At 44.8% G+C, this 144,179-nt stretch overlaps 2 protein-coding genes, 1 long non-coding RNA gene and 1 other non-coding gene across 5 annotated transcripts; 1 reads left to right on the top strand and 3 right to left on the bottom strand.

Annotated features, from left to right (window-relative positions):
- Positions 1 to 32,014: 32,014 nt before the first annotated feature.
- On the bottom strand, positions 32,015 to 99,934 carry LOC102954435. Of its 2 annotated transcripts, none has more exons than XR_006213604.1 (4): positions 99,837 to 99,934; positions 53,173 to 53,234; positions 51,899 to 51,986; positions 32,015 to 39,983 (listed from the first exon to the last, which is right to left on the bottom strand). It is a non-coding gene; the product is annotated as an uncharacterized LOC102954435 (long non-coding RNA). The 2 variants fall into 2 exon arrangements; XR_006213605.1 differs by having other exon boundaries at positions 53,173 to 53,231.
- LOC122235666 lies at positions 50,548 to 50,654 on the bottom strand. Its single transcript, XR_006213692.1, has one exon. It is a non-coding gene; the product is annotated as a U6 spliceosomal RNA (small nuclear RNA).
- Positions 99,935 to 101,119: 1,185 nt separating the features above from the next.
- Positions 101,120 to 108,382, bottom strand: LOC122235549 (rhox homeobox family member 2B-like). The gene is made up of 4 exons (XM_042975319.1): positions 108,171 to 108,382; positions 107,563 to 108,010; positions 105,381 to 105,426; positions 101,120 to 101,674 (listed from the first exon to the last, which is right to left on the bottom strand). Exons 1-4 carry the CDS (start codon positions 108,313 to 108,315, stop codon positions 101,306 to 101,308), a joined length of 1,008 nt encoding a protein of 335 aa, XP_042831253.1. The 5' UTR covers positions 108,316 to 108,382; the 3' UTR covers positions 101,120 to 101,305.
- Positions 108,383 to 132,676: 24,294 nt separating this feature from the next.
- Positions 132,677 to 141,835, top strand: LOC107180524 (rhox homeobox family member 1). Its single transcript, XM_042975320.1, has 3 exons — positions 132,677 to 133,235; positions 137,769 to 137,814; positions 141,585 to 141,835. The coding sequence occupies exons 1-3, from the start codon at positions 132,784 to 132,786 to the stop codon at positions 141,699 to 141,701; spliced, it is 615 nt and encodes a 204-aa protein (XP_042831254.1). The 5' UTR covers positions 132,677 to 132,783; the 3' UTR covers positions 141,702 to 141,835.
- The last annotated feature ends 2,344 nt before the right edge of the window (positions 141,836 to 144,179 follow it).

Below are 144,179 nucleotides of genomic sequence, written 5' to 3'. Positions count from 1 at the left end.
CTTGGTAAAGTTTATTATTAGGTATTTTATTCTTATTTTCTTAATTTCTCTTTCTACTGCTTCATTGTTAGTGTATAGGCATGTAACACATTTCTGTATATTAATTTTTTAAGTATATTTATTTTGAGGGAGAGAGAGAGTGTGTGTGTGTGCACACCAGCCAGGGAGAGGCAGAGAGAGAGGGAGAGAGAATCCCAAGTAGGCTCTATGCAGAGCCTGATGCAGGGCTCAGACTCACAAACTGTGAGCTCATGACCTGAGCTGAAACCAAGAGTCAGACACTTAACTGACTGAGCCACCCAGGTGCCCCTGTGAATTAATTTTGCATCCGGCAGCATTACTGAGTTCATTTATCAGTTCTAGTCGTTTTTTGGTGGAGTCTTTAGGGTTTTCTATATATGCTATCTTGTCATCTGCAAATAGTGAAAATTTTACTTCTTCCTTACCAGTTTGGATGCCTTTATTTCTTTTTGTTGACTGCTGAGGCTAGGACTTCCAGTACTATGTTGAATAAAGTGGTGAGAGTGGACATCCTTGTCTCATTCCTGACCTCAGGGTAAAAGCTCTCAGTTTTCCACCATTGAGTATTATGTTAGCTGTGGGTTTTTCATATAAGGCTGTTATTATGTTGGGGTATGTTCCCTCTAAACCTATTTTGTTGAGGGCTTTTATCATGCTGTTCTTTGTCCAATGCTTTTTCTGAATCTATTAAAATGATCATATTGTTTTATTCCTTTCTCTTGTTAATGCATTGTGTTCATTGGTTTGCAAATTTTGAAACACCTTTGCATCCCTGAAATAAATCCCACTTGATCATGGTGAATGACTTTTTTTTAATGTATTGTTGGATTTAGTTTGCTAGTATTTTGTTGAGGATTTTTGCATCTGTGTTCATGAGAGATATTGGCCTGTCATTTTTTTTTCTTTTTTCTTTTCTTTTTTTTTTTTTAAGACAGCGAGAGCACGTGAAGAGGGAGAGGGACAGAGGGAGAAAGAGAATCTCGAGGAGGTTCCATGCTGAGTGTGGAGCCTGATACAAGGCTTGATCCCAGGACCCTGGGATCATGACTTGAGCTGATGTCAGGAGTCAGATGCACAACCAACTGAGCCACCCAGGAGCCTCTGTAGTTTTCTTTTTTTGTAGTGTCTTTATCCGATTTTGTATCAGAGTAATGCTGGCCTCAGAATGAGTTTGGAAGCTTTCCTTCCTTTTCTTTTTTTTGGAATAGTTTGAGAAGAAGAGGGGTTAACTCTTCTTTAAATGTTTGGTAGAATTCACATCTGAAGCCATCAGGTCCTGGACTTTATTGGGAGATTTGTTTGTTTGTTTGTTTGTTTGTTTACTGGGAGTTTTTGAGTATTGAGTATTCAGTTTCATTACTAGTGATCAGTGTGTTCAGATTTTCTTTTTTTAATGTTTATTTGAGAGAGAGAGAGAGAGAGAGCGAGCACGTGCGAGCAGGGGAGGGGCAGAGGGAGGGAGACAGAAAATCCCAAGCAGGCTAGTGTGGAGCCCAACAGGGGCCTCAATCCCACAAACCATGAGATCATGACCTGAGCTGAAATCAAGAGTTGGATGCTTAACTGACTGCACCACTCAGGTGCCCCAATCTGTTCAGATTTTCTACTCCTGATTCAGTTTTGGAAGATTCTGTTTCTAAGAATGTATACGTTTCTTCTAGGATGTTCAATTTGCTGGCATAAAATTTGTCATAATATTCTTATAATCCTTTGTATTTCTGTGATACTGGTTATTTCTCCTTCTTCATTTCTGAATTTGAGTTCCCCTCCCCCCTCTTTTAATGAGCCTGGCTAAAGGTTTATAAATTCTGTTGATTTTTCCAAAGAACTAGCTCCTGGTTTCATTGATCTGTTCTATTGTGTGTTTTTGTTTTTTTTGTTTTTTTTTGTCTTTTTATAGTTTCTATAAGATTTATTTCTGCTATAATCTTTTTTTGTTTTTTGTTTTGTTTTTTTAATATATGAAATTTATTGTCAAATTGGTTTCCATACAACACCCAGTGCTCATCCCAAAAGATGCTCTCTTCAATACCCATCACCCACTCTCCCCTCCCTCCCACCCCCCATCAACCCTCAGTTTGTTCTCAGTTTTTAAGAGTCTCTTATGCTTTGGCTCTCTCCCACTCTAACCTCTTTTTTTTTTCCTTCCCCTCCCCCATGGGTTTCTGTTAAGTTTCTCAGGATCCACATAAGGGTGAAAACATATGGTATCTGTCTTTCTCTGTATGGCTTATTTCACTTAGCATCACACTCTCCAGTTCCATCCACGTTGCTACAAAGGGCCATATTTCATTCTTTCTCATTGCCACGTAGTACTCCATTGTGTATATAAACCACAATTTCTTTATCCATTCATCAGTTGATGGACATTTAGGCTCTTTCCATAATTTGGCTATTGTTGAGAGTGCTGCTGTAAACATTGGGGTACAAGTGCCCCTATGTATCGGTACTCCTGTATCCCTTGGGTAAATTCCTAGCAGTGCTACTGCTGGGTCATAGGGTAGGTCTATTTTTAATTTTTGAGGAACCTCCACACTGTTTTCCAGATAGGCTGCACCAGTTTGCATTCCCACCAACAGTGTAAGAGGGTTCCCATTTCTCCACATCCTCTCCAGCATCTATAGTCTCCTGATTTGTTCATTTTGGCCACTCTGACTGGCGTGAGGTGATATCTGAGTGTGGTTTTGATTTGTATTTCTCTGATGAGGAGCGACGTTGAGCATCTTCTCATGTGCCTGTTGTCCATCTGGATGTCTTCTTTAGAGAAGTGTCTATTCATGTTTTCTGCCCATTTCTTCACTGGATTATTTGTTTCGGGTGTGGAGTTTGGTGAGCTCTTTATAGATTTTGGATACTAGCCCTTTGTCCGATATGTCATTTGCAAATATCTTTTCCCATTCCGTTGGTTGCCTTTTAGTTTTGTTGATTGTTTCCTTTGCTGTGCAGAAGCTTTTTATCTTCATGAGGTCCCAATAATTCATTTTTGCTTTTACTTCCCTTGCCTTTGGGGATGTGTCAAGTAAGAAATTGCTGGGGCTGAGGTCAGAGAGGTCTTTTCCTGCTTTCTCCTCTAGGGTTTTGATGGTTTCCTGTCTCACATTCAGGTCCTTTATCCATTTTGAGTTTATTTTTGTGAATGGTGTGAGAAAGTGGTCTAGTTTCAACCTTCTGCATGTTGCTGTCCAGTTCTCCTAGCACCATTTGTTAAAGAGACTGTCTTTTTTCCATTGGATATTCTTTCCTGCTTTGTCAAAGATTAGTTGGCCATACGTTTGTGGGTCTAGTTCTGGGGTTTCTGTTCTATTCCATTGGTCTATGTGTCTGTTTTTGTGCCAATACCATGCTGTCTTGATGATTACAGCTTTGTAGTAGAGGCTAAAGTGTGGGATTGTGATGCCTCCTGCTTTGGTCTTCTTCAAAATCACTTTGGCTATTCGGGGCCTTTTGTGGTTCCATATGAATTTTAGGATTGCTTGTTCTAGCTTCGAGAAGAATGCTGGTGCAATTAGATTGGGATTGCATTGAATGTGTAGATAGCTTTGGGTAGTATTGACATTTTAACAGTATTTATTCTTCCAACCCATGGGCACGGAATGTTTTTCCATTTCTTTATATCTTCTTCAATTTCCTTCATAAGCTTTCTATAGTTTTCAGCATACAGATCTTTTACATCTTTGGTTAGATTTATTCCTAGGTATTTTATGCTTCTTGGTGCAATTGTGAATGGGATCAATTTCTTTATTTGTCTTTCTGTTGCTTTATTATTAGTGTATAAGAATGCAACTGATTTCTGTACATTGATTTTGTATCCTGCAACTTTGCTAAATTCTTGTATCAGTTCTAGCAGACTTTTGGTGGAGTCTGTCAGATTTTCCATGTATAATACCATGTCATCTGCAAAAAGTGAAAGCTTAACTTCATCTTGGCCAATTTTGATGCCTTTGATTTCCTTTTGTTGTCTGATTGCTGATGCTGGAACTTCCAACACTATTAAACAACAGCGGTGAGAGTGGACATCCCTGTCGTGTTCCTGATCTCAGGGAAAAAGCTCTCAGTTTTTCCCCATTGAGGATGTTGTTAGCTGTGGGCTTTTCATAAATGGCTTTTATGATCTTTAAGTATGTTCCTTCTATCCCGACTTTCTTGAGGGCTTTTATTAAGAAAGGTTGCTGAATTTTGTCAAATGCCTTTTCTGCATCGATTGACAGGATCATATGGTTCTTCTCTTTTCTTTTATTAATGTGATGTATCACGTTGATTGATTTGCGAATGTTGAACCAGCCCTGCATCCCAGGAATGAATCCCACTTGATCGTGGCGAATAATTCTTTTTATATGCCGTTGAATTCAATTTGCTAGTATCTTATTGAGAATTTTTGCATCCATATTCATCAGGGATATTGGCCTGTAGTTCTCTTTTTTTACTGGGTCTCTGTCTGGTTTAGGAATCAAAGTAATGCTGGCTTCATAGAATGAGTCTGGAAGTTTTCCTTCCCTTTCTATTTTTTGGAATAGCTTGAGAAGGATAGGTTTTATCTCTGCTTTAAACATCTGGTAGAACTCCCCTGGGAAGCCATCTGGTCCTGGTCTCTTATTTGTTGGGAAATTTTTGATGACTGATTTAATTTCTTCACTGGTTATGGGTCTGTTCAAGCTTTCTATTTCCTCCTGATTGAGTTTTGGAAGTGTGTGGGTGTTTAGGAATTTGTCCATTTCTTCCAGGTTGTCCAGTTTGTTGGCATATAATTTTTCATAGTATTCCCTGATAATTGCTTGTATTTCTGAGGGATTGGTTGTAATAATTCCATTTTCGTTCATGGTTTTATCTATTTGGGTCATCTCCCTTTTCTTTTTGAGAAGCCTGGCTAGAGGTTTATCAATTTTGTTTATTTTTTGAAAAAAACAACTCTTGGTTTCATTGATCTGCTCTGCAGTTTTTTTAGGTTTTATATTGTTTATTTCTGCTCTGATCTTCATTATTTCTCTTGTTCTGCTGGGTTTAGGCTGCCTTTGCTGTTCTGCTTCTATTTCCTTTAGGTGTGCTGTTAGATTTTGTATTTGGGATTTTTCTTGTTTCTTGAGATAGGCCTGGATTGCAATGTATTTTCCTCTCAGGACTGCCTTCGCTGTGTCCCAAAGCGTTTGGATTGTTGTATTTTCATTTTCGTCTGTTTCCATATATTTTTAAATTTCTTCTCTAATTGCCTGGTTGACCCATTCATTCTTTAGTAGGGTGTTCTTTAACCTCCATGCTTTTGGAGGTTTTCCAGACTTTTTCCTGTGGTTGATTTCAAGCTTCATAGCACTGTGGTCTGAAAGTATGCATGGTATGATCTCAATTCTTGTATAATTACTAAGGGCTGTTTTGTGACCCAGTATGTGATCTATCTTGGAGAATGTTCCATGTGCACTCGAGAAGAAAGTATATTCTGTTGCTTTGGGATGCAGAGGTCTAAATGTGTCTGTCAAGTACATCTGATCCAATGTATCATTCAGGGCCCTTATGCTGAATGTTTCTTTATTGACCATGTGTCTAGATGATCTATCCATTGTTGTAAGTGGAGTATTAAAGTCCCCTTTAATTACCACGTTATTATCAATAAGGTTGCTTATGTTTGTGATTAATTGTTTTATATATTTGGGGGCTCCCGTATTCGGCGCGTAGACATTTATAATTGTTAGCTCTTCCTGATGTATAGACCCTGTAATTATTATATAATGCCCTTCTTCATCTCTTGTTACAGCCTTTAATTTAAAGTCTTGTTTGTCTGATATAAGTATGGCTACTCCAGCTTTCTTTTGACTTCCAGTAGCATGATAAATAGTTCTCCATCCCCTCTCTTTCAATCTGAAGGTGCCCTCAGGTCCAAAATGAGTCTCTTGTAGACAGCAAATAGATGGGTCTTGTTTTTTTATCCATTATGATACCCTATGTCTTTTGGTTGGTGCGTTTAGTCCATTTACATTCAGTGTTATTATAGAAAGATATGGGTTTAGAGTCATTGTGATGTCTGTAGGTTTCATGCTTGTAGTGATGTCTCTGGTACCTTGTCTCACAGGATCCCCCTTAGGATGTCTTGTAGGGTTGGTTTAGTGGTGATGAATTCCTTCAGTTTTTGTTTGTTTGGGAAGACCTTTATCTCTCCTATTCTAAATGACAGATTTGCTGCATAAAGGATTCTCAGTTGCATATTTTTTTCTGTTCATCACATTGAAGATTTCCTGCCATTCCTTTCTTGCCTGCCACGTTTCAGTAGAGAGATCCGTCACGAGTCTTATTGGTCTCCCTTTATATGTTAGAGCACGTTTATCCCTAGCTGCTTTCAGAATTTTCTCTTTATCCTTATATTTTGCCAGTTTCACTATGATATGTCATGCAGAAGATTGATTCAAGTTACATCTGAAGGGAGTTCTCTGTGCCTCTTGGATTTCAGTGCATTTTTCCTTCCCCAGATCAGGGAAGTTCTCAGCTATGATTTCTTCAAGTACACCTTCAGCACCTTTCCCTCTCTCTTCCTCGTCTGGAATCCCAATTATGCGTATGTTATTACGTTTAATTGTGTCACTTAGTTCTCTAATTTTCCCCTCATACTCCTGGATTTTTTTTATCTCCTTCTCAGCTTCCTCTTTTTCCATAATTTTATCTTCTAGTTCACCTATTCTTTCGTCTGCCTCTTCAATCCAAGCTGTGGTCACCTCCATTTGATTTTATAGCTCATTTATAGCATTTTTTAGCTCCTCCTGGCTGTTTCTTAGTCCCTTGATCTCTGTAGCAATAGATTCTCTGCTGTCCTCTATACTGTTTTCAAGCCCAGCGATTAATTTTATGACTATTATTTTAAATTCGCTTTGTTATATTGTTTAAATCGTTTTTGATCAGTTTGTTAGCTGTCGCTACTTCCTGGAGTTTCTTTTGAGGGGAATTCTTCCCTTTCGTCATTTTGGATAGTCCCTGGAGTGGTGCGGAACTGCGGGGCACTTCCCCTGTGCTATCTTGAATAACTTGCGTTGGTGAGCGGGGCCGCAGTCAGACCCGATGTCTGCCCCCAGCCCACTGCTGGGGCCACAGTCAGACTGGTGTGTGCCTTCTCTTCCCCTCTCCTAGGGGCGGGATTCACTGTGGGGTGGCGTGGCCCATCTGGGCTACTTGCACACTGCCAGGCTTGTGGTGCTGAGGATCTGGTGTAATAGCTGGGGTGGATCGGCAAGGTGCACGGGGGCGGGAGGGGCAGGCTCAGCTCGCTTTTCTTTCGGTGATCCGCTTTGGGAGGAGCCCCTCTTCCCTGGGCTTCTTGTCTACACTTGGCTCTGGAGAATCCGTTCTGCTAGTCTTCTGGCGGTTTTCTGGGATATTTAGGCAGGTGTGGGTGGAATCTAAGTGATCAACAGGACGCGGTGAGCCCAGCGTCCTCCTATGCCGCCGTCCGCTACTTGGCTTCTTCAGAGGGTGGTGTTTGCCTGGCCCCTGCAGGTCGCAAGTGTGGAGGAGCCACCGGGCTGGGAGGGAAGGAGAGACAGCGCCTGACCTCCCCAAGGTTTTGTCTTCAATCTGCTATAATATTTATTATATCCTTCCTTCTGCTGGCTTTAGGCTTCAGGCTTGATTTGTTGTTCTTTTTCTAGCTCCTTTAGGTGTAAAGTTCAGTTGTTTATTTGAGATTTTTCTTGCATCTTAAGGTAGGCCTGTATCGCTAAACAGCCTTTGCTGTATCCCAAAGATGTGTTGTGTTTTCATTTTCATTGTGTTTTCATTTTCATTTGTGTCCATGTATTTTTTTTTATTTCCCTTTTGATTTCTTGGTTGACCCATTCATTGTTTAGTAGCTTGGTATTTAGTCTCCATGTATTTGTGTGTTCTTTCCAAATTTTTTCTTGTGATTGATGTTTAGTTTTATAATGTGGTTAGAAAAGGGGCATGATATGATTTCAGTCTTTTTGACTTTATTGAGACTTGTGTTGTGGCCTAACATATGATCTCTTCTAAAGAATGTTCTGTGTACACTTGAAAAGAATATGTATTCTGGGGCACCTGGGTGGCTCAGTTGGTTAAGCGTCCGACTTCGGCTCAGGTCATGATCTCACAGTCTGTGAGTTTGAGCCCCGTGTTGGGCTCTGTGCTGAAAGCTCAGAGCCTGGAGCCTGCTTCAGATTCTTGTTTCCCCCCCTCTCTCTCTGCCCCTCCCATGCTCATGCTCTGTCTCTCTCTGTCTCAAAAATAAATAAAAACATTAAAAATTTTTAAAAGAAAAGAATATGTATTCTGTTTGGGGATGGAATGTTCTGAATATATCTGTTAGGTCCACCTGATCCATCTGTCTGTCAAAGCCACTGTTTTTTCCTTGTTGATTTTCTGTCTGGATGATCTATCCATTGATGTTAGTGGGGTGTTAATGCCCCCTACTATTACTATATTATTGTCAATTTCTTCCTTTGTGTCTGTTAATAGTAATTCAGGTAGTATAGTATTCACTATTAGGTGCTTCCATGTTGAGTGCATAAATATTTACAGTTGTAATATCCCCTTGTTGGATTATTACCTTTATCATTATGTAGTGTCCTTCTTTGTGTCTTGCTAGTCTTTTTTTTTTTAAGTAATCTCTATTCCCAATGTGGGGCTCAAACTTATGACCCTAAGATCAAGAGTTGCACACTCTACCGACTAAGCCAGGCGCTCCAGACAAAATAGACTTTTTTTAAGTTTATTTATTTTGATAGAGAGTGAGCAAGCTGGGGAGGGGCGCTTAAAAAAAATTTTTTTTTGATGTTTATTTTTTTGAGAGAGACAGAGACAGAATGCAAGTGGGTTAGGGGCAGAGAGAGAGGGAGACACAGAATCCAAAGCAGGCTCCAGGCTCCAGGCTCCAAGCTGTCAGCACAGAGCCCGACGCAGGGCTTGAACTCATGAGCTGTGAGATCGTGACCTGAGCTGGAGTCAGACACTCAACCGACTGAGCCACCCAGGTGGCGGAGGGGCACTTTTTAAAAAATAGACTTTAAAATGATAACTAACAGGGGCCCTGGCTGGCTCAGTCCATAGGCCATGTGACTCTTGATCTCGGGGTGATGAGTTCAAGCCCCATGTTGGGCATATAGATCACTAAAAATAAAAAATAAATAAAAATAAAACAATAAAGTCTGTTTTGCCTGGTAGAATTATTGTTATCCCAGCTTTCTTTTCGCTTCCATTTTCATGATACAGGTTTTTCCATCCCTTCACTTTCAGTGTGGATGCCTTTAGTTGTGACGTGAGTATCTTGTAGGCAGCATTGAAAGTATAAATCTTACATGTTGCTTTCAGTTTGAATAGCAGTTTGTAAACTCCAAGGCTTTATGCAAACCTAAGTGATTATTATATTATTATGAAGATGGTAGACCCTTGAACAAAATTTTTTCAGTGTTTGCTTTTAAAAATTTTTTTAAGTTTATTTATTTTGAAAGAGAGCAGGAGCATGTGCATACAAGTAGGGGAGGGGCAGAGGGAAGGAGAGACAGAATCCCAAGCAGGCTCCGCACCATCAGCACAGAGCCTGACGAACTGTGAGATCATGACCTGAGCCGAGATCAAGAGTCGGACGCTTAACTAAATGCACCAGCCAGCCCCCCCTCCCCCCCGTTTGCTTTTAGTGGTTCTTGGACAATCAGTGTCATTACTGAAAATTTTTAATTCCATATTTTTAATATTGTATGGTTCATATTTTATCACTTTTCTGATTGTTACAACCATCTTCTTTCAGTTCAGCTTTGATGAACACACACCAGTAGAGATGAAGAGCCGAAGAAAAGCACCACTTCTGTTTCTACTTCAAAAGGTACATATTTTTGTAGTATGAGCCAAATGCAGGAGACATGGGGCTTTTATTTGGCTCTTTTTTATGTTTATTTATTTTTGAGAGAGAGAGAGAGAGAGAGCATGCAAGCAGGGGAAGGGCAGAGAGAGGGGGACAGAGGATCTGAAGCAGGCTCTGCGTGCTGACAGCAAAGAGCCTGATGTGGGGCTCGAACTCACAAATGTGAAATCATGACCTGAGCCGGTCAGACACTGACCCAGCTGAGCCACCCAGGTGCCACCAAAAGGTATTTTAAAAATACTGCAGAGCTTTTTTTATTAAGAAGTTGAAAAACAATGTTCATAAGTTGTTGAACAATAGACTTTACCTTTACTCAAATTGCTTGTCCTCTGTTCTTTTTCAGTATTTCAAATACAATAAAACTGACACTCAGAAATCTTGTTTAGAAGTTAATTTTGTGGGGCACTTGCGCGGTTCAATCAGTTGAACATATCCGACACTTAGTTTTGGCTCAGGTCATGATCTTCGTGGGTTGAGCCCCACATCAGGCTCCGCTCTGACATGTAGAGTCTGCTTGGTATTCTCTCCCTCCCTCTCTCTCTGCCCCTCTCCTGCTTGCTCTGTCTCCCTCAAAATAAATAAACTTTAAAAAAAGTTAATTTTGTATATTAAAATGTTTTTTTAAGTCTATTTACTTTGAGAGAGAGTGGGTGAGGGGCAGAGAGAGAGAGAGAGAGGGAGAGAGAGAGAGAATCCCAAGCAAGCTCTGTGCTCAGCACTGTCTGCAGAGCCCAACGTGGAGTTCTATCCCATGAACAAAATCTGAACCAAAATCAGGAGTCAGACGTTTAACCGACTGAGCCACCCAGGTGCCCCAGAAGATAATTTTATATTAAAAAAAAATTTTTAAGTAATATCTACAGCCACAATTTGTGGGGCTCAAACTCACAACCTGAGGTCAAGAGTTGCATGCTCCACTGACTGACCCAGCCAGGTGCCCTGAAGTTAATTTTATTATTGTATTTTATGTCAAAGAAGAAGAAGAGGAAGTCTAGTCATTCAAAAGAAAGGTCCAAGAAAAAGAGAAAGAAAAAATCATCTAAAAGAAAACGCAAGAAGTATTCAGACAGCGACAGTGACTCTGACTCTGAAACGGACTCCAGTGGTAAGAAGGCCGGCATCGCTCTGCAAGCCTGGCTTCACGACTCATTCTACTTAGAATTTATTTCCGAAGAAGGTTCTTAAACGCGCTAACGGCAGCCAAGAGTTGTGGAACGCTCGCTGCCTCCGTGCCAGGCACCCTGCCAAGCGCTCGGTGTTCGTTGTCGCTGCTTGCCCCGCGCGGTAACTGTAGAATGTGTCCTAGAGCCGGGGACGCGGGGCCCAGAGCAGCTGGTAAGCGCGGCACTCGGGGTCGCACAGCTGGGATTCAAGCCTGAGCAGCGTGGCTCCCGACTGGCTGTGTGTGGCTGCACAAGGCGTGTGGCAGAGAACCGGGGCGAGGTTGGGCTGGGAGACGTGTGGCAGCGAGCAAGCCATAGGGCCGCGTCGGCCCCGAGGAGCGGCCCTTGTGTGTCATCCTCACGCTCGGTGGGCACCTCGGTGCCGTTGTCAAAAAGGCACATCATAGGGGTGCCTGGGGGGCTCAGTCGGTTAAGCGTCTGACTTCGGCCCAGGTCATGATCTCACGGTTCGTGAGTTTGAGCCCCGCATCGGGCTCTGGGCTGACAGCTCAGAGCCTGGAGCCCGCTTTAGATTCTGTGTCTCCCTCTGTCTGCCCCTCCACTGCTTGCACTCTGTCTCTCGCATTATCTCAAAAATAAATAAACATTAAAAAATATATATTTAAAAAAAAAAACAAAAAAGCACATCATAGGGGCGCCTGAGTGGCTCAGTCAGTTAAGCATCTGAGTTCGGCTCAGGTCACGATCTCGTGGTTCATGAGTTCAAGCCCCGCGTTGGGCTCTGCGCTAATAGCTCGGAGCCCGGAGCCTGCTTCAGATTCTGTGTCTCCTTCTCTCTCTGCCCCTCCTCCGCTCACACTCCATCTCTCTCTCTCTCTGTCTCTCAAAAATAAATAAACATTAAAAAAATTTAAAAAAAATAAATAAAAAGGCACATCATAAAGGACCCTTTCGGGCCAGCAGCTGGTTTATGGAAGACACCCCCTGTGGGGTGGTGCCTCTCAGAAAGCCACCTTTTTGTGCCCTCTCCTGGCTGATGATTGACAGAGGGTGCCACCTCTGGGGACACATGACATGAAGGTGTCTTTTCCTCTGATGTCACCTGGGTTTCCTGGCCCCCGTTGTCACTTTTCTTCCTCACTGCTGGAAGAGCGAACTTCCTTAGAGCACAAGTGTGAGCGTGTCTGTCCCCTACTTACAATCCTTCAGTGGCTCTCTGTGGCCTTCAGGGTGAAGTTTGGACCCTGCTGGCTCCCTGTCTAATCACACGTGCCCTGTCACTCTTGCAGCGTCCTCTGTAGCCTGAGACGTGCTTTCCGTCTCCTCAGTAGTCCGTGTTCTTTCTCTCGCTTCTGTTACTTGGTACAGAAGTCCATCTGCCTGTGATGCCAGTCTCTCCCTGCGTGCGGCGTGCCTTCCTCACTTCAACAGCGGGCATGCAGTGCTTTTGTAATAAAACTGACTTTACTTATTTAAAAAAATTTTTTAATGTTTATTTTTGAGAGAGAGACAGAGAGACAGGCAGAGACAGAGCACAGGAGGGGCAGAGAGAGATGGAGACACAGAGTCTGTAGCAGGCTCTGGGCTCTGAGCCGTCAGCACAGAGCCCAACGGGGGGCTCGAACTCACAATCCATGAGATCATGACTTGAGCTGAAGTTGGAGGCTTAACTGACTGAGCCATCCAGGCACCCCTCTGATGTTTTTTAAACATAAATGTTTACTTATGTAATAAAACTGATTTTAGAACCAGCCTAAGAGCCCCCCTTTCCTGGTCATCCATTCCTTAATCACCCTCCCCAAGTCCGCCTGCTTTTGACACTTCTCTGTATGCCCAGAGTACCCCATGCTTCCCTGTATCATTCCAGATTCTATTTTTCTCTTTACCTCCGTCACCTCCATTAGACTGAGCTCCTAGAAAGTGTGCCCCCTGCCCTAAACACATGGGGTTTACCTCCCTTTTCATTATGAATATATTTCATTATGAATATATCCTTTTCATTTTGAGGATGATTAATACCATATACTTGCCACTCAGGTTTAACATCTGTTAGCATTTTTACGTATTTGTTTTAAATATGTTTTTTTTGCTGAGTTATCCAAGGTAAATTACAAATATCATACTTTGATGTTAAATATCTCTGCAGCTTTTTATTTATTTATTTATTTATTTATTTATTTATTTATTTATTTACGTTTATTTATTTTTGAGACAGAGAGAGACAGAACATGAACGGGGGAGGGTCAGAGAGAGAGGGAGACACAGAATCTGAAACAGGCTCCAGGCTCTGAGCCGTCAGCACAGGGCCCGACGCAGGGCTGGAACTCACGGACCGCGAGATCATGACCTGAGCCGAAGTCGGAGGCTTAACTGACTGAGCCACCCAGGCGCCCCTCTGCAGCTCTTTAAAAAACATTTTTGGGGCACCTGGGTGGCTCAGTCGGTTGAGCGTCCGACTTTGGCTCAGGTCATGATCTCATGGTTCATGAGCCCTGCGTCAGGCTCTGTGCTGACAGCTCAGAGCCTGGAGCCTGCTTTAGATTCTGTTTCCTCTCTATGTGCTCCCCTCCCCACCGCTCACACTCTGTCTCTTTCAAAAATAAACATAAAAAATTTTTTTAAAAAGACAGTTTGGGGCGCCTGGGTGGCTCAGTCAGTTGAGCATCCCAACTCTTTTTTTTAATTTACTTATAATTTACATCCAAGTCAGTTAGCATATAGTGCAATAATGATTCCAGGAGTAGAATCCAGTGATTCATCCCCTACATATAACACCAAGTGTTCATCCCAGTGAGTGTTCTCCTTAATACCCCTTGCCCATTTACCCATTTAGTCCATTCCCCCACCCACGACCCCTCCAGCAACCCTCAGTTTTTTCTTTATGTTTAAGAGTCTCTTGAGTTTTGTCCCCCTCCCTGTTTTTATACTGTTTTTGCTTCCCTTCCCTTATGTTCATCTGTTTTGTATCTTAAATTCCACATATGAGTGAAGTCATATGGTATTTGTCTTTCTCTGACTAATTTCGCTTAGCATAATACCCTCTAGTTCCATCCATGTTGTTGCAAATGGCAAGATTTCATTCTTTTTGATTGCCAAGTAATACTCCAGTCTGTGTGTGTGTGTGTGTGTGTGTGTGTGTGTGTGTGTGTGTACACACAGACACACACATCTTCTTTATCCATTCATCTGTCGATGGACATTTGGGTTCTTTCCATATTTTGGCTATTGTTGATAGTGCTGCTATAAACATGGGGGTGCATGCACCCCTTTGAAACAGCTGCCTGGATCCCTTGGATAAATACCTAGTAGTGCAATTGCTGGGTCATTGGGTAGTTCTAGTTTTAATTTTTTTGAGAAACCTCCATACTGTTTTACAGAGTGGCTGCACCAGTTTGCATTCCCACCAGCAATGCAACAGCATCCCTCTTTCTCCGCATCCTCGCCAACATCTGTCGTTGCCTGAGTTGTTAATGTTAGCCATCCTGACAGGTGTGAGGTGGTATCTCATTGCGGTTTTGATTTGTATTTGGCTATTCAGGGTCTTTTCTGGTTCCATACAAATTTTAGGATTGTTTGTTCTAGCTCTATGCTGGTGTTATTTTGATAGGGATTGCATTGAATATGTGGATTGCTTTGGGTAGTATCGATATTTTAACGATATTTGTTCTTCCAATCCAGGAGCATGGAATCTTTTTCCTTTTTTGTGTATCTTCTTCAGTTTCTTTCATGAGCTTTTTATAGTTTTCAGTGTATAGATTTTTCACCTCTTTGGTTAGGTTTATTCCTACGTATTTTACGGTTTTTGATGCAATTGTAAATGGGATCAAGTCCTTGATTTCTCTTTTTACTGCTTCATTATTGGTGTATAGAAATGCAACCGATTTCTGTGCATTGATATTATATCCTGCAACTTTGCTGAATTCATGGATCAGTTCTAGCAGTTTTTTGGTAGAATCTTTTGGGTTTCCCATATTGATTATCATGCCATCTGTGAAGAGTGAAAGTTTGACTTCCTCCTGGCTGATTAGGATGCCTTTTATTTCTTTGTGTTGTCTGATTGCTGAGGCTAAGACTTCCAATACTATGTTGAATAACAGTGGTGAGAATGGACACCCCTGTCGTGTTCCTGGCCTTAGGAGGAAAGCTCTCAGTCTTTCCCCATTGAGAATGAAATTAACGGTGGGTCTTTCATATATGGCTTTTATGGTCTTGAGGTATGATCCTTCTATCCCTACTTTCTTGAGGGTCTTTATCAAGAAAGGATTCTGTATTTTGTCAAATGCTTTCTCTGCATCTATTGAGAGGATCATGTGGTTCTTATTCTTTCTTTTATTGATGTGGTGAATCACATTGATTTTTTTGCAGATATTGAACCAGCCCTGCATCCCAGGTATAACAATCCCACTTGTGGTGAATAATTTTTTAATGTACTGTTGGATCCGGTTGGCTAGTATCTTGGTGAGAATTTTTGCATCCATGTTCGTCAGGGCAATTGGTCTATAGTTTCCTTTTTGTGAGGTCTTTGTCTGGTTTTGGAATCAAGGTAATGCTGGCCTTGTAGAATGAGTTTGGAAGTTTTTCTTTCATTTCTATTCTTTGGAACAGCTTCAAAAGAATATGTGTTAACTCTTCTTTAAATGTTTAGTAGAATTCCCCTGGAAAGCCATCTGACCTTGGACTCTTGTTTTTTGGGAGATTTTTGATTACTAATTCACGTTCTTTACCGATTATGGATCTGTTCAAATTTTCTATTTCTTCCTGTTTCAGTTTTGGTAGTTTATATGTTTCTAGGAATTTGTCCATTTCTTCCAGATTGCCCATTTTATTGGCGTATAATAGCTCATAATATTCTCTTATCATTGTTTGTATTTCTGCTGTGTTGGTTGTGATCTCTCCCATTTCGTTCTTGATTTTATTTATTTGAGTCCTTTCCTTTTTCTTTTTGATCAAACTGGCTAGGGGTTTTATCAATTTTGTTAATTCTTTCAAAGAACCAGTTCCTGGTTTCATTGATCTGTTTTTTTTTTTTTCTCGATAGAATTGATTTCTGCTCTAATTTTTATTATTTCCTGTCTTCTGCTAGTTTTGGGTTGTATTTGCTGTTCTTTTTCCAGGTCTTTTAGGTGTAAAGTTAGGTTGTGTGTTCAAGACTTTTTTTCCTTCTTTAGGAAGGCCTGGATTGCTATATACTTCCCTCTTATGACTGCCTTTGCTGCATCCCAGAGGTTTGGGGCTGTCGTGGTTTCATTTTCATTGGCTTCCATGTACTTTTTAATGTCCTCTTTAACTTCTTGGTCAGCCCATTCATTCTTTAGTAGGATGTTCTTTAATCTCCTTATTCGTTGTCTTTCCAGATTTTTTCTTGTGGTTGATACCAAGTTTCATTTGATTGCAAGTTTCATAGCGTTGTGGTCTGAAAATATTCACAGTATGATTTCAATCTTTTTGTACTTGTTGCGGGCTGATTTGTGTCCTAGCGTGTGATCTATTTTGGAGAATGTTCCATATGCACTCGAGAAGTTTGTGTATTCCGCTGCTTTAGTATGAAATGTTCAGAATGTATCTGTGAAGTACATCCGGTCCAGTGTGTTATTCAAAGCCATTGTGTTCTTGTTGATTTTCTGCTTAGATGATCTGTCTGTTACTCTAAGTGGGGTGTTGAAGTCCCCTACCATTATGGTATTATTATCAATGAGTTTCTTTATATTTGTGATTAATTGATTTATATATTTGGGTTCTGCCACATGGGAGGCATAAATGTTTACAATTGTTAGATCCTCTTGGTGGATAGACCCTTTATTTATGATATAATGCCCTTCTTCATCTCTTGTTACAGTCTTTATTTTACAATCTGGATTGTCTGATATAACTATGGCTACTCTGGTTTTCTTTTGGTGACCATTAGCATGATAGATGTTTTTCTATCCCCTTACTTAAAGTCTGAAGGTGTGTTTAGGTCTGAAATGAGTCTGTTGGGGCACTTGGGTGGCTCAGTCGGTTAAGTGACTTTGGTTCAGGTCATGATCTCACGGTTTGTGGGTTCGAGCCCTGCATTGAGCCTAGAGCCTGCTTCAGATTCAGTGTCTCCCTCTCTCTCTGCTCCCTCCCCCGCTCATGCTGTCACTCCGTCTCTCAAAAATAAATGTAAAAAAATTAAAAATAAATAAAATGAATCTCTTGTAGGGGCACCTAGGTGGCTCAGTTGGTAGGGCATCCAACTTCAGCTGAGGTCATGATCTTGCTTTCTGTGTATTCAAGCCCCATGTGGGGCTGTGTGCTGACAGCTCAGAGCCTGGAGCCTGCTTCAGATTCTGTGTCTCCCTCTGTCTCTGCCCCTCCCCCACTCACACTCTGTCTTTCAAAAATAACTAAACATTAAAAAAATCAGTCTCTTGTAAGCAGCATATAGATGGATCTTGTTTTCTTATTCATTCTGTTACTGTTTGTGTTTTATTGGAGTTTAGTCAATTGACATTTAGATAGAATCCTGAAAGATATGAATTCATTGCCATTATGTTGCATGTAGGGTTGGAGTTTCTGGTGGTGTTCTCTGGTCCTTTCTAGTCTTTTTTTCCTTTTGGTCTTTTTTTCTCTGTCTTTTCTCCCCTCTGAGAGTCCCCCTTAAAATTTCTTGCAGGGCTAGTTTAGTGGTCATGAACTCCTTTACTTTTTGTTTGGGAAACTCTTTCTCCTTTCTTCTATTTGGAATGACAGCTTTGCTGGATAAACTACTCTTGGCTACATATTTTTTCTGATTCAGCATGTTGAATATATCCTGTCACTCCTTTCTGGCCTGCCAAGCTTCTGTGGATAGGTCTACTGTTAACCTGATCTGTCTTCCCTTATAGGTTAAGGACTTTTTTTCCTTTGATGTTTTCATAACTCTATCCTTGTCTGTGTATTTTGTGCATTTGACTATGATATGTCTTGTTGATGGTCGGTTTTTGTTGAATCTAATAGGAGTTCTCTGTGCTTCTTGGATTTTTGATGTCTGTATGTTCCCCAGGTTAGGAAAGTTTTCCACTGTGATTTGCTCACGTAAACTTTCTACCCCTTTTTCTCTCTTCATCTTCTGGGACTCTCATGATTTGGATGTTATTCCTTTTCAATAAGTCACTGAGTTTTCTAATTCTTGTGTTGTGCTTTTTTGCCTTAGTTTCCGTCTCTTTTACTGTTTCATTCTCTATCATTTTGTCTTCTATATCACTGAGTCACTGCTCTGCTTTGTCCATCCTTGCTGCCATGGCATCCATTTGAGATTTGCATCTCGGTTATAGCATTGTTCATTTTGTTCTGACTAGATTTTACTTCTTTTATCTCCACAGAAGGGGATTGTATGCTTTTTTCAATCCCAGCTAGTATTCTTATTATCATGATCCTAAATTCTAGTTTAGACATCTTGCTTATATCTGTGTCGCTTAAGTCCCTGGCTGTCATTTCTTCCTTTTGGGGTGAATTCCTTTGTTTTGTCATTTTGGAGAAATAAAAAGAATTAATAAAATAGAATATTAAAATTAAAAAATTAAAACAACACCAAAAAGTCAAATAAAGGAAGCTGGATCCTAGGTGTTTTGGTCTTGTTGGAAGAAACTTGATAGAATAGAGAAAAAAGGGAAAAAAAGGAAAAGAAAAAAAGAAAATGTTTAAACCTTAGAAAGATGTATACAATAAAATAGAATAAAATGAAGTAAAACAGAATAAAAAAATTTACAAGAAATAAACAACACAGTAAAAGAATTTAAAAAATGTTAATGGAAAATAAAAATATTTTTTTCTCTTTCTGTACCCAAGAATGCGAAAAGAATAAGAAATGAAAAAAATAGATGGACCAACAAACGGAATGAAATCCGAATGAAATTACATCCATTTCTCTAGAAGTGTAACTATGAAGCGCTTTATAGTTCCTACACTAAGCAGGAGGAGAGATGTGTGGTGAGGTTGGTTGGCGCAGTTGCGCGGTGCTTGGTGTAATAGCTCCGTTCTCCACTAGGTGGCACCGCATAACTTGCTGGGGTGGATTGGTGTGGTGCAGTGTATATGCATGTGCAGGAGAGGTGAAAATGGCATCACCCAGCTCCCCCGTCTGGTATTAGAAATCTGTGCTCTCACTGACCAGAAGTCAAGCACCCTTCTTTTGTCTCCGGCTTCTGTCCACTCCCCGCTTCCACACTGTCCATGTTGTCCAAGCCATCAGCCCGCCAGGCAGCACTTCCCTCCTGAATTATATCTCAGATGGGGCTGTGTTTCCAGACCCCTCACCTCAGAGAGCCCTACAACTTGGACCCACTCCGTCTCTCTGGGGGAGGGTCTCGCCATGCAGTGGCCGGGTGCCAGCTGCCCCCCGGGAACGTTCGTGCGGTTGTGTTGTTGCAGAGGCTCAGCGATTGTGTCTGGGTGCCGGCTTGCCCCAAGGAATGTTCGTGGGATCCCGAAACAGCAGAGGTTTAGAGATTATGGCAAAACACAACACACAGCCAGTGCCAGGTTTCACCGCCCCCTGGCATTTTTGTTCCAGTACCAGCAAACGTGGCTGTTCTCTGGGGTCCGCTGGGACCTTTGCCTGTGGGGAGGCTATAGGGCCTCTACCAAATGTCCTCCCAGCAGGGGAATTGCCTCTCCCTGTGTAGCCTGCAGACCCCTCAGACCTCGCTGCCTGCAAGGTGATTCGCCCTTCCCACCAGAGCACCACCAGGTATTGAGCTGCGGAATTTCCGACACTGCTTTCCCCTGTTTATAGAGTCCTGGTGGTGTTGACACTCTCTCCTTTCTCCATTCTCCCTTGAAAGTTCCATCACTTGTGGGTGTTCCCACTCTCTTTCTCTCCAGCTACTTGTGTGGGGAGTGCTTTTCCTGTACTCTCCCCCCTTTCTCTGTCTTCTCTCTGCAAATACAGCTCCTTACCCTCCAGGGCTTCTCCCCCCCCCCCCCCCAGCTCACCTCTGCGCCATGTACCTGCCGAGTTCTGTGGCTCAAGTTATACAGATTGTTGTGTTAATCCTCAGGTCAATTTTCTAGGTGTGCAAAGTGGTTTGGTGCTGATCTAGCTGCATTTCAGGGATGAGAGAAGCTGAGAACTTCCATGCTCCTCTACCATCTCGACCCTTTTCCCAGTGTCCAACTCTTGATTTCAGTTTGGGTCATGATTTCACGGTCATGAGATTGAGCTTCGCATCGGGCTCTGTGCTGAGTGTGGAGCCTGCTTGGGATTCTCTCTCTCTCCCTCTGCCCCTCTCCCCTGCTCGCATGCTCTGTCTCTAAAATAATTTTTTTTAAATCATTTTCTTACTTAAACACAATACCATTATCTCACCCAATAGATTAGCCGTGGGTGTTCTGGGCTGCAGGGGCACCAGAAGAACCCCTCTCGATTTGGGCTCCAGAAGAAAAGCAGCATTATAGGGTGCATGTAAGATTATGACGGAAAGGTGACCCATGGCAACGGGGACATATTTCTGAGAATTAAAACCCTCTGATGTCGCCAGCACTTGGCCCTCGTATTCTTGAACCAAACCTTCAGTCAGAGAGAAAAAAGGGATTGGTTTAGTATATTGAAAAATTACTGTCTTAATAGAAAAACACAACGTACCAATCTATATGCTATTGAGATTTTAAACCACAATGGGAGAAATTTCATTATTGCTAAAATATCTTCGGAAAGTTAATACTGCACTCCCTCTGTTCAGTTCACTCTTCGTGAGCATGGACTTTGTGCCAAGCTCTGGTCTAGGCTCATTGCTTTGCTTTTCTTCTCCCACTTTAAATGTTCTTTAATGATTTTCCAGGCCTTGGATGCAAGACTAGTGAATTGCATGGTGTCCTTGCTGTTATGCTTTGCCTGCTAACAGCATAAAGCAGTGTTATCGTCTTGACAGCAGACCATCAGCCATCCAGATGCTCTGCCCCCTCCTCGTTAGAGCTACCTGCTGATGGGCAGAGCTGAGCATGGTAAAAAGCAGGTCCTTTTGAAAGTCAGTCTGAGGGAGGGGCGCCTGGGCGGCTCAGTCGCGTCTGACTCTTGATTTCAGCTCGGGTCATGACCTCATAGTCATGAGATTGAGCCCTGTGTCAGGTTCTGCATGGAGCGTGGAGCCTGCTTGGGATATGTGTTGTCTGTCTGTCTGTCTGTCTGTCTCTCTCTCAAATAAAATAAAAGCCCCTTATTTGTAAAGCCCATCTTCAGTCTGAGGTAGCTAATCAGTAGGTGCACATTAGATTTTTAGAAGGTTTCTTTAAGGATGACTAAAGAGTCATCCTCTGAAACCTCATGAGAGTTAAAAAGGTGGTCTGGGATGGGGGCACCTGGGTGGCTCAGTCACTTGAGCATCTGACTTCAGCTCAGGTCGTGATCTCACAGTTCGTGAGTTCAAGCCCCATGTCGGGCTCTGTGCTGACAGCTCAGAGCCTGGAGCCTGCTTCGGATTCTTTCTCTCTCTCTCTCTCTCTCTCTCTCTCTCTCTCTCTTTCTCTCTCTTTGTCTCTTCTCTTTCAAAAATAAACGTTAAAAAAAAGGTGGTCTGGTAAGGAGGCTAAGGAAGCTTGTGGCTCCTCTAGCTGGAATATGAGACTTGCTGAAGCTCTGGACACTGTCTCGGTATTTTAGCCTTTAATGCTAAGCTGAACTAAGTTCAAATTCATTACAGCTCCATTTCTGCCCTGTCAGCAGTTTGGAGGGAAAGCGGCATGCCATCAGCAATTCTGCATGTGCCAGCCTGCCCCCACCCTTCACCGTTCCTGGGTTCAGGACCCTGTCAACTGACCTGATTCTAGCCCCCGCTTTAGGATTCTGGGTGGAAGGTGGTGTTGCCCAGAGTGGTGGAGCACCCTGGGTCCTGCTGGCTCTTCTCCGTCACGAGGAGACCCCAGTTCCCATCACCAGTTCCTATGGCAGGAGAGTGGCGTTAGGCATTTTAGAATCAGGTCGACGGGTGGCACCCACGTGAACCCACGTTCACTGCAGAATTATTTACAGTTGCCAAGATACGGACACAACCTAAGTGTCCATCAGTGGATGAATGGACCAAGAAAATGTCCTGTGTGTACACGTACACACACAATGGAGTATTATCCAGCCGTAAAAGAGAGTAAAACCTTGCCATTTGCGACAACATGGATGGACCTCAAGGACATTGTGCTAAATTAGAGAAAGACAAACATGGTATGATCTTACACGTGGAAGCTAACACACACACACACACACACACACACACACACACACACAAAAGAAACCAAACTCAGAGAACAGACTGGCATTTGCCAGAGGTGGGGAGGGGGTGGGAGAAATGGGTGAAGGGGGTTAAAAGGTACAAACTTTTGGTTATAAAATAAGTCATGGGGATGTAATGTACAGCATGGTGACTATAGTTATTAACGATGCATTGCGGGGCGCCTGGGTGGCTCAGTTGGTTGAGCATCAGACTCTTGGTTTCGGCTCAGGTCATCATCTCATGGTCGTGAGACTGAGCCTCATATCAGGCTTCATGCTGAGCATGGAGCCTGCTTAAGATTCGCTCTCTCCTCCTCTTCCCCACTCGCACGCTCTGTCTCTCTAAAATAATAATTAAAAAGATAATACTACTTTGCATATTTGAAAGTTGCTAAGAGGGTAGACCTTCAAGCTGTCAGCACAAGAAAAAAATTTTTGTAACTGATGACAGATGTTAACTAGACTTAACTGTGATCATTTTGCAATGTATACAGATCACTATGTTGTACACGTGAAACTGTTATATGTTGATTATGTCTCAATAAAATTAATTTTAAAAACTGTCAGTTGACCTCACTGTCCGTTCAGCACCCTGGTTAATGGAATTTACATTGTATTTAATCCTTTTGGAAGTCTCCCGACTATAAATTGTGACACTGTGGGTCTCCTCTCCCTGTCTGACTCCTCACTTTTGCTCTCAGATTCAGGATCTAGGATCCTTCCTCCGCATGAGTATATAATCTTAAGGCCAGGGTAATAGAGCTCATTTGGGGGAGATTCAAATGTACCAGTGGTCAAACCCATAAACAGCCAGAGCCCACAGCGGGCTGTCATCTGGGCCAGTTTATCGGGTCTCTATTCCCAGTACTGGTTCGTAAAACGAGTCTCTTACATTTGCAAAAGAGAAAGGGAAAAGCATACATTAAGAGTTTGAAAGTAGATGAGAACATTTTCTTCCCTTTTTCTTTCTTGTGGCTCTTCTTTCAGAACTCCATTAAGAGACCAGTATGTAAACCCAGTGAAAGCAAGTCAGCAACTTTTTTCGTTTTCTCTGAGTTTGCTTTGCCTGTTTGAGAAAGCAGAGAGGCCTGGCCTCCCAAGCCCTGGCCAGACTGGGGAGGCCAGCTGTGGCCTCACGTGGCCTGCTTTGTTGAGCTGCTTTTCAGACACCCCATCACTAGCTCTACAGCCTGTTTCCAACAGTGCACTCACACACGCTCTGCAGAAAAGCCGGCGATAAGCTCCTCCTGGTGTTCCCCCTACCAGTACTTCTGTGATGCAACTTCCGGTTTTCTATCATCTCAAGCAGTCGCTTTTTGATCCCGTGACCTACAAGTCATCACCGCTTGGGAAAATGAAAAAGTATTTCAAATTAACACAGGTACAGATCTGCCCCACCCCCCAGCAAATTCCACAAAACCCACTTGTTCATAATTGTACTGCCGAAAGGGGAAAAAAATCCTTAGATGTTAGAAATTCTTTAAGAGAATATTCACTTCTGCCTTTGGTAGTTTCATAACATCGAACTTGTGTGGTATCTGCAACGTGTAGGTCAGAACTGCCATTTTCACCCTTTTTAGGTCAGCGGACGCTCATTCGTAGTTCCTTGTTTTGTTTTAGACAAATTTAGGGATGCCACTTCCTACGTTGCTTTGCTGAATGCTCAAAAGCAACAATAGGAGGACTTGGACTTGAAGCTCTCTTCCTCCTTCAGTTTCAACATAACTAAGCAGACATTAGGCACTCCTGGCCTGTATTCTGTGGACGAATTACTCCCTTGCACCAGTGCCAACATACTTACAAAGATTACTCCTTTTAGTTCAGAGGTTCTGCTTGGTTTTAAACATTTTAAAGAATTGAGTACAATTGAACTCTTCTAACCCAGCTCCTCGGTGCATTAATGTAAATACTTCCGGGGCAGATGGAGTCCCAACATGACTACACAGGAGACAGAAACATTCCTTTATGGAGGGTTACCATCCATCCCAAAGGATTGCTGTTAGGAATTGAGCTTTGTTGCAAAAAAAGAAAAATACGTGCATGTATATAGTACAGGTGTGGGAAAAATGTTCTTTTTTTTTTTTTTTTCCTCCAGGAACTCACGTTTCCACTGGTAATGGGCAGTTTCCATAAACTGGAATTTATCCCATTTTCTATCCCTTAAAGTCCCCAAATTCAAAACTTATATTCCAGTAATGGAAAAAAGCAATAGAAACAAACCAATATGAGAATGTCCAGGACAAAAGCCCTGAAGCACGTTTTAGAATGGCTGTCTGGCCCAAGTGCTTTTTTCAGATGGACTCACCTGCACCCTGGCTTCATTCACACCCATGCTTATTGCAAGCTCCTTTCTGAGAGGAGAAAATCACCAGTGTTTTGGTCTTCAGAGATGTGGATTAAATATACGGATGTTATTTCATGCTTGTTTTAAAATTTCTATCCCCTTCATACCCCTCCCCCTCCCCCAGGACACTTTTCTGTAATTCCCAGTTTGAGGCTGGCTTTAGGGGACAGTTTTGGGTCCCATGCAAAATTTAATGTGGAGTCAAGTAAATCCGTAATCAACATACATGTTTTAATGCAGTATTTAACATGAACAAGTTATTGCAAAAATAACTCATGACTTAAACATTATCAAAATTTATTTATTTACTTTTGAGAGGCCGAGAGAGAGCGTGAGCCAGGGAAGGGCAGAGAGAGAGGGAGACACAAAATCCGAAGCAGTCTCCAGGCTAAGCTGTCAGCACAGAGACCCACGTGGGGCTCCGCTGGCACCCGCCCCATGAGACCATGACCTGAGCTGAAGTCCGAGGCTTAACCGACTGAGCCACCCAGGTGCCCCGAAATTATCAAAATTTAAATATAGGTAGGACCTGATCCTGTACCTGCTCCACCGTGCATCGTCCACAGCTCTACTAAAAACATTATTTAAAACTGGCTTCCTGCCAATGTTTCCCTACTTGGATTTAAATACTGCATGAAAATATTTACCTTCATGCCCAGTAGTCGGCTCCCACCCCGGAGTCTTGGGATGGGGGCCGGGGTGGCCTTGGGCCCGCTAGATGGCTTTTGGCCCTGAAGAAGGGGGGGGGGGGTCTCCGGAAGCTATCCAGAGGCAACCGAGCCCCTGGAGAACCAGGCATCTCCAGAAGCACGCCGGACACGGAAGGGACGCGTGCGAGTATTCCGTGCGGTGTAAAAGCTGCCAGGGAGGGGGTGTAGCCAGGAACGTGGTGTGGCAGGGGCGCTGCTGCCTGTCCCCGGGCTGCTGCTCCTCAGGGACCTCAGGAGGACAGCCCAGCTGCTGCTTCCTGGGCTCCGGGCCGCCGCCGCCTCCTCGTCCTTCCCACCCCGCCTCCACCCTGGCCCACTTTGGACCACATTTCCTCCTCTTCTCCCTCTACCTTCACTGAGATACAAGACTTCCTATCTGGAAAGGGGGAAAGGCAGAGAGGGTAGAGGGCGGGGAACGGCCGCGACCGGAGCGCAGCGGCGGCGTCCCGTAACTCGCCTCTCCCAGGGGAAGATGTTAACGTCTGATGTTAGCCAAAGCACCTGTCTCGGCCCAGGCTCTCACCCCGTGGCTCTTCCCGGTCTCGCCCGAGTCCAGCTCGTGAGACCCGGCATCCCAGCTGTGGTGGGCGGGACCTGCCGGGGAGCGCACGAGGCTGGGGCGCGGCCACGAGGTAGGCGGAGCGCTTGCCGGAAGCGTGCTGCGGGAGGGGGCGTGCCCGAGGGCTTAACTCGCCCCTTACCCGGGGCATTACCCTGGGGCAGGGGCCTTGCTGGGCGGTGCCAGCCAGCCGGGGGCGGGGCGGGGGCGGGGCACGAAACGTCCCACCAGCCCCCAGGGCCCTGGGAGAAGTGTGGCCAGAACGTCTCACCGCCGGGCGGTCGCTGCACCGAGGTCGGTGCAGGGCTGTCGCCCTAAGCTCCTCCGGGGCGAGGGACTCGGAGGGCTGGAGAAAGCGCGGGGCCCCTGGCAGCCCCAGCACGGAAGCGACGGTGGTCGCCCTCGCCGCGTGGGCTCTGAGCGCGCCTCTCCCCGCCGAGAGGTCGGTAGTTAATGGACGGGACTCTCTGGTTCGGCTCCCTTCGCACCCAGAGTCCACGAGCCGGGCTGGCGATTCAGACGAAACGATTAGCTGGGGGGTGGGCTGCTTGCTCTGGGGTTTTGCAATAACGCGCTGAAAGCGGAGCCCTCTGAGTGCTCCATGCACCCTGCGGGAAACGCCACACACCCCTTGAGAAAGCCCAAGCACTCCAGGGTTTTAATAATAAACCCACGTCAGAGTGCAAGTGTCACCCCCTGCCCAGTGCCTAGTGCATTCAAGAGCGCTTCCAGTACAAGGGGCCCTTCCTTTGACTTTGGACACAGCTGTAGAGCACGCATCCTCTGCTGGGCTCCGCTCCCGTGGCGGCAGGGCGCCCTCCAACAGCGCAAGTGTGCCCTTTACTGGGCCTGTGTTGTAGACCAGAGAGTTTCTATATTCCACCCCCCCCTCACCCCTACCCCCCAACTACCTTCCTGAATTCTTGTTCCCCACTGAAAGGCGTGAGATAAGAGCCAGGCCAGATTGATGGCTTTATGGTTCTTTATGAGGTGTTTACAGGTCCCCTGGGACGTGTTAATATCCTGAATATTGAGAATAGCTTCTAACCAGTGGGTCTGTGCTTGACAACTGTAAGTGATTTATCCTGTTTTTACCTGCACAGCCACCATTATCATCATCCCCTTTTATTTATTTATTTTTTTAATGTTTATTTATTTTTTTAAATTTTTTTAAACGTTTTTTATTTTTGGGACAGAGAGAGACAGAGCATGAACGGGGGAGGGGCAGAGAGAGAGGGAGACACAGAATCGGAAACAGGCTCCAGGCTCCGAGCCATCAGCCCAGAGCCTGACGCGGGGCTCGAACTCCTGCACCGCGAGATCGTGACCTGGCTGAAGTCGGACGCTTAACTGACTGCGCCACCCAGGCGCCCCAATGTTTATTTATTTTTGAGACAGAGAGAGACACAGCATGAGCAGGGAAGGGGCAGAGAGAGAGGGAGACACAGAATGTGAAGCAGGCTCCAGGTTCTGAGCTGTCAGCACAGAGCCTGACGCGGGGCTTGAACTCACGAACTGTGAGATCATGACCTGAGAGAAGTCGGACGCTTAACCGACTGAGCCACCCGGGCACCCCACATCATCCCCTTTTAAAAAGAAATTTAGGGCTGCCTCACTTGGACAAGCCGTGCAGTGTCTTGATGAATGAAGTGGCTCTGCTCATTAGACTTGAAGCCCTTCTTCCACTAGCCACTTGGAAGAAAAATAAGGGCAGGTAGAGAGAGGCTGGGCCCGCCGTGGCAGCAAACCTGCCTTTGAGAGAACAAGGGAATTTGATTAAACAGCTTCTTAGGTGCCTTTATCCTGGAGGTATCCATTAATCATTTTTTGTCATTAATTCATCCCATTTATAAATTCCTCAAATTTCTCATTCTCATTTTGTTTTGAGAGAGAGCAAGAGTGGTGGAGGGGGCAGAGAGAGAGAGAGAGAGGGAGACACTCTCCAGCAGGTTCCAGACCGGCAGCCATAGAGCCTGACACGGGGCTTGATCTCACGAACCACAAGATCATGACCTGAGCTGAAATCAAGAGTCGTGCGTTTAACAGACTGAGCCCCGCCCCCCCCCCCCCCCCCCCCGGACGTGCCCTAAATTTCTCCTTCTTACTGACACTGTAGTGCAGCTGTGGGGGAGAGGAGGTACCTGTGCTCGCATCTTTAATGTGCTCTTTGGAAGTTTGTCTTTGAGAATAGCAGCCACTTACATCACCGGCAGGAACACTTTCGGATTATTTCCAGCAGAACTTCACGGATGACCGTACCACACTGCTTTCTGTTTACTGTTTCAGCCACTTCCTAATTATTTACTCACGCAGGCCCATGAGAGGAGAGAGAGATGGTTATCCTCTGGTGGTGTGCAAGAGGGACAGGATGTTTTCTGGTGAAAATAAGGTCCCTCCTGCACCTCGTTGTACCTGTGACCTTCAGCCGATAAGCCTGTCCTGGCTGCCGAGGAAAAAGGGTGTGGGCCAGGCAGCGTGGGGCACGTCAGGACGTCCCCCCCGGCCACCGCGCTGTGGGTTCGCATGGTCTGGAGATGGAGGTCAGCCCACACCAGGGAAAGAGCCGCAAATTATGGAGGCAGATCGCTCAGCCCCGCTGTGGACTCCGTGTGTGACCTTGGGCAAGCTGGCTGGCCTCCCCGTGTGCCTCACTGGCCACATCTGTAGAATGGAACCTGCCCCCACCCGCACGTCGTGAAGTTTATTTTTGTTTTTTTCAAAATGTTTTATTTTTGAGAGAGAGGGAGAGAGAGAGAACGGGGGAGGGGCAGAGAGAGAGAGAGAGAGGGGCAGAAGATCCGAAGCACAAAGGCCGATGCGGGGTGTGAAGCCATGAACCCTGAGATCATGACCTGAGCCGAAGTCGGACGCTCAACCGACTGGGCCACCCAGGCGCCCCTGTGAAGTTTAGAGTAATAAAGGTAAGGCCCACGGTGAGCACTCAGCCAACATCAGCTTGGTCCTGGAGTCAAGGAGTCAGGAGGGGGGTCAGTCCGTACCAGGGGCAAACTGGAACCCGCAAGGATTCCCTTGAACCCATGAGGACAAAGTCAAAGCTGTGAAGACACCGCGGAACCTATGTCTGCCCCTCCCTGCCTCCAGCCGGGAGGGGGGGCGGGAAGGAGCTGGCGCCCTTTGCCGCGGGGCTGCACGCACACCGGGCGAGGAAGCAGGGGCGTCGGAGGAGATCTTGCGGCAGCTCAGGTCGCCCGGGGCCACTGCTGTCCCACGGCAACAAGGTGTGCCGGAGGGTCGGTGCCGCTGTGCGCGAGTGGCAGCAGCACCTGGTCTTGTGCCAGACTTCAGAGCGTGATGACTGTCCTCACTTCGCTTTCACCTCCTGGAACCTGCCCCAATTTTTCAAAATAGTTTTTGTTCTTTTTTACGTTTATTTATTTTACGTTTGTTTATTATTTATTTGTTTATTTTGAGAGAGAGACAGAGTGAGCCAGCACGAGCGGGGGAGGGGCAGAGAGGGAGGGAGAGTGAGAATCCCAAGCAGGCTCCGCACTATCAGCGCAGAGCCCGCCGCGGGGCTGAAACTCCTGGACCGCGAGACCTGGCCCCGAGCCGAAATCAAGAGACGGAGGCTTAACTGAGCCGCCCAGGCGTCCCCTGCCCCAATTTTCTGAGGCACTGGGAAGCTTTGCAGGTGGTAGCTTAGAAATCCTGCTGCTTTTATGGCGTAAGCTGTGCTCTGAGCATTTTCCAGAGGACGAGGTATCAGCGGCGGCTTCAGTTATCACAAAACGGCCGATTTCTACTTAAGAACCTTCAATGAAAAGCTATGCTTTTCTGTTTTGACCGGCAGTAAGCTGTATAACCAGAACACGGCAAATAGCTCAACAGCCCACAGTTCACTTAAATTTATCATTTATCGGGGCGCCTGGGTGGCTCAGTCAGTTAAGCGTCCGACTTCGGCTCAGGTCATGATCTCACGGTCCGTGAGTTCGAACCCCGTGTTGGGCTCCGTACTGACAGCTCCTTCGGATTCTGTATCTCCCTCCCCTGCTCACGCTCTCTCGCTCTCAAAAATAAATTTAAAAAAGAATTTATCTATCCTCTGGACACATTAAGTTATAAGCAGGAAATATTTAGCTATCTTAGTTTTATACCTAAAAACTTCCTTATGAAACTGATTACTCTCTTTGAAAGAATCGAAAACTCTGGCGTTATGTTGAAGAACTAATCTTGTGGTGCCAATAATATTAGCTAATACTGATTTAGGACTTGCTATGTGCTAGGCACGAATTATGTTACATGTATTATCTCATTTAATCCAGCACCTCCAGGCGATCAGTAGTATGACGGCTTCCACTTAAAGATGAAGCAATTGGAGCCTAGAAAGGTGGTGATTTGTGTAAAGACACACGGTAGTAAGTTCCAGAGCCAGGGTTCACACCCAGCCTACATACACCAGGGCACTACATTCGTACAAAAATTCATACCGATCAATAAGGAGACGCCACTTCAGCAAAAGATGTACAAACAGGAATCTTTAATGCAGCATCTTTTATAAGAGCTTAACATTTGAAAAAGCTTATATGTCTATCTTAGGGACTGATTAAGTTAATGAAGGTACATCCATTCAATACAATAGTTATGCATCTGTTACGAATTACATTGCAAAGAAGTGTGCACAGTGTGAACCAATTTTAATAAATACGGCGCTTTTTTTTTTTTTTTTTTTTTTTACCAGGATACACATACATTAGAAAGTCTGGAAAATTATACAGCAAAAATACTCACAAGGATCATTTTGAAGTGGTAGGAACTCCAGGCAAATTAAAACATTAAGTTCTCCCAACTTCTCTTACGATAACCATACAATAAAAAATAGAATAAAATCTTTAAAAATCACACGACTGTCTTTTCACTGAGAGATACTACGCTTCCCACTTGAGCTCCAGGCTGGAAATCAGCCCCAACGGCATTCAAGTGCTCTGTGACTTTGGACAAGTCACTTACCCTCTCTGGGCCTCTTGTTCTACGTAAATAATAATGAGAAGCTGGTTTCGTTTCAAAAGTTTCTTCCAGCTCTAACATTCTTTGACTTAGTCAATTTCATTCCTAGCGAAGTTCTTAAAAACAAAACCAAAACGGCACGTGGAGATTTAAATGTTGATAAAACGTCTCTTCACACCTTATGTTTTCTTTGGCATATGAAGTCATTCCCATTATTCCCTCCCCATCAGTCTTTCGAAAGGGGAAAGTTAATGCATTTCACCAAAAATGGGTCAAATCACTCTAGAAAAATAAGGGTCTTTTCCCAGAAAAACGATTTGGAACCTATACATTGACAGACAGACGCACACAGAAAAACCACTACATGCCCAAACAGCAGCCCCCCGCCCCCAATCCAAGCCAAAGAACAACAAAAGCAAACCGTCCAGGCACAACCCCGGCTGCCGGCCCTACTGCACACAACGTTGGCTTCTCCCCGTGCGCATGGCTGTTAACCGCGAGCCTGTCCCTCACGGACACGCCAGCACGCTAGTGTCACAGACAAAGCGCGGGCACCGCCGCCCGGCAGAGGAGGGCGACGAGACTAGTCTGGGCGGTGGGATGAGGCAAGACTGGGCCGATGCGAAGCCTATGGCGGTGATGGGGGGTGAATCGGAGCTGCGGTTGGGTGCGGATGGAGGGGTGGGGGCTGCGGTTGGAGGGGCGTGGGGAGTCGAAGCCACGTGCAGCCTGGAGGGTGGGAAGGGCGGTCTGTGAGATGGGGGTGGAGCGTGCAGCTTGTGGGGTGCTGTCACCCCGACCTGCTCTCCCTGTGCGAACAGGGTCCTGGCACGGCCCGCGCCCCGACATCGCCTGCGCCCTCCTGCCCTCCTGCCCTCCACTCTGCTTAGGTAAGTGCTAGAATGCCCTTGGGCAGCCGTTTCCCCATGGCCTTGTAAACCTGCTTCCTTCTGGGAAACTGAAAAATCTGCCCTTAGAGGAAAAGGCGCCCTATTTCCTATTTTCCTTCCCAGCCAGGGAAGGGACAGTCTTTCAGCGGTCTGTTTTATGAAAACAGAAGGTATTTTTCAACAAATGTAAAATACTGAATATGCATCTTGCACATTCTCACCCCATCCCCCCACCCCCCAACACGCCTGGGGCCATCTCCCTGAGAGTCACTGGTCTGGAATCTTCTCACCTGCCAGCTCCACGCCCCCCCACCCCCCCACCCCCCACCCCCCACCCCTACTTTCCATCCCCTTAGCAAATACTTTCCTAGATGGTATATTCACCTAGGAACTGTAATTCTGAGGTCTCCTCCATTTCTGTCCCCTTGCTAGCTGTGTGGCAGCAGGTAAATCGCTGAAGTACTCTGAGCTAATAACATCAACCTCACAGAGCCCACTCATTTACTCCCGCATTCGACAGGTCAACTGAGCACCTCCTCCCGTCGGGCCCCGGGCTACGTGCTGGGAATACATCAGCGAACACGGCAGGTGCCTTCCTTACACTCATGAAATCTGCCACCCAACTGGGGATGCGGACAGTAAACTAATAAATCCACAGAGGGTGGTAAGTGTGTCCACGTAAGGAACACGGCACAAGGAGAGAGAATAGAATAGATTCAGATTTAGGCTTGTGAGGTCAAGAAAGGCCACTCCGAGGGAGGGACATGAAAGCCGATCCTGAAGAGTAAGTATGAAATACGCCAGGAGCGAGGTTTTGGGCAAAGATCCTGAGGTGGGGAGGGTTCATATTTTCTAGAAGAGGCCATGTGGCTGGATAGCGGGAGTGAGGAGGAGACTCCACACGAGTCTGGAGAATCAACCAGGCGGCTCTTAATGCGGTACATTCTATGGATTTGAACCAATGTACAGGGACACGCAGCCATCATCGAGGTGTCACACAGGGTCGCTGCACTGCCCGAAAAATCCAGTGCTCCGGCTACTCCTCCTCCCCTGACCCGCAACCCTCGGCCACCACTGGTCTTTTTCCCGTCTCCACAGCCTGGCCTTTTCCAGAATGTCCTATAGCTGGAAATCCTACAGCACGGAGCCTTTTCAGACTGGCCTTTTCACTCAGTGATAATGCATTTAAGGTTCTTCCATGTCTTCTCATGGTTTGGTAGCTCGTTTCTTTTTAATGCTAAATAATATTTCACCGTCTGGCCGTACCACAGCTTATTCACCCGTTCACCTGCTGAAGGACATCTTGGTTCCTTCCAGGTTTTGGCAATTCTGAACAAAGCATCACCGCGTTGGTCTGTTTTGAGGAAAGTTCACTTGTTGCCTTTTGGGACCCTCATGAGCAGAAACAACGGACTACATCATACGTGAAGCACCATCAGGAAACCAGAGAACAAATTACTGGAGACTCCTGAGTGTGCTTCAGAGTCATTCACAGAAGCCATCGAAGATATTGTTAAGAAAAGCGACCTCCCTGCTTTTCTCCTAATACCAGAATATATGGCCTACCGGGGGAAGCATTTTCGTTCTGTTCTCAGTCCCCAGTCCCTAGAAATAAATGGCAGGTAAACGGTAAATGCCCCACAGGCATTTTTAAAATATATGAACGGATTTATGCTCTCCATGGTATTATTCTGTCTTTTTAAAAATAACATTCTTATTGAGGTACGATGCACATACCATGATGTTCACCCTGTTACGATGTACGATGCAGGGGTTTCTAGTCGATTTGCAAATTTGTGCATCAATCCTCACTACTTCCAGAACACTTTCTTCACCCCCAGGGGGAAATTCACAGCCCGCGGAGAGACGAAGTGGATAGCACAAAGTAAATGCACACAGTGCAACCGGGCCAGAGGCGAACCGGGGAGCTCGCGTCAGGAAGCTGAGCATGTCAGCTTGGTCAACCAGCAAGATGCAAACAGCCTCTGGCTTTATCAAAAGCTTCGAGTACAGAAACCCTAGGAGATGATATCAACGGCTAGAATTAAGTGAACACTGCGCCCCATCTGACTTCCACAATCAGACTGTGACAGTCTTTGATGGTGAAAAGCACGATCCTGTTTTCCAGTGTCTGCGTTATCTCATAACTGTACATGTCCCGAGAAATCTCTGATACTCTGTTAAACATAGTGGTCACGCTGGCACTCGCTGTGGGGCTTAGTGGCCTAAGGAGGGAGAGCCTGTTTCAAAAAAGGAACTTCCCGTATCATCTGAAAGGGACAGATGGGAATTTCTGACCCTGGAAAGCCCACTGGTCACTCTGAGCGCAAGACGAAAGTTAATTCCTGACAGTGGCCTGCAAGACCCAATGCAGTCTGAGCCCTTCCCCTTCGCCACAGTTATGGCTTCGACTCCACCTACCTTCTCCCTTTTTACCTTCTTCACTCCAGCCACACTCCTCCCCCTGCTGTTCCTCAACTGTCGCGCCCAGCTGCGCATCAGGGCCTTTGCACGTGCTGCTCCCTCTGCCTGGAAGGCTCTTCCCTGAGATATTCTCATGGCTCGCCTTTTGACCACCCTTCAGATCTTTGCTAAAATGCCATCTGCTTATTCAGGTGGTCTACAATCTAATGACACCACTCTTCCTTCCCTGCTTTACTTGTCCCTTTGCACTGCCCGAGACCCTCGTTTTTAGCTATTTTTCTTACTGCTTTTCTTCTAATACCAGAATATACTGTCCAGGAGGGGAAGGACTTTTTTTAAGTTCATTTATTGATTTATTTTTAACTCATCTCTACACCCAGTGCAGGGCTCGAACTCACGACCTCGAGATCAAGAGTCACGCACTCTTCAGACTGCACCTGCCAGGCCATGAGGGGAAGGACTTTTGTTCAATTCCTGGTCCCTGGTCCCTAGACACGTCAGATAAGCAGTACATACTCCATAAATATTTTTTGAATACATGAACGCATTTATGCTCTCTATGGCGTTACATTTTCCTTTAAAACAACATTTTTTAATTGATATAATTCATATACCACGATGTTCACCCTGTTAAAATGTACAATCCAGTGGTTTTTAGTATACTGTATCTGCAAATTGGTGCCTCAATCCTCACTATCTGATTCCAGAACATTTTCCTCACCCCGAAAAGAAACTTCATACCCATTAGCAATCACTCACCATTTCTCCTTTCCCCAGCCACTGGCAACCACTCATCTGCTTTCTGTCTATGGATTTCAATATTCTGGACATTCCTAACAAATGGGGTCATAAAATATAAGGCCTATTCTGTGTGGCTTCTTTCCCTTAGCGTCATATTTTCAAGGTTCACCCATGTATCAGAACTTCAATTCTTGTTTATATTGACATATTTCACACATCATCTTAAAGTGCATAATTCAGTGGTTTTTAGTATACTCACAAGGCTGTGCCACTCATCAACGCTAATTTCAGAATGTTTCTTCATGCTCAGAAGAAATCCAACTTGTTAGCAATTACTCCCCATTCTTCCTACCCCCCAGGTCCATTATAATCCATAGTGTACAGGATTATGTGTACTCCCTTTCAGTATAGGAAGGAGCAGAGTGGTCCTCTTTTAAAGCCTCATTCCCCCAAAATATTCATTATTTAACCTAATGGATCACTGGAAGACCTTCCTCCAAAGACTCGTCTTTATTTGAACTGACTAGGAGTTCCTCTAATGCTAAAAAAAAAAAAAAAAAAAAAAATCTCTTCTTGAGGGCACTGGCCAAAAACATTCACTGGAAAGTGTTTGGGGTGGGGGATGCCTAAGGCGAAAGGTAACCTTTGAGGGAAGTTTACCAGACTAACCACAAAGCTTAACAGAATCGGTTGGGCCACCACAGTCCACGGGAGCTTCGAAAAGTTCTGACATATTCCTGGGAATCTAGAAGGCCAAGTACACATTTAGGGCATTGTGCATGCTCAAGAAAGTGTGAGGAAGCCCTAACTTCCCAACCCTGGCTGACCTTGAGGCTAGTGAAGGTTACTACAGACTTGTAAACTGCCTGACTGAATGATGAAAGCCACACACACACTGAGCCTCTCGGAAATGACCGGGAGATTGATGCGTTCCAGGCACTGAAGGAAATCTCTGTCCACCATTAGCCGACCACTAACTAAGCTAAGCCTTCAGTGGCCATATACAAAAAATAGTCTCTGCAGAATTAATTCAGAGAAGTCCTAAATAAACGATAGCTACAACAGGCAGCGACAACGGAGCCTGCCAGGAGGGGAATCTGATTTCCAGAGTTGCCACATTATGATATTCACAATGTCCAGTTTTCAGTAAAATTTTACGAGGCACGTGAAGAATCTAGAACGTATGGCCCATGTATGGCGGGGGGGGGGGGGGCGGGGGGCAATCAAGAGAACTGTCCCTAAGGAAGCACAGGCATGGGATTACTAGATAAAGACTTTTACCAGATATGTCCGTAGAGCTAAGGAAATAACGTCTAAAACGCAAAGGAAAGACTCGACTCGAACACGTAAAGTGCTTGCAACTCACCCACCTTCACAACGAGGAAAACAGAACCAGTGACTCTTTCTGGCTATGTCACAGAACTGAGCTCATGGGACAAACCACACCCCAAACCTGAAGGAGCCGGGGATTCTAGAAACCACAGGTTACCATGAATGCAACTCAGCAAACCCGAGGCAGTAACTTACATGGAAGCTTCCCTGACCTGCGGGGGGGGGGGGGGTGCTGAGCATGGACTGGCCTGAGAGAACTCCTGGCAGGGGGGCCATCTAAGGTAGCCCTTCCCTCCACCATCATGGTGTCTGCCTCTAGAATCCTCACCAGGTTTTCTTGGTAACGATCAGAGCAAAATTGCCTCCTGTTGGGCCAGGGAGAGGCGAGAGGTAACCATTTTGAAAGAAGCCAAGAGCCTTCTCCACAAGAAAGGCCTACCCAGCAAGGGAGAAGCCTCCCTGGACTTGGGGTGAGGGAAATCCCCAAACTTCAGGCCCCCTATAGCCTTTCTTCTTCACATAAGGTGGGGAAAAAAGCTGAGAAACACCGGAGAAGATCCCAGCCCAGGGGGACAGGTACACTGAACGACTGAGACCTAATCCCAGGATTACAGGATGCTTCTCAGTCCAGACCTGAGCAAACATCAACAGGGCTCCTGCCTAATAGCAGTGGATTACTGCTCAGAGAGCGCCAAGGCTCAGATTCTACTTAAGAAGGGTTGTCTAGGGAAACGAAAGATGCTGGGGGACAAAAAACAAAGACACTCGTGGAAACTGAATCCTCTGACACTACAGGTACAGAAAAGAGTAAATAAAGCATATCTCCCAGCCAGATAAAAATAACTCTCATACGAACGGCCAACTTACTCCCTAACACCTGATAATTCATGACTGGCTTTCAACCACAACAAAAGTTACATGGCATGACACAAGGGAAGAAGAAACGATCTGAAGGGACAAAGTGGGTGTCAGAACCAGGTTCAGTCAGATACGGCAGAGATTGTGAAGTCATCAGATGGGAAATTAAAAAAGAAGTAGGATTCATATGCTAAGGGCTTTAATGGAAAAAGTGGACAACATGCAAGAACAGATAGTGTACATATAATAACGGAGAGACAGAAACCTTAAGAAAGAATATAAAGGAAATACTAGAAACAGAAAACACTATAGCAGAAATAGTCTACATCATCTGATGGACGCGTCAGGTGATCGGAAAGGGCTGGGGATAGAATCCGAGCACTTGAACATAGGTCAATAGAAACTTCCCAAACTGAGTTGTAAAGAGAAAAAATAATAAAAATTGGGACAGACTACCTATTAACTGTGAGGCAATCACCAAAATACAGCACATGTATAAGGAGACTGTCAAAAGCAGAAGAAAGAGAAAAAGCAACTATTTGACATAATAATGGCTGGGATTTTTCTAAAATCCGTGACAGATACCACAGCACAAATTGAGGAATCTCATAGAACGCCAAACAGAATAAATGCCAATACACACACATACAGACAGGCACGCGTGCACTCACACACCTAGGCAGATCATATTCAAATTGCATAAAGCCAAGGAAAAGTCTCTTAAAAAGTCAGAGAAGAAAAACATCTTACCTAGAGGGGAACAAAGGTAAGAATTCTATCGGACTTGCTTCAAAAATCATGCAAGCAAGGAGGGTAGCATGAAATATTTAAAGGGTTGGGGAAAAAAAAACCCACCAACCAAGGAGTCTATATCCAGAAAAACCATCCTTCAGAAGTAAGGGAAAATAAAGACTTTGTTGGTGTAGTAGTCTGCTAGGGCCGCCAAAACAAAATACCACAAACTGGGGGCTTAAACAACAAAATTATTTTCTCTCAGTTCTGGAGACTGAAAGTCAAAGATCAAGGTGCTTTGATCAAGGTGCAAAGATCAGTGCTGCCTTTTCGGAGGCCTCTCCACTTGGCTTGGAGATGGCTGTCTTCTCACGTGGCCTTACCTCTGTGTAAGTGCCCATCCCTGGCGTCTCTTCCTTTTCTTACGAGGACGCCAGTCATACTGCAGCCGGGCTCCACCCTTATCACCACGGTGGACATTCATCACCTCTATAAAGGCCCTGTCTCCAAATACAGTCATGCTGGGAGTCACGGCTTCACCATATCAACTTTGGAGGGGAACACAATTCAGTCCATAACGTTCAGGCTAACAGAACTGAGAGAACTGTCGTTGCGGGTAAGCGTTAAAAGCTGCTCTTCAGAGGGAAGGAACATGGTGTTGGTCAGAAATTTGGATCTACGTAAACGAAACGAAAGGGGTCACAGAAGGAACACGTGAAGATCAAAATCGCGTATTTTATTTTTCTTAGTCTTACTTAATCTAATGGACGACTGTTCAAAGGAATACCGGCCACAACATACTGCGCGGTAATAGCAGGTAGGTTAGTGCAATAAATGTAGCAGTGTTAGTAAGGGATGGGGTGAGAGGCCGCGAAGTCCGTTACGCCCAAGCTGCAGCGTCATCTGAAGGCGGACCTGGACTGGTTGGAGACTTACGTTGCGCAGTCCAGGTCTAGGGAAACCACCAAGAAGTTAAAGAGAAATATAACTGATACGCTGAGAGAGAAGAGAAAATGGAACAATAAAAAGTGCTCAATTAAAAGAGAGGGCAGAAACAGGAAGATTAAAAAGAACACAAAGAATAAGTGCAGCAGGTACAAAATTTTCACGAACATGGTGGATGTAAATCCAACTGTGTCAGTGATCACTTCAAAAGGGAGTGGTCTCGATACGCCGATTGCAAGAAGAGACCGTAAGGGTAGATGCAAACCAAGACCCGGCTATATGCTGTCCACAAGAAACCCAATTCAATTTAAATATAAAAACACATATGCATTAAAAGTGAAAGAGTTGGGAAAGGTGAACCGAGCCGGCACGAGTCAAAAGAAAGCTGGAGTAGCTACGTGAATTTCAGACAAAAAAAGGCACTGGAACAAGAAACTTAGCAGGGGTAAAGAGGGTATTACATAACAAGGGAGTCAATTCTCCAAGAAGACACAATAATCTCTGAAATATATGCACTTTACAACAAAGCGTCAAAATACAAGAGGCAAAAACTGATAAAAATGCAGAAATAGATAATCCACTATTAATGTGAGGGATTTCAACACTCCCTCTATTAGTAGCTGACAGATCCAGTAGGCAGACAAGCAGCAAAGAGATAGTTCAGCTCAACAGAACCATCGATTGATGGATCTGACACGATTTTTAATTTTTCCCAGCTTTAATTATAATGGACAAATAATATTGTATATACTTAAAGTGTGCAATACGATTTGATATACGTAGACACTGTGAAACAATGATCACAATTAATTTTAACGCATCCGTCACCTCCCACAGTTACCTTTTCCGTGTGTAGCAAGAAGGCTTCGGATCTATTCTCTGGGCACCTGCGCCTTGCAGATTCGTTCTTCCCTCCTTCCAGACCCTAGGCGTCTGCCACCACCACGTTCCGCCAGATCTTCCAAGATGTTCCGAGAAGCAGCCAAGCCTGATCCCTCTCTTCGTATTTAGTGGAGCTAGAGATACTGGGGCAGCGCTGTAGGTCTTGCGCCTGATATTTATTCAATCCAGAAACCTGGAGCAAACTGGGTCGCAATAATCGATACAGGTTCTATTCTGCGAACGTAGATCACGGCAAGCCGAAGGAAGAAGGTGCAGACTTCGAAATGAAATGTTTCACCATAAAGCTGCTTACAACGAAGGTCTTCCAGAAGACATCTGCACAATTTGCCACTTATCCAGGAAATATGTCCCCTCTAAATGCACAGAATCACTAAATATCTGAAACCTGAAAAAAAGAAAATTATACTCTCTTAGCGAATGTCAAGTATACAATACAGTATTATTAACTGCAGTCACCACACCAAACCTTACATCCCCAGAACTTCTTTATCTTTTGACCAACATCCCCTGATTTCCCCCACCCCACCCCACCCCGCCCCCGGCAACCACCATTCAACTGTTTCTGTGAGTTTGACTTAATTTTTTTACATTCTACATATGAATGAGATCATATAGTATTTGTCTTTCTCTGTCTGGCTTATTTCACTTAGCATAATGTCCTCCAGTTTTACCCATATTGTCACAGATGACAGCAGATATATATATCTCACATTATACATCTCTCACATCACATATATATATGTGTGTATATACGTATATATATGTGTATATGTATATATGTCGGACGTCTGTAGATGGATGAATTCTCTTTATCTATTCATCCATCTACAGACGCTTAGGTTATTTCCATGTTATGACTACTGTGAATAATGCTGAAATTAACACAGAGTGCAGATATCTCTTCCAAATACTGATTCCATTCCCTTCAGATTTATACCCAGAAGTGGGATTGTTAGATCATATAGTAGTTCAATTTCTGATTTTGGGGGGAACCTCCATACTGTTTTCCACAGGGGCTGCACCAATTGACATCCCCACCCACAGTGCACGAGGGTGCCCTTTTCTCCACATCCTCACCGCCTGTTATCTCTCGTCTATTTGATAGTAGCCATCCCCATAGGTGTGAGGTTGTTGGAGAAAGGGAAATTTCCCCCTTCACCTCTGAGTTCTTTTGGCTGGTTGGCCGAATAATCAAAATGACACAAGGTAGAGCAATCGGAGAAAACCGAATTTAATTATACACCTACGGAGAATCCACATAAACCTAAGAGATTCCAAAGATGGGCAAAATGACGTACGTACGTCATCCTGAACTAAGGAGAAAGGGGTAGGGGTCTGAGACTTCTAAGGGAAGGAAAGCCATTCACGGGAAAATGAAAAAAAATAAATGGGAAACAAATGTTTCCTGAGCCATAAAGACACAACAGGAAGCACAGAGGAATTTTAACAAACATTTTGCTAGGTCTCTCCCTATCTGCCACACCGACTTTGCATTACACCGTAATTACAGGGATGGCAGCTCTTTTCTTGGACGAAGTCCTCTATCTAAATTCTTTTAGGCAGTTCAAAAAGAGGTAAAAAGAAAAAGCTCCTGGGTCTTCTGTTCCTTAAAACTAATCAGCCTAAATTAACTCTCATGCCAGAGAGACACATTTTGGGGTGGCAAATTTTGCTCCCCTAGAAGGTGGGATCTCATTGTGATTTCGATTTGCATTTCCCTGATGATGAGTGATGCTGAGAACCTGTTCATGCACCTGTTCTCCGGGCAACTGTCTATCCAGGTCTTCTTCTTCTTCTTCTTCTTCTTCTTCTTCTTCTTCTTTTTTTTGAGAGAGAGAGAGCACAAGTGGGGAAGGGGCAGAGAGAGAGAGAGGGAGACAGAGAATCCAAAGTGGGCTCTGTCCTGTCAGCACAGAGCCCAACATGGGGCTTGAACTCACAAACCGTGAGATCACGACCTGAGCCGAAATCAAGAGTCGGACGCCGACTGAGCCACTCTGGCGCCCTGGCCCAATTTTTAACCAGTTACTGGTTTGTTCACTATTGAATTATGGAAGTTCCTTACATATTTTAGACATTAACCTCTTATCAGATATATGGTTTGCAAATATTTTCTCCTTTTCATTCTGTTGATGGTTCCCTTCACTGTGCAGAAGCTTTTTAGTTTGATGTAGTCCCCCTTGTTTATACCTGCTTTGTTGAATGTGCTTTTTGTGTTGTGGTAGGGTGTCCCTTCCCTAAGGAAAGAAAAAAAACCTCACGGCAACCTGGCTATGTGCATACGTGACACTATCACTCATGACCTTGTAACATGAGATCACTTAATCAGACTGCATGTTTGTGTGTTACCATATATGGAAGACAAAGAAGTAAAACATATATATATATATTTTATATATATATATATAAAATATATATATATATAAAATATATATATAATATATATATATATAAAATATATATATATTTTATATATATATATATATAAAAACTATGCCATGTGGTGTTCGGGGCTCAGTTCTTCGGGTACCAACCTAACTGAGTGGTGCCGGCACGAATAAAGTTGCTTCCTGGAAAGAAAAGCCTCGGGGTCATGATTCTCTGTGAGAGAATCCTGCTCTATTACTTGGGGGCTCACCCAGGATTCGGAGCCGGTGCGTTTCCACCTCCTTCGCCACCGGGATACGAACCTCGGAGTGCCGGGAGAGGTGCCTCACTGGGGCAAGGACCCCATGTGCGCCAACGGAACCCCTGAGGCCCAGGAACCAGCTTAAGGAGCGCCACCCGTCAGACTGGTAAGAACCCGGGCTCGTTTTGGCAGACCTGCCCCTAAGAGGCAGAAGGGGAGCCTGATCACCTCCGAGTTGCCCTGGTAGTTCTACAAGGGACGAGGAACGATGCTGCAACTCTAAGGCGCTGGGCACTGGGTGGCAGGTTGGAGGCGGTGGGATGTTGCCATGTGACTGTGTGTGGGGACTTGTCTCTCGTTCGTTTCCTGGGTCAATGACTACGATAATTAGAGCCAACTGTCTCTGGTTGGTCTACCTCAGAACGGGGACTTTAAGGAACATTCCCAAGCAGCTGCGAAACTCCCCTTGTTTCGGGGAAATTCCCTGACTTTTCCGAACCGACCTGGACTGCCTAATTCCACTAGCGGAGAACAAAACAAAACAAAAGAAACCTGGAGTCTGCTGCTCTGTCTGAGCGGACAAGATTTAAAGCTGGGAATTCTCTTTCTCTGCCTTCAGCTGGCACCTCGCGTCTTCTGCCTTCTCTTCCCCCCTCCTGTTTCTGCACCACCTGGGGGGCGGCCTGCACAACTGGCTCCTCAATGCGTCAGACACCATCAGCTCCCCCTGCCCCCCTAGATGTCCTGGAGCCAAGATCTCCAACTTCAGATTACCCTACCAACTGGTCCAGGTAAAAATTAACCATGGGGAACAAACGGTCTTAAGTGGACCCAAGTAAAATGTATTGTGTTTAAGCTAATTTAAGTTTGTTGGTTTGAGACAATGTTTGTCAACATTTAAAAAAACAACTTTTATTCTACCTAGATTTGCTGAAGGTCAAATAAGCTCATGTTATCTCTGTTCCAATTTGTTAGCAAAAAGATGACTTAAAGTAATGGTTAACTTTATCTGTCTCATAGTTTTCATGGGTAATTGTTAAGACAGCTTTCAAAGTCTTTGGTAATCTAAAACATTAAAGTTTTTGCTTGCATAACAAACTGGGATTAAATTCATTGGATATCTAACAAGAGGCTAGAGCACTAATTACTAGATGCAGGTCTGTGCTTTTGACTTGTTGCAGAAATACCAAGGCTATTTGGATCTGTTGAAAAACTGCTTTGTGCTTAATTGATTCATAAGTTTGCCATCTAAGAAATTCTAATGTAACAGTTCACAGTTGGTTACTACTTAGTTTTCACTGGAGACTAAGGTTTCTAAGAGTTAAAATTCTGCTAAATGTAGTTAAGAATAAAGTTTTTAAAAAAAAGAATAAAATTTAAAAACAACTCTACGTGTAAAGGAGTAGATATATAAAAAATATAAGAAATGGAAATATTTTTTTTTGTTAAAGGTTAAAAAAAAAGGAGGAATTTTGTCCTAAATGAGACTGGTTGTTTAAAAAAAAAAGGCTTAGGTCAAAATCTAAAAGCAAAGGAAAGTTGTTAAAAGTTTGCAAAAAAAAAAAATCTTAAAAAAAACTTTATATATGGTCAGGAGGTCTAAGGTAAACCTTTAAATTACACTGATTTCACCACTATCTTCAGATACAAAATAAAACCCCGGTGGCCTTCCTGGAAAGGTTAAGGGAGGCTCTCATTAAATATATGGTTATCTCCCCTAACACCCTGAGGCTGAGAGGATTCTAAAAGACAAATCTGTCACTTGATGGGCCCCAGATATTCAGAGAAAACTGTAAAAACTGGCTGTTGGTCCGGAAGGGACCCTGGAGGAGCTCTTATGAGCTGCCAAGATCAAGAGCAGAATAAGAATAAAAAAAAACACAAACAGAAAAGCAGGCTTAAAAAAATCTGAGGCCTTAGTTGTGTCAGACTGGACTTCCGGAGGTCCTGGCACCAAGTGCCATTTATATGGCTGTTCAGAGCACTAAAATGAGAATGCCCTCAGAGGGGACAATCAAAACGAAAACCTCATAAGCCGTGCCCCTTGTGTGGAGACAGTGACTGGAGATCTGAATGCCCTCGGAGACCTCTATCTGTGAGGGCTCAGATAACCAGTGTCCCTGGAAGGGACTGACGGGGCCTCGGGCTCTTCACGGTGGCTCCCCTAAAGCAACTGTCTATCAGAAACCCAGAGCCTCGGGTAACTCTAAGTATAGAAGGAAAACTGGTTGATTTCTTCTTAACACCAGAGCTACCTTTTCTGTCCTCCTTTCCTCTCCAGGCCAACCGTCCAAACGCAGCATGACGATTAGAGGCATCTCTGGAAAACTTCTAAGTTTTTCTCTCAGCCCCTGGGATACATATGGGAAATTTTTTCTCATTCTTTCTTGATAATACCAGAGAGCCTTACTCCCTTGCTAGGAAGGGACATTATAACTAAATCAGAGACTACAGGACTACTAATCCCAGAACAAATAAACAATTGTATTATGAGTTTTGGAAAATCACTGGATATCGCCTTAAGGTTAGACTGCCCATCTCATTTAGGCTGTAGATACCAGGGTTCAGGAAAATAGTTTCCCTGCTACATCAATTATTAACGGAGACTCAATCCCCCCTACTCTCCCCCCAAAAATAAACTGGGGTCTGACTCCTAGACACTGTCTCCCTCCCTTGAAATGGTTACAAACAGAGCAGGGCAATTACTATTACCAAGCTCACAGAGCTTGAAAAAAGATCATTAAAACACAACATTAGGCCTTTCGTTTAAGGAGGGACAAAACTTATCAAATGGCCCAAAGGATGTTTGCTGGAAAAAAAATCTGTCAAGGACAGTTATGCCAAGTAGTATCAGCCTGTGAAGTATGTCTTAAAAACCATCCTTTCAACCACAAACTTGCTCTCCCAGGCAACCCAGGAACTGGAGACTGTCCAGGAAAGACTAACAATTAGGTTTCACTCGTGCCAAGGTCAGAGGAATCCCAACATCTGTGGGTACGGATTGATACTTTTACGAATGGAGTAAAGGCCTTCTCCTCCAAGACAGAAAAGGCACAAAAAGTAATACAAGTTCTGCTTTATAAAATAATACCCAGGTTTGGCTTACCTAGAAATTTGCAAATGAATAATGGTAAATGGCTGCCTTGACGCTTTCTCTAGAACTCCTGGCTCTTGGAAAAGTTTTACACCCCAAAATAAAGCAGACTGTCTGCTTATACTCAGCAAAACTCTAAATAATACCTCACAAGCATTAGATGCTTGAAAAAACATTTTTTTAAATTAAGTTAGGGCCGAACTCCTGGAAGCAGAACCACCACGGACTACTTACTGCTCCCGCTCCTCCATCACCCGGGTTATGAGAGATGCCCTGACGTACGTTATTTACAAAGCAGGGTCTCTCCTAGATTGTCTGACAGGTTTGGAAACTGGGGACATCATCCTAAGATGCCACCTCGTTGGCGAGTATAACCTTGACGTTTTTCTCTTGGTGCCTGCTAATGTTTATGCCGCCTCATGCCTGCCAGCCTCCCTGTAGAACCGTACCGTGGGCCACTTGACCGACCCTCGGGCAGACCCTAACTGCTGTGCCCCCACACCGTCCCTTCTCAGCTTGAAGAAGTCAGAGCGGTCATCGTCCCTGTTCCCTAACAGCAGTTCCAGGCCCTGTTCCAGGGGAGGAATGACTAGGGAAAGGGGTAACATTAGGCAGGGGGAGGTAAGGGACCTTCAGGGGGGCAGACTGCAGCTGCAGGTGGGAGGCTAAAGAAGCAGACGGGGTTCTCCCTTTATAAAATCCTTTATGGGTGCCGTCCCCCCATTATCAAGGGCATGTGGGGGGCGTCTAAATGAGATGGGCAGTCTAACCTTAAGGCAACAGATGGCGGGGCCCTTGGCTCTACCCTAACCACCTTTCACCGCTGGGTTAGGGAGCGATTACCTGCGAGTCTGACCACAGACGCTCATCCTTTTAAATCAGGAGATGCAGTATGGATAAAGGAGTGGAACGTCCAACCCCTAAAACCCCTCCGGAGGGGCCCGATCACTGTCATTTTGTCCACCCCTACTGCAGTAAAGGTAACAGAGGTGGGTCCCTGGATTCATCACGGCAGAGTGAAGCCGGCACCTCGAAACTGGGAGTGCGTTCCTGATCCATGGGTGCCGTGCAAGCTGAATGTACGAAAGAAGCAATCTGCATTTCCAGAGGCCTGGGAGCAGCTGGGACACTGCAGCCCTGCTTCAGTCACTCCGGAAGCTGACTAATCTATGCACGGCAGAAGCTTGGGGAATCGACGGTCCGGTGGAACAAATAGACTGTCCTTGTTTTCTATATCTGTTTCCTTACTGTGATGCACTGCCACCCCTTGTCTGTCACTGCTAGTGTGATTCTTGCTCTACTCTTTGCCATAGGATAGGCAGACGCCGCCCCAGCTGGCTGGAAGTGTGGTGAGGGGTTTCTGTTAGCACTCACCTTCCTTTTGGGGACAGGATACTTCGTGGTACCAACATGGGGAAACAATGGCCATAAGAGACTAGAAAATTAGATCCCCACAAACCTTATAGTAAAACAGAATACCCCAGTTCTACTACCAGGGTTTGGGTCCTCAAAAAACCCAAACCCTTGCCTGGTGGGGAAAAAGTTCATCGCCATCTCTGTTAAAAACTTACCACGCCTAGGCCAAAGATATGATAACTCAACCACCTGGAAAACCCAGTGGTGGGGGACCCCAGAGCACCTTGAGCCAGATCCCCACCCCTTGTCCGACTTCTCTCCTCTCTGAGAGGCCTGGGGCAGTGTCCACGCAGCCATCAAATGGCAGGCCCCAGGGGGACTAGACTGGATATGTGGAAGGACAGCCTATACAGCACTTCCCTCAGGCTGGTCACGGTCATGGGTGCTGGGAACTCTTCGTCCATCTTTCTTCCTGCTCCCACTTGCCAGAGGGAAACAATTGGGAGTCCACGTGCATGGGGACAGGGAGACAAAAAAAGTGGTGTGCCTTACAAATTGGCAATTAAAAAGATGATAAATGCCGCCCCCCCCCCCCGCAATGTATAATCCAGTATTATGGCCCTGCCAGCTGGGCAGAGGTTGGGTCCTGGGGCTACCGCACTCCCATTTACATGCTAAACCGCATCATCAGACTGCAAGCGGTTATAATAATTATAACCAATAAAACTGCCTGAGCTCTTAACTTACTAGCCAAGCAGAAAACCAAAATACACAATGCTATCTATCAAAATCACTTGGCCTTAGATTATCTGCTTACTTCGGAGGGAGAAGTTTATAAAAAGTTTAACCTAGGCAACTGCTGCCTACAGGTAAACAATAATAAAAAAAGTCATAGAAGAGATCACAAATCAAATGAAAAGAATTGCTCATGTCCCCGTCCAGACCTGGAATGGTTAAAACCCCAGGGAGTTATTTGGAAGATGGTTTTCAACTTTTTGGGGGGGTCAAAACTCTCATAAAAATTATCCTCCTCCTAATTCTGGAAGGTTGCTTAATCCTACCCTGCTTAGCTCCCCTGGTTGTACAGTCTGTCTCCAGTCTCACTGAGGCCATAATTTAAAAAAATACGGCCACTCATGTAATGATGTTATAAAAATATAAACCTCTAAACCAAGATGATGCTCTTTGACCCAAAATAGAGGGGTCTGAGCACCAAAGCCGGGAGTGTGGTAGGGTCCCCTCCCTAAGGAAAGAAAAAAACCCTCAAGGCAACCTGGCTATACGCGTACTTGACAACGTCCCTCACGACCTTGTAACATGAGACCACTTAATCAGACTGCACGTTTGTGTGTAACCATATATGGGAGACAAAGAAGTAAAAAATATACAAAAAACTATGCCTCGTGGCATTTGGGGCTCAGTTCTTCGGGTACAAACCCAACTGAGTGGTGCCAGCACGAATAAAGTTGCTTCCTGGAAAGAAAAGCCTCGGGGTCCCGACTCTCTGTGCAAGAACCCTGCTACAGCGTCACATGCAACAAATCACTGTCAGAACCAACATCAAGGAGTTTCTTCCCTATGTTTTCTTCTGACAGCTGTGGCAGTCCACGCACGTAGGCCCGGTCTAGGATGGTTTCTGACGTGGGGCCAAGGACAGGCCACCCCGAAATGTGCCACTTTGGCATACTGATAATTTAAGATAAAAGTTAAGAAACTGCTGACGTGAGGACAATCAAACCGTCCTGTCCCCAGGAAATCAGGAAACCAATCTCCCCTATGAAAAATACCCTCCTTGTCCTAAGAGGTAAAAAAAAAAAAAACAAAAAACATCGTTAGGACCAGAGATAGAGACTTTAAAGCTGAGAAAGCTGTAGAAACAAACCCTGGGGTTTTTTCCTAATCTACTACCTCAGCCTAAATTCTGCTTAGAATTCCCTACTAATTAAAAATTTTTTTAAATGTTTATTTTTGAGACAGAGAGAGAGAGAGAGAGAGAGAGAGAGACTGAGAGTGAGTGGGGGAGGAGGAGAGAGGGAGGCACAGAATCCGAAGCAGGCTCCAGGCTCTGAGCTGTCAGCACAGAGCCTGATGCAGGGCTCGAACTCACGAACCGCAAGATCATGACCTGAGCTGAAGTCAGCACTCAACCGATTGAGCCACCCAGGCGCCCCAGAAGTCCCTACTAATTAAAGTTCCTAACACCTGCTTTCTTTATCCTGTCAATTCCTCACAAGTTTCTCGTCTCTTTGTCTAAATAGTATAAATACTGCCTGCCTTGGTCATTTCTTGATGTCTCAATTTCATTACTGGGCCTCTGTGCCCACATAACGACACTGGCTTTTTCTCCCATTAATCTGTCTTATGAAATTTAATTTAGTCTTGCTGGAAGACCTTGAAGGGCAGCAGAGAAAGAATTTTTCCTTCCCTACACTGAATTCCCACTCGGCCATCCTCCTGTGGGCCCCAGAGGCACATCTGCCTGCTCTGGAGTAAATGAGACACTTCAGTGTCCATGTTTAGTTGACCAGCACAGTCTGCTCGTTTGTGATGTTCCCCCTTGTCAGCGTAGGGGTCTTTCTGGCGAGCATCCACATGAGTCCCAAGAAGCAGAACTGATTTTTACCCAAATGCCTTGCCCCCACGGGGAGGCTCGCTCCACACGCCAATCTGAGTCTTGCCAGAGGCCTGAAAAAATGTCAAGGCCATTAGCCACAGTACATCAGTCGGTGGAAACACAGCAAGCCTCCTTTGTTGAGGTGGCCTGGATAGCCAGCCATTCACCCTGCACGAAGCTCTGCCCGTTATACTGAGCAACCTTTACCGCACCCGGCCAGGGGTGAGGTCTCCCTCAGCTTGGATGGCAGCTGCACCCCGTTCCTGCCGGTTAGGAGTTAACCAGGAGGAGCGGACAGTGAGCCAGGCCCATTGTGGTCCAGGAAGCCTTCACACGTGGGTCCTCACTGGGCCAGTGGGGGCAGTGGCTCCTTGGGCAATACATCAGGGAACCAGACGGATGCTCTTGTGATAGTACCTTGGAGTTAGGAGACCTCATCTGGGCTGAGTTTTGTTCATTCCAGTATGTACCATTTGTATTTTAGTTCGGAAGACTCTGGAACCACCTCCACCAGGTGATTTGAGATATCTGCTAGATCTGTGATACGAGTGGGATTTCTGGTCTTAAGATTACTTCACACCCATCGATCATGTGCTCAGTGTCCACCAAAACCCAACAGCAGGCCAATAATTCTGTCCTGGACTAAGACACTAAGACGCAGGGCTCTCTGATTCATCTCCTGATTCACCAGGAGAGGCAGAGGGCCATCACCATACAGACCATAGTGGGACCATCTATCAAGTCCCCCGGGACCCGGTACCGGCCCAGAGTTCCTTAGCGGGCAGCAGACCAATCTCCTCCTTTGAGGACTGAGGGACCGGGCCCAGAGCGGTCTTTGGTAAAAGCCTTTCCTATTTTTGCAGCAGCCACTTTTTCAGTGCCCAGACATTTCTCAGTAAAGATCCAGGCTGTGTTTGTTGTTGACCAACTGACCTAACCACATTTGAGGTTTCAGTGGGTGGAGGTTTTTTCTTAATTAATTGTTTAATTTACATCCAAGCTCGTTAGCATATCAGGCAACAATGATTTCAGGAGTAGATTCCTTAGTGCCCCTGACCCATTTAGCCCATCCCCCCTCCCATGACCCCTCCAGTAACCCTCTGTTTGTTCCCCGTATTTATGAGTCTCTTCTGCTTCGTCCCCCTCCCTGTTTTTATATTATTTCTGTTTCCCTTCTTTTATGTTCATCTGTTTTGTCTCTTAAAGTCCTCATATGAGTGAAGTCATATGATGTTTGTCTTTCTCTGACTGACTAAAACAATATGGAACGCTTCACGAATTTGTGTGTCATCTTTGTGCAGGGGCCATGCTAATCTTCTCCGTAACATTCCAATTTTAGTCTATGTGCTGCCGAAGCGAGCACTGGGTGGAGGTTTAATTGGGTTTGATAATTCGTACGTGCGGGAGCAGCATGCACAAACCTAAGAATCTTTGTCTGGTCAACAGTCTCATCACATATGGCTCCCATTCCCTCACTGTAGACCCAGGGACAACCGGGGTGAGTTACGGGGCCTCCACACCTTCTGCGAGGCTGCTGCAGGTGAGTTTTTTATTAAGCGTACTCCTCACATGTGGGCCAAGTCTGTCAGAGCCCAAAGAGTACCCGGCTGAGGAAGAAGAGGGTCTCTGGTATTCCTACCCTCTCATCTCTCCCTTCTTCCTCCTCTTGAGGCGAGTGGCTACCGTCAAGGCGCTCTGGAGGAGGGGGTCGTGGCGACGCACCTCGGTGGGAGCCGCCTTCCCTCATCAAGTTTACCAAGATTACCTCTTTCATCACGGAGGCAAACTGGTCAAGTTACTAAGGTCTCCTCAGATCGCTGGACACAGCAATCTCAAAGAGCTCGACATTCTTTCGTAGAGGAAGCAGGAGTCTCAACAGCACAACGCACAGCGGGCTGTCCGCTGGCACCAGGGCTCTGCTTAGATCTGAGAACAGTCACTGGGTGCAACTGAGTCTGCAGTCTCCGACAACTTCAGCTCCACGCAGCAGAGAACAGTAAACGCTGGTGAGGGAATCGCTTCCCTGGCTTTCTCATAGTCCCTCTGTCCGCTTAATGTGAGCCACCCACCAATTTCGGCCGGGGTGTCAGGAGCTAAAGAGAAGGACCAATGGTCCACGTTGGAACCCAAATGCTTGTATAACGTGGTAGCAAGTCCATGGCAAGAGTCAGAGGATCGCGCGGGGCACCTGGGCCGTGGGGTCAGGAGACGGCAGCAGAAGCCACGGAGCATTTTGGGAGGACAGCAAATTGCTTATATAAGCTTTCTGGTTCCATCGTGGGCCCCTTCCAGTGTCCCTACTTCTTTATTCTGTCTGTTGTGGGCAGTCTCTTAATCGTCATGACTAGGCTAACTAACGTTTACTGAAGACCTACGGCACGCCAGGCCCCGTTCTGGGTGCTCCACGTGCATGAATCTTCATTTCGCCTGGTTTTCGGCCTTGTGAACTCCCATTAAGAGCCATGGTACAGATGACGCCTCAGCTGCCGTCACAAAGCCAGTAGGTGGCAGATCTGGGGTCTGAAACCCTCGGAGTCCAAAGTGCGTCTTCTCCCCCCGGGGAGCCACACTGCCTTCCACACCTCCTCCCCGCTCCCATGTTCTTACCTCTCTAGGCCGCCTCCGCAGCGCAGTCTCTGCGAGGCAGTCCCGGGGGGGTGTGGTGTCCTCCGGGCAGCGAGCTCAGCATTTCTCCCTGAACAGAGAGGACGTTTAGTGAAGTACTCCCCTTTCTTTGTTGGGACTGAGACCAGACGTTTCAACACGAGAATTCCACCATTCCACATACAAAGCACGGTGGTTAAGGGCAGGGGCTCCCAGCCGTGGAGATTTCACGGACTAAATGGTAAGATTGGGTTCTGACATAGATCGTCATCTTTTTATTTCACCAACAAAGACCATTTAAAAGAATATCAGTTATACTCCTTCTACTACTAACAAACAACAGGAATAACATCTAAACCTCAAAGAGAAAGGCTACAATGTGCCAGGTACTGTTCTTAATCTTAAAATGAACTATTTCATTTAATCCTCAGAAAAATCCTATTCAATAGGCATTATTGCTATCTCCATTTTATAGGCAAGGAAATTTGAGGGGAAAAAAAAGGCACTACGTATGGGGCGCCTGGGTGGCTCGGTCCGTTAAGCGTCTGACTCTTGATCTCAGCTCCGGTCTTGATCTCAGGGTTGTGAGTTCAAGCCCCGCATCGGGCTCCACGCTAGGCATGGAGCGTACTTAAAAAAAAAAAAAAAAAGCGCTTTGTAAATTGCTCCTGATTCTGCACTGATAATCGTTACAGTATACTCTCATCAGCTGTGTTTCATAAAAGGTATCTTTAAGTTTTTTTAATAGACTTTACTTTTGGGGGGGCGCCTGGGTGGCTAGCCGGTTAAGCATTTAACTCTTGACTTCGGCTCAAGTCACGATCTCACAGTTTGTGAGATTGAGCCCCACACTGGGCTCTGCGCTAACAGCACGGAGCCTGCTTGGGATTCTCTCTCCCCCCCCCCCCAAAATAAATAAGCCTTTTTTAAAAACAGACTTTTTTGTTTTAAAGTAGGCTCCCTGCCCAACGCAGGGCTTGAACTCATGACCCCGAGAGCAAGCATCGCATGCTCTATCGACTGAGCCAGCCAGGTACCTCTGGCTTTAAAGGAAACCGCCAAGCACCCAACAGGGGCCCTGATCTCAGAATCTAGGAACAACCAAGCAAAAGCACAGAAGCTCTGGGTTTGTGTCTTGGCCAAGTTAATGCTCTTCATCCCTGTTTTCTGAACTTTAATATGAAACTATTGATGTCTGTTGTGAGAAGTAAATGGCCTATCACATGCTGAGCCCTTAACCCAGTGGCCGGCAAACAGCTAGGACCCCCAATACATACCAGCTGCGAGGCTTATCCCTTCTCCTCTTCATCTCGGCACAGCCCTGAAGGCTCACCTCCTGCTGGAAAGAAACAGAGCATGAACACTATAGACTGGTCCTGTTACTGAAGTCAGATACCGGGACTGACCGTACTCTCCTTCCTGCAACAGTCTCCCATTCCCCGCCCCCCTCCCCCCACCCCCGGCAGAGTGGAAGCAGGCAGAAATATTTCGGCTCTACTTTCCATTGGTTGAAGATGGTTACTAAGCAGCACGCACAAACTCTCCTTCTGGGAGCTCTGGGGAACACAGGCTGAAAGATTTCTTCCAGGGCTTCTGTAGCAGCTCCCAGCAAACATGTGGTCACTCAGGTATCAGGGACGGTTAGGAGAGTGGTGCTGCACAGCAAAGCCCTGCGGTGCGTCCCCTCCCGCCACCCTGCTGACCACCCGGACCCCCAAGACTTTCCCACAGTCCTGACAGTTCCCGCCTGCTCTGCCCAGCTAGCCTGTTGTTAGGAAGGCAAAGGGACAAAGGAACTAGGAAAGGTCACGAAAAGGGAAACTCCTGGTGACGATAAAATCCCAGAATTCTCATGATAAAGCACTGCTTTCCGTGAAGTTCTACAGCAGCACTTTCAACAATGGCCAAATTATGGAAAGAGCCTAAATGTCCATCAACTGATGAATGGATAAAGAAATTGTGGTTTAGGAAACCAATTTCACAATAAATTTCATATATTAAAAAAAAATTGTGGTTTATATATACAATGGAATACTACTTGGCAATGAGAAAGAATGAAATATGGCCTTAGGTAGCAACGTGGATGGAACTGGAGAGTGTGATGCTAAGTGAAATAAGTCATACAGAGAAAGACGGATACCATATGTTTTCACTCTTATGTGGATCCTGAGAAATTTAACAGAAGACCATGGGGGAGGGGAAGGAAAAAAAAAAGGTTAGAGAGGGAGGGAGCCAAAACATAAAAGACTCTTAAAAACTGAGAACAAGGGGCCCCTGGGTGGCTCAGTCAGTTGAGCGACCCGACTTCGGCTCAGGTCATGATCTCACGGTTTGTGAGTTCGAACCCCGCATCGGGCTCTGTGCTGACCGCTCAGAGCCTGGAGCCTGCTTCGGATTCTGTGTCTCCCTCTCTCTCTGCCCCTCCCCCACTCATGCTCTGTCTCAGAAATAAATAAACATTAAAAAAATTTTTAAAAAACTGAGAACAAACTGAGGGTTGATGGGGGGTGGGAGGGAGGGGAGGGTGGGTGCTGGGCATGGAGGAGGGCAGCTATTGGGATGAGTACTGGGTGTTGTGTGGAAACCAATTTGACAATAAATCTCCTATTAAAAAAATAAAAATAAAAATAAAAAAATAAAGAGGATCTTTCAGTGGGTAACGGTCCCACCTCATTTGCTTGGTGCTAGAAGTCACGGACTTGGCTCCAAGCCAACTCACGGAGAGCCACTGTACCAACAGCCAAGTCACAGAGCGACCAAGCAAACAAGCGGGTCATTCTTTGAAGGATCGACTTACCGTATGACTAATTCACCAAAGTTGGCCAAATTTGCCAATGAGCCAAAAATTTTGTTTTCTTTCAGTTTCGCTGAAGTATGCTCAATCATAAAAATCGCACATATTTGACGCATACGTTTTGACGAGTTTGGACATACGCACACACCGCAATGTTGCTCTTATTTTTATATTTTAAAAATATTCATTTTTGAGACAGAGAGGGCCCACGAGTAAGAGAGGGGCGGAGGGAGGGGGAGAGAGAGAATCCCAGGCAGACCCATGCCCAGCGCAGAGCCCAACTTGGAGCTCAATCTCACGACCTGGGGATCCCGACCTGAGCTGAAATCGAGCATCAGACACTCAGCCAACTGCGCCACCCAGGCGCCCCTGCCATGTGGTCTTTAAATAGAGTCTGTTGCCATTTTGTTTGGGCAAATGGGCATGACAAAGGGCTGTGGAGAACCAGTTCCAGAAGGTTTTGTGCCTCCAGACATGTCCCCTCTCCCCGTTCTTTAGTCTCTCCTCAGTCTGGGATGAGCAGCCTGGCAAGACTGTTCCACCCTCAGCAGATGACCGTCTCCTCCACCCTCAACCAACAGCTGCAGCAACAGGAACTTAGCTGAGGGGTGAGGGCTTTCCCACCGTGTCCTTTCTTCCGTGTGTGTGTGCGTGTGTGTGTGTGTGTGTGTGTGTAGAGATCAAACTTTCCCATGTCTCTCCTTTTCCTTTGTTTTAATCTTTTTCTTTTTAAAGTTTCTTCATTTTTGAGAGAAACAGAGACAGCATGAGCGGGGGAGGGACAGAAGATCCGAAGCAGGTTCTGTGCTGCTGACACAGAGCCTGACATGGGGCTCGAACTCACAAAACTGTGAGATCATGACCTCAGCTGAAACTGAGTCGGACACTTAATAGACTGAGCCACCCAGGCGCCCCTTTATATATATAAAGATATAAATTATCTTTATGTCTTCTTATAAAGATAATAATCCTATTGGATCAGGACTCCATCCTTTGACCTCTTTTAACCTAAATTAACTCCTTGTAGGCCTTATATCCAAATACAGACCAATTGAGAGTTAGGGCTTGCTGTGTCCCCTTTATCCTCTTTATTTATTAAAAAAAATTTTTTTTACATGTTTCTTTACTTTTGAGAGAGAAACAGAGTGTGAGCGGGGAGGAACAGAGTGAGAGGGAGACACAGAATCAGAAGCAGGCTCCAGGCTCTGAGCTGCCAGCACAGAGCCCGACGCGGGGCTCGAACTCACAGACCATGAGATCGTGACCTGAGCCGTAGTCGGACGCTTAATCAACTGAGCCACCCACACGCCCCAGCTGTGTCCCCTTTAAATTCGTATTTTGAAGCCCTTATCCCCAATGTGATGATATTTGAAGATGGAGCCTTTGGGAATTAGGTTTAATGAAGACATAAGGGTGGGGTGCCCACCCTCATGATGTGATTAGTGCCCTTAAGAAAGAGATACCAGAAAGCTCAAGCTCTCTCTCCCTCCGCCCCTCCCCCCACCCCTGTACCCTGTGTGGCCACGCAAGCAGATGGCCACTTACAAGCCATGAGAGAGCATTCACCAGAAGCTGATCACGCTCGCACCTTGATCACACACTTGCAGACTCCAGCAATGTGAGAAATACATTTCTACCGTTTAAAGCCACCCAGTCTGTGGTATGTTGTGGCGGCCCTAGATGACAAGACAAGGCCTCAACATCTGAATTTGGGGAAAACACGATCCAGTCCACAGCGCACACGTGAACTAACAGCAAGTGATTCAAGGTGGTTGAAAGTCTGGTTGAAAAGTCTTTGGATGCTCTGAAAATCTAACGAGTCTGATCCCAAGAGTGGGAAAATGTGAGTGCAACTTCAAGCTTCCCCAACCCCCCTGGGGTTTTTTCCCCCCCTTTTTTTTTTAACCTTTTCTGAGCATCTCCTGAAACCCAAGAGCTTTAGGGATGCTAGCGGAAGGACAAAAATGGGTGAGCAGGAGTGGACGGAGTGATACCAACTCTATTTTGGTATGCAAAATAGAAAGGAACTTATTTTCAGAAACAGAAGCAACTTATTTTCAGAAAGCTGTCTTCTAAGTTCCAGACGTCAGAAAGAAAGGGACCAAGACCAGGCCTCCTAACCTTTACTGGCCTCACAGAAAGAAGGTTAAAGGCAGAGCGAAACGAGGCCAGTGTAAAGAGAAGCTTCTGGACAACTTTCACTTAGCTACTGAGCGGTACAAAGAGAGTTGAACCCCACTGCTAAGGAGACAGGAGGGGCCACTGAGAGATTTTAGGAGTACTGGCAGAACACGTAAGATTGAGGTGTTATTTGCAAAAGGATCCATCGCAGATATGCTCTTGGACGGGTAGATTAGATCAGCAGATATGTAACATATGACAATTTGCTTCAAGTAATTTCTGATTTTAACACAGTTTCAATTGAAATGGAAAAATAAGTAAGAAAGCAAAAGAACAGTCGAATAAGTGTGTAAGTAGGAGATTCAACATGACCCCATATTTATCAGAACAAGCTACAAGAACACTAATCGTTTAGACTATTGCTGGCTCAAAGGGGAAATACTTATCAGTAAACAGAGGGGATATATTAGAGTAGCTACTGGCCTACATGACATTAACGAATGCCAATATGTATCATAAGATGTTGCGGAATTTTTTTTTTTTACTTTTGATTTTTTTAATCATTTATTATTTTAAAAAAATTTTATTCCAGTATAGTTAACAGTGTTACATTAGTTTCACGTGTACAATACAGTGATTGAACGATTCTACACATTACTCAGTGCTCATCATAAGCATACTCTCAATCCCCTTCACCCGTTTGACCCATCCCCCATCCCCTTCCCTCTTATAACCATCTCTTTGTTCTCTATAGTTAAGAATCTGTGTTTTCGTTTGTCTCTTTTTTTTTTCTTTGTTCATTTGGTTTCTTGTATTACACATATGAGTGAAATCCTATGGTATCTGTCTTTCTCTGATTGACTTATTTCACTTAGCATAATACCTTCTGGTTCTATCCATGTTGTCACATGTGGCAAAATTTCATTATATTTTACGGCTGAATAATACTCCATTGTGTGTGTGTGTGTGTCACACACTCACACACAAAACATCTCCTTTTTTACATTAAAATATTTTTTAAGCTTATTTATCTTGAGAAAGAGCATGAGTGGGGAAGGGGCAGAGAGAGGGAGGGAGAGAATCCCAAGCAGGGGATTCGATGAGGGGCTCAATCTCAGGAACCACAAGATCGTGACTTGAGCTACAATCAAGAGTTGGTCGCTCAAACGACTGAGCCACCCAGGAGCCCCTTGTCTTGCTTTTTAGTGTATAAGACTTCTAAACTGCAATGATATCGTGTGTCCACAGACCGACTACCATTCACTCAGGAAAGGGAGATGGCCTTCTCTTTTTAAAAAAAAAATTAATTTCCATCTTCCTTACTGTATGATGTTTATCTTATATGTTCCCTTACATTCTAAGACAGACAATAAATAGATGGGTCGAAGATTCGGAAAGAAAAAAGAGCAGCTTGAAGCATAGAAAAGGGAATGGATTTTTTTTAATTTTTAAAATTTTTTTTAAAATTTATTTTTGGGGGAGACACAGAGAGAGAGCACAAGCGGGAGAGGAGCAGAGAGAGAGAGGGAGACACAGAATCCAAAGCGGGCTCCGGGCTCTGAGCGGTCAGCACAGAGCTCCACATGGGGCTTGAACTCACGAACAGCAAGATCATGGCCTGAGTCAAAGTTGGATGCTTAACCGACTGAGCCACTCAGGGGCCCCAAAGGGACTCTATTTAAACGATGCAAATAGAAGAACAAAAGAAAACTCTCTAGCACATGCCCAATGGTTTATTCCGCTAAATTTTTATCCACAAATATTGCATGGTTATACAAGCATACCTCATTTTATTGCACTTTGCAGTTGTGTGTGTGTGTGTTTTTTTTAAACAAATTAAAGGTTTGTGGCAACCTTATTTGAGCAAGTCTACTGGCACCGTTTTTCCAACAGCATTTGTTCACTTTGTGTCTCTGTGTCCCATTTTGGTAATTCTCACAATCCTTCAAACCTTTTTATTATTATTATATCTGTTATGGTGATCTATGATTAGTGATTATGACTTGCCGAAAGCTCAGATCATGGTCAGCAGTTTTTAGCCATAAAGTATTTTTTAATCAAGATATGTACATTTTTTAGACATGACGTTACTGCACAGTTAATAGACTACAGTATAGACTACATATAACTTTTATATGCACTGGGAAGCCACAAAATTAATTTGACTTGCTTCATTGTGATATTTGCTTCATTGCGGTGGTCTGGAACTGAACCCACGATATCTCCAAGGTATGCTTGTATATTTAAAGTATATCCTTAATTCAACAGAATGCCCCAGAAACAGGTTTACTCTGGCTAATGAAATGTTCTAAAGAACAGGAAATAAACAAGAAAACCATGTTGTCACTTTTCTTCTCATTTTCTATTGAAGAGATACGTGAAAATATGCATGTGGCCATTTTCTTCCCAAACGGAGTCCAGTGGACTGAGCGGAACGTACGATGAGTATATTCCACCGTACCCCTTGGCAGCTGTGTGATCTGGACAAATGATTAACCTCTCCGTCTTTGTTTTCTCATCTGCAAAACAGCAAATACTCCTAACTCACGCATATTGCTCAGCGCAGTACGTGGCCCGCAGTAGGCCTGCCAAACATCCGAGCTGCCGCTCTCATCGCCGCTCGTTTTTTACTCCGTGTAAAGCACCACCCTAGCTTCGGTGAGGAAACAAGTAGGACACCCGATCCGAAAATTCAAGTGTTCGCGGTGCAGGCAGGGAACCTCAGAACGCCACCCACAAAACCGTTCTCGGTGGGAAGCCGGAAGTCACAGCTGCTGCCTCTCCACGAGTGATCCACGCTTCGGGCCCACAGGCTGGGGCAGGGGGAGACAACTGGCCAGGTGAGGTTGAGAAAGAAGAAAGAAGAAGGAGGTGAGTGAAAGGAGACAGAAAATGCGGGAGGAAACGAGGCAAGACCCAAATGCTGAAGCCCGATGAGGAAGGGGTTGGGATGGGAACAGCGCAAGCAAAGGCAGAGGGTCAGAAATGAGTCCAGCGTGTTGAGATCAAACTTCACTGCCATGATTGTAGCTGGAAAAGATAAAGGCTATGAGGCTGAATGTGTGCTGACCCCCGGGACTGCCTCTAAGCAGATGCATAAAACACAACACAACGCAAACAGCGGCTTAAAAAAGAAAAAGACTCAGCAAAGTAAAAGTGATTTTTGTGGCTCTTTGCCTTTTCCTGCAATAAGTACATGATCCTGATGAAGCGAAGTTCTCCTCTAATGTGATTCTAGCGAACTGAGGTATTGCTGTACAATATCACAAGGCTACCAGTTATGAGAGGGAATAAGCCAGTTCGTGTATGGTGCCTGAAAGTATCGGGAGGGTATGAACAGAGTTATTCAGAGCATCATTTTTATTTTGCCCACGGAGTGAGTCTTTCCCATGTTTCACAAGGTGAAGAAAAGCACGGTGAGGTGAATGGACCATGACTTACACGGACTTGGCTGTGGTTGCTGCTCTCGGATAGCAACTCAGTGACTATGGAGATGACCTCCTCATCCCTTCCCATCCCACACGTCGACCAGGATTCACAGCTGGTAGCTAGCCTCCTTGCTTCCAGTTCAGAACGAATGAACACCGAACACTCCCTTGAGCGGAGACTTCAGCAAAGTTTTGAGACTATAGAATCTACTCACCTAACAATTTGGCCATGGTGAGAGTCCAATGTCTAAGTTTTTATATCAAAAAATTTTTTAATGTTTTGAGAGAGAGAGAGGGGGGGGGGGGGGAGAGAGAGAGAAGCAGAGAGAGAGGGAGATACAGAACTCGAAGCAGGCTCCAGGTTCCAAGCTGTCAGCAGAGAGCCTAACACGGGGCTCGAACCCACGAACCAAAAGATCATGACCTGAGCTGAAGCCTGAAGCTCAACCGACTGAGCCACCCAGGCGCCCGAAGTTTTATATTATTAAATACCAAAAGAACCAATTTAGCCTCTATTTACAATATTTCTGTCTGACTCCCTATTGGAGATGAGATTTTGACGTGGCTCCATGGAACTCGTGACACATCCTTGGGAATTTCTCTGATTAGGTGAAGAAATAGAACCATCTTTTGTGTTTCTTGGGGTGTTAGGGTTGAGGACCTAGGCCAGGGAAAATCACACTGTAAAACCTCCTCTGAGGGGAGTCTGGGGGGCTCAGTCGGTTGAGCGTCCGACTTTGGCTCAGGTCATGATCTCCTGGTTTGTGAGTTCAAGCCCCACCTTGGGCTCTCAGCCCTGTTCTCCTCTCTCTGCCCCTCCCCTGCTCGCATTCTCTGTCTCTCTCAAAAATAAACATTTAAAAAAAACCCAACTTCCTCTCAGTCCTGACTTTCCTTCATTCTTCATAAATATTTTAGTCCAACTGAAACCTCTTAGGATGACCAGTTGAGTACCCTATTGCCTGGCTTTGTGATGGGAACTGTGGAAGGAGATGTTAGGGGCCAATTTACATATTAATCTGAATTTACACACGGATCGACAGATTTACATATGAATCTGTTTCCTATCGCAGGTTTTCTTTCGTAAAGCCCAGCAGACTAGAGCTACCCACTTGTGCCCCACTGGCTTCCTCCCCGGGGGTGGTACCCACCTGTCAGCCCCCACTTACCACCTTTGTTCCCACACCCCAAGGGAAGGTCTGGGCTCGGCCATTGCCATGGGTTTCTTTCTGCCCTAGGTCTCACAACCTTCTTTTCAACTTCGGAGTTCAAAACATCCCTTGTTTCATTTTCTTCGGCCCCCCTTATTCAAGGGGTACTCCTCCTTGTTCTCTGCCTTATCTCTATTATTTTCCCCAGACAAAGATTCTTGGCCTTGAAAGAGAAAATTATGATCCAACTCTGCCGTTCTCATAAGGGCCCTAATTCTGTCTGGGAGCTGTGCTCTGGAGGGAGACAAGGACACCAATTATGCCATCTATGCCGGAATCTGAAATCTCTTGTTATCTCTTTGTGTAACCTGACCAAACGTGCTTTCAGAAGGAGTGCTTTGTTTTTCTGGAGTCTAAAATATTGGTAGAACAGTTTCCAAGCCATGGGCCTGTTGTTCTCAGAATGTTAATTCACTCTAAGTGCATAGCTGGTTGTTGCTCAAGTGCTGTACTGCCCGTTGATAGGCACATATTTGTAAGAAGATTGGGAGGAATGAGAGTTGTAATGGAATCACACTTGGCCTTTTGGAAGAAGAGTCTAAATTGCAACACTCTGTCAAGGCCTGCAAAAACACCCTTGAGAAGGTTGTTTACGTTTCTGAGAGGCAAACCGGTCTAGTGCCAGGGTTTGGGGAGGGGCCTTGTGTCTTCAACCTTTTAAGTAAAAGAGTTCTGGGCAGGATGGTGTGGGAAGTGCTTAGGGTATGAACCTGGCTGGTGTGTGTTGCCCATAAGTGAATGATCTCGGACACAGAAAGGGGGACAAGGCCCTCCCCCCCACCCCCCCCAGAGGCCGGCCTCCTCTGGGTGGAGCTCTCAGGGCTCCCTCCAACAGGCTGCTCCACTGCTCTGGGCCTGCAGTCCTCATCTGACCAATGAAGGGACCGGCCCGGCCCCCTGAAGTGCGGGGTAAAGGACAGGGTCCAGAGCACATCACCGCAACAACTCATTTCAAGGGAATTCAAATGTACTGCTGGCCAAATACCCACTACGAGTTGTGTCACAGGTCATCGTCAGGGCCAGACCCCCAGAAGACAAGCCTATTATATCTGCAAAAGCTCTGTGTGTGTGGGGGGGGTGGGGGGGTAGATAGCATCTGTTAAGTTTCTTCGAGAAATTCATGCTGTAGAGTTTGGAAATCGAAGATAAATTCTTTTCACCTTTTTTTTTTTTTCCCTTATGGCTCATCTCCCCTCCAGGACTCAACTGAGGACGAGGTAAATCCAGACAAGGAGAAGAGGCAACTCACCAAACTTTAAGATGCCCTCTCACAACCCCCAGCCCCTGGTGCACGTACACCTTCCCCCACACCAGTACACTAAATGCCTTCAGAAGAGGTTGCTCACTTCTTTTTCTTAAGGAAAAATGGCCCAGGGCTGAGGCTTGGAGCAGAGCCTGGTCTCCCTCTGAAGGAAAGAGCTCTGGGTAGGGCGGAGGGCGTAGGCACCGAGCAGCTGCATCTGGGATAGCTGCACTGTCTGCATCTGGGACTGGGGCCCAGGGGAGGGCATGGCCACTCGGGAGGCTGGCTTCCAGAATGCCTTCTGCATGCCCTCTTTTACCGGCCATTTCTCTGCTGCGGTCCTGGGTTCCCTCGCCTGTAAAGTGAAAGGAATAAGCTTGATACCCCCAACAGTCCTCTCCAGTGCTAAGGCAACACCTCCTCCAGGAAGGACTCCCTAGTCAACACAGACAAGATGGGGCAGTAAAGTGTGGGTTCATCCCCTTAGACGACTATCGCCCAGCAGACATATTTACCTTGAGGGCAGGAAACATGCCTGGTTCATCTTTGTGACCAGCAAGCCCAGCCAGAGGATGGGCACAGAGCAGGGGTCTCCAACAATGTGTGGGATATGTAAATGAGAAGCAGTCTAGGTAAGTAATTTTGACCAACCCTCTAGCAGGCCTCTGCTATTCTTTTCCAGCCTCTCCATTCACGGAACCAACCAGCGGCTAAGAACGTGGAATTTGTCATCAGATGACCCTGAGCTCAAATCACGGCCCCGCTGTCGTGTCACCTTGGCAGGTCGTCTAGAGCAGCTGATGTGCGTGTCCTACCACACCTCCTCGGCCATATGCGCTTGGCCCAAAGTCCAACCGCCTCATGTTTCTTCCGCGGTCCGAAGCCCCTCTGCCTGTGTGGGGAAGGCTGGCAACACTGGGGAACAGATGCTCCCGGGAACAGCCCCCAGCCGATGACCATGGGGAGTTGGTGTGTACATGCTCCGCCTGATGCAGTCAGACAGCACTCCAAGTGCTCAAAAAACCCACAAAACTGCCAACAGGAATCCTACATCCAGCAAAGCAGTCTTTCAGAAATTAAGGCAAAGATCTTCCCACTTAAACAAAAATGGAGAGAATTAGTTGCTTTCAGACTGAGTGTCCTTGGGGCATAATGGCCTCTCGGGTTCTCGGTGCACTGCTCTCTGCAATGAGAAGAAATGTCTGAAGAACTGGCTGTGATGTCCCCAAGACTGGGGGAGCACGAGGGTGAGGCAAGAGATTGCTAGAACTTTATGAATTCAGGCAGTTACTGCCTCTTTCTGCAACTCAATATACTACTTGCGAAATGAGAGTGTTTGTCCTCTGTAAGGATTTCAGACCCAAGGTGCTCAGGGGCCTTATGGGAAGAAAAGGAATCCCGAGCCTTTCCTAAGACTACTGGAAGATAGTAACGGAGTACTTACGATGTGCCAGGCACTGTTTAAGTACTGAGCGCTGTCAGCTAGGAGGGAGACAGAGATTCAACAAGACTGCAAACAACCAAACACGGTGGGGGTGAGGGCTTTTGGCTCAGGGGCTCAGAGAGGGCTTTACAGGAGGTGGCATCTAAGCAGAGTTATTAGGCTGTGAAGAAGGCATCCATACAGAGACCTGTAGAAAGAGCATTCCAGGCAGAGAGAACAGCCAGTGAAAAGGACCCAAGGTGGCAATGAACTTGGTGTGTATTTGTTTTTTTGTTTACTTATTTACTTGAGAGAGAGAGAGAGAGAGAGAGAGCATGAGCGAGGAAGAGAGGCAGAAGGAGGGAGGGAGGAAGGGGGACAGAGGGAGAAGGAGAGAGTAGGAGTAGGGGAGAGAGGGGAGGGGGAAAGGGAGAGGGAGAGGGAGAGGGAGAGGGAGAGGGAGAGAGAGAGAGAGAGAGAGAGAGAGAGAGAGAGAGAATGAGAATATCTTAAGCAGGTTCCACACTAAGCACAGAGCTCAACACAGGGCTCAATCCCACAACCCTGGGATCATGACCTGAGTCAAAATCAAGAGTCAGATATTTAACCAACTGAGTCACCCAGGCACCCCGAGCTTGGTGTGTTTTGAAGGCCCACGTGACCAGAACCCGAGGGAGCAGGGAGCAGGAGCGAAAGAGGCTGGAAGTAAAGGCAGAACTGGTCTATAGGGAGTTGTTTGATCCTTGACCCCCCCAATCCCAGAAATCTAAATGGTAATCAGCTCATTTACTTGTCTGTACTGGGGACGAGGCAATCCAGGAGGGTAGGGCCTGGCTGGTCTCACCATTGCTGTACCCCCAGCGTCTAGCACAGTACCTGGCACACGATAGATATGCAAACAATGCCTGATAAATAAATAAATGGATGAATGAGTTAATGCATGCATCTAGCTATGTCCTTAACTCACAGTTTGACCTTGGCCAAGTATATTTTCCTATCTGGACTTCAATTTTACTACCTCTACGATGCCTTGCAATGCCTGTTGAGTATTAATTCTCTAAAATCCGAACCTTCCCGTGAATGGGATGGCTGGCATGGAGAAGGCCCTCTTTGAAACTGGCTCATTCCTCTGCCCCACGGACCGCCAGGAAGGCATCCAGATCACTTCCTCCGGGCATGATGCAAACACATGTGCGCTTAAGTGGGGCAGTCAGCAGCTACCTGGTATCCCACAGGCTTTGACCACTATGCAGGGCCTCCCGGGAAGTGCTCCATATACTCACCTCTCCCCATTTCCTCCCTTTTCTTTTCCCTCTACGCTCAACCCTGTGAAACCTATTTGCTCAGATGAGCATCACGCTCCAACCACAGCCCCTGAGACTCTGGCAGCTCAAGGTACAAGGTACAAGGAACCCACTATCTGCTGTGCTGGGCAGGTGGCAGCCCCTGGAAGGGGAGCACAAGAGTCCCAACCCAGGCTCCTGACTCCTGCAGTGACTGGCCACCGTCAGACCGTGTCCTGGCCCATCTGATTCTCCAGGCCCTACGGGTCCCCGGCCCAACCCACTGGCTTCCAATTCAGGGAATGGCCACCTCTGCCTCCAGGGTAGGGGTGCTGGCTTGGAGGAGGAGGGCACTGAGTGGAGGCAGAGGTAGAGGAGGAAGAACAGCGAAGACGAGTCAGCACGTGTTCGGTGTGCACCTTGGCTTCCCAGCCTCTATGGATGGAGAAGTAGAAGGATGCCCAGGTCCTGGGCTGCTGGGATACGAGACGAGGACCAACTAGGGGGCGCTGTGTGGGATGGAAAGGAATCCAGACCCAGGGAGCGCCCAGCCTGGCAGCCGGTATGAGAAATTAAGTCATGGAGAATTCAGAAGTTTAGTTTCCTCCCCAGCAGCCATCCTTGCGGAGGGCCGACTAACCACCAGGATGGAAGCACCCAGTAGGAGCTTTATAAGGCAGGTCTATTTCCAGCCCGAGGGATCTCCGCAAACAGATCCTGGAGAGGCGAGCCATAGGAGTATGAGGCATATGGATGGAGTCTGCGCACAAAACCAGCTCCATTACTTGGTAACGTGCAGCCTGAAGCACCTTACTGAACCTTTTCTTTTTAAAATTGAAGTACGGTTGACACATGATATTTTATTAGCTTTAGATGTACAACGTGGTGATTTGGCATTTATACACATTACAAAATGTTCACGGTAAGTACAGTTACCATCTGTCACCATACAAAGTTATTACAGTATGATTAACTATAGTCCCCATGCCGTACTGGTCATCCCCACGACATTTCTTTTATAACTGGAAGTTTGTACCTCTTTTTTTTTTTAAGTTTATTTCTTTTGAGAGAGAGAGAGAGCATGAACAGGGGAGGGGGAGAGAGAGAGAGAAAGAATCTCAAGCAGGCTCCGTGCTTTCAGCCCTGATGTGGGGCTCCAAATCACAAACCGTGAGATCAAGAGTCGGAGGCTTAACCGACTGAGCCCCGGAATTTTGTACCTCTTAATCCCTTTTACCCCATCCATCCATCCCCCTGCAACCTCCTCTCTGGCAACCACTGGTTTGTTCTCAGTATTTATGGGTCTGTTTCTGTTTTCGTTTTAAATTGTGTTTGAAATCACTTCTATCTTCTTAAATTTAATGAACCTTGTTTTGTGGCCTAAAATATGAACTATCCTGGAAAATGTTCCAAGTGTACTTGAAAAGAATGTGTATTCTGCTTCTTTGGGATGGAATGTTCTGTATGTATCTATTAAGCCTACCTGGTCTTATTTGTCATTTGAAGCCACTGTTTACTTACTGATTTTCTGTCTGGATGCTCTATTCATTGATGTAAGTGGGGCATTAAAGTTCCCTACTATTATTGTCAATTATCCCTTTATATCTGTTCATATTTGTTTTATATATTTAGGTACTCCTGTGTTGGGTGCATAGAGGGGTACAACCGCTACTCCAGCTTTTTTGTTTGTTTCCATTTTCATGAAATATCTTTTTCCACCCCTTCACTTTCCTTATGTGTTTTTAGGTCTGAAGTGAGTTACTTGTACGCAGCATATAGATGGGTCTTGTTTTTTTCTATCCGTTCAGTCACCCTATGCCTTTTGATTGGAACATGTAGTTTGTTTACATTTAAAGTGATTATTTTTTTAAATGTTGATTTGTTTTTGAGGGAGAGACAGAGAGCGCGTGAGCAATGGAAGCGCAGAGAGAGAGGGAGACAGAGGATCCAAAGCTCCACGCTGACAGCAAGGAGCCCGCAAAGAGCCCGACGCGGGGCTCAAACTCACCAACCACGAGATCATGACCTGAGCCGAGGTCGGACACTTAACTGACTGGGCCACCCAGGTGCCTCACATTTAAAGTCATTATTGCTAAGTATGTACTTACAGTGACTTTGTTGTTTTCTGGTTATCTTGTGGTACTTCCATTTTCCTTCCTTGCTCTCTTCCCTTGTGGTGGGGTGACTTTCTTTAGTGTTATGCTTGGATTCCTTTATTTTTCTGTGTATCTATGATAGGTTCTTGGTTTCCGGTTACATGAGGTTCATCTATAACATTCCATGCATACAGCAGTCTGTATGAAGTTGATTGTCACTTAAGTCAACACGTTCTAAAAGCCCTGCATTTTTACACCCCCCTCCGTTTTCTGTAAATGATGTCATACTTCCCACCATTTTATTTCATGTATCCCTTAACTAATATTTTTTGTAAATCTTACTTGCAGTAAATAAGGAGATCATGGGGAAGAACTTCCAAAGCCATGACTCCTATTTTTTGATTTATTTTCGTAGATAGAATTGATTCTCCTACTTTTGTGCTTTAACCTTCATACTACCTTTGTAAGTGACCGATCTACTTTACTACCTTACCACATGTTTGTTTTTGCCACTGCAATCTGTTCCTTTCATAATTTTCTTACTTCTAGTTATAACCTTTTCTTTTCCACTTAAACAAGTCCTCTTAACATTTCTTGTAAGACTGGCTGAGTGGTGATGAACTCTGTTAACTTTTGTTTGTCTGGGACTCTCCTTCAATTCTGAATGATGACCTTGCTGGGTAGTGTATTCTGGGTGCTAAGCTTTTCCTTTCAGCACTTTGCAGTCAAATGCTCTTCCCCTGACCTACACCCCCCTCCTTCCAGCACTCTGACTATATCATGCCGCTCCCTTCTGGCCTGCAAAGTTTCTGCTAAACATCAGCTTATGGTCTTATGGGTATTGTCTTGTATGCAACTAATTCTTTTTCTTTTGCTGCTTTTAAGATTCTCTCGCCAGCTTTAATTTCTGATTTTTTAAAAGTTTATTTATTTATTTTGAGATAGAGAGAGCTCGAGTGGAGGAGGGGCAGAGACAGAGAAAGAGGGGGAGAATCCCAAGCAGGTTCTGTGTGGTCAGTGCTCAGAGCCCAACACAGGGCTTGAACCCATGAAACCATGAGATGATGATCCAAGCTAAAATCAAGAGTTGGATGCTTAATCGACAGAGCCACCCAAGTGCCCCTAATTTTTGACATTTAACTATTATGTGGCTTGGTGTGGACTCAATATATTTTAAAGAATCAAAACCATACAAAGTATGTCTCAGATCACAATGGCATGGAAATGGAAATTAAAAACAAAGAAATTTGGGCAAAGCAAAAATATGAGAAAATTAAAGTACACTGAAAATAACCAATGGATCAAAGAAAAAAACCACAATGGAAATGAGATTAATTCTGAGATGAAATTTTAATAGAGTAATTTGAGATGAATGAAAATGACAACAAAACATACCAAAACATTAAATGCAGCTAAAGCAGTATTTAGAGAGAAATTTACAGCTCTAAATGTCCACATCAGAAAAGAAGAAAGATGGCAAATCAACAATCTATTTTTTAATTTTTTTAAGTTTACTTATTTTGAGAGAAAGACAGAGAGAGCAAGTGGGGGAGGGCAGAGAGAGAGGGAGAGGGAGAATCCCAAGCAGGCCGTGTGCTGCCCGTGCAGAGCCCAACGCGGAACTCAAACTCACAAACTGAATCACCCAGGCACCCCGAATTAACAATCTTCTTAAGAAACTAGAATAAAAAGAGCAAACTCAACCCAAAGAAAGCAGAAAAGGAAATATGGGTTAGAGCAGAAATTAATGAAATAAAAATTTAAAAATAGAGAAAACCAATAAAACCCAAAGTTGGTTCTTTGAAAATATCAACAAAATTGACATTTAGCTAGACCAAGGGGGAGAAAAAAAAGAGTGCACGCGAGAGAAAACAGAAGTTACTAAAATCAGAAGCGAACAATGGAAGATTACTAATAATTTTATAGAAATAAGAAATAATTATAACAGAATAGTATGAACAACTGTATTAGATAACTAAGCCAACATATTAGATAACTGAGATGAAATGAACAAATTCCTAGAATGACACAAACTAGTGAAACTGACTCAAGAAGAAGTAGAGTATCTGAAAGACCTATAAGAAGTAAAGTGAGTGGGGTGCCTAGGTGGCTTAGTAGGTTGAGCATCCAACTCTTTATTTAGACTCAGGTCGTGATCCCAGGGTCGTGGGATCAAGCCCTGCATCAGGCTCCACGTGCAGCCTGCTTGAGATTCTCCTTCTCTCTCCCTCTCCCCCATTCATGTGCTCTCTCTTTCTCTCTCTCTAAAACACACACACACACACACACACACACACACACACACACACACACACACACAAAGTAAAGAGAGTGATGGGGGGCCTAGCTGGCTCAGTCTAGAGAGCATTTGACTCTTGATCTCAGGGTTGTGAGTTCAAGCCTCAAGCCCCATGTTGGGTGTAGAGATTACTTAAAAAAAATTTTTTTTAAAGAAAGAAAGGAAAAAGAAGACAGTCAATTAAGTGAATTAATAGCAAAGAAAACGTCAATAATGAAAAGGCCAGAACCAGGTTGATCAATACCAAATCTTCATAAATTCTACCATAAGATAGAAAGGAGGGTACACATTCCAACTCATTCTATGAGGACAGTATTACCTCAATACCAAACCCAGACCAAGATATCTAAAGTAAAGAACTCTACAAACCAATATCTCTTATTAATATAGATACAAAAATCCTCATCAAAATGCTGACATGTTGAATCCACCAATATATAAAAAGGCTTGTACACCATGACCAAGTAGGAATTTATCCCAGTAGTAATATACGGTTAATAATGCAAGGTTACTAATGTATTATGTAATGCAAGGTTAGTTGTGCATCTGAAAATTAATGTAATACAGCAAATCAATAGAAAAATGCATAAAAACCACATAATTTTCTTCGTAGATGCAGAAAAAGCATTTGGCAGAATTCAGCAGCCCTTCATAGTAAAAACATACAACAAACTAGGAACAAAGAAAAGGATTTCCTTGGGGTGCCTGGCTGGCTCAGTTGGAGGAGCATGAGACTCTTGATCTCAGGTTTGTGAGTTTGAGCCCCATTGTTGGCTTGGGTGTAGATGTTACTTAAAAAAAAAAAAAAGAAGAATCTCTTCAACATGTTAAAGGGCATCTACCAAAATCCCACAACGAACATCAAACTTACTGGTGAAAGACTGAATGCTTATCCAATAAGACCAAAACGAAGACAAGGATGCTCACTCTTGTCACTTCTTTTCAACAGTGTGATGGAGATTGACAAGAAAGAAGTAAATGGGGTAAGAAAAGAGGTAAAAAGCATCCAGGTGGGAAAGGAAGAAGTAAAACTATCTCTACTTGCAGATGACATTATTTTCTAATTTCCTTTGTATTTTCTAATTTGACCCATTGTTTGTTTAAGTATGTGTTTTTTATTTTCCACACAGTAGTGGCCAAGGGTAGGCCACCCCAAGATGTGCCTCTGCGGCAGGAAGATTATTTTGTGCTGAAAACAATCAAGACCCAAAAGACTCAGGAAGAAAATTTGACCTTCCCCCTAACTGCCTAAAAAAAATTAGAGGACTCCTTCAGAAAGAGAGAATAACCAATACAGACAACTACATTCTATGACAGACAGGGACGAACCTAGCAAGACCTGTTTGATCAAAGTTCTCTCTGTGACCCATTATTTCTAGATGGTCCAACAAACATTTGTTCACCGAATATTTACTCTTTTTCATCTTCCTGTGAATTGCTTTCCTTCACTTTCAAGTTCCAGACCCCATCCCCTTCTCCTTAGTTCTGGATGACACATTTACCTCATTTTGCCTGACTATCTGGAATTTCATGTCTGTGTGGATTCCCTGTATGTTTGTAATTAAATTTGATTTTGTCCTTTTTTTTATTAAAATTTTTTTTAACATTTATTTATTTTCGAGACAGAGAGAGAGACACACACACACACAGAGCACGAGTGGGGGAGGGGCAGAGAGAGAGAGAGGGAGACACAGAATCCAAAGCAGGCTCCAGGCTCTGAGCTGTTAGCACAGGATCCGACTTGGGGCCCGAACTCATGGAAAGTGAGATCATAAACTGAAGTCAGATGCTTAACCAACTGAGCCACCCAGATGCCCCCATTTTTTCCTGTTAATATGTCTCATGTCAATTTAATTGTTAGACCAACTAGAAGACCCATGAAGGGTAGAGTAAATTTTACCCTTGGCAGGATAAGCTTCCACTGGATATTTGCTCCCAAAATTCCGCAGCTTAGAGATCTTGGGCAACTGATATACAGCCAGCAGAAGGTAAGATTTCTTACCATGTCAGCCTCCTGGAATCTCCATCTGTGGAGTCCAGTAAAGCAAGAGTGATGAGAGTCATATATATATATGTGTGTGTGTGTGTGTGTCTGTGTGTGTGTGTGTCTGTGTGTGTGTGTATACACACATACATACATATATTTAGGTTAGCAGGAAAACATTTGTGGCTTAGGGACTCTACATTTGGTAGAGTACTGATCCATTTCTTCCCAGATGATGGTCTTGGTTTTTCTTTGCCTTTGTCTGTTGTGTCATTTGTCTTAAGGAGGAAAAACCATAGGGTAAGAATGCAGGCATAGACCCTAATAAGCCTGCCATTTGAGGCAGGCTCACAGACCAGTGAGTGCACATTTCTCTTTAGACAAACTCTGCTGTGGGTTAACGTGCACATGAAGCAAAGGCTGTTGCTAACGGACATCTTGAGAGCCAAAGCCGCAAAATTAGTGGGCGTGGGTAAAGCACGTAAAAGATGTTAGAGTGCTTCCCACCCAACTCAAAGACTCCGATATTGGGAAGGGGGAGCTGGAGTCTGGCGCCTTAGAACATTCTGCCATCCTGACACTGTGAAAGACTCCTATATTAGGATAAATTAACCATGGAATGGGTTAGATTGACACTAGGTCACCCACCAACCTCAAGGAAATTTCCATGCAATGAGGTACACCATAAAACACAATCCCCAAGGCTTCAGCACATCCCTCTGAGGTTATTAGCTTGGCTCTGAAAGACCCAAGGCTTAGCTAAAACTATTATGTGTGTATGAGAAAAAAACGGAGGTTTTCCTTTCATTTTTTTCTATCTTCTGAGAGCTTGGCTTTATGACCAGTGAGAATATTCTCTCTCTGGTCTCTACCAACTGGAAAATGCATGTACCAGTATGTATCCAGCAGACAGCTGAAACGGCTGTGGATCTGAATTTAGGGAAATCTTAAAAAAAAAAAAAAAGTGGGTGAACTTCTGCTTGGCAAGTCACCCTTTTCTACTCAAAATGGGGTCAAATATGTAATTCCTTGTGTTTTGGAATAGCTGATTAAAAACATGGTACCTTATGCAGCCACTATGGAAAACAGTATGGAGGTTCCTCAAAAAATTAAAAATAGGGGCACCTGGGTGGCTCAGTCGGTTAAGCCTCTGACTTCGGCTCAGATCATGATCTTGTGGTTCATGAGTTCGAGCCCTGTGTCAGACTCTGTGCTGACAGCTCAGAGCCTGGAGCCTGCTTTGGATTCTGTGTCTCCCTCTCTCTCTGCCCCTCCCCCACTCACACTCTGTCTCTGTCTCTCTCTCAGAAATAAATAAACATTAAAAAAATTAAAAATAGGGGCGCCTGGGTGGCTCAGTCGGTTAAGCATCCGACTTCGGCTCAGGTCATGATCTCACGGTCCATGAGTTCGAGCACTGCGTTAGGCTCTGTGCTGTTAGTTCAGAGCCTGGAGCCTGCTTCGGATTCTGTCTCCCTCTCTCTCTGTCCCTCCCCTCACTCACGCTCTGTCTCTCAAAAAATGAATAAACATAAAAAAACATTTTTTTAATTAAAAATAGAAATACCCTATGATCCAGTAATCGTATCATTGAGTATTTACCCAAAGTATACGAGAACACTAATTCAGCAGGATATATGTATCCTTATGTTTATTGCAGCATTATTTACAAAAGCCAAATTATGGAAGCAGCCCCAGAAATGTGGTATGTATGCACAATGGAATGTTATTCATTCATAAAGAAGAATGAAAAAAGCTTGCCATTTGCAACAACATGGATGGAGCTAGAGAGTATAATGCTAAGCAAAATAAGCCCGTCAGTGAAAGACAAATACAACAGGATCTTACTCATACGTGGAATTTAAGAAATAAAACAAATTAACAAAGGGAAAAATTGAGACAAACCAAAAAAACAGACTCTTAACTATAGAGAACAAACTGATGGTTGCCAGAGGTGAGGGGAAGGGGGTGATGGGTGAAACAGGTGAAGCAGATTAAGAGTATACTCATCTTGATGAGCAATGAATAATATATAAAATTGTTGAATCGCTAGGTTGTACACCTGAAACTAATATAACACTGTATGTTAACTATACTGGAATTAAAAATAAAAATAAATAAATAATAAATTTTAACCACAAATTAATCAAAAAACAGGCTTCCTTATAGTTCTTGCCCAACTGTGCCAGATCTCAGGGGAGTTTGTCGTAAGCCGTCCCAGCCCATAAGGAACCTCTGTTATTTCAACCTTCCTTGCTTGTTAGTACTGGAAAAGCCCCATTCCATTAGCACCTGCCCAGTGTCATCGATTAGTAGCTCTGTGACTGTAAGCATCTCACATTCCAGTGGGACACCAGATATACCGTTTTCAATACAAGATCCTTACCACCTGTACAACGAGGGTTTTTGCTTTCTTACCCTAACGTGGGGAAATGAACTTTCTGCACCGTGTTTGGGCTGTATTTTTTTTTTACACTGCCTTTGGGTATTCCTCTTGTATCACTTGTTGAGCCATAAAAAGGCTTTTTTGTTTAAGTCACTATTAAGATTAATAGATTCTACTTGTCAATGGCCAGACAATGGATCCTTGACATTGATTATATCTGAAAGAAAAAAAATAAGGGCGTTTGGGTGGCTCAGTCGGTCAAGCCTCCGACTTTGGCTCAGGTCCTGATTTCTCTGTCTGTGAGTTCGAGCCTCGCGTCGGGTTCTGTGCTGACAGCTCAGAGCCTGGAGCCTGCTTCAGATTCTGTGTCTCCCTCTCTCTCTGCCCCTCTCCTGCTTGTGCTCTGTCTCCCTCTCTCAAAAATAAATAAACATTAAAAAAAATAATTTTAAAAAATTGTAAAAGAAAAATTACAGAGAACTCTCAATTGTCTTATTAGTAGATCAGCTGGCCTTCGGGGCTCCCTTGACAAGATGAAAGAATAGAGATTAGACCTAGAATAAAAATTAATGTCTACATCCAACGTAAATTCCCATTGTTAAAATCCAGCCCCATCTTCCTATTTTAACTTCACATCCCCTGCAAAATTTAGACAGCCACCAGCCTAAAGTCAAGACCCAAAGTACACAGGTTGCTCCTGTAAATGCTAAAAGCCAGGAAATGAATTCAACAAAAGCACTGGAGACTAGCAGCAAGGCTCACTTAGCTCCTATTTCCAGGGCTCTGTAATCTTGGCTCGGCCAGCTTCAGGCATTCCTACGCAAACAATATCCTTTACAGATGCACCCTAGACCCCCACCGAAAAAAATTTCAGGTCCCCTGGAAGGCAGCAGACCTTTTAAATTATAAAGCCCTTTAACCTCCACTTTGAGAAGATTCTACCAAATTTCGAGAGGAATTAGCTTAGTGGCCATTCGCAACCCCCCCACCCCACCCCATCATAGCGGAACAGAATTTCTCTTAGGCCAGCCTACAAATGATCAGCTAAAGGTCAATATTCAGGGGCTAATAGAGGCCGAAGCTGAATTGCATACTCAAAAGAAGGTTTTTGTTAACATGCTTTATACAGATATCACGAAGGCATAAATCTCTTAATTCCCATTTTAGTTAAAAATCTCCCAGATGGGAGCAACTTTAGTTAAAGAAGTAGGTCAATGCCCTAGAGAGTCAGTCTGTAATCCAGTTCTTTGGGGGAATGAGAAACAACGGTCTTTCTCTTGCAGATCTGTACAAAACGGGAAATGCAACTCTTGAAACAAAACCCAAAACCTAGCCTATTCCTTTCAAAATACTTCTAGATAATATAAAGATACTATATTAGAATATTAGAACAAAAACTGTTCAGTACTTATGAAAAAAGAACGAAAATATTAAATAGCAATTACCTTGAAACTCTCCGAAGAGAATTTGCATTTTTTTCTCTGTCCCTTGAAATTATAGATCTTATTACGATTTTGAAATGTAAACACAACCCAGAATCACCTGAGACTGAAGAATACGGGGAAGAGAGAGGCCTTTTAAAAATAAAACTGTTAAAAAGGGCTCTTGGGCCCACATTCTAGCACCTCTGATAACAGGCAAATATGCTCCCCCCAAAAACTCCACCTTGGAGAAAACATGGATACTTTCTGTGCCTCTGTGATGTAAATTTCCTACCCCCATCTTCTCTAGGACCCAAGAGCCATTCTTTCAAATGCAAACTTAAGGCAGAAGTTTTTCAGCAGAAATAGAGAGATATTTGGAAATTGGGCCTAGAATGTCCTCTCCAAAGATAACGATGTGGTTTGAAGTGTTGGGGTTGGGAATCAACAGCCAAAAAGAATTCTTGACATGTCTTTGGTGCAAAAAGGTGGTTTTATTAAAGCACGGGGACAGGACCCATGGGCAGAAAAAGCTGCGCCGAGGTTGTGAAGAGTGACTGATTATATACCTTCAGTTTGGGAGGGGGTCAGGGACAGCATAAGTCTCTAATGTATTTTGGAGACAGTTTCCAGGACCTTGAGAGGCTAGGTGCTGTTAGGAAAAGGTCATGTATCTGTCACCGTTTACTAAAAACTCAGTCATGAGACCCTTCAGATGTGTATCAGGGGCCATAAACTTGGAGTATGATTGCTAACATGTATCTCGGGGGTGGGTAGAGATAAAGGAAGTTTCCAAGGGAATTTTTATATGTTAAAGTCGACATACAGGATCCTGGAGGTGAGGATAATGTTAAACTACGATTCCCTTTTGCCCCTAGCAAAAGGGAGCAATTGAGGCAGCTGAGCTCCCAGGGGAAGGTCACTCTGCCTGTCTCAAGGACTTGTCAGTGGGCTAGAAGTTGTAAGGGAAATTAATTTTTTTCTTCTGCCTTTGTTTCCCACATCAATACTAGTACAAACAAAAGCTATATAATATCCTTGTATGTCTATTTATGTTGTCTGTCTATACACACACACACACACAAATGATGTGAATGTGAAATATCTTTCTACCTCCCCATGGCATTGCTAAAATTAATTTGTAAAAGAACTCCATTTGGGGCGTTGGGTGGCTCAGTCAGTTACATCTGACTTCAGCTCAGGTCACGATCTCACAGTTCTCGAGTTCGAGCCCCACATCAGGCTCTGGAGCCTGCTTCAGATTCTCTGTGCCCCCCTCTCTCTGCCCCACCCCCCTCACACTCACAGGTGCACGCAAGCTCTCTCTCTTTCTCTCTCTCAAAAATGAACATTATAGAAAAACTATTTAATTGGCTTATAGAAAATTAAATGTTTATATAAGTTTAGTATTCATAAAAATTCCCAACAATAAAATAAAAACATAATCCAAATGAATTTCAGGTTCATGTGATCTTGGAAAATATTCAGTACTAAAGCTAATTTAATGTTGTTGGTTTAATTAAAAGAGACATATCTTTAGAGTTATTAGCATTAAATATAAAACTTTTATTCTGCCTGAGTTTACTTAAAGGCAAATAAATTCAAGTTATCTCTGTTGCAAAATTTGTCAGCAAAAAATAATGGTCAACTTTGGCTCATGTCTAATGAAGTTTTTGCAGGTAATCTAATCGTGAGTGTTAAGAACAAATAGACTTAGCATAACACTCTCCAGTTCCATCCACGTTGCTACAAAAGGCCATATTTCATTCTTTCTCATTGCCATGTAGTATTCCATTGTGTATATAAACCACAATTTCTTTATCCATTCATCAGTTGATGGACATTTAGGAGCGCTATGCTAAGTGAAATAAGTCATACAGAGAAAGACAGATACCATATGTTTTCACTCTTATGTGGATCCTGAGAAACTTAACAGAAAACCATGGGGGAGGGGAAGGAAAGAAAAAGGTAGGGAGGGAGGGAGCCAAACCATAAGAGACTCTTAAAAACTGAGAACAATCTGAGGGTTGATGGGGGGTGGGAGGGAGGGGAGGGTAGGTGCTGGGCATGGAGGAGGGCACCTGTTGGGATGAGCACTGGGTGTTGTATGGAAACCAATTCGACAATAAATTTCATATTAAAAAAAAGAAGAACAAATAAACTGAGAAAGGTGTAAATAAAAAACAGGTTTGTAAATAAACTTTTTAAATAGTTTGCACAAATCATTTTGGTGACCTGAAATCCTAAACTTTTGATAAGTTAGGTTAAGTAAGGTGTTCAGTTAAATTCATTAAATATCTATATCATTTCCAGGGTGCCTGGGTGGCTCAGTCAGTTGGGCGTCCCACTCGATTTCAGCCCAGGTCATGATCTCATGGTTTGCGAGTTCAAGCCCTGCATCAGGCTCCACGCTGATGGTGCAGAGTCGGCTTGTGATTCTCTCTCTCCCCCCCTCTCTCTGCCCCTTCAGTGCCCTTTCTACCTCTGTCAAAATAAATAATCAAACTTAAAAAAAATCTACATCATTTCCAAATAAGATAAAATAATAAAACATTCATTACTGAGCAGAGGTTTACCTGCCTTTGTCTTCTAATTACAGAGAAACTGAAGATAAATTTGGGCCTGTTAATGAATATTTTCATGCTTTATCGAAAGATTGTACTATAAAGAAGCACACGTTTATAGAAATTATGAAACGTATTGATGAATTTGCCAATCTAAAGAATGCTGCTGTAACAAACAGTTCACATTTGCTTACTACTTTGTTTTCACTAGGAATAAAGGTTTCTAAGGGTTAAGAATTCCAATTAACATATGTGGTTAGGGGTGCATTGGTGCCTCAGTTGGTTAAGACTCCGACTCTTGATTCCTGCTCAGGTCATGACCTCACAGTCCTGAGATCCAGCACTGTGTTGGGCTCCATGCTGAACGTAGAGCCTGCTTAAGGTTCCCTCCCCCCTCTCCCTCGGTCTCTCTTCCTCTTGCACGCGCAAGTGCACTCTCTCACAAAAAATAAAAATAAACAGGGCACCTGGGTGGCTTAGTCAGTTCAGCGTCCAACTCTTGATTTCAGCTCAGGTCATGATCTCACAGTTCATGAGTTCGAGCCCCACATCAGCCTCTGAGCGGACAGTGCGGGGCCTGCTTGGGATTCTCTCTCTCTTTCTCTGCCCCTCCCCTGCTCTCTCTCTCTCTCAAAAAAAAAAAAAAAAAAGCATATATGAATAAAAAAGAAGGGGGAAACTGGGTGGCTCAGTCAGTTAAGTGTCCAACTCTTGACATTGGTTCAGGTCATGAGCTAGTAGTGGTTTGTGAGTTCGAGCCCTGCGTCGGGCTCTGCACTGACAGCATGGAGCCTGCTTGAGATTCTCTCTCTCCCTCTCTCTCTCTCTCTGCCCCTCTCCTGCTCGTGCATCCGTGTGCTTGCTCTCTCTCTCTCTCTCTCTCTCAAAATAAACTTTAAAAAATAAACAAATAAAAAGATTTTATTCTTCCAGGTTTAAGGAAATTTTTCTCTTAAGAAAACTATGACTTAACAACAATTTGATAAATTATATTTTTGTAGGAAGAATTGAAACATTTATCCTTTTCTCCTTAATCTCTCCAGAACTCGGCAACTCTTGGTGAGTATTCTCATTTTTTTTGTGGCAATATATTTATTTGCATAAACTAAATAAGAAATCTGTTCTCCTTGTAACATTACACAATTGGAAACATCAGTTCTGTTACCAATGTTTTGACTGGAATGTCCTATTTCAGAGGGGTGTACAAGGACTCACATATAACTAGTAACTTTAGGGAACTAAGATAGACTTTATGGACCAATAATAAAGCCCCTTGGAAAAACAGTCTGATATCCTCCTTACAGGGTTTCCCTGTAGCCTTACCAGGTGAATAAAGAAGGCCACTTCCTGGCAGGTGCAGGAATCTCAGGAGTTTTGGAGGACCTTAAGAAGAAAGGAATTACCAAATCTATAGGTACTGCAGGCATAGTCTGAAGATAAGTATTTGGCTTGGCTTCTTGGCCTCAAGAGGCTTTTAAAAGTCCAATCTGCAGATTTCTTATGCAAAGTTCCAGCAAAGTGGATTTAAAAGAGCCTATATCATCCACTGCTATTCTCGCTGTCTTTCTATAAATAATCAGGCCAGGTTTTGCAAACAAATTAATCTTAATTTGGCTGTCTTTGGAAAATGAGGGTGATTTTAGAGAGAAAAATTATGTTTTAGTAACACCCCTTTGTGAATATTAGTATCTAGTTCTGTTCATTGTCTTTGAGGTTTTGTTTTCTACTTGTAAACTAGGCTAGATCCTGCATTCTTCTAGTTTCCGTCAATGTCTGGCTACAACTCTTCAAGCTAACATTTCCAATTTTCCCCATCCTGTTGTCATGGAATCATCTGAGAACTAAAATTGTCCTTTTTCCTGAAGCCCTGAAAATTGAGTATTAACAACTTGCTATAAACTTCAGAAAATCACCACGATGGCTCATATACAGACCATCTCCATGCCTGTTGCTCTGTGGGTCACTCAAAGGATCACCAGAGACATTGGAAGTACAAACCAGGAAAGTCTATCAGAATGCTACTGCCTGCTTTCACTCTATCTAAAGATGCTTCATCCCTAACATCTAGAAATGTTCTCAACTCAGAACCCAGAAACTGGCTTATAACTTGCTCCAATCATTAACCACACTTTTCTGTTGTTTCCATAGAAATGCCTCTCGTTTCATACATTATTACTTGAACCATAAGGCCTAACTGAGAGTACATGCATCACTACCTCCCTGAAATGACTAACCGAAATGATCCACTGTCAGGACTAAGAAAATGATTTACGGAAATGGAACCACCTACCAGTGGAACCTTTTAATGTGTGAAACATCCAGGGAAGTTTCAGAGAAGGGGACTGCAGGGACCAAGGGCAGGCCATCCTAAGATGTACCACTTTGGTACAAAGATTATTACAAACTGAAAACAATCAAGGCCCAAAAGACTGAGGAAGAAATTTTGACCTACCCCCTAACTGTCTAAAAGAATTCAGAAAGAGGCCCTCCTCCAGAAAAAGAATTATCATCATCGAAAACTACACTGTAGTATGAACTAGGTACGGTAGACAGGGAGGAACCTAGCAATGACTGTTTGATCCAAGTCCTCTCTATGCCCCATTTTCAAGGTTTCCTGATATTTATAGCTGAAGGTCATCTTGCAATCATAATAGGAGCTAATTAGGATAGTGCAAGTACGACACTGGTTATTGATAGACTGACACCAGCCCAAAACAGTTGGTCGGAAGCGCAGGTGACAACCTAGACTTGTGTCCGAAGATGGGAGGGATGTCTTGAGAGGTGGAACCCTTAACCTGTGAGATATGATGCTATCTCTGCGTAGATAGTGTCTGAATTGATCTGAATTACAGAACACTCAACTGGTGTCTGAGAATCGGTGGTGTGGGCACCCCCCGCCCCGTATCAGAATTAATTCAAGAATCTTTTATCTTTTCACCTGAATATGTCTTATCTTTCCAACTAGATGGCAAGTGTATGATGATAGAAATATTGTTCTATTCAGCTTTGCTTGGTGTTAGAAGTCATGGATTTGGCTCCTGATCAATCAAAAATCAATTTGCCAGGGGTGTCCGGGTGGCTCAGTTGGTCGAGCGTCCGACTTCCGCTCAGGTCATGATCTCGTGGTTCACGGGTTCAAGCCGCACATCAGGCTGGCCGCTGTCAGCACAGTGCCCGCTTTGGATGCTCTGTCCCCCTCTCTCTCTCTGCCCCTCCCCCACTCACACTCTGTCTCAAAAGTAAATAAACATTAAAAAAAAATCAATTTGCCAAAAGCAAGCCACTTAATTGACCAAGTCAACAGGTGGTTAAAGGGTACAAATTTCCAGTTATAAGATCAGTAAATTCTGGGAACTCAATACGCACCATGGTGACTACAGTTAACAATATGTTGTTATACACCTAAAAGCTCATAATAAAATAGATCTTAAGATGTCCTCGCCACAAAAAAAGAGGGAGGAGGTGAAATCAAGACGGAGAAGTAGGAGGATCCCAAGCTCAACCTCCTTCCACCAACACGCAAAGACTACAATTACATACAGAGTAACTCTCTCTGGGAACAAGTTCAAGGCTAGCAGAGAAAATTCTTCAAGGCTAGCAGAGAAAATTTTTCACAGCTAAAGATATAAAGAAAAAGCCACAGCAAAAAGGATAGGAGGAACAGAGAGTGCGGTCAGGTTAGGACACATACCCTAGTGCAGAAAACCGCAAAGAGGGATGTCACAGATGCACAGGTCCTCCACAGGGACTGAGGTAGTCAAGCTCCTTATCAGGCACCTGCCCCCTGCCCAGAGACCCTGCGCCAGGAGGACAAGCCCCCATAATGTCTGCCTTTGAAAGACAGGGAAGCCTAAGAGGCTTAAATGCGGGAGCTTTGAAAATCACCAGGGTTTACCTCTGGGAGAGCCAGAGGGCTATAGAAAAGGGAACCTCTGCTCTTAAAAGTCTAGCACACTATCGATCACTCAGCCCAAAATAAAGCACACGGGCTATAGTTTGAAAAGCTCATGTGACACACATGCAGGAGATGTGACTAATTTGGGGGGAGGTGCTGAAAGGGAAGGGATCGGTGGGAACTGTCTAAAGAAATGCAAGCCCTAGAGGATACCATTTTCCTTGCCCTCCTTCTGCCTAGCCCTCCCGTGCCAGTGGGCGCCAGATCTGACAGTCTCCATCCACCTTGCTAGCCCCGCTCCCCCCACCGCAACGTCCCCCTGACATGAAGAATACACTCAGCAGAATCAACAGCAGACTAGAGGGGGCAGAGAAATGGATCAGTGATCTGGAACACAGGGTGGTGGTGTTCATCCAAGTTGAACAGCAAAAAGAAAAAATAATTTTAAAAACTGAGGACAGGCTAAAGGGCCATCGGAACACCACCAAGTGTAATAACCTTCACGTTATCTGGGTCCCCGAAGGTGAAAAGAGAAAGAAAAGGGCAGAAAGTTTATTTGAAGAAATAATAAGCGAACACTTCTTTAACCTAGGGAAGGGAAAAGAGCCCACACTGGGCTCGCTGCTGTCGGCCTGTCAGCACAGACCCCACTTCGGATCCCCTGTCCCCCTCTCTCTGCCCCTCCTCCGCTTGTGTTCTCCCCAAAGTAAATACACATTTAAAAAATTGTTTTTAAAGAATTACTTTCAATGTAAATGAACCAAACTGTCCAATCAAAAGACAGAGCGTGACTAAACAGACAGAAAAACAAGATCTATCTATGTGCTGCTTACAGATAGATACAGGTAGGACAGAAAACCCTAAACAAGATGAAGCAAAAGGGGTCCACCCCAAGACACAAGTAATTAAAAGGTCAAAACTTTAAGATAAGGAGAGAATGTTAAAAGCAGCAAGAGAAAGCAAATAGTTATATACTAGGGAGCCTGTGTAAAACTATCAGCTGTTTTTCAACAGAAAATTTACAGGCCAGAAAAGAGTGGCAGGATATATTCAGAGTGCTGAAAGGAAAAAATCTGGACCAACAATACTCTCCCCAGCAAGGTTATCACTCACAAGTGAAGGAAAGAAAAAACAGTCTTCCAGACAAACAAAAATTAAAGGAGTTCACCACCAATAAGCTACCCTTACAAAAAAATGTTAAAGGGACTTCTTTAAGTGGAAAAGAAAGAAAAAGCCATAACTGGAAGTAAGAAAAGTAGGAAAGTAAAGATCCCACTGATAAAAGAAAACATAGTAAAGATAGTGGATCTACCTGAATTAAAATGCAATGCTTTTAGAATGTGTTCAGTTAAGCAACCATCAACTTAAAAGACTGCTGTATGTATGTATACATGGTAGGTTATATATGAAACTCATGGCAACCACGGACCAAAAACCTGTAACGGAGACCAAAAAATTAAAAAAAAAAAAAGGAATCAAAACATAACACTAAATGAAGTCCAGAAACTACCAGCAAAGAGAACAAGATAATAAGAAAGGAACAGAAAACTACAAAAACAAAACCACACACAAAAAGAAGAAAACGATAAGAAAATGGCAATAAGTACATACCTATCAATAATTACTTATTTTTTTATTTTTATAAATTATTTATTTATCTTAGATGGGGGGGGAGAGGGGCAGAGGGGCGGGGGGGGGGAGAGAGAGAGAGAGAGAGCGCGCATCTTAAGCGGGCTCCATAGTCAGCGTGGAGCCCGATGTAGGGCTCAATGCCACAACTCTGGGATCATGACCTGAACAGAAATCAAGAGTCGGACACTTAACTGGGCCCCCCAGGCACCCCAATAATTACTTTCAATGTAAGGGCACCTGGGTGACTCAGTCGGTTGAGCATCTGCCATCAGCTCCCATCATGATCTCACAGTTCGTGAGTTCAAGCCCCACATCGGACTCGCCGCTGTCGGCCTGTCAGCGCAGAGCCCACTTCGGATCCTCTGTCCCCCTCTGTCTGCCCCTCCTCCGCTTGTGCTCTCCCAAAAGTAAATACATATTAAAAACATTTTTTTTGAAGAATTACTTTCAATGTAAGTGAACTAAATTGTCCAATCAAAAGATAGAGTGTGACTAAATAGACAGAAAAACAAGATCTATCTATACGCTGCTTACAAGACAGTCACTTCAGACCCAAAGGCACATACAGACTGAAAGAAAAGTAACAGAAAAAGATACTCCATACAAATGAAAACAAAAGGAAAGCTGGGGTGGCAATACTTACATAACACAAAAATAAACTCGAAAATAAAGACTGTCATAAGCAACAACAGAAAGGCATTATGTAAAGATAAAGGGATAAATCTAACACGAGAATACAACACTTGTAAATACCTACATGCCCAACATAAGAGCACTAAATATATACGGCACATTACCATACGTAAAGGGAGAAATTCATAACAATGCAGTAATAGTAGAGAGCTTTAATTCCACCTGCATGAATAGACAGATCATCCAGACAGAAAATCAATATGGAATCAGCGGTCTTACACAACACATTCACTTAGATAAACTTAACATATATGTACAGAACATACCATCCCCAAAGAGCAAAATCTCACATTCTTTTCAAGTATACACGGAACATTCTCCAGGATAGATCACATGTTAGGACACAAAACAAGTCTCAATGAATTTAAGAAGACCAAAATTGTATCAAGCATGATTTCTGACCAAAACGGTATGAAACTAGAAATCAATTACAAGAAAACGAAAAAACACACTCAGAGGCTAAACTTCAGGCTTCTAAACAAACAATGGGTCACTGAATAACTCAAAAAAAAAAATAAATAAAAAAAATACCTGGAGACAAACGAAAAAAGAAATACAATATTCCAAAAATCTACAGAAAGCAACAAAAAAAGTTCTCAGAGGAAAGCTTATAGCTATACAAGCCCATCTCAAGAGACAAACAAAAAATCTCAAACAATCTAAGCTTACACCTAAAGAAACTAGAAAGAGAAGAGCAAAAAAACCTAAAAGTTAGTAAAAGGAAGGAAATAATAAAAATCAGAGCAGAAATAAATGAAATAGTGAATAAAAAAATAATTAAAAAGATTCAAGGAACGAAGACCTGGTGCTTTAAAAAGACAAATAAAACTGATAAACCTTTAGCCAGACTCATCAAGCAAGGAAAAAAAGAGGACTCAAATAAATTCATAAATGAAAGAGAAAGTTATAACTGACCTTACAGCAATACAAAGGGTGTAAGAGACAATTATGAAAAATTATATGTGATAAATTTCTAGAAACACAACGTTCCAAGATGGAATGAGAAGTAGAGAATCTAAACAGAACAATTACAAGTAATAAAATCAGTAATTTGAATCAGTAATCAAAAACTCCCCACAAAGTTCAGGACCAGATGGTTTCCCAGGCAAATTCTACAAAACATTTAAAGAAGAGTTAATACCCATCCTTCCCAAACCATTCCCAAAAACTAAAGAGAAAGAACACCTCCAAATTCATTCTACAGAGGAGTTATTACCTGATACCAAAACCAAAGACATTACCAAAAACACAATTAGAGGCAAACACCCCTTGTTAATAACACGGATGCAAAATTATTCCACAAAATATTAGGAAGTTGAATTAAAAGGACCTTATACCACAATCACATGGGATTTATTCCAGGGATACAGAGATATCTCATATTCCTATAAATCAATGTGATTCACATTCATAAAATGAAAGATAAAAATCATACTATCATTTCAGCAGATGCAGAAAAAACATTTGTCAAAATTCAACATCCATTTATGATAATAATGCTTTTGTTTGCTTTTGTTTTTCTGTGGGAAATTTATTACTAATATAAGCTCTTTACGTTTGTAAAATGTTTCATTTGTTTATTTTGAGAGAGAGAGAGAGAGAAAGAGAGAGTGAGCAAGCAAGCAGGGGAGGAGCAGAGAGAGAATCCCAAGCCAGCACAACACAGGGCTTGAACCCACAAACTGTGAGATCATGACCTGAGCCGAAACCAGCAGTCGGCCGCTTAACAGACTGAGCCACCCATCTGATCTCTTTACTTTTAATGTTTATTTATTTTTGAGAGAGAGAGAGATAGAGAGCGAGAGGGGGAGGGGCAGAGACAGAGGGAGACACACAGAATCTGAAGCAGGCTTCAGGCTCCACGCTGGCAGCACAGAGCCCGATGCAGGGCTCGAACTCAGGAACCACGAGGTCATAACCTGAGCTGAAGTTGGACACTTAACCGACTGAGCCACCTAGGCACCCCTGATCTCTTTACTTTTAAAACATTCATTCAAATTTTCTGATTCTCCTTTAAACAGGATCAGTAGTTTGTGTCTTTTTATGAATTTGTTCATTTTATCTATGTTACCTAATTTGTTGGCATACAATTATTCATAGTATTCCCTCACTCTATTTCTGTAACATCTGTGGTGATGTCCCTCTTTTATTTTCAATTTTAGTGATTTGCATCTTTTCTTTTTTTGTCTTTACTGCTTATATGACAAAAAGCCTGAGTAAAATGGTTATAAAGGTAACATAAATCAATGTAATAAAGGCCATAGGTAACAAACTCACAGGTAACATAATACTCAATGGCAAACTCAAAGCTTTTCTTCTAAGACCAGGAACAAAACAAGGATGCTAACTCTCACCACTTTTCTTCAACATATTACCTACCACAAGTTCAAACCACTCCATAGGACAAAAAAAAAAAAAACAAAAAAAAAACAAACCTGTCACTATTTGCAAATGACATGATGATATATATAGAAAATACTAAAGACCCCACAAAAAAACTATTAAAACTAACTTTTAAAATTCAGTAAGGTTGCAGGATACAAAATCAATATAAAGAAATCTGTTCCAGGGGCACCTGGGTAGCTCAGTCAGTTGAGTGTCCGACTCTTTTTTTTTTTTTTTAATTGTTTTAATGTTTATTTATGTTTGAGAGAGAGAGTGAGACAGTGTGAGCGGGGGAGGGCCAGAGAGAGGGAGACACAGAATCCGAAGCAGGCCCCAGGCTCCGAGCCGTCAGCACAGAGCCCGACGCAGGGCTCGAACCACGAACCGTGAGAACATGACCTGAGCTGAAGTCGGACGCCTAACTGACTGAGCCACCCAGTCGCCCGAGTGTCCGACTCTTGATTTCATCTCAGGTCACAATCCCAGGGTCATGGGATCGGGCCTCGTATAGGGCTCCACCTGCTTAAGAGTCTCTCTCTCCCTCTGCCCCTCTTCCATGCTCATGCGTTTTCTCTCTAAGCTAAAAACAAAGAAAACAAATTTTAAAAAATAAAAAGAGAAATCTGTTCCAGGGGTGCCTGGCTGGCTCAGTTGGTAGAGCATGTGACTCTTGATATCAGGGTTATGAATTCAAGCACCACATTGGGCGCAGAGCTTACTTTAAAAATTAATTAAAGAAAAAAGAAATCAGTTCCATTTCTATACGGTAATAATGAAATAGCAGAAAGAGAAATTAAGAAAATAATCTCATTTACAATTGTATCAAAAAGAATAAAATACCTAAGAATGAATGCAACCAAGGAGGCTAAAGATATGTAATCTGAAAATTATTAAGATACTGATGAAAGAAATTGAATACAAATGAAGAGAAAGATAAATCATACTCATGGATGGAAGAATTAATATTGTTAAAATGTTTATACTTCCCAAAGCAGTCTACCGATTCAGTTCAATCCCTACCAAAATACAAATGTCATTTTTCACAGGATTAGAAGAAAATTTTCCTAAAATTTGTATAGAACCACAGAAGACCCCGAATAGCCACAGCACTCTCGAGGAAGAAGAACAAAGCTAGAAGTGACATACTCCCAGATTTCAAGCTATACCACGGAACTACAGTAATCAAAACAGTGCGGTACGGGCACACACAAAAAAAGCAGACACAGAGCTCAATGGAACAGAATAGGTAGCTCAGAAATAAACCCACATTTATAACACCAATTAATCTATGCAAAGGAAGTGATAATATAAAATAGGGAAAAGGCAGTGTCCTCAATAAATGATGCTGGGAAAACGAGGCAGCTACATGCAAAAATGAAACTGGACCACTTTCTAACATCAGGTCATGATCTCATGGTTTGTTCTCTGACAGGACGGAGCCTGCTTGGGATTCTCTCTCTCCCTCTCTCTCTCTCTGCCTCTCCCCCGCTCACACACACACTCTCTCTCTCCAAATAAATAAATAAACATTAAAAAAACATTTGCCAAAAAAACTACCAAAACTGAAAGAGGAAGAAAGAGAAAATATGAACAGGCCGATAACCAGCAAAGAAATTGAATCACATCAAAAAAACTCCCAACAAAAAAAATTCCAGTACCAGACAGCTTCACGTACGAATTCTACCAAACATTTAAAGAGTTAATACCTATTCTTCTCAAGCTATTCCAAAAATTAGAAAAGGAAAGAAAACTTCCAAATTAATTCTATGAGGTCAACATTACCCTGATACCAAAACCAGGTAAAAACACCACAAAAAAGAGAACTACAAGCCAGTATCTCTGATAAACATAGATGCAAAAATCCTCAACAAGATACCACTAAACAGAATCCCAGAGTACCTTAAAAAAATCATTCACTATGATCAATTAGGATTCATTCCTGCATTGCAAGGTTGGTTAAATACATGTAAATCAGTCGTGATACGTCACATCAGTAACAGAAAGGATAGGAACCATACGGTCATTTCAACATACACAGAAAAAGCCCTGGACAAAGTACAACATCCATGGATGATAAAAACCCTCAACAAAGTAGGTTGAGAGGCAACATACCTCGACATAATAAAGGCCATAGACGAAAAAGCCACAGCCAACATCCTCCTTAATAAGAAAAACTGAGAGCTTTCCCCCTAAGGTCAGGAACTAGACCAGCATATCCACTCCCACCACTTTTATTCAACATAGTACTGGAAGTCCTAGTGACAACAAACAGACAAAACAAGGAGATCAAAGGCATTCAAATCAGTAAGAAGAAGTAAAACTTTCACTATCTACAGATTATACAGAGAAGACCTGAAAGACTCCACCAAACAAACTGCTCGAGGGGCGCCTGGGTGGCTCAGTCGGTTAAGAGTCCGACTTCGGCTCAGGTCATGATCTTGCAGCTCACGAGTTGGAGCCCAGTGTCGGGCTCTGTGCTGACAGCTGAGAGCATGCAGCCTGTTTCGGATTCTGCGTCTCCCTCTCTCTCTGCCCCTGCCCCGCTCATTCTCTGTCTCTGTCTCTCAAAAATAAATAAAACATTTGTAAAAATTTAAAAAACTGCTAGAAATGTACAGAAATCTGTTACATTTCTATACACCAATAATAAATCAGAAGAAAGAGAAGTTAAGAAAACAATCCCATTTACAACTGCACCAAAAATAGTAAGACACCCAGGAATAAACCTAACCAAAGAGGTGAAAGAATTGTACTCCAAAAACTATAAAACACTGACAAAAGAAATTGAAGATGACACAAAAAATGAAAAGATATTCCGTGCTCATGGATTAGAAGAACAAATATTGTTAAAGTGTCTATATTAGGGGGCACTTGGCTGGTACAGTCAGTAGAGCATGTGACTCTTAATCTTGGGGTTGTGAGATCAAGCCCTACATTAGGCGTAGAGCCTACTTAATAAAAAAAAAGTCTTTAATACCCAAAGTAATCCACATACTTAATGCAATGTCTATCAAAATACCAACAGCATTATTCACAGAACTAGAACAAATAATCCTAAAATCTGTATAGAACCACAAAAGACCCAGAATAGCCAAAGCAATCTTGAGAAAGAAAAGCAAAGGGATGCCTGATGGGCTTAGTCAGTAGAGCATGCAACTCTTGATCTCAGGGTTGTAAGTTCAAGCCCCATGGTAGGTATAGAGATCACTTAAAAATAAATAAAATCTTTAGGACAAAAAAAAAGAAAGAAAAGAAAAGAAAAATAAAAAGCAAAGGCAGATGCATCACAATTCCAGACTTTGAATTATATTACAAAGCTGCAGAAATCAAAACAGTATGGTAGTGGCACAAAAACAGGTACATATATCAGTGGAATAAAATAGAAAACCCAGAAATAAACCCACACTCTTACGGTCAATTAATCTAAGACAAAGTAGGCAAGAATATACAATGAGAAAAAGACAGTCTCTTCACCTAATGGCATTGGGAAAACTGAAAACCAACATCCAAAAGAATAAAACTGGACTGCTTTATTACACCATACACAAAAATAAATTTGAAATGGATTAAAGACCAGGGCTCCTGGGTGGCTCAGTCGGTTGGGCGTCCGACTTCAGCTCAGGTCATGATCTCACAGTCTGTGAGTTCGAGCCCCACGTCGGGCTCTGTGCTGACAGCTCAGAGCCTGGAGCCTGCTTCCGATTCTGTGCCTCCCTCTCTCTCTGCCCCTCCCCTGCTCATGCTCTGTCTCTGTCTCAAAAATAAATAAAAAACATTTTAAAAAATTTGAAATGGATTAAAGACCTAAAACCATAAAAATCCTGTAAGAGCAGGCAGTAACTTATCTGACATTGGCCATAGCACCTTTTTTCTAGGTAGGTCTACTGAGGCAAGGGAAACAAAAGTAAAACTAAACTATTGTGACTGCGTCAAAATAAAATGTTCTCCACAGCAAAGAAGATAATCAACAAAACTCTTGATTTTGGCTCTGGTCATGATCTCACGGTTTGTCAGTTTGGGCCCCACATCAGGCTCTCTGCTGGCAGTGCAGAGCCTGTTTGGGATTCTCTCGCCCTCCCTGTCTGTCTGCCTGTCCCCCACTTGCACGGTCTCTCTCGTGCAAAATAAACAGATAAAATTAAAAAAAAAAAAAAAGAACCAATCAGGCCTGAAGAATGCAATAACTGAACTGAAAAATATACCAGAGAGGAAATAAGCAGCAAGTTAGAGGATGCAGAAGAATGCATCAGCAAGCTGGAAGACTGGGTAACAGAAAGCAACCACACTGAGCAGCAAAAAGAAAACAGAATTTTTAAAGCTGAGGATAGGTTAAGGAACCTTTGTGACAACATCAAGCATAGTAACATTTGCATAATGGGCCTCCTGGAAGGAGAAGAGAGGGAAGGGAGGCAGAAAACTAACTGGAAGAAATAATAGCTGAAAAACTTCTTAATCTGGGGAAGAAAACAGACTTCAAGGTTCAGGAAGCACAGACAGCCCCAAACACGATGAACACAAGGCAGTCCACACCAAGACATGCAATCAGTAAAATGTCAAAATTAAAGAGAGAATCTTAAAGCAGCAAGAGAAAAGCAGTTACATGCAAGGGAAACCCATTAAGGCTATCAGCTGACTTTTCAGCAGTAACTGTGCAGGCCAAAAGACAGTGACAAGATATATTCCATGTGCTTAAAGGAAGAAAAAAATCTACAACCGAAAATACTCTACTGGCAAGGTAGAGTATTCAGAATTGAAGGAGAGACAAAGAGTTTCATAGACAAATGAAGCTTAAAACAGCTCATCACTACTAAAACAACTATTCAAGAGATGTTAAATGGACACATTTAAGCATAAAACACAAAAGACCATAACTAGAAGAAAATTATGAAAGGAAAAATTTCACTGGTGAAAGCAAACATATAGTAGAGACAGGAGGTCCATCATTTATTTAGAAAGCATGAAGGATAAAAAATAAAAGTCATAAAATCAATTATATCTGAACAATTAGTCAAGGAATACACAAAATAAAACCACAGAAAATATGACATCCTTCATATAAAACTTGGAAGGGGGGTACAAATGTTGTGCTTTCAGAATGTGTTCAAATTTAAGTGACCACCAACTTAATACAGATTGCTACGTGCATAGAAAGTTATGAATGAACATCACGATAACCACAAACCAAAAGCCTAGAATAGGCACACAATACATAAAGACAAAGGAATCCAAGCATTAACACTAAAGAAATTCATCAAACATCAAGGGAGCAGAGCAAGAACAGAAAGAAAAGGCAACTACAGAAACAACCAGAAAACAATGAACAGAAGAGCAATAAGTACATACATGTCAACAAGCATATTCTGAATGTAAATGAAGTACATGCGCCAATGGAAAGACATACGGGGGGGGGGGGGGGGGGAAACCAGAGTGACTGAACTGATAAAAAAAAAAAATCCATCTATATGGTGCCTACAAGAGACTCACTTCAGACCCAAAAACAGACTGAAAGAGAAGGGATGGAAAAAGATATTCTATGCAAATGGAAGCAAAAAACAAACAAAACAAAACAAAACAAAAACCTGGGTAGCAATGGTAGCAATGATTATATCAGAAGAATTAGATGTTAAAGACTGTAGTTCAACATCACTAAGTATCAGGGAAATGCAAATCAAAACCACAATGAGATCTATCACCTCAAACCTGTCAGAATCGCTAAAATCAAAAACGCAAGAAACAACAGATGTTGGCGAGGATGTGGAGAAAAAGGAACCCTCATGCACTGTTTGTGGGAATGCAAACTGGTGCAGCCACCATGGAAAACAGTATGTGGGTGCCTCAAAAAATTAAAAATAAAATTACTGTATGATTCAGAAACTCCACTACTGGGTATTTACCCAAAGAATACAAAAACACTTATCTGAAAAGATATATGTACCCCTTTGTTTATTGCAGCATTATTTACAATAGTCGAGCTATGGAAGCAGCCCAAGTGAACACCAATGGATGAATGGATTAGAAAGAAGTGGTGTCCGTCCGGATGCCCGGCTGGCTCAGTCAGTACAGCATGTGACTCTTGATCACCAGCTCATGAGGTCAAGCCCCACACTGGGTGCAGAGATTACTTTAAAAACATATACATTATAGGGATGCCTGGGTGGCTCAGTCAGTTGCGCGTCCGACTTCAGCTCAGGCCACGATCTCACGGTTCCTGAGTTCGAGCCCTGCGTCAGGCTCACTGCTATCAGCACAGAGCTGGCTTCTGATTCTCTGTCCCCTTTCTCTCTGCCCCTCCCCCGCTCATGCTCTCTCTGTTTCAAAAAATAAACATTTAAGAAAAAAATGTATATATAAACATATATAAAGTAGTGTATACACACTATGGAATATTACTCAGGCACGAAAAACCACGAAATCTTGCCATTTGCAACAATATTAATGGATCTACAGAGTATAATGCTAAATGAAGTAAGTCGGTAAGAGAAAGACAAATACTACATGATTTAAGTCACGTATGGAATTGGAGAAATAAAACAAAAAAAGACAAACCAAAAAACAGACTTTTACCTATGGAGAACAAACCGATGGTTACCAGAGGGGAGGTGGGTGGGGGAGATAGGTGAAACAGGCGAAGGGGATTAAGAGTACACTTACCGTGATGAGCAATGAGTAATGCATAGAACTGCTGGATCACTATATTGTACACCTGAAACTACACTGGAATTTCAATCAATCAATCAATCAATCAATCAATCAAAGACTGTAGTAAGTGAGAAGGAAGGGCATTACATAACGATAAAGGCATAAATCCAACAGAAAGATATAACATTTGTAAATATCTGTATATCCAATATAGAAGCACCTAATTAAATAAGCAAATATTAACAGACATAAAGGGAGACATAGGCAGCAAACAATAATAAAAGACTTTAACATCCCACTTACATTGATGGATAGATCATCCAGACAGAAAACTGATAATGAAACAGTGGCGCTTTTTTTTTTGACATTTTTTTTTTTTTGAGACAGAGAGAGACAGAGTGCGACTGGGGGAGGGGCAGAGAGAGAGAGGGAGACACAGAATCCGAAGCAGGCTCCAGGCTCTGAGCTGTCAGCACAGAGCCCGACATGGGGCTTCAACTCATGAACACGAGATCACGACCTGAGCCAAAGTTGGGATGCTCAACCGACTGAGCCACCCAGGGGCCCCTGAAACTGTGGCTTTCAATGACACATTAAACGAGATGGACTTAACAGAGATATACAGAACATTCCATTCAAAACAGCTTGGGGCACCTGAGTGGCTCAGTGGGTTAAGCAGCTGACTCTCGATTTCGGCTCAGGTCATGATCTCACGGCTTATGGGTTCGAGCCCCACATTGGGCTCTGTGCTCACAATGCCAAGCCTGTTTCGGATCCTCTGTCTCCCTCTCTCTGCCCCTCCCTCCCTGTGTCCGCACGCATGCACACTCTCGCTCTCTCAAAAATAAATAAATAAATGTTTAAAAAGAAAAAGGCAGAATTCACCTTCAAGTGCACATGGAACATTCTCCAGGATAGATCTTGTGGTAGGCCACAAAATAAGTCTCAATAAATTTTAGAAGACTGAAATCATAGCAGAAGCATCTTTAAAGATGGATCGCAAAGTTATGAAACAAAACCTGTTACAAAAAAAGACGCAGAAAAACAAAACATGTGGAAACTAAACAACATGCTACTAAACAACCAATGGGTCAATGAAGAAATCAAAAAGGAAAGATACAAAATACTTAGAGATAAATGAAACTGAAAACACAACAATTCAAAACCTATGGGACACAGCAGAGTAGTTCTAAGAAGGAAGATTATGGCAATATAGGTCTACCTCAAGAAACAAGAAAAATCTCAAAAAAGTCTAACCATATATCTAACAGAGCTAGTAAAAGAGAAAATGAAGCTCAAATTTAGCAGAATAAATGAAATAATAAAGAGTGGAAATAAATGATCTAGAGGCCAAAAAGACAATATTAAAGATTAAGGAAATTAGGAAATGACGCTTTGAAAAGATACAATTGATAAACCTCTCTCCAGTCTCATCAAGAAGAAAAAGACTCTTGATTTTGGCTCAGCTCATGATCTCACGGTTCTTGGGTTCGAGCCCCGCATTGGGCTCTGTGCTGACAGTGCAGAGCCTGTTTGAGATTCTCTCTCTCTCTCTCTCTCTCTCTCTCTCTCTCTGCCCCTCCCCCCCACATGTTCTTTCTCTCTTTCTCTAAATAAACTTAAAAAAACGAAATGAAAGATGAAAATATAGGATCATCTCAATAGATGCAGAAAAAACATTTAATAAAATTCAGCATCCATTCATGAGGACCACTCCCAACAAAGCAGGTATAAAAGGAGCGTACCACCACACAATAAAGGCCATGTATGACAAACAACAGACGTTGTACTCAATATTAAAAAGCTGAAAGGTTTTCCTCTAAGATCAGGAAGGCAAGGATCCTTTTTATTTAATACGGTATTGTAAGTACTAGCACAGAAATCAGACAAAAAAAATACATAAATGGCATCCAAATTGGTAAGGAAGAAGTAAAACAGTCGCTATTTGCAGATGATGTGACCCTATACACTATAGAGTATACTATGTATAAAAAAACCCCAAAAAACTACTAGAATTAATAAATAAATCCGATAAACATGCAGGACACAAAATCAATATACAGATATCTATTGTGTTTAGACACAATAATGACAAAATGTCAGAAAGAAAATTAAGAAAACAATCCCATTTACAATTGCATCAGAAAAAATTGCCTAGGAATAAATTTAACCAAGGAGTTGAAAGACCTATAATCTGAAAACCATAAAACACTGATTTAAAAAAAATTGAACACGACAGAAATAAACAGTAAGATATATTCCCTGCTCACTGATTAGAAAAATTAATATTGTTAAAATGTCCATTACTACCCAAACCAATCTACAGATTCTGTGCAATGCCTATCAAAATACCAATAGTATTTGTCACAAAATTAGAACAAATGATCCTAAAATTTGTATGGAACTACAAAAGACCCCAAATAGCCAAGGCAATCCTGAGAAAGAACAAAGCTGGACATATCACAATCCCAGATTTCAAGTTATACTGCAAAGCTATCGTAATTAAAACAGTACATTTTCCAAAAACCACATACAGATGGTACATACTTAGCATCACTAGTTCTCAAGAAATGCAAATCAAAACAACATGAGATATCACTTCACACCAGTCAAAATAGCTAATATCAAAAAGTCAAGAAATAACTGGTGGTGAGGATGTAGAGAAAAGGAAACCCTTGCGCACTGTTTGCGGCAATGTAAATTGGTGCATCCACTGTGTTAAACACTATGAAAGTTCCTCAAAGAACTAAAAATAGAAAATAGGTATGATCCAGGGGCGCCCGGGCAGCTCAGTCAGTTAAGGGTCTGACTCTTGATTTCGGCTCAGGTCACAATCTCACAGTCTGTGAGATCGAGCCCCGCATCAGGCTCTGTGTTGACAGCATGGGGCCTGCTTGGGATTCTCTCTCTCCTGTCTCTGCCTCTCCCCCCTACTGGCGCGCTCTCTCTCTCAAAATAAATAAAGATTAAAAGAAAAAGAAAATACTGCATAATCCAATAATTCCATTGCTGGTATATACAAAAGAATGTAAAACCACTCATTCAAGAAGATATATGGATTCCTATCTTTACTGCAGGATTATTTACAGAGGCAAGATATTGAAGCAACCTGTGTCCACTGATAGATGAATAAAGAAGATGTGAAATACACATTTTAATGGAATATCACTCAGCCATAAAAAAGAATGAAATTGGGGTCCCTGGGTGGCTCAGTGGGTTAAACATCTGAGTCTTGATTTGGGATCAGGTAATGATCTCATGGTTCAGGAGATCAAGCCCTGAGTCAGGCTATGCATGACAGCACAGAGTTTGCTTGGGATTCTCTCTCTGCCCCTCCCCTGCTCATGCCCCCCAACTCTCTCTCTCTCTCTGAAAATAAATAAAAACTTAAAAAGAATGAATTCTTGCCACTCACAAAAATATGGGTGGACCTTATGGGTATTATGCTGCATAAGATAAGTCAGAGAAAGACAAATACCATATGATTTCGCCTATATGTGGATTCTAAAAAACAAATTCATAAACAAACCCAAAGATAAACCAGAAACAGACTTATAAACCCAGAGAAAAAACTGGTGGTTTCCAGAGGAAAGGGGGTGAGGGATGGAATAGGCAAAATAGGTGAAGGGAATTAAGAGGAAGAAACTACTGGGCGCCTGGTTAAGCGCTTAACTTCGGCCCAGGTCATGATCTGGCGGTTCGTGAGTCTGAGCCCCACATTGAGCACTCTGCTGACAGCTGGGAGCCTGGAGCCTGCTTCAGATTCTGTGTCTCCCTCTCCCTCTGCCCCTCCCCAGCTCACATTCCGTCTCTCTCTCTCTCTCTCTCTCTCTCAAAAATAAATAAACATTTAAAAAATTTAAAAAAAGAGGAACTACCAGTTATAAAATAAATGTCACAGAGATGAAAGGTACAGCATAGAAAATATAGTCAATGATATTGTAATAATGTGTGGTGCCAGATGATAACTACACTTATGTGATGAGCATTAGATAATGCATTATGTACAGAATTCTCCAATCACCAAGTTGTATACCTGAAACTAATAACATTGTATGTCAACTACTTCAATAAGCAAAAGGGAAAAAAAATTTTAATGAAAAAAGAAATTGAAGATGAAACAAATAGAAAGATATACTGTGATCAGAGATTGGAAGAATTAATATGACTAAAATGTCTATAATACACAAAGCAACCCACAGCTTTAATGCCATCACTATGAAAATACCATAGTGTGTTTGGTTAAGTTTTATTTTAATTCCAGTATAGTTAACATACAGTGTTACGTTAGTTTCAGGTGTACAATATAATGATTCAACAATTACATACGCCACCCAGTGCTCAACGAGACAAGCGCAGTCTTTAATCCCCGTCACCTCTTTCGCCCATCCCTCCACCCACCTCCCCTCTGGTAACCAACAGTTTGTTCTTTACAGTTAACGGTCCATTTTTTGGCTTGTTTCCCTCTCTCTCTTTTTTTCCTTTGCTCATTTGGTTTGCTTCTTAAATTCTGCATATGAGTATATACATATAGCATTATGCTCCCCAGCTCCATCCATGTCATTGGGAATGAATTCACAGATTCAGAACAAATGAACCTAAAATTTCTTGGAACCACAAAAGAATCAGACTAGCCAAAGCAATCTTAAGAACGAATCTGGAGGTATCCCAATCCCAGATTTCAAACTATACTACAAAGGGATAGTAATTAAAGCAAAGTGGCAAAAACACAGGCACATAGGTCAATAGAACATAACAGCCCAGAAATAAACCCAAGCTTATACGGTCAATTAATCGATCACAAAGGAGACAAGAATATACAACGGGGAAAAAATAGTCTCTTCAATAAATGGTGCTGGGAAAATGAAAAGCTACATGCAAAAGAATAAAACTGGACCACTCTCTTGCACAATACACAAACATAAACTCAAAATAGATTAAAGCCCTAAATCTAAGATCTGAAACCATAAAACTCCTTTAAAAAAACACAGTAAATTTACAGACGTCAGCCATAGCAGTATTTTTCTGGATATGTCTGTCTCCCCAGGCACCGGAAATAAAAGCAAAAATAAATAAATGGGACTACATCAAACTAAAAAGCTTTTGCACAGCCGTGGAAATCATCAACAACAAAAAAGGCAACCTCCAGAATACAGAAAATATTTGCAAATTGTATATCTCATAAGGGGTTAATATTCAAAATTTATAATCAACGTATATAACCCAACACCAAAACAAAAATCCAATCAAAAAAGGGAAGAGTGCCTAAATAAACATTTTTCTTATAAAAAAACATGACCAATGGATACATTAAAGGATGCTCAACATCACTAAATATCAGAGAAATGCAGTCAAAACCACAATATCGCCTACCACCAGTCAGAATGCCCAGTGTCGCAAGCAGAAAAAACAAGTGATACATGGGTATGTGTAGGGAAGGGAAGCCTTGTGCACTGTTGGTGAGAATGTACATTGACGCAGCCTCTATGGGAAACAGTGTGGAGGTTCCTCAAACACTAAAAATGCAATACAGTAATTCTACTTCTGGGCATTTACCCAAAAGAAAACAACAACACTAATATGAAAAAATATATTCACTATTATGTTTATTGCACTATTATTTACAATAGCGAAGACAAGGAATCAATTTAAGTATCCCTCTATGGATGAATGGATAAAGAAAAGGTTGAATGTATACACAATGGAATATTTACTGAGCCATACTGAAGAATGAAACCTTACCAATTAGTGGCGACATGGATGGACGCAGAAGGTATTATGCTAAGTGAAATGTCACACAGAGAAACACAAATACCAAATGATTTCACTTTTAAGTGAAATCTTTAAAAAAAATCCATGTACAAAACAAAGAGAGTCAAAAATGTAGAGAACGAACGAAGCTGCTAGAAGGGAGGGGATGGGGGGATGGGCAAAATAGGTGAAGGGGAATAAGAGGTACAAACTTCCAGTTAAAAAATTAAATACGACTCCAAGATGAAAAGTATAGATTAGGAAATATTCTTAATACTATGGCACTAATTTCGTATAGTGACAGATGGTTAACTACACCCCCATCGCTAGCATTTCCAAATGCGTATTATTGTCGAATCACTACGCTGTGAATGTGAAATTAATATTTTTTAGATCCAGTACACTTCAATTAAAAATTTTTGCAATAAAAAACAAAAAATATACACTCAAAATTAAAATAATAAATTAAATTAAAATAACGATAAAATAGAATATAAAATGCACTGCGAAATACAATACACAATGCACAAAATGACTACAATATATAACAAAGGCAAAGACGTTAAAATAGAAAGCTGTAAAATAGAATACTAATTAATAAAATTTTAAAAATACCCAGTTTACCTCCAGCGTCTGCCACTATTAAAATGCACAAATAAAAGAAATAGCGCGATTATCAACCAAGATACGTACCAGAAGTGGTTTCAAAAATTGCTATTTACACGCAAGGATCCTGGGGTCAGAAACGACGACGGTGCCCAGACTGCTCCTGCAAACACACCTGCCCGGGGAGATGTAGGATGGGCTTGCGGAGCCTGGGTTGAGGGCCCACGGCTACAGACCCAGGCCGCCCGGGTCCCGGCAGGGAAGAAGAAGGTGAGTCACGGCGGCGGCTACGCAGACAGCCTGCGGCTTCGCGGCGCTGGGGGAGGGGCGGGGGGCGGGGGACCGGCCTCGATGGGAGCCTACGCTTCCGCCAACCAGAGGCCACGGCCTGGAACCATCGCCACCGCGGGGGGGGGGGGGGGTGAGGTGGTGGCCCCCGATATCAGATCGGGGAGATCTGCGACGCCCCGGCTCACAGACCCCGCTGCGGCGCCACAACCCAAACCTGGGGGACGGGGGGAGACATTTTGGGTGCACCGGCGAAACTCGTCCCCGGGGCCGGGGTCGTCCTGGCAACGAGAAGGGCTGTGTGTGCCAGTGTAAACAACCCGATCGGGCACCAGGTACACGGTCTCGGTTCCGCAGGAGCCCCTCCGCCACCCCAAGTCCGAGGGGACAAAGACCCAGGTCCTTTCTCAGCTGCGGACTTGAAATGACCGCACGCGAGGGCGGCGGGCCATAGGAAGGATTTCGCGGAAAGGTGCCGGGCAGCTGCGAGCTGGGGGCCGAGCGATGCCGGGCCCTGCACGCCTGGGGAGTGGGGGACAGGGGAGAGAGAGCGAGCCCAGCGCCGGCCTGGAAGGGGGTCTCGCCTCGCGGTGCCTCCGCAGGCGCCGGACCCTCCCGCTGGAAGGCCGCGCGGCCCGGTCTGGTCCGCCCGCGGGGCAGGCGCCGGACGCAACTTGGAGAGCACCAGATGCACACCCGGCTGCCGCTTCTCCGGGAGCTGTGAGTAGCCCCTTCCGAGTTTCCCTGCCAGTGCTCGGCTGTGCCCCAGCTCCTCGGGGCGACTGGGGCCCAGCCCCGCCCGGAAGCCCGCCGGTCCCTCCTTAGGGGCTGACGCCACCCGCTCCTGCACCTCTGCGGGGTCGGGCTTGCGCGCGGGGCGGGAGGACGGGGTGGCGGAGGAGAGGGTGGGTCTCTGTAACCCTGCCCCGGGCACGTGGGCACCTTCGGGGATGCGCCTGGCCTGCCGATGGTGGCTCAGGGACAGTGCTGCGTGAGAGCAGGTGTCCTCGCCTTTCCCTATGAATGGCATTGCCCATGCAACTGACTGACCCCGCACCACACGCAAAAACAATTGTAGAGAATTCACAACTTTATTGAAAACGTAAAAAGTGCCCGAAAATAGAGGGTCAGTGAATTTGACTTCTCTTTAATACATTCAGCACACATTTAATGAACTATTCGTTATGGCGACAGATACAGAAACTTGAATCTGGCTCAAAAACACCTCGGAAAAAAACTGTCACAGATCCCATTCTTTGGGAAAAGGATTAAGGAAGAGCCACGGGTGGTACCGCACCAGGATGGGCCATAGGAGGACAGCCATAGCGAGGGAAAGGTGGAGGGCAGCCACAGTGACGAAACAGTGGAGGGCAGCCACAGGGAGGGAAAGGTGGATGCAACCAGGGAGGAGGAGGCAGGAACATAGGAGGAAAGGGTTGCATGGGCGGGCGAGGTGGCCCCGGCATCATTGGCTCCTGAGGCATCCACACACAATCTGGCCCCCGATTGAAGATGCCACGGTAGGGTCCACCCACGTTAAAGTTGAAAGGGGGGGCCATGGCCATGGGAGGCATGTTTCTGTACCTCAGTGCCCTCTGCTGTCTTCTCAACTTGGCCCTCCTATTCTTAAACCAAACCTTCAATCAGAGAGAAAAAAGGATCGTTTTAGTATGTGGAGCATTGAATGTCATACATGAAAAAAAAAAACAAAAACAAAAACAAAAACAAAACCCAGCAGGCTACTCTCTACACCCTCAGGGTTTTAAACTGCACCAGGGAAGCCACTTCCTTGTTGCTAAATTATCCTAGGAAAGTTACCACCGAGGGGTCTCCCTTCAGCTCACCCTCAGACGGCACCCACTACGTGCCAGGCTGTGGCTTGGCTTATTGCTTTCACTCTGTCCTCCCACCTTGCGTATTATTTTTCCCCACCCTGGCAAACAGGTGTAGCTGAGGAATGGCACTCCGTCCTTGCTGTTAGTCTTACACGTGCTGGGCTGTGTCCTGACAGCTGGCCCTCAGCTGTCCAGCTGCCACTGACTCCTAATCACTAGGCTAGTGTCACCCTGCTTGTGGGGAAGCTCAGCATAAAGTCCTGCTGCGGCGACAACCCCCAGTTTGCAAAGCCCGTCTTCAATGTGCAGTAAATAATCCATAGGCACGTGTGGGATTTTGAAACCAAAGGTTTCTTTGAAGGATGACTAAAGGGTCATTCGTTTTCTGAAACCTCTTCATAGTTGAAAGGATGGTACTGTGAGCGAGGCTTGGGCTTGGAGGGCCCAGGAGCCTGTGGCTTGTCTTGCTGGGACACAAGTTAAGCTGAAGCACCGGACAGCACCTGGACGTTTTACACTTCGGGGGCAACGAAGGTTTAGCCTGACTAGGGCCACATTTACTCAAGTTCTCAAAATCTCTGCCCAGCCAACAGTTCGGGGGCAAAGAGGCACAGCACCGTTGTCCACTCTGCACCCTCCACCCTGCCCCACCCTCCAGACTTCCCTGGGCTCAGCACCCGGTCAGCGCCCTCTGCTCTGGCTACAGTTCCAGGACCCTGGACAGGAGCCGCTGCTGCCCAGCAGGGCAGGGCCCCCTAAGCCCCTCTCCTCAACCAGGAGAGCCCCATCCCATCCCTCCTCCTTTCTTTTTTGAGTCGAGGCATAGCTGACAATACAATATTATAGTAGTTTCAGGTGGACGGCACAGTGATTCGTCATTCCTCTACCTTACAAAATGCCCACCACGATCAGTGTAATCACCATCATCACCATACAAAGTCATTGCTGTATTTTGACTATATTCCTTCTGCTGTACTTTTCATCCCCGGGACCGATTTACTACATGACTGGAACTTGGCGCCTCCTAATCCACTTCACTTGTTTTGCCCGTCCCTCTCCCCCTACCCCGCAACCTCCAGTTTCTCCTCTGTATTACAGTCTGCTTCTGTTTTATCTGTTCGGTTAAGATTCCACACATAAGTGAAATCATATGGTTTTCCTAAGGCGACAAGGCGAAACTGACACTTTAGGGAGACAGCTAAGCGTGTGGGAGAGGAGTCACAAAATGGCTCCTCCCGCCTATCTGCCAGCTATGAACAGTACACAAAACAAAACAAAACAAAACACCTGTCCTTTGGACTCCACTGTCCTTTCCACATCGTATTAACGGAAATCCTTTGTATTTAATATTTGTAGACATTCCCAGTTGGCAAAGATTACTTGAGACTAAGGGCCTCTACTCTCTCTGTTGCCTCATTTTCCCTCTCCCAGCTTCGTAGTTACTTGGTCTTTCTGCTGCTTGAATATGAAAAGTCTAAAGAAACCAGTGCTGGGAGCTCCTTTTGGGGGATCCAAGTTTACCAGAGGCCAAGTCTACACAAGTGCAAAGCAGCCTAACTGAGGTGGGTTATCAAAACAACTCTTAACTGTATTCGCAAAATAGTCGAGGGGACACCCATTAAAATGTTCTTCACACAATCGCTTTATGTTCTCAGTTATATGTGGAATCTAAAAAAAAGCTCAACAAACTCATGGAGCAACATCGGATCTGTGAGTGCTAGAAGGGTGGGTGGAGGAAGGGCCTAGAGTCGGTCACAAGGTAAAAATTGCCACTTTTGAGATAAACACGTACCAGGAAGATAATGTGACATAACGACTAGACTTAACACTGACACTGCCACGTGGCATGTATGGCAGTCAAGAGATTCAATTTTCTTAATGTTTTTTTATTTTTGAGAGAGAGCGCGAGCAGGCGAGGCCGGAGAGGCAGACAGAGAGGGAGACAGAGGATCCCAAGAGGGCTCCACGCTGACAGCGGCAAGCTGGGAGCCCCTTCCTGCTCTTGTGCCCCCTGTCTCTCCCTCTCTCAAAATAAATAAGTACACTTAAAAACAGAAAAAGAAGACCAAAATCTCAGGTGTTAGACATTCCTCGAAGGACCATTCGCTAATGCGTTTGGTACTCTCACAAATTTGAACGTGAGTGATATCCCCAAATAATTCTCCCCTTACCCTCCACCTCGTTAGACTGGCTTCCCCCTTTGTTGAGCTGATGCAACCTTGTTTGAAATTGTTGTTTGGGTTTATTTTGTCTTGGACAGATTTCAAAGGTTGCGACTCCCCCCTCCCACGTCTACCATAATGCACAATCTACTCTTTAACTATGTTTTCAGGCTGACAGATCAAAGAATTCTGGGAAATTAAAGTGGAGGCCTGCCACTCTCCACACCCCTTTACCAAACACTTAAAAGCAATAGCTCCAAATTGGAATTGATTGAATTTAAAAATGTTGAAATAAAATAATTTTTTAATTAAAAAATAAAACTGCCTTACTCCAAATCCTAGAGTAACAAATCATAGATATTAAAAAAACAAACAAAACACAAAACAAAACAAAACGAAAAGCAATTAAGCAGTGAAAATCAAAAACATTTTTGAAATTTTTAAATAAAATTTAAAAAATAAATCAAACGAATTGTATACTTAAAAAATAAAATTGCTTTAGTCCGGATCCTAGAGCAAAAGATCATATTCAAAAGGAAAACCACCACATAGGGCGCCTGGGTGGCTCAGTTGGTTAAGCGTCCAGCTCTTGATTTCTGCTCAGGTCATTATCTCAGGGTTCGGGAAATTAAGTCCCCATGTCAGGCTCTGTGCTAACAGCTCAGCACCTGCTTGGGATTCTCTCTCTGCCCCTCTCCTGCTCGCACAGACTCTCTCTCTCTCTCTCAAAATAAATAAACTTAAAAAAGGAATATACGTGCAATATACTACATATTTTTTATATGTACATTTATATATTAAGTGTATTTCTACTTTAGATAAATATAAGCATTATTCTATGAATTAAATATATATCTTATATAATTTATATTTACTCCATTACACAGATGTTTTTGTATTTATAATATATATAAAATACATATATAGTTATATTAGCACGTAAATATATATTGCACATAAAAATAAGTATACTATATATGTGACATATACTTATAAAAATATGTGTATTATAAGTCTAATTTAGTGACCTAAGAAAGTACATCCGGTAAGGTGTAGCTTAGACAAAGGTGTATATATATGTGTATGCAAGGGATACTATACTCTACCAATTTTTTCATTCCTTTAGGAAATCATGTTCCCTCTGGTAATGGGCAATTTCCAAAACCTGGGCTTTATGTATCCCACCTTCCCCTCCGCAAGACCCAAAAGTTCAACACTTATTTCCCAAATCTAAAAAAGGCAACAAAAACACAGAAACGTGAGAAAGTCTATGACCAAGGTGCCCCAAATCCTGAAACAGGTTTAAAATGGCTCCCAGCGAAATTGTTTTTTTCGGGTTTACTGACCTGCAGTCTGGCTACAGGCACATTCATGAATCTCGAAAGTTCCTGGCTGAGGGGAGAAAAATCGCAAAGATCAGTATATGGAGTTGGTGGTGAGTTAAAATACAGCATTTTTCATTCACCTTTTGAAAAATTGTTTTCGGGGAGATGTCAGTGACATTTTATGAACCAGTTTCTGCACTAGGAAAAGTCACGCCATTTCAGGATTTACAGTGAGGTTCAGTTGACAAAGAATTTAAGGGAAGCCAAGTCTTGGTGGGTAAAGGAGGCACAGTCCCCAAGAACATGTGACATTCTAATTCAGTTTCTTTTAGTGTTATCAACACCAAAATGAAAAAGAATCTGACTGAGGAACTATCTGTATGGACTTTCAGTCATTGCTCTTACCCAATTTATGGGTTAAATTAGAGCCCTAAGGGGCGCCTGGGTGGCTCAGTTGGTTGAGTGTCCGACTTTGGCTCAGGTCATGATCTCCCGGTCCCTGAGTTCCAGCCCGGTGTCCGGCTCTATGCTGACAGCTCAGAGCCCTGAGCCCGTTTCAGATTCTGTGTCTCCCTCTCTCTCTGACCCTCCCCCGTTCATGCTCTGTCTCAAAAATAAATAAACGTTAAAAAAATTTTTAATAAAAATAAAAAATGATAAATTAGAGCCCTAAAACAACATGCGTTCTCTCTCTCTCTCTCTCTCTCTCTCTCTGTCTCTCCCTTCCCCTCCCATCCCGTCCCCTCCCCCATCTCTCTTTATCTATCAGTAATGAACCCAGTTAAGAGTACATTCCCACTAGAGGCTAAAGGATGGCACAAACTGCTGTTTATTCCTTGGTCGTGCTTTGTTACGTTTTTCTATCACTAACTTCCCCCCTGCCATCCACCATCCACCCCCCAACACACACACACGCACACACACACAACACACACACACACACACACACTCTCCCCCCCACCCCCGCCCCCACGATTCTGTAAGGGGTAGCTTGAGGCTTCCTTGGAGGGCAGTTTTTCCTTCGGCACGATTTAATTTTAATTTTTTTTTTCAATTTTATTATGTTTTCTTTTCTTTTTTTTTTAAATGTTTATTTATAGTAGAGGCAGCGCCACGCGCAAGCGTGGAAGGGGTGAACAGGGAGGGAGACAGAATCCAAAGCATTTCAGGCAAAGTCAGAGGTGGGGCTGGAATCCCAGAACGCTGAGAGATCTCTCGACCTGATGAAGTGGGACGCTCAACCACTGAGCCACCCGGGCGCCCGATTTACAGTTTTCTTAAGTAGGCTACGGGTCCAAAATGGGGCTTGAACTCACGACTCGAGATCAAAATTCATATGCTCTACGGACTGAGCCAGCCGCGCCCCTTTTCTTCTTTTTTAAATTTTAATTGATTTTTAAAGACCTCTAGCAAAGTTTAAGGGAATGCAGAACATTCACTACTCGAGACCGTTTTCCGGCGCACTATTTAAAAATATCAACATCAGGGCAGGGCCGACTGGCGGGTTCGGTTGGAGGAGCCTGGGACTCTCGACGTCAAGGGTCATGAGTTCCAGCCCCACGTTGGGTGTATTTAAAATACATAAATTGGGATTACTTTAGTGAGTTGGGATTACCTCAAATACGTAAATAATTTAAAAATAACACTAAAATTTAAAAATAACACTAAACACCGGGGCAGAAATAATCCACAACGAGCAGATTTATCACCATTTTAAGCAAAGGCGGGATCCTACTAGCCCGTTTGCTCCCGCGTCTCAGACTTCTCGCCCTCCCCCCTTCCCCCCCTTCCCCCCCCCCCCCCCCCCGCTTCTAGTAGGATTTTCTAGGACTTTCTTCTATTAGCCGCAGCGGACAGTTTCCGGGCTCCAGATGTTCCCCTCCACCCGAACGTCCCCCTTGGTCCCCACCCGCAGAGCCCTCAGCTCCCGCCTAAACCAAGGGAGGCGCGGGACCCGCAGCCTCGAGGGCCCGGTAGGTTTTACTTCAGCCACGAGGAGAGAGACACGTGACAAGCCTCCGCGCCACCCCCCCCCCCTCGCCGCCGTCCCGTTCCCGCCGTCGCTCCCCCCGCCAGTCTCCGCCGCGGTCTCCCCCCGCCACAGAACCACCCCGTTCTTCCCGCCGCCCCCCCCCCCGTCCCCGCCAACCCCAGCCACTCCCCCCGAACCCCGCACAGGCGCCCAGCGCAGAAGCCCACTTACCGCATGGTAGTGCTGGGATACTGGGTGTAGTGGAACAAGCTCTCCAGGTGGCGCACCTGCAGCGGGGTGAACACGATGCGGGGGCCCGCCGGCTGCCTCCCTCCCGGAGCGGGAGCGGGAGCGGGAGCGGGAGCCGGAGCCGGAGCCGGAGCCGGAGCCGCGGCGGGGGGCAAGCGCTCCTCCTGCTTCGGCTCCACTGGCTCCAACTGCCGTGGACTGCGGCCGCAGCCCACATCGCGGGTTTCGCAGCCCGGGGGCCACGGATATCCAGCGCCCACGTTGCCGGCCCCTTCTCTGCCATTGCTGTGGCCATAACCAGCACCGTCGTCGCCGCTGTCTTCTTCCTCCTTGATTCGTATGCCTGCCGCCTGCTGCTCAGGTGCGAACTCTGCCCTGGCTTTCTCCGCCTCTCCGTTTCTGGTAAGCGACATCCCCACTTGGTTGCTTTCTGCAAAAGAAGAAATCCAGAGACAGATATCAGCATCAGAGCCCGGGCTGTGGGGAGGAGACCAGGGGAGGCATCTGAGGGGTGGCCAGACCGCTCCCCTCGCCCAGGGACCCTTCATTTCTGGGACGTGGCGAAGACGCTTGTCCCGACGGGCACAGACCACGCAGCTCTTCCCGGTCCTCGTCGACTCCCAGGCTGGGGAAGCCCGTGACTTCGCGCTTGAATTGGTTGAAAGGATCCATAGTATCCCTCTGCGGTCCTGTGTGGATCTGCGTCTGGATCTGCTGGATCGCTGGGTCACACATGAAGCGGTGGCCTGCTGAGCTCCGGCTACGCTGCCGTGCCGTCGAGTTCAGCTACCCAGCGTCCGGCTAGGCGCTTTATATATACCACCCTTTAGTGGGGGTTGGGCTCGCCGAGGTGCGCATGCGGCCGGGCTTGGGCACCAAGTGGGCGGGTGCTCCTGCCAAGAGGGCTGGGGTGGGGAGCACTTGCTCTAAGGCATCGGAGGGGACTATGGGTAACCAGAGCTGGCGGCTTCGGTTGTAACTTAGCTCGTGTCCCCCAAACTGGCGGCATGTCTCCCCCACTCCCGAGCAAGGGGCTGTGCTGCATTGTGTTTGCCCATTTCCGTAGGGTGAGAGACAGACCTCACCCTAGGTCTGGAGACCTGGCAGAAATGTTGGGACAATCTCTCTTGGGCCAGCCCCACCCCCACCCCCCAACCTCTGGACCTAGCAGCCGGTACAAAGCAGAGAATAGTCATCAAACGAATGCGATCAGCTCTGAGGTGGCACACTCTGAGTTTTTTCAGCGAGATGCTGAAGTTAGAGCCCGCCAAACTCCCGGGTACCCGGGAACAGGAGCTGGGGCTTGGGGTTGCTGATCGTGCCTGGTGCTCAGATGCACTATGCAAATAAAACCACACGTGCCCCTTGGGAAAGTCCGGTGCCTCCAGAATTTTAGTGATGAAGCTACATCTCGGTGCAGGGCTACAAACCTGCACAGTGCATTCAAGGCTGCTTAAAGTGCACAAAGCTCCTGCTTTTTTTTTCTTGCAATTTTTCTTTTTCAAATATTTGTTTCTTTGTCTCATTGTAACCGCCAGTCCTGAAGCATTCCTGCACAGCAGCTATGCCTCTAGCTATAGATTTCTCTATACAAGCATGCATGTCCCTCAAGGGTTGGGACCTTTTGGACGCGGGTAATTTCCCACCGCCATTTCTCCCTTCCCTCAGCCTCTCGGTTTTTCTAGAAAGATCTTCCTGAGCCCTTGCTGAGGGAATAAATGAAGTTTACTTCTTTTGTTTTTAAGTTTATTTATTTTGAGAGAGAGCACAAGTGGGGCGGGAGGGACATAGGATCTCAAGGGGGCTCTGTGCTGAAGGCAGAGAGCCTGATGGGGGGCTGGACCTCATGAACCCAGAGATCATGAAGTGAGCCAAAGCCAGATGCTTAACTGACTGAGCCACCCAGGCACCCCTAAATAAATTTCGTTTCTTGTTGGTTGTTTTTCTTTTCCTTTTCCTTTTTTATTTATTTATTTATTTTTCTTACGGCAGGGATACATTTTTATTGGTCGGAGAGTTGAATTTATGTAGGGTTTTGGTTTCTCCAGGTGAGTACAGATAAGAGACAAGGGACAAGAGATTTGGGGTATAGCAAGGAATCCGTGATAAAGAGTGACTCTACATAGTTTTATATAGTTTGTCAAAACTCAACAAATGTAAGTTTGAGATTTGTGCATTCTTTGTATGTCACTTTTACATCAACAGAGGAAACCTGTAAGCAAATACTGTACTCCACTTAATGGTATGCATGCTTATTTCTTGTCAAATAAAAGGGAGCAGAGCAGATTGCGGGCTCTGTGGTTTTCCCCGCCAGAACTGTTTTATTGATGTTCCAAGACTCGTTAATATCCTAAAGATTGAAAACAGCTTCCCACAGTGGGCCTTATGCTCGACAACGTGCTCGATTTATCCCTCGTTTACCCCACGGCCATTCTCCTCACCCCCACTTGAATTCAGACACTCCATCATTTCTGTGGGTTCCTAAATGCATCACGGGCCCTAGTCACCTCACCCACTGAGTCTCAGGGATAAGTGCCCCTGCCTCATGCCCCTGGAGGATGGGTAAGAAACTAACTAAAAGAGGTTTGCGGACCAATTCGTCTTCAAAGAGGTGGTAAGGGATGCAAGGTGACTGCGTCCTCCTGACGACTTTAACCAGATGTTTCCTCCTCAGGGAGGCCCTTGTTGAATGCCGCAGGCACCTCCCCCGCCTCGGCTGGACACCCTATGCCCAGTTTCGACTTGAGATTAGTTATTGCGTGAGCGACCTACGAGGGCTTTCATTCTGTTTGTGCTGGACTAGCTGCGATTCTCCGTGACCGCTGAGGGGACGCGTTCTTTCGTGTCTCCCGTCCCCATGGAGCCTTCCCGCTGGCTCCATCCCAGTCCCTCCCGTGTCCCGAGACAACTATTGCCCTACCTTGGCATCAGTTGTGGTAGTATCTTCTTCAGTAACTTCACACTTTGCAAACCTCAACAACCGAATGGAGCCTCATCCTAAGCAAAAATAGCCACGACTGGGGTTCGATGTGCCGGGTTTATGGCCGTGGGCGCTCTGGAGGCAGCCTGCCGGGATGTGCGTCGCGGCTTGCTCGCCCTGGTTAGCTGGCTAACCTGTTGAGTTGCTGAGTCTCACTGTCCTCAGGTGTCCTCATCCGTATAACGAGGACAGCAATAGCCACCACCTCACCAGGGTGCTGCGGGAGTAATTGAGGTGACAAAAATAAAATATTTCCAGTGGCCACACCACACTGTCTCACATTTCTGATTTCAGCCAATTTTGTGTTTCTTTATTCGCAAGGGTCCGTGAGAGAAGACAGGTGCTGGTTGTTCTCCGGCAGTTGACAACGAGGACAGAAAGTTTTCTTGTGACCGTCAGGTCTCCAGGGCTACCTGTCATTTGGGGTCTTTGTTTTTTTAACTCTTTTTTTCAGTCATCTCTCCACCCAACGTGGGGCTCGAGCCCATGGCCCTGAGAGCAAGAGTCACACTCCCCCAACTGAGCCAGCCAGGCGCCCCGCTGCATGTCTGTGTGTACCTACCTGGGCTCCAGTCACCAAACCTCGTGGCCTGCTGTGCTTACAGGGCCCCGTGGCAGGTAGTGTGGGCAGCGCCTCCAGCGCAGACTCAGCCTTTGTGCCCTGGCTTCTCCCAGTCTGAGCGGAGGGATCGGCCCACATGAGAGGAAGAAGCTGAAAATGATGGAGCCCCACCCCCACTAAGTTGCTCCGTGGCCCGGGTGAATCAGCTGACACCCCCGTGCCCCCCGTGCCGCATCTGTACGATGGGGATCACGATGGTACCCCCTCTCCTGAGCTGAGAAGTGTACAAGGTAATAGAAGTCAGGCCCACAGGACGGGCTCAGACGACCGGAGCTGATGCTGGAGGTAAGGGATCAGGGCTGAGGGGGCTCAGGCTGTGCTTGGGCCCTCGCTGTGATCGAAGGTGCCGGACACGGAGCATAACCCCTGCCCCCGGGCGGATGTGCGAGCCTGTGGAGTGAACGTGGCCGTGCTTGCTCGTGCTGGTGACCTCACGTGAGTGCTGGCTGCGCACCGGGGCCTGGCTGACGAACCTTGCAGCTGTCCGCGGGGAGGGGAGGAGAGTGGCGCGAGGCATCACTGTTTCTTACTGAAGCAAGGCGACGGAGGCTTGGAGAGGTTGGGTGACCTTCCCAAGGCTATGCAGCTTGGTGGAAGTGGGCAAGGGTCCAAACCTCTGAAGACTGTTCCTGGCAGCCCCTGGTAGAAGCGGAGTTGGCTTTCGGGGAGTAGTGGGGCTTCCCTCACGTCTCAGCGTGAGCCAAAGTTTGGTAAATGCTAAGCAGACTGGGCGCAGAACTGCAGTTAAAGGGGGGAGGAGAGGGGCGCCTGGGTGGCTCAGTCGGTTAAGCGACGGACTCTTGGTACCGGCTCAGGTCATGATGTCGTGGATGTGAGATCAAGCCCCATATGGGGCTCCGGCCCAGCGTGGCTCCTGCTCGGGATTGTCTGTCTCCGGCTCTCTGCCCCTACCCGACTCGTGCGTGCGTGCTCTCTAAATAAACAAACGTCCGTACAAACAAAGACAATAGGAGAGGGTATTAGGAGCAACCCCAGGAAGGAAGAAGTAGAAAGCTGATCTCAGGAAACCCGGACACAGCCAGGGTGGCTGTGGAGCGTGACCTCGAGAGGGAGCTAGAGAAGAGCCTGCAGAAAACTCCATATCCAGCAGGGAAATCAAGTTTAAATATTACGTTGGGGTCGAATTCAAGGGAGGTGTTGGGATATGTGCATCTGGGAGCATGGAACCCTGTAAGTTTGGGGCAAGCGAGACTCATGAAAACAGCGTTTTAGGACGAGGTTCTTGGAGGGGAGTCCCAGATGGCTCTGGGTTCGGCTCACTGCAGTTACTGGGCTAGGGGATCAAGGTGGAGAGCCAGAGTCCCTGCCTGGAGGCCACATCGGTCCACAAGGTGCATGAGGCGTCCCCTGGAATTGGAATGTAAACGTCTGCGTGTGTAGTGGCATTACGGTGATGTGTGCACCTTTCATCAGCTAGAGTGGCGACCGCGCCCCTAACCCCCCCTTCCGCCTTCATAAATGTCATAGGAGAGAACAGGGGGCTGAGGAAAGCGAGCAGGCTCTGGAGTTGGGTGGAGCACACGTGTCTGGTTTCCGGGCACAGCCGTGTTCTTCTGCTTTCATGGTATAGTCTCACCTCATGACACTGGCAAGCCTTCCTGTCTCTGTGCCTCCGTTTCCCCAACTGGAAATAGGGCAACTCTTCCTATTATTACCACTGTTTACTAAACTAGTGATGGTCAACTCACAGAATTCTTAGGAAGTCGGAATGAAGTATGGAAAAACAGTTTCCTTCTCTCTCTCCTTCTTCCTCTCCCTTCCTGTCTCCTTCCCTCCCTCCCTTCCCCTCCCCTACATCCCTTCCATTTTCCTTCTCTCCCTACCTTTCCTCCTCTCTCCTTCCTTCTTCCATCTTCTCCTCCCTCCTTCTGTCCATCCTTTCCTTTTATCAAAACTCCTCTCCTCCATTCATTCTTCTCTTCTTGCTGTGACAATTTCAAAGAAACTCAAGGGGTGCCTGGCTGGCTCAGTTGGTGGAGCATGCGACTCTTGATCTCGGGGTTGTGAGTTCGAGCTCCACATTGGGTGTAGAGATTACTTTAAAATTTTTTTATAAATCTTTTTTAAAAACATAGGGGCACCTGGATAGCTCAGTCGGTTAAGTGTCAGACTTCAACTTCAGCTCAGGTCATGATCTCCCGGTTCGTGGGTTTGAGACCCGCATCGGGCTCTGTGCTGACAGCTCAGAGCCTGGAGCCTGTTTCGGATTCTGTGTCTCCTTCTCTCTCTGCCCCTCCCCTGTGCGTGCTCGGTCTCAAATAAAATAAACATTTTTTAAAAATTAAAAAAAATCTTTAGGGACGCCTGGGTGGCTCAGTCGGTTAAGCGTCCAACTTCAGCTCAGGTCATGATCTTGTGGTCCGTGAGTTCGAGCCCTGCGTGGGCTCTGTGCTGACAGCTCAGAGCCTGGAGCCTGTTTCGGATTTTGTGTCTCCCTCTCTCTCTGCCCCTCCCCCGCTCACGCTCTGTTTCTCTCTGTCTCAAAAATAAATAAACATTAAAAATTTTTTTAAATAAAAATTTAAAAAATCTTCTAAAAAAATAAAAGAACCTCAAGACAATATGTGTTTTCATCTCTACATCTTTATTTGTATGGACTTTCCAAAAAAAACCAGAAATTTCGGCTACATAAGCACAGTGACAACAATAATCTCTTGGAATCATCGCCCAGTCGCCTACATTTAGATTTCCCTGATTACCTCAATAATTTTAGAACTTACACTTTGTTGCATCTGCAATGATGAAATAGAGATCTCAATGGAGTTATTTGCATATAGAATTCCAGCCTTAGAGAGAGGAGGAGGTGGGGTGCCTGGCTGACTCAGTGGGAAGAGCGTGTGACTCTTGATCTCCGGGTCATGAGTTTGAGCCCCACATTGGGGATAGAAAGTACTAAAAAAAATAATAATAAACTTAAAAAAAAAAAGAATGAAGAGGAGGAAGTTATAGACAGACCCGGGGTACCTGGGTGACTGAGTCGGTTCAGCCTTTGGCTCTTGATTTCAGCTCAGGTCAGGATCTCATGGTTTGTGAGTTGGAGTCCCGCATTCGCATTTGAGTCTCTGCTGTCAGCACAGAGCCGGCTTGGGATCCTCTGTCTCCCTCTCTCTCTGCCCCTCCCCCACTTATTCTCTCTCAAAAATAAAGATTTTTTTTTTTAAAAGCTAAGCAGATTTTGTGTTCACTGCCCTATCTTGGAACACCACGGACTCTTCAGGTTTGTTCCAGGAAGCTGTATCATTTGCACATTAAATGCCAGTCTAGAGCCTGGTACACCGTGTCCCTCTGCTGTAATCTGGTGTGAAGGGTAAAATTCCATGAGTTTTCTTTCAATTGTGTCTGATATATTAGACCATTATGACCCAGAAACTTGTAGAATCACCACTGTTCATGGCTCCATGTGGTGAAATAAACAAATGCATGTGTGTGTGTGTGTGTGTGTGTGTGTGTGTGTGTATAATGGTATATCATTTGGCCTTTAAAAATCAGGGACTGTCATTTACAAGACATTGGATGAACCTGGAGGACGTTATGCTAAATGAAATAAGTCAGGAGGCACCTGGGTGGCTCTGTCAGTTAAGCATCTGACTTCGGCTCAGGTCACGATCTCATGGTTCTCAAGTTCCAGCCCCACATGAGACAAAGGTGCTGTCATCACAGAGCCCACATAGGATCCTCTGTTTCCATTGCTCTCTGCCCCTTCCCTGCTGGTTCTCTTTCTCTATCCCAAAATAAATAAATAAATTTTAAAAAGAAAGAAAGAAAGAAAGAAAGAAAGAAAGAAAGAAAGAAAGAAAGAAAGAAAGAAAGAAAGAAACCAGACACAGAAAGATAAATACTGCATGATCTCACTTATATGTGGAATCTAAAAGAATTCACCTCATACAGAGATTAGAATGGTGGTTTTCAGAAGCCGAGGTTTGGGGAAATGGGGAGATGTTGGACAAAGGGTGCAAAATTTTAATTATGCAAGATTAATAAGTTCTAGAGACCGTATGTACAGCATGGTGAGTACATTAACAATACCATATTGATACTTGAAATTTGGTAAGAGGATAGACTGTTTTTTTTAAGATATAAATGTCAGGAGCACCTGGGTGGCTCAGTCAGCTAAGCGTCTGACTCTGGATTTCAGCTCAGGCCATCATCTCCCGGTTCCTGAGTTTGAGCCCCAAGTCGGGCTCTGTGCTGACGGTACAGAGTCTGATTGGGATTCTCTCTCTATCTCCTTCTCTCTCTGCCCCTTCCCTGCTCATGTTCTCTCTCTGTCTCTCAAAATAAATAAATAAAAATTTTTTTTACAAAAAGATGTAGGGGGGCCTGGGTGGTTCAGTCAATTAAGACTCCGGCTTTGGCTCAGGTTGTGATCTTGAAGTTCATGGGTTTGAGCCCTGCTTTGGGCTCTGTGCTGACAGTTCAGAACCTGGAGCCGGCTTTTGATTCCGTGTCTCCTTCCCTCTCTGCCCCTCCCCTGCTCACGCTCCGTGTGTGTGTCTCTCTCTGTCTCTCTCAAAAATAAATAAACATTAGGGGCGCCTGGGTGGCTCAGTCGGTTGAGCGTCCGACTTCAGCTCAGGTCATGATCTCGCAGTCTGTGAGTTCGAGCCCCACACCGGGCTCTGTGCTCACAGCTCAGAGCCTGGAGCCTGCTTCAGATTCTGTGTCTCCCTCTCTTTCTGCCCCTCTCCTGCTCCTGCTCTGTCTCTCTCTGTCTCAAAAATAAATAAAAACATTTAAAAAAATAAACATTAAATTTTTTTAAATACATAAATATAAATGTCAAATCCCTTTTTTATTTTTTTATTTATTTTTTTATTTTTTTTAACATTTATTTATTTTGAGACAGAGGGAGACAGAGCATGAGCAGGGGAGGGGCAGAAAGAGAGGGAGACACAGAATCCGAAACAGGCTCCAGGCTCTGAGCTGTCAGCCCAGAGCCCGACACGGGGCTCGAACTCACGGACCGCGAGATCATGACCTGAGCCGAAGTCGGATGCCCAACCGACTGAGCCACCCAGGCGCCCCAAATCCCTTTTTTTTTAATGTTTATTTATTTTTGAGACAGAGAGAGTTGGGGAGGGGCAGAGAGAGAGTGGGACAAAGGATCCCAAGCAGGCTCTGCATGGACAGCAGAAAGCCTGACGCAGGGTTCAAACCCACGAACTGAGCCAAAATCAAGAGTCTGACGCTTAAGTGCCTGAGCCACCCAGGCACCCCAAGAAGGCAGATCTTAAGTGTTCTTTCCAGAAATAGAAGGCAACTACGTGAGGTAACGGATATGTTAATTATCTTGATTTTGGCAATCATTTCACAATGTATACATACATATATCAGAATATCAAATTGTGAAAGAAAAAAAAGAATATCAAGCTGTACTTCTTAAATATATGGAATTTTTATTTGTCCATTATACCTCAATAAAGCTGAAAAAAATTCAGGTAGAATAAAACAGACACAGAAATAGAGGAGCGGGAAGAAGAAACTGGTAAAGAACACCAGGTAAGGACATTTAAAATAACGGCATCTGCAACGACAATCATGGGAATAATAACTAACCGTTATATAGGAATAATAGCTAAGTATTATAGAGCACTTAGAACGGTCTTCTTGCTTTCCTCTCCCACTTGTAACCCTTTTTCTCCACCCTTCCCAACTCCCAACAAAGAATTTGCACTTACAGATCTGTTATTATCTCAAACTAAAGCCGTTTGTTCATCATCCCCCAGGCAGCTGCTGAGTGCCTACTGAGTGTCAGGCCCTTGGAATTCTGTGATGAATTCCAGAGTACTCCTGGATGTACTGATGTACGCCTAGACTACACTCCCCATGATGAGCACTGGGTAATGTATAGAACTGTTGACTCGCTATATTGTATACCCGAAACTAATATAGCACTGTATGTTAACTATACTGGAATTAGAATTTAACACTTAAAAAAATGGGGCTCCTTCCTTCCATGCAGGAATCTAGCGGGGGAATAAAACATGGTGTCAAAAGGAAACGTAAAACAAGTAAGTTCCTGCCCTGAAGGCGATCTGCACGGGGCCTCTCATCACCTCGCTGATCGTCAGGGCTGCTTCGCCTGACCTGGCTGGAAAAGTATTAACTAAAGTAAAATAAAATTAAAGTAAACAAGTAAATTCCAGTAGGTAGGAGCCGCTGGCTTTGTCGGCCCCAAGTCGGGAGGTGGAAAGGTGAGCGGGAGGCCAGGGCACCATATGAAGGGACTCGAGTAAGTGTGAGAATGTAAGGGAGTAGGATTTATAAGGGCTCGACTGGAAGGATTGAAGACAAGGATGAAAATGGGTGCAAGGAAGACAGAAAACGCTTCAATGGGATCGCTCCAGAGCGGGATGAACGATGAAGGGGACGCTAAAGTCAGGTGGGCTCCTCAAGGCAAAGGTGCGTCCGTCTCACTCACCTCCTCCCTCTCCTTGTCCCCAGGGGCCAGGCCATGGCTTGTTGCTCCCGCTCTGGTTGGGGGGCAGGGCAGGCGCGGGGAGCAGACGCGACAGAAGAGAAGGGGATGCCCCGTGGCACAGAGGGCATGTGCGGATCAGGAGAGGGATGGGTATGACTGGTTTCAGGAGCCTTGGTCAAGGCCGCCACGCTAATGGCTCAGACCATTCCAGTGACTGGATGGAGAGCAAGGGTGAGAGTGAGAGCGGCTGCCCCAAGGGGAGCGGGCAGATTTGGGGGGCTCCAGACTCTTTGACCAACTGTGACACTGCCCCCCTACCCCCAGAACCCCAGGCCTCCCGCTCTTGGGGATGCAAACCCGCCACTGGAGCCACTGGAGTCACTGTCGCCACGAGTGGTGCCTTGGCTTCTGGAACGCGATGCCACACACCTGCCCAAATCCGAGACTTGGAACCAGTTCCAGGGAAGTCGACAAAGCCCCTCCCGCGCCTAGAGTGGGGTCCTGCCCACGACGGAACGGGCTGTGGGCATCCAAGGAAATGAACTTCGGAAGTACCCAGTTCCCTGCATCCTTCCGGTTCCTCGGAGATTGGAGTCTAAGCTGAATAAGAGACCGTGTCCTTTCTCAGCCCGGTGCCTGAAACGACTGAAGGGAGAGGCGATGGGCCAGAAGACATTTCACAGAGAGCCGGGTTTGACAGTACAGTCCATTCAGCTTGCATTAGGGTGTGTGTGTGTGTTGTGTGTGTGTGTGTGTATCACATATTACATGATACAGGCTGTGTACTGTGTCCTATATCTCTAGGTATATATGTGTATATATAATACATGTGCAATAATATAGAAATGGCTCAAGTCAAAGCACATATACATTTAAAAAAATTTTTTTTCTTTTAACATTTATTCATTTTTGAGAGACAGAGAGTGACAGAGCATGAGTAGGGGAGGATGCAGAGAGAGAGGGAGACACAGAATCCAAAGAAGGCTCCAGGCTCTGAGCTGTCAGCACAGAGCCTGACACGGGGCTCGAACACACGGACCTCGATATCATGACCTGAGCTGAAGTCAGATGCTTAACCGACTGAGCCACCCAGGTGCCCCCACATATATATATTTAAAATGTTATTTATTTATTTTGAGAGAGAGAGAGGGGAGAGAGAGAGAGAGAGAGAGAGAGAGAGAGAACAAGCGGGGAGGGGCAGCGAAAGAGGGAGAGAATCCCAAGCAGGCTCCACTATCAGCACGAGCCTAACACAGTACCCAATCTCACCAACCGTGACATCGTGACCTGAGCCGAAATCAACAGTCCTATGCTTAACCAACTGAGCCACCCAGGCGCCCCTCAAAGCACATATTTTTTAATCTCTCCTGAATTAAAAGAAAAATGTGAATGGAATGGGAAAAAAAGTACAAAGTATTGAAAGTATTTTCTATAGAAATGGCAATATGTTTATATTGCTGCTGCATTATTCAGTATAAAAAATACAGGAGGCTGAATCACGTTTTAATTACAGACAAATAACACTATTTTTTCAATGAGAATGTCCCATGCAATATTCAGGACATATTTATACTAACACATTATTTGTTGTTTATTCGAAATTCAAATATAAATGAAAGTTCTGCACTTTATCTGCCAGGGCAAATTTATTTTCCAGTCTTGAAAATCAACAAGATTAAAATATTGATGCATTTAAAATGTTTTGAATTTCTGTTCTTTTGCTCTTTTATATAATATTTTATTTTAGTCATAGGCATGATTGGCATTATGAAAATTCAAGGAATTCGTAGAAGTCCAAAGCCGAAAGAACAAATCTACTCACATTTCATGAAGAAGAAATAATCAGAGTTGGTATTGGGATATTCAATATTGCTTGATATTCTTACAGACATCCCTACACACACAAGGATGAAGAAGAAAGGGTGAATGGATGTGTGTATGCAGAGTGAATCTAATAAGACTGGAATCATACTACATATGTGGTAAACAAGATGAAAAATCTTAAATTTAAATTTTACTTCATTTAATAGAAGAAAAAGAAACACAGGAGATTGAAGGAACTGCTGAACCTCAGGAGATTGTTTTTGACCACAAGACATATAAGTTTCATGAAATCCCATTTTTCTTCTCCAGGGTACTCTGAACTTCCCAGCCTGTTGCCTTGTCTCTGAGGCACAGTATTTCCTGAGACTCTCCCAAAGACGCCCACTTATCATTAGGAACAGCTACAAAATGTTCCTGCGAGTATGATCAGGTCAAGTGGGGTCTGATTTATTACCGTAGGGCCTCCTGCCCTGGACACTCAGATGTCTTGGTCCTCGGTGGTCAGAAATTTGAGATCAGAACTAGGTAAGCAGAGTGAAGGACCAAGCGAGAGAAACTCACAGTCACGGACAGAGAAGGAGAGAACAAAGCACGTGTGGGAGCAGGACTTGTAAACAGAAGAGGGTAGAACAATGGCATCCTGGGATTGTTAGCTTTAGGGGTGCTTTCGATTACATTCTTCTGCCCCAGAGAATGAAAATTGTTGAAAGTCAGCTTCTCAGGCAAAGGTTGCACATTGGCAGCTGCAGCCTGAATCTAATCTATTCTGCAGGCCTGTTTTAGATGGCCAGCACACTTCTTGATACATATTTCAGTTAGTTGCCAACATTGAAAAAAAAAAATTTAACATTTATTCATTTTTTAGAGACAGAGTGTGAGTGGGGAGGGGCAGAAAGAGAGGGAGACGCAGACTCCGAAGCAGGCTCTGGGCTCTGAGCTGTCAGCATAGAGCCCGACGCGGGGCTCGAACTCACGAACTGCAAGATCATGACCCCAGCTAAAGTCAGACGCCCAACTGACTGAGCCACCCAGACGCCCCAGTTAGTTGCCAACATTTAAAGAATGGAAGGTTTCATATAAACATTTGGATTTGGGGCCAGTCTTAAAAAAAAAAAAACAAACTGGAAAATCTAGTAGTCTTGGCCCAACATTCCCCCCAGTACACTCAGCTGGAGCTGAGAACTGGCCATCCCCTTTGAAAAAGATCTATTCTTTCTCAGTTCACCAGTCTCCACTCTCCTTGCTGGTCTCCTGTCACCTGTGTCTGTCAGCATTTGAGTTTATAACTCTGATCATTTAAAAGCATGTTTTTTAGGGGCGCCTGGCTGGTTCAGTTGGAAGAACATGTGACTTTAAAAAAAAAATTTCTTAATGTTTATTTATTTTTGAAGGAGTGGGGGAGGGGCAGAGAGAGAGGGAGGCACAGAATCCGAAACAGGCTCCAGGCTCCGAGCTGTCAGCAGAGAGCCCGAGGCGGGGCTCGAACTCACAAGCTGTGAGATCATGACCTGAGCTGAAGTCGGGCACTCAACTGACTGAGCCACCGAGGCGCCCCTAGAGCATGTGACTTTTTGATCTTGGGGTCACGAGTTCAAGCCCCACGTTGAGCGCAGAGATTACTTAAGTAAATAAAACTTAAAAAAAAAAAACCATAAAAACATGTTTTTTATTATGTGAAATGTCAAGCGTACACAAAAGCAGAGAGAATCACAAGACATACCTTATGGACTAATCTCAGTCTCAACTTATTCACAGCCTGCCTTGTTTCATCAATACCCTAACCAGTTCAACATAATTATTTTGCTGCAAATAGAGACACCACATCGTCACATTCGTAGATATTTCAGTGTCTCTGAAAGAATGAGAATGTGTAATTTCTTTTCTATAATTTTTAATTTTTTAATGTTTACTTATTTTGAGAGAGAGAGTACGCGAGTGTGCGTGTGCATACTCACGTGCAGGGGAGAAGCGGAGGGAGAGGGAGAGGGAGAGGGAATCCCCAGTGGGGTCTTACAGCACGGAGCCCTATCTCCTGACAGTGAGATCATGACCTGAGCCGAAAATCAGGAGTCAGATGCTCAACGAACTGAGCCCCCCAGGCGCCCAGAGATTGTGTCATTTCTAATCATGCCTTTTTCCATCATGCCACCTACACCGCGGGTTATGCTGTGGTAATAGGACGTGTTATGAAATAAAAGCAGTGGGCATTTCTGAGGGCTTCTTCTGTGGCCAGACATTGTGCCAGGTACTTACATATGTTATGTCCTCTCACCAATTCTATGGCAGGGACGTTGCTATCCCCCATCTTATAGAGGGTCTCCGCACAGAAGTCCACCCTAATTTATATATACATGCATATGCACATGCAAATACATGGTTTGGAGGCACCTGGGTGGCTCAGTCGGTTAAGCGTCTGACTCTTGATCTCAGCTCAGGTCTTGATCTCAGGGTCGTGAGTTCAAGTCCCGCGTTGGGCTGCACGCTGGGTGTGAAGCCTACTAAAAAAAAAAAAAAAAAAGGAGAAAATATGTATTTATATATAATATTTATATACCATTGATATATTATCCTTATTCATTAATATATTATCCTTATCGATAATAAACATAAGTAAATTAAATTAAATTTACACATTAAATATTACATATAAATATAAATACTAAAGTAAATAAACATTAAAGTAGATATAAATATAATAAATGTAGGTTGCATGCCCTTCTAACTGAGCCAGCCAGGTGACCCTCATTATTATTTTTTTTACTTTAAAGAAATCATATTCCTTCTGGTAATGGGAAAGTCCCATAAACCGGGGATTATATATCCCATTTTCCACTCACAAAGACCCAAGGTTCGAAACTTACTTTCCAGGCGCGCCTGGCTGGGTCAGCCCATGAAGCATGCGACTCTTGATCTCGGGTTTGTGGGTTTGAGCCCCACACTGGGTGTAGAGATTACTGAAAAATAAACTTCTTTTCAAAAGCAAACAAAAACCCTACTTTCCAAACATGGCTAATTATTTCTGACCACATACTTTTTTTCAGATATATTAGCCTGGGTGCTGGCTTTAGTCACGTGCATATGCATCTTGCAAGCTCCCTTCTGAGGTGAGCGAATCACAAACATTCAGTATCAGGAGTTGTAGAGGAAATGAAATACATCACATTCAGTTCATGCATGCTTTTAAATACCTACTGCTGGGGCGCCTGGGTGGCTCAGTCGGTTAAGCCTCCGACTCTTGGCTTTGGCTCAGGTGGTGATTTCACGGTTCGTGGGTTTGAGCCCCGAATCCGGCTCCTCACTGACAGTGGGGAACCTGCTTGGGATTCTCTCTCTGCCCCTCCCCCCATGCTTGCTCACTCTCTCTCTCAAAATAAATAAATAAACTTAAAACGAAATTTAAAAAAAAGAAAGAATTAAAATCCTTGTTAAAACTACATACCTACCTACCCACATACATACACACACGCCTATCCAGGGGTGCCTGGTTGGCTCAGTCAGTAAAGCATGCGACTCTTTTTTTTTTAATTTTTTGTTAATGTTTTTATTTATTTTTGAAGGAGCAAGAGAGACAGAGCATGAGTGGGGGAGGAACAGAGAGAGAGGGAGACACAGAATTCGAAGCAGGCTCCAGGCTCTGAGCTGTCGGCACAGAGACCTATGCGGGGCTCGAACCCACGAACCGTGAGATCATGACCCGAGCTGAAGTCGGACGCCTAACCGACTGAGCCACCCAGGTGCCCCAAGCATGTGACTCTTGATCCAGGATTCATGAGCTTAAGCCCCAAGTTGGGAGTAGAGTTTACTTACATACATACATACATACCTATTCCACAACACCTCTCCCCCAGTACATTGTTCTGTAATATTCAGATTGAGGCCTTGCTTTAGGGATGTTTTTTTCCTCCACACTAAATTTAAAGGGCATCAAAAACTCCAGATTCCTGATAAATGATACCTGTTGCACAATTAAAAAAAAATAATTAATTATTACTATGAACAAAGTGTCACAATTTTAAAGAAAGGCAGAATCTGACCCTTCGCTTACACAGCTGGCCACCCCTTACTCTCCTCACCCTGATTTCACTCAAAGACTGTTTACAAAAACCTAGCTAGCATCGTGCTAACATTTCCTGCTTGATTCATTTTATTTTTTTAAAGAGAGAAAGAGAGCGTGAGTGGGAGAGAGGGGCAGAGGGAGAGGGGGAGAGAGAGAGAGAGAGAGAGAGAGAGAGAGAGAGAATCTTGAGCAGGCTCCACGGTCACTGCAGAGCCCCACGTGGGGCTTGATCGCACGACCCTGGGATCATAACCTGAGCCAAAAGCGAGAATTGGATGCTCAACTGACTGAGCCACCCAGGTACCACCCACACTGCTTGATTCATTTTAATGCTGCATGAAAATATTTACCTTGGTGCCCAGGAAGCATTGCCTCCACCCTGGTGCCTGAGGTCGGGAGAGCCCTAGTGGCCTTGGCCCCCCCAACCTTTGGCTCAGGAAGGGAGAAAATGAGGCTCCCTGAGAGAGAATGAGGGTGGATCCAGCCAGTGCTCCCGGGAAAGCAGATGCTGCCTGTGCGTGCCGGTTACCGTGGCAACATGTGCAAGCGGGGAATTCATTGTAAAACGCCCTCCTGCTCCTGCAGCCGCAAGGGGTCAAAGTGGCGTGGGAGTGGGGCTGCTGCCCGTCCCCAGGCTGCCTGAGCTTCAGCCCAGCACCCTCCGGGTCCTTTTTGTCCATGGGGCCAGGAGCTCCTGCACGGCCGTGGCCTTTTGCCGGCGCTGCTCTTTCCTTAGGTTCGCAGTGTATTTCCTCCTCATCTTCTGATGCAATTGCCAGGATCACAGGAGGGTTCGCATCTGGAGAGGAGGAAAGGCAAAGAGAGAGATCGTGACATTGAATGCCCGGCCTCAAGGGCAGGAGGAGGCCCAGGGCCCCAAACTAGGAGCAGCAGATACAGCTCAGTCCATCCTGCTGTCCCAGAGAAAGTTCGTTTCGTAGAGTTTGCTGAAGCACCTGTCACCGTCCAGGCACTGACCGTGCCGCCCTTCCTGGTCCTCCCTGACTCCTAAACGACCAGTTTCATCACTGCTGCGTCTGGGTGAAGGCTCCTTGTCCTCAGTGCTGTCGATGTAGCTGTGCTTCTCTGCAGACTGTGCTGGGGTCCCCGGGGATCTATGATCTGGTGGAGGTATAACTAGCAGCCGAGTAGGGTCCTCTTGGAGTATCTGGCCTCAGTGACGGTGTGTCGGCTTCAGGTTCAAAGCCTTTGGACTAACACGTAAGACGTTGACTATTGGCTTTCTCACCACCAGTTGTGGCAGATGGGACCCTGCTGGTGCACAAATGTCCAGGTGTGGCCACAAAATTATGTAAAATATTTACAAATATAAATTTCGCACAGTATTTGAGTGGCGAAGAATATATTTGCCATTGGAAGTGTGTGTACTGAGGCGCCTGGGGGGCTCGGTTGGTTACGCATCAAGCTCTTGATATCGGCTCAGGTCATGATCCCGTGGTTCGTGGGTTCGAGCCCCAAGTCGGGCTCTGGGCTGACAGCGAGCAGCCTGCTTTGGATTCTCTCCCTCCCTCTCTCTCTGCCGCTCCCCCACTCATGAGCACTTTCTCTCTCTCTTTCCCGAAATGAATAAATAAATGTTAAAAAAAAAAAAAAGAATTGTGTGCACTAATACGATATATCGTAAAAGGAATGGCTTTTGGGGCGCCCGGATGGCTCGAATTTGTATTTGTAATGATGCTGAAGTCAAAGCCCTCCATGCTACCTAGAGCTCTGGGAGTAGGTAGAATCACGGGGCTGGGTTGGTCTGGCTCTCCGAGTGGTCATATGCACTCTGCAAGACACGCACTGTGCCACTTGAGAAGGCTTAAGTGCCCCAGAGTCTTAGTAATGAATTCACGTCAGAGTACAACTGCAGATTCCTGCCCGGTGCCTAGTGCCTCCAAAAACACTTACACTGCATGGGGTCCTTCCCAGTGAGTGTTATAGTGAAGAAAAATGCGTTACTATTTGGAAAGTATTTGCAGTAATGTCTTGTACATAGTATGCACAAATGTTAAAGAAATGTATGTGAAATGAACATTTGGGCCCAGAGCATGTTCAAAGATTTATCACTCTGGAAGAAAGGCATTTTAAACTCTTTTTTTTTTATATTTCTTTTTTTATTATTATTTAAAAGGTTGGTTTATTTTGAGAGAGAGAGCAAGCACGACCTGGGGAGGGACAGAGAGAGAGAGGGAGACAGAAAATGCCAAGTAGGCTCCACGCTGTCAGTGCAGAGCCTGATGCGGGGCTGGAACTCATCACGAACCATAGAGTCTGATGCTTAATGGACTGAGCCACCCAGGGCTTTTTTTAAAAAATAATTAATTTATTTATTTTAATGTTTTTCAAAATTTATTTATGAGAGAGAGAGCATGCGTGAGCAGGGTAGGGGCAGAAAGAGAGAGGGGACCAGAGGATTCAAAGCGGGCTCTGCACTGACAGCAGTGAGCCCGATGTGGGGCTTGAACTCACAGACCATGAGATCATGGCCTGAGCCAAAGTCGGACGCAAAACCGACTGAGCCACCCAGGTACCCCTCTTTTTTTTTTATTTGAGAGAGAGAGAGAGCACAAGCAGGGGAGAGGGGCAGAGGGAGAGAGAGAGAGAGAGAGAGAGAGAGAGAGAGAGAGAGAGAGACTTAAGCAGGCTCCACAGTCAGCGTGGAGCTCCATGCAGGGCTCTATCTCGCAACCTCGGGGTCATGACCTGAGCCAAAATCAAGTCAGACACTCAACCGACTGAGCCACCCGGCCACCTCTGGACAAAAGACATTTTAATGATCTATGGGGAACAGCGTTAATAAGATTATGGAAAAGGCTATTGTTTTTTTTCTTTTAAGGGAGCAAACTCATAGAAGCCTGATAAGCTTCTTTTGAGCATAGATTGATAGAATTGTGGAATTGCAAGCCTGCCTGGCAGATTCCTAAGAACGAGTCTTAATATCTGAATGTCCAAAATCTAAATATCTCCTCTTGCAGACGTGGGTCAACGTCCAGAAACATAAGGAAAAATAAGGGACTTCTCCAATACTCACTCACTGCTAGCTGCTGCCTGGCCCAGGTCTGCTGATTTTCAGAAAGCCTATCTTTGATTTTACACAATGTTGGAGGCTTTTGAATAAGTCAGAAGAATCTTCGGGTGAAAATAAACATGGGGCAGAATCTGCTAGTCCGAGATTGAGTATCTTTGCCTAGGCAGGAGAGACCCATACTCATGGTACAGCAGAGCACTCTTAGGACAGGCAAACAGGGCTTCAAACACAAGACTGGCGCTAGTGAAAAAAAGAGTGGAGGGGGCAGCACCAGGAGAGTTCGGGTAAGGGCACACCTACTGCGAACACTCAAGATTCAGGATATCTACGAATATGCCGCTTACTCGACTTGGGTCCCCCTTTGGCACGATACAGACGCCGAATGATGTAGCCTCCCCCGCTCCTGCCCCCAATAGGCCAAATCACAAAGAAAAACCCTAGAGTCTGTCATGAGGAAGGATATGGAAACGCTTTCTGAGGGTTAACAGCTCACTAATCCTTTCTTTTTCTTTTTTTTAAGTTTTTATTTCTTTAAATAATCTCTACACCCAACGTGGGGCTCAAACTCATGACCCCAAGATCAAGAGCTGCACGCTCCTCGAACTGAGCCAGTCAGGCGCCCCACAAATCCTTTCTTTTTCTGAAAATCGTGTGAGTGTGCTCTGAAGTGATGCTATATTTTCTTTTACACTTTCTGTATGTGGGGCGCCTGGATGGCCCAGTGGGTTGAGCATCTGACTCTTGATTTTGGCTCAGGTCATGATCCCAGGTCGTGGGATCGAGTCCCATGTCGGGCTCCACATGGAGCCTGCTTGGGATTCTCTCTCTCTCTCTCTCTCTCTCTCTCTCTCCCTCTGCCCCTCTCCCCCACGTGCACTCTCTCTCTAAAAGGAAAAAAAATAATAATACTTAAAAACTTAAGCTTTCCGAAATTAGTCAGTCAGAGAAAGACAAATATCATATGACTTCACTCATATGAGGATTTTAAGAGACAAAACAGATGAACACAAGGGAAGGGAAACAAAAATAATATAAAAACAGGGAGGGGGACAAAACAGAAGAGACTCGTAAATATGGAGAACAAACTGAGGGTTGCTGGAGGGGGTGTGGGGAGGGGATGGGCTAAATGGGTAAGGGGCACTAAGGAATCTACTCCTGAATTCATTGTTGCACTATATGCTAATCTGGATGTAAATTTAAAAAAAAATTAAGTAAAATGGAAAAAACCCTTAAGCTTTCTGTCTGCATTTACAAATATCGGTTGTTTTGTTTCGTTTTGTGTTTTTGGCACATTAACCAGAGAGATAGACCCACTGAGTCTGTGGCCCACCAACGTGGTCTTCGTGGTGATTCAGAACATGGAAAGGCCCTCAAGCCCTTTGCTGCATCTAGGGAATCCACAGGACGGGACTCGCTCACTTTCGTCTTTAACTATTTGACACTCACTGGTCTCAGTGAGATCCTTGGGTTTTATCCTCAGTCAAGGGAGAAAGGAGGGAAAAAGTACTGAAAGAGCATAAGAAGAAAAGGAAATAGGAAAAGAAGTGCATCGTGGGGAGCAGGAAAAGGCCACTAACGGGGTGCCTGGGTGGCTCAGTCAGTTGAGCATCCGACTTCGGCTCAGGTCATGATCTCACGGTCTGTGAGTTCCAGCCCCGCGTCGGGCTCTGTGCCGACAATTCAGAGCCTGGAGCCTGTTTCGGATTCTGTGTCTCCCTCTCTCTCTGCCCCTCCCCCGCTCATGCTCTGTCTCTCTCTCTCTGTCAAAAATAAATAAACATTAAAAAAAAATTTTTAAAAATAAAAAAGGCCACTAATAACCGGGAAGAGACAGTTAAGAGTGCAGGTCCAAAGCCTGGCTCGCTGTGAATCCCGGGCCAATGCATGAGCCCGTCTCTCAGCTTCCTCACTTGAAAAACGGGGAGAATGACTGCCTACCTCACTGGGTTTTTGTGAGGGTTCAATGAGTGAATGCATGTAATGTCTTTCTTCCGCTCCAAGCCTCCAATCCATCAGCAAATCCTCTTAACTCCACCTGAAACACACATCCCCAAACCTTTCATTTTTCCCGCATGCCTTAACCCTAACCACTGTTATCTTAAAGCAGAATGTTGCATTAGCCTCCTGGCTCCCTGCTTTCACCTTTTCTCTCCTACGACCATTCTACACGAGGAAGCCAGGACGATCTGATGCTGAAAATATGAATTCGACCCTGTTGTGCCGGTGACTATAACTTCTATAGTGCTTCTCCTTCTGTTTGGCCTAGAATAGGCATTTAATGCATGGTCACTGTTATTACATTCTTCTTCTTCTTCTTTTAATACTTATTCATTTTTGAGAGAGAGAGCGCATGCAGGTAGGGGACAGGCAGAGAGAGGGAGACAGAAGATCCGAAGCAGGCTCCACGCTGACAGCAGAGAGCCCGATGTGGGGTCGAACTCAGGAACCGCGAGATCATGACCTGAGCCGAGGTCGGACACTTAACAGACTGAGCCACCCAGGTACCCCTGTCATTCCCATTTTAAAGATGTTGAAACCAAGGCAAAGTAAGAATACGCAGCTCGCCAGATTAGCCAGAGAGCGCGTGGCGAGCGAAGCCAGGATTTAGACCTCTGTAGTCTGGCTCCAGATTTGCTCTCATAAACCTGTCACACCAGATCATGATTCCTGGCTACTTTAGCTTACAATAGGGCTCCCCTTGGGGCGCCTGAGTGGCTCAGTCGGCTGAGTGCCTGGCTTCGGCTCAGGTCATGATCTCGCGATTCACGGGTTCGAGCCCCACATTGGGCTCTGTGCTGACAGCTCAGAGCCTGCTTTGGATTTTCTGTCTCCCTCCCTTTCTGCCTCTCCCCTGCTTGCGCTCTGTCCCTTTCTCTCTCTCAAAAATAAAGAAACATTAAAAATTAAAAAAAGAAAAAGAATAGGGCCCCGCCTGAAGTTTAAAATAAAAAGTAGATTAAATTTAGCTTAAAAATTGTAAATAAAATACTAGCGTGGGTGGTATGGAGTTCGGGCAACGCTCCCCTGGGGTACACGAGGGACTGTGGGTTAGATGACGGGGGAGTACACTGTGGACAGAGATGTGCGAGAACACGTCTGAGACGTCACAGCTGCTCTAGCTAGTCTAACGCAAGCCGTGAGGAAAACTCTTGTATTTCTCCCACATAACAACCGATCCAAGACTGAAAATTCATCATCGGGATCCTAGCCAAGGGAGGGAGAGGCCTGCATAATCCGGAAGAGTCAGCCTGAGGACGAAACACCTTGGTCAAAGTCAGAGAGAGGCCGTGGGATCGCCATCCCTTGACATCTTTTCTTTCTTTTTTTAAAAAAAAATTTTTTTTAAATGCTCATTTTATTTTGGGGGGAGAGAAGGAATTCCAAGCAGGCTCCATGCTTCAGCATGGAGCCTGACTCGAGGCTCAAACTCACAAACTGAGCCGAAATCAGGAGTCAGATGCTCAACTGACGGAACCACTCAGGCGACCCCCCCCCCCACCTCCTTGACATCTTTTCTAAATGTGAATTGGTCAATCACCATGTTTCAGCTGATTTCTGAGCCATCCTGCAGCGACGCTTATCCATTAGGCACGGTAGGCAAGGTGCATACGTCTTACAAAGGCCCCCACCAATTGTTTAATTTCTTTCACAGGATGATGCTGAAAACACTGATGGTTGCCATAGCAAAAAGAAGATGAATCATGTGTAATACGAAGCATAGGACTCATTATTAGAAATTGCTTGTAATGTTCAGGGTATTAACACCTCCCAAAGCATCTACAAAACACATGGTTTTGTTTTTTTTTTTTTTTTAAGTTTATTTATTTTGAGAGAGACCGAAGCAGCGTGAGTCAGGGAGGAACCCAGAGAGGGAGAGAATCCCAAGCAAGCTCCACCCTGAAAGCACAGAGCCCGATGCAGGGTTCCAGCCCACAAAGCGTGAGATCATGACCTGAGCTGAAATCAAGAGTCAGATGCTTAACCAACTGAGCCACGGAGGCACCCCATTATGAAACACATCTTGAAGAGAGAACCATAGAGCCCTCAATCTGGTATAGGGGCCAAGGGCAGACGACTCCAAAATGTGCCCCTTTGGAATATTGGTGATTTCATTTCATTTTTATTTATTTTTCAATGTTTATTTATTTTGAGAGAGCGAGAGAGCACTAGCGGGGGAGGGCAGAGAGAGAGCAAGAGAAAGAGAGGGGCGCCTGGGTGACTCAGTCGGTTAAGCATCCGACTTCGGCTCAGGTCATGATCTCTAGGTTTGTGGGTTTGAGCCCATGCCGGGCTCTGTGCTGACAGCTCAGAGCCTGAAGCCTGCTTCGGATTCTGTCTCCTTCTCTCTCTGCTCCACCCCCACTTGCACTCTGTCTCTCTCAAAAATAAATAAACATTAAAAAATTAAAAAGAGAGAGAGAGAGAGAGAGAATCCCAAGCAGGCTCTGAGCTCTCAGTGCAGAGCCTGATGCCAGGCTTGATCTCACAAACCATGAGATCGTGACCAGAACTGAATTCAAGGGTCAGATGTTTAACCGACTGAGCCACCCAGGCACCCTGGTATATTGGTTATTTTAAATAAAAATTACTTAAGAAACAGCCAATACAGGGGCACCTGGGTGGCTCAGTCGGTTAAGCGTCCCGACTTTGGCTCAGGTCACGATCTCGAAGTCCGTGAGTTCGAGCCCCACGTTGGGCTCTGTGCTGACAGCTCAGAGCCTGGAGCCTGTTTCGGATTCTGTGTCTCCCTCTCTCTCTGACCCTCCCCCGTTCATGCTCTCTCTCTCTCTCTCTCTGTCTCAAAAATAAACAAATGTTAAAAAATAATAATAAAAAAAAGAAACAGCCAATACAAAAAGAACACCCCGAGCCCCCTTTGTCTCCAAAAAAGTAAGAAATAAATCGTGAAAGTTACCCTCCCTGTACCAGGAAGTAAAGAGACATCCTCCATAGAGCAGAGAAGGCTGTGTAAACACCCCTGTCACCCTTTCCTAATTTACTACCCCAGCCCAAATTCTGTTTAGGATTCCTTCTGAATCGAAGCTCCCAAACACAAGTTTTCTTTGCCCTGCCAATTCCTCAGAGATGCCTTGGTTATTTCTTGAGGTGTCACTGTCATTATTTGGCCTCTGTGTTCACGCAATAAAACTTTGTTTTTTGTCCTGTCAAACTGTCTCATGTCAATTTAATTCCTAAACCAGCTAGAAGACCTTGAAGGACGGAAGGAAAAAGTCTTCCTCCCTTACACTGGCCTGGATCTCTTTTGACAATAAATACAATTTTATTTTTTCCAGAGCAAGAGATCAGGATGATATTTTTAGGGAAAAAAAGGGAGCACGGGGGGAGAGGGAGCAGCAGGGGGAAAGGTGGAAACTGACCTGAGTTCATGCCAGGAGCCCAGCACAGGGGACGGCTGAGCTTGTATAGGGGACATGCTACCGCAGATGTGCGAGTGAAGGACCACGGAAGATGCATACTTCACTGTGGCCTCCTAAGCCAGAAAAATGCAAGAGTTCTCGGGTGCACTAAGCCCTGGGCTGGGGGTCTACACTTGCACTCCGATGGGGCGTCATTACTAAAAATCCGGAGTACTTGAACTTTCTCATCGGGCACATTGGATTTCCTGTAGAGTGCATCTTACCCAGAATGTTCTACAAATCCGGCCCGAAGATCCGACTCTGGGCACCCGGGAAACGTGGTGGGCTCTGCTTTCTGTGTCCTTGCAGAAACTCGGTTCATCATTTCACTTTACTTATTAGCCCGGCGTGTGTGCAGGTTGCCAAATATAGAGGGCTGGACCATGAGACTTTCTCAGAACTTGTCCCAAAGGGCTCCTGTAGGTAGTGAGAAGTCTCGAACCCCCATCTCTCCCCGTCCCTGATTTGCCCCCCAAATCAGTTCGCATAATCCGGTACCATCCCGTCCTCAGACCACTCTGCTCAAGAGGGGTGTGGTAAACCGAACTTTCAATTAGAGACCCGATTGTGCGCAAACCCAAGCTCCCGCCTTGCCCCGCACAGCCCTAATTTTTTGGCCACGCCCCAGACACTTGCGTGTCGAAGCAAGTCCCACCCACCTCAGTTGGCGGAAAGGGAAAGCCAATAGCAATCGTCTAAAGGGGATCACGTACGCGTCGAACTTGCGCCAAAGCGTTTGAACTGGTACGAGGCGCCAAAAGAGGCCAGCTCTGGTCTCGATCACCACAGGGTGGGCGGAGGCGGTGGCCGTCCACCACACCACAGCCATGGAGCCTCTGCCCAGCGGCGACTACTGTGACCTGGGTGCATACTGTGACCCCGACTACTACTGGCTGGGGATGCAAGAAGTGGAAATCAGATCTGAATCTGTGCAGGACGCGGCCCCAGAAGCCAAAGAAGACGGCCACGTTGATGACGGCAGTCTAGTCCCCGTGGGCAACAATAACCCCCAGGGCGGTGCCAGCTATGCCAACTGTGGAGGCGACATCAACCGTGAAGGCGCGGCGAACCGTGACGGCGAGGGGAACCACGAGGCCAGCGGTGTCGTCCAGGCGCTGGGGCAGCAGCACGCTGAAGGGCCACCCCAAGTGGCAGCCGCTGGGGCTCGTCAGCCCCACGGCAGGCAGCAGGGGGCCCCGCGCTCTAAGTTCACGGCGTTTCAGGTGCGGGAGCTGGAAAGCGTTTTCCAGCGCACTCAATACCCTGACGTGGCCACAAGGTAAGTGGCTTGCTCCGGCAAGTGCCCTTCGCCTCATCTCCAGGCATCTTCGTTCCCCCACCCCACCCCGGCCCCCCTGCCCCTCCACCCTCGCCCGTCCCCCCCTCCCCCCCCAACCTCCTTCTCCCCCTCCTAAACCAAAAAGGACTAGGGGTGGGGAGAATGCCTTCTGTGCATCAAGGGAAATATTTGTATACAGTAATTATATGAAACAAGTCTGTGGAAATCTGTGGTGGGTGGTCTTTTTGTTTTTTAAAATTGTGGTGGGGACGCCGGGCTGGCTCAGTTGGGAGAGCGTGGGATTCTTGATCTCTGGGGGTCGTGAGTTCGAGGTTCGAGCCCCACCTAGGCATAGAGATTACATAAACAAGCACAAACTTCAAGAAAAAAAGACTTAAGGGGAGGCTGGGTGGCTCAGTCGTTTAAGCGGTTAAGCGTCCAACTCTTGATTTGGGCTCAGGTCCTGATCTCCCGGTTCGTCAGTTCGAGCCCAGTCGAGCCCGCATCGGGCTCTGCGCTGAAGTGCTCTCGTGCGCGCGCTCTCTCTTTCTGTCTCTCTCTCTCTCTCTCTCTCTCAAAAAAAAAAAACATTAAAAAAAGAAAAAAGACTTATTAAAAAGCTGGTAAAATAGGGAGTCGTGGCTGGCTCAGAGGAGCATGCAGCTTTTGACCTCAGGGTCCTAAGTTCGAGCCATTTATCGGTGTAGAGATGACTAAAAAAATAATAATAAATTTTAAAAAATTGTGGTAAAATATGTGTGAAGATAAAATATACGATCTGAACCATTTTTTTCAGTGTATAGTTCACTAAAGTGCATTCATATTTTTTTTTACAACGAATCTCCAGAACTCTTTCCACCTTGCAAAACTAAAAGGATGCACGCTGAACCACTCTCTGTTCCCCCATCTCCCCCAGCCCCTGGCGATCACCTTTCTACTTTGTGTTCTGATGAATTTGACTACTGTAGGTGCCTCATATAAGTGGGATTACACAGTATTTTTCTTTTTATGCCTGAAGTATTTCACTTACTATAATGTTATTGGGGTTCACCCATGATGTAGCGTGTCTCAGAATTCCCTTCCTTTTTTAGGGTTGAGTAATATTCCATTGCTTGTAAATACAGAATTTCATTGATCTATTCATTTATTTGTGGGCACTTGAGTGGCTTCTACCTTTTGGCTATTGTGAATAACGCTGTTGTGAACATGGGCGTGCAAATAGCAGTTGGAGTCACTGTTTTCAATCATTTGGGGTAGATATCCAGAATTGCGGAATCGTTTGGTAAGCCTGTTTTTAATTTTTCAAGCAGCTACTGTGCTGTGTCCCGTAGTGGCCGCAAGTGCACAAGGATTCCAATTTCTTCACATTCTTGTTAACACTTATTTGTTTATTTCTTTAAAACATTTTATTTTTAGGTAATCTCTACACCCCAGGTGGGGCTTGAACTCACAAGCCCGAGATCAAGAGTCACACGCTCCACTGGCTGAGCCAGCCAGGCGCCCCTGTTTTTAATATTAGCCGTCTCAATGGCTGTGAAGTGGTATTTCATTGTGGTTTTGATTTGTGTTTCCGTATTGATTAGTGATGTTGAGGATCTTTTCATGGGCATATTCAAGCCCTGCGCCCATTTTTATTCTCCGTAAGACTAATTTATTCATTTTTTTCCTGATTTCTTTATTTTGGTCAAATACTCGTAAAATGTACTGTCTTTGCCATTTTTCATTGTGCAGTTCAGTGGCATTACGTACATTATTCTTATGTTACCATCACCACCGTTCATTTTCAGAAATCTCATATTGCAAACCTGAAACTATTACCATTACACAATAATACACCCCCCGATCCCCTGGTAACCACCATTATACTTCCTGTCTGTGATTTTGTCTTTTTGTGACCGGTTTATTTTCCATAGCATACAGTCTTTTAATTTTTTGTAAGCTTTTTGGCTTTTTTATTGAAGTATAATTGACATACAGTGTTATAGGAGTTTCAGGTGTACAACATAATGATTCAACGACTTTATACATTACTCAGTGCGCACCACGATAAGTGTGGTCACCATCCGTCACCATAGAACATTATTACAAATTATTGACTATATTCCCTATATTGTATGCTCATTTTCATGACTTATTTTTTATAACTAGAAATTTGTACTTTTTTATAACTTTTTTATAACTAGAAATTTGTACCCCTCAATTTCACCTGTCCCCCGACCCAATTCCCCTCTGGGAACCGTCAGTTTCTTCTCTGTATTACAGTCTGTCTTTTTGGTTGTCTATCTCTGTTTTGTTTTTTAGATTCTACCTATAGGGGTGGCTGGATGGCTCAGTGGGTTAAGAATCTCACTCTTGATCGAGAGAGGGAGACACGGAAGCCGAAGCAGGCTCCAGGCTCCAGGCTCCAAGCTGTCAGCACAGAGCCCGATGCGGAGCTTGAACTCACAAACCGGGAGAACATGACCTGAGCCGAAGTCGGACGCTTAACTGACTGAGCCACCCAGGCGCCCCTATCCATTTAGTATTAATGAGCACTTGGGTTGCTTCCACTTTTTGGCTCTTGGGAATTACACTGCTAGGCACATAGGTGTCAAAATATCTTTCCGAGACCCTGTGTTCAGTTCTTTCAGGTATATACTCAGAAATGGAATTGTCGGGTCATTTGGTAATTTCTATGTTTAAATTTTTGAGCAGCGCTCAAACCCACAAACTCGAACCCACAAACCATGAGATTATGACCTGAACCGAACTGTTTTTCTTAGCGGCTGCACAAGGGTTCCAATTTCTCCACATCCTCACCAGCACTTGTTATTTTCTGGTTTTTGGTGTTTTTTTTTTTTTTTTTTTGATAGTATCCATTCTAACGGTATGAGGTAGCAGTGTGGTTTTGGTTTGCATTTCCTTAATGACTAATTAGTGATGTTGAGCATCTTTTCATGGCCATTTTAATATCATCTTTGGAGAAATGTCTATCCAAGGCCTTTGCCCAGTTCTTAACCGGTTGCTTGTTTATTTATTCAGTTGTAGTCCTTAATATATTGTGGATGTTAACTCCTTATCAGATATATGATTTGCACATATTTTCTCCCATTTGAAGGGTTGCCTTGTCACTCTACTGATCTTTTTGAAGTTTGAAAATTTATTTTGGGGGAGAGAGAGAGAACCCACACGCACCTGAGTGCATATGTGCTAGTTGGAGAGGGGGAAGAGGGAGGGAGAGAATCCTAAGCACAATCCACACTCAGCACAGAGCCTGACGTGGGACTCAACCCCACAAACCATGAGATCATAACCTGAGCCTAAATCAAGAGTCAGGCACTTAACTGACTGAGCCAGCCAGGTACACCTCACTTTATTGATTTTGTACTTTGGTCTACAGAAGTTTTTAATTTTGATGTAGTATAATTTATACATTTTTTTTTTTATCGTCTGTGTTGGTAGCTTTTTGTAAATAAAATTTTATTGGAATCAGGCTAAGGAGAATAAGGTACTCTCCTGCAGCTAGCTGTAGGCCTGGATCCTTTCATTTACAATTTTGAGGCGGGCGCCTGGGTGGCTGGGTGGTTAAGCGTCCGATTTCGGCTCAGGTCGTGATCTCGTGGTTTGTGAGTTCGAGCCCGGCGTCGGGCCCTGTGCTGACAGCTCAGAGCCTGGAGCCTGCTTCAGATTCAGTGTTTCCCTCTCTCTCTCTGCCCGTCCCCTGCTTACTCTCTGTCTGTCTCTCTCTCAAAAAACAAATCATAATAAACATTAAAAAGTTTTTATAAATAAATAAAATTTTGAGGGAGGGGGTCACCTGGCTGGCTCAGTCAGAAGAGCGTGTGACTCTTGATCTCAGGGTCAAGACTTTGAACCCCACTTAGGACATAGAGCCTACTTAAAAATTTTTTAAATAAATTTTAAAAAGTTGGAGGGGCACCTGGCTGTCTCAGTCAGCAGAGCATGTGACTCTTGATCTCGGGGTTGTGAGTTCAAACCCCACGTTGGGTATAGAGCTTACTTAAAAAATAATAAATAAATAAATAAGTAAATAAAACTGTGATAATTTGTTTGCATTAATTTTTTATTTTTTATTTAAAAGATTTTTTAGTGTTTATTTATTTTTGAGAGAGAGACAGAGTGCAAGTGGAGGAGGGAACAGAAAGAGAGGGAGACACAGAATCCAAAGCAGGTTCCAGGCTCTGAGCTGTCAGCACAGAGTCCAATGCGGGGCTCGAACCCACAAACCATGAGATCATGACCTGAACCGAAGTCGGATGCTTAACCAACTGAGCCACCCCGGAGCCCCGAATTTTTCTTTTTTTAAATAGTGCAATAAAATTATTTATCTTGACTACCAAGATGTTAATGCTACCTTAAATTCTGAGGGGAAACCGTAGCAAGCCTGGAACTGGGAATTACAGAAAAATTTACTTGGGGGGTGGGCTCTTGAGGGGAGGGTACACGTTTTAAAACAAGCATAAAATGTATATCTGTACATTTCACTTTATCCACAGCTCCAAATACTAAACATTTGTGGTTTTCTCCCCGCAGAAGAGAACTTGCAAGCTGCATGAATGTGACCGAAACCAGAGTGCAGGTCAGTAAACCTGAATGGCCGGGCAGCCATTCTGAAACCGGCTTTAGGGCTTGTGACACTTCTGTTCCAGGGGTTCTCAAGTTGGTATGTTTCGGTTTTCTTTTTCAACTTTGGCAAATAAATCGACTTTAGGAGGCTTTGTGGGTGAAAAGTGGGGTATGTGAACTCCAGCTTACGGATGTTTCCCATTACCCGAGGGAACATGATTCCTTTCTCTTAAATTTTTTTAATGTTCATTTATTACTTAGAAAAAATTTTTTAAGGGTGAGCGGGGGAGGGGCAGAGAGAGAGGGAGACGCAGAATCCGAAGCAGGTTCCAGGCTCCGAGCTGTCAGCACAGAGCCGGCTGCAGGGCCGAACCCACCACCCAAAACACAGATATCCTTTGAAGAGTCATGTGTGGAGACATATTGGGGCTCAGGCTGACTGTGGAAGTATTCAAATTAATGCACAGAGGAGCAGGTTATGAGAGGGATTGGTTATACTAAGTTAAAGCCATGCATAAGCTCTTAGCGAAGTGGGTGAATTTATAAACTTTGGGGTGGGGGCGCCTGGGAGGCTCAGTCGGTTGAGCGTCCGACTTCGGCTCAGGTCACGATCTCACAGTCCGTGGGTTCGAGCCCCGCATCGGGCTCTGGGCTGACCGCTCAGAGCCCGGAGCCTGCTTCGGATTCGGTGTCTCCCTCTCTCTGTGCCCCTCCCCTGCTCGTGCTCTGTCTCTCTCTCTCTCTCTCTCTTTCTCTCTCAAAAATAAACATTAAAAAAAAAAACATTGGGGTGAGGGAGAAATGTATGCTCAGAACACACTATATGAGTAACCAGTGTCTGTTTAGTGAAGCTGAGACTGATGGTGGAGGGACAGCTTCAAAGTTCGAGAACCCAGTCCTCTTGCTGTTGTTTTTAAGTGTTTGGTAAGGCAATGTGGGGAGTGAGAGCTCTACGTTCTAATTTTCTGGAACATTTTGATGCATCAACCTGAAAACATTGCTGGGGACAGTCACGTTACGGTGAGAATGGGGGAACGGTTTGCAGGCTTTGAAAATTTGCCTAAAGTATGAAACAAGCAAAAAAAAAACAAAAAACAAAAAAAAAAAACCCACCCAGTACTGAATGAATATCAATTGACCTAAGAAGGGCAAAAAGGTTAGAGAAGAACTACATGTCAGTCAAAATAGGCCTTCTGGATACTACACAAATTCTACAAATCCACTAAACACGTAAGCACATATTCTCTTGAGGATTTCTAACATTTTAAGAATTTTTTTCATGTTGGTGATGCTATTTTGAAGAGTTGAGTTTTGTGGAATTTGGTCGGCTGGGGGTTGGGTGGCCCTTATTTGGGGATAGAGTCATTGTGTTAATTTTAAATACTTTCATTCCCTCAGGCACTTTTGACTAATTTGTAGGTCATGCCGTAAAAAGGTGACCCCCCCCCAAAAAAAAACCCCACTTAAGTTACAGCAAAGTGACATTTGCCCAAAAAAGAAAGGAAAGGAAGTCAGGCTGGGTGTATCGGCTTTGCTGCAGAGTACATGTGTGAGTGCATTGATGGAAAGGAGTTGCAGGGGCGCCTGGCTGGCTCGGTCGGAGGAACATGTAACTCTTGATATCGGGCCGTGGGTTCGAGACCCGTGCTGGGTGTAGAGATTACTAAAAAATGTAAATAAACTTTAAAAGATTTCTCAAAAAAGAACAGTTGCAGATCTGGTGGTGGGAGTACCTGAAAAGCAGCCCAACAGAGCTGACCGTTGAGTAGTGGCATCCCAACACCGCAGACTGGGGCCCCGGGCCTGGCTCAGACTGGAAAGGTTGGGAGCAGACTGGGATCGCTTTTTCAGGCTGACAAGGCGTATTGCAGAGGAAAAGAAAAACGTTAAGGTTTGGTGACTAGCTCTTTCTCCTTCCTGGGTTTCCTAATGCACTCACAGTGGCATTCTGAAGGGGAAAGAGGCCACAAGACACAAATCAGGGAGAAAACAGTGTTCTCACAGATTTCCCAACCAGACAGCTGAATTTCTCCAAGAAACTTAATACATGGTTTCCTCCTTTCTTTTGCAAACAGAACTGTTTTGTAAAGCCAATGTTGAGAATACAGCCCATATCAGGGCGCCCGGGTGGCTCAGTCGATTAAGCCTCTGACTCTTGGTTTCAGCTCAGGTCATGATCTTACTGTTTGTGAGGCTGACAGCACGGAGCCTGCTTGAGATTCTCTCTCCCTCTTTCTCTGCCCCTCCCCCACTTCCCCCCCCCCCTCTCAAAATAAGTAAATAAACATTTTTTAAAAATTTTAAGAAGAGAGAATACAGCCCATACAACAGCCAGCTTTTGTTATCTTATGTTTATGGGTATTTGACCACTGGTATGTTCAGATTCCCCCCCCCCCCCCGGAATGAGTTCTATCACATCGGCCTTGTTGAAGCTATGTATTTATGCAGCAGAAATACCACAAATCTTAAAATAGTGCAAGCGTGAGGCCTCAGGCAGGGAGAGAAGGCCTTTTGTGCCACTCAAGATGCGTAGTTTGGAAACTTCTGAAGGGATTTCAATCTAATGTTAACCCCATTAACTAGGACACCGAGAAGATAGTCAAGTCTAACTGACCGTTTTGTTTGCTTGTTTGCAAAACTATCGGGCAGGTATTTAGGAAGAAGAAGCCATTTTATGACCCCTTTACCCTCATTGTTGTCATCCACCTTCCTAAAGTGCCGTTTCACCTTGCCTTAAGAAAAAGGGATGGGATTGGGACCTCCTGGTTGTGTAGCAGCTCCGAGGGGCCCTGTCCTGCCCTGCCCTGCCCTGTCCTGCCCTGCTGGACAACAGCGGCTCGGGTCCGGGATCCTGGAACTGTGGCCAGAGTACAGTGAGCTGACCTGGCCCTGAGCCCGGAAAGGTTTGTAGGGTGGGGCAAGTTGGAGCATGCAGAATTGACGACGGTGACGATGGTGTGCCTCTTTCCCCTAGACTCCCGGGCGGCCAAAGAGTCTTGAGCATTTTAGTTCATTCGGGTCACGTTGGTCTCCACTTTCCTTAACACTACGGGTTGAAGTATCAAGGCAGTGTGCCTGGCCCCCGCAACTCTCACGCCCCAGTGAGACGAGCCACAAACTCCATGGGACCCCATGACGAGGCCTCCCTTGCCAGACTGCTTTTTACTCTCAAGAGGTTTCGGAGGAGTAATGACCCCTTAGACATCCTTGAAGGAAATCTGTCTGAAAACCCAACGCGTTTCTTCCTATTAATTATTTACTTTGCACCGAAGATAGGCTTGTCAAATAGGAAGCTGTTCCCCTCAATATGACCTTAAATAGGGCCCCCTATTGACAATGCCCACATTATCCCCCAAACAAGGTGACACTGTCCCTAGTGAGGAGACGGCAGGAGGTAACTGGCGGTAACAGGTGGTCGTCAGCCGCCAGGATACAGACCCTTCTTTATCCTGTTACCAGGTAGTAAGAATCCAGGATCCGCAAGAAGCGGGTGCAACTCATAAGTAGACCTGCATCCGATACCTGAAAAAACCATTTGAATCTTAAAATTGGGAAGAGAGGGACAAAGTGATAAGCCTACTCCGGAATTTGGCACATAGCTGGTGCTCACTAAGGGGGAGCTAAAGGGAGGGGGTGTGGTGGTAACTTCCCTGAGCAAACAGCTTCCCTTGGCGCAGCATGAAATCTCAGTGGCGCACACACTTGCACGTAGGTAGTGGCTTTTGTCTTCGGACATTAACTGTTCAATGTACTAAACCGATCCCTTTTTCCCTCTGACTGCAGGTTTGGTTTAAGAACAGGAGAGCCAAGCTCAGGAGAGATGAGAGGGCATCAATGCCCACAACTACCCCACCTACTAACCTGGAACACCTGGTCATCCTAATGCTGGACAGGCCCTAGAATGTCGCTCTCGTTCAGAAGCCAGATTGGAGATGGGTTCTTCCGGTGCCACTGACACCCGGGCCGCCTTGTTGCCCCTGCCACCCTTTTCTCCTCCGCAGTTGTGTTATCAATAAAGAGAAAAATTCTCTGTGCCTTTGCCTTTGTGTATCAAACGGGAACAAGTAGGGTGCGTATGCAAATTGCAAAGGAAATGCCACTTACACAGAATGACAAGGAGGCCTCCTTTCATGAGGAGACCTCCCTGAGTCACCATCTGGAAGCCCTGCATGTCACAGAAGTTCCCCGAGTGCCCATGATGACTCGGCACTGACCTGTATCTTCTCTACCATCCCGCCCTCCCTCACCCCATTGTCATCCCCACCTTGCTCCTTCGGGACCACAAGTATGTGCAAAATGGGGTGGGAGGAGTCCCTAGTGAGAGAGCAGTGTTTCTTCCAGAGATGAGCTCCATCCATGCTGACAAGTTCAGGCCGAACCCTGGACTCTGGGGGAAACCTCCTAAGAGGTTACTCACGGGGATTTATGGGAAGGCGGCCACCGAACATGCATACATTGTGTTTCCAATTCTGGTCACTACCCGCCCTTTTGTGGAGGAGACTGGGGACTAGAAGCCATTCTGGCACACAGGTTCTGCGGCTTTAAAAGAAAAATGAGAAGGGATTCCATCAAGGCCAGAAAGAGGCTCTTCTCCCTTTTTTTCCCCCTCCCCCCACCGGCCGAGGAAAGCACATTATTGATCCTTCCCCAGCTCGGAAGCATTTTGTCACCTTTCACATCCTTGAGAGCACCCCAATTCCAAACACTAAAAGGGGGCCTGTTGGTTTACTGCTGCTCAGAGCAAGAGTAAGGAAACGGTCGGAGCAGTGTTCTAGAATAATCCCTCCTTGTAAAGAAGAAGTCGTACCTCCGCTGTCTTTGTGTGAGAAGACCAGCGTAGGAAAAAACCCAAACAAGTAAGGGTCAGTGAAGTGCAGAGGCCATGCCCCTCTTCTCTGCGTCGTTCCAATTTTGGCGTATGCGCTGCCGAAGCGAACGCGGGCCCCCTTTTTAAAAAGCATTAAATTCTCAGTTCAACCTTTGTCTCTGAGGACTCTTTAGCAACGTGAGGCTCCTTTAATGGAGTTCTGCGTGAAAAGTCACCAGTTGTGGACACCACGGTCCCGTAAGGTGATGGCAGTAATGACGGATAAAGTGCCATGGTCATGCCTCTGGTGGGAGTTAATCAGACACCAGTTTCACAGCACCCGTGTGTCCCCAGAGTGAAGGGGGGCTCTGTGGCCTTGGGAAAGCGTGCCCTCTGTGCCGTGGCATCCACTGATGCCTTATTCCTTCGTCCTGCCTTTCTCGCTTGTGAGTGACGGATGTCAGTAAAGCGGTTGCAATGCCGGGCCCCACAGAGAGGGTGTCGCGCTGCTCACCGGGGCCTCCAGGCCTTGCCGGGAGTGAGGGAAATTCAAGAATGTTCCTGCGCACACATGCCCATCGCCATTCTCGCCAGAGGATTTTGAAAGCGAAACTTATTTCCTAGTGTTGGCCACTGTCCTTCTTTTTTATTTTAGTTTATTTATTTATAAATGTTTATTTTTAAGAGTGAGAGAGAGAGAGTGCGCTGTGGGAGGGGGGTGAGGGGCAGAGACAGAGAGAGGGAGACGGAGACCCAAGACCCGAAGCAGACTCTGTGCTGACAGCAGAGAGCCGGGGTGGGTGTGGGGGGAGCCGAACCCACCAACCCTGAGATCATGATCTGAGCCGAAATCAAGAGTCAGATGCTCAAGCGACTGACCTTTCGGGCTCCCCATCCTTCTTTTTTAAATACTAAGTTTCTCACTGCTTTAGGTACCTTCAGAACTACGAGGTCTGTACCAATATGCTCCAGGCACTGTCACACCTAAGGAATGTGGTGAAAACCTCAAGACAAGGGAGGCTATGTGCGCACAGGTGACATTCCTCACAGCTCTAACATAGACCACCCAGACTGCATGTCTGCATGTCACCATGTATGGGAGACAAAGAAGTAGAAATCGTATAAAAGGCCACAACCCGCTGCGCTCGGGGCTCAGCTTTTCAGGTACGAACCCACTGAGCCCGTGAGGGCATGAATCAAGTTCCTTCCTAGAAAGGAAAGCCTTGGTGTCACGACTCTGTCTGTACAAACCTCAGTCCCATTACATTACATGAGGGCTCATCTAGGATTCGGAGACGGTGTATTTCCACCCGCCCCCCCACCCCCGTCGCCGGGGTACCAACCTCGGGGTACTGGGAGAGGCGACCTCGCCTACCACCAGCAGACCACTTGATCCATAGGAGACTAGCCCATCCCAGCTCATCAGGGCAAGGACCCGGATGCACAAAGGACACACACACACACACACACACACACGGTGAGGCCCAGGAACCAGCTCAGGGAGCGCCGCCCAACAGACTGGTAAGAACCTGGGGTTCCTTTTGGTAGACCTGACTCTAAGAGGAAGAAGG

This window comes from Panthera tigris, chromosome X (genome assembly GCF_018350195.1).
Source record: "Panthera tigris isolate Pti1 chromosome X, P.tigris_Pti1_mat1.1, whole genome shotgun sequence".
Classification (NCBI taxonomy): Eukaryota; Metazoa; Chordata; class Mammalia; order Carnivora; family Felidae; genus Panthera; species Panthera tigris.
The sequence above is the reverse complement of the archived record's forward strand: the minus strand, read 5'-3'. Positions and strand labels throughout refer to the sequence as shown.

Bases quoted from the DNA above. Each gene is read 5' to 3' on its own strand.
- LOC122235549 (XM_042975319.1), bottom strand. From the start codon at position 108,315: ATGTGTGACCCAGCGATCCAGCAGATCCAGACGCAGATCCACACAGGA. The intron at 105,427-107,562 runs GTAAGTGGGCTT...TTCTCCCCTCAG, and splicing joins TATCCCAGCACTACCATGCG to CCAGGAACTTTCGAGATTCA. The intron at 101,675-105,380 runs GTCAGTAAACCC...CTCTGATTGAAG, and splicing joins TGCCTGTAGCCAGACTGCAG to GTTTGGTTTAAGAATAGGAG.
- LOC107180524 (XM_042975320.1), top strand. From the start codon at position 132,784: ATGGAGCCTCTGCCCAGCGGCGACTACTGTGACCTGGGTGCATACTGT. The intron at 133,236-137,768 runs GTAAGTGGCTTG...TTCTCCCCGCAG, and splicing joins TACCCTGACGTGGCCACAAG to AAGAGAACTTGCAAGCTGCA. The intron at 137,815-141,584 runs GTCAGTAAACCT...CTCTGACTGCAG, and splicing joins TGACCGAAACCAGAGTGCAG to GTTTGGTTTAAGAACAGGAG.